Source organism: Saccopteryx bilineata, chromosome 7, assembly GCF_036850765.1.
Source record: "Saccopteryx bilineata isolate mSacBil1 chromosome 7, mSacBil1_pri_phased_curated, whole genome shotgun sequence".
Lineage (NCBI taxonomy): Eukaryota > Metazoa > Chordata > Mammalia > Chiroptera > Emballonuridae > Saccopteryx > Saccopteryx bilineata.
In genome coordinates, this window is record NC_089496.1 from 113,807,898 (window position 1) to 113,950,341 (window position 142,444).

Here is a 142,444-nt window from a genome sequence, read left to right on the forward strand (position 1 = left end):
CCTTACTTTCATTAACCCACCTCCTGGGGCCCTCCTGCCAACACAGCATGGCTGGCTAGTCTCCATCCCCTGAAGGCCCTTCCCAATCATTCTCTCCTGGTGTCTAACATCAACCTGGAAACCAGCTCAGGCCTCCTGTGCTACAAACAAAAGGGAAGGAAGCCCCTACGCTGCAGCCTCCCCGCTCTTTGCCTTTTGTAGCCAGAACCCTCACCTCCTGAACCCCTGCTCACACCCGCTGTGCAGGACATCCCCAAAGCCCTGTGACCAGCTCTGGAGTCGTTTAGACTGTCCTCGCCCTCCTTCCAGCCCACACTCCCAGCCAACATGCTCCAACCACACACCCTCATTGACCCACGTGAGGCTTCCTGTCCTGCTGTGTTGATTTGGATGGCTGTCCCACCTGTTCCGTGCAAACTCTAGACTCACTTTGTCAGGTCCCCTGTCCTCCTCCAGGAGGTCACAGCTTTGCCGACTGCATCTTCCAGCCCATGAACTCAGGGCATTTCCATGTTTGCTTAACCTTCTTCCAATGCCTCTCAGTTTTCTGCATGAAGGTCTTCCACAATTTTCATTAGATTATTCCTAGATATTTACTATTTTCATTGCTTTTTTAATAGCTAGCTATTTAAAATAATTCATTTTCTGTTTATTGTATGTGCGTAGAAAAACAAGTGACTGTCATTTATCAGCTGTGTCCAGTAAGCTTGCTAAACTTTTTTATGAATTCTACTAATTTATGTGTAGATTCTTCCTGGATTTTTACACCCCAGTGGAATTGTCTGTGAGTGAGGACTGTCTCACCCTCCTTTCCAACCCTACAACTTCTCTGCCCCTAACTTATTGCCCTGGTTCAAACCTCCAGGGCTAAGTCCAGGTGAGAGTGAGCCCTGTGCTCTTTCCAATTTCAGAATGTAGTACTTTTGCCGTGGGTTATGTTTTGATGATCTTTCTTATCAGCTCAAGGAAGTTTTCTGCTCTTTCTAGTTTGCAAAGACTTTATTTATTATCATAAATGGATATTAAATTTTATTTAAAATTTTTTGCATCTCTTAAGATGATACTATGATTTTCCTCTCTTAGTATTTTAATGTGGCAAATTACAGTGATTGGTTTTCTAATGTCAGACCAGCTCTAACCTCCTGAAGAAGCACAGGTGTGGGCATGATGGGTGTGCTCGTTGCTCTCAGCTGGTTCTGCGGCCCTGGGCTGGGGCTTCTTTGCAGGAGGTTTACCTTTGCTTACAAACAGCGTGTGTCTTTCTCTGACTTATTTCACTGTGTATAAATACCCTCTGGTTCCCTCCACGCTGTCACAAATGATAAGATTTCATTCTTGTCTATGGCCAAGAAACATTGCATTATTTGTATGGGCCACAGATTTTTTTTTATCCACTTGTCTATTGATGGGCGCTTGGGCTGCTTCCATAGAGTGGCGATTGTAAATGACACTGCAGTGAACGTAGGGTGCACAGATTCTTTCAGATTACTGTTTTGTATTTCTTCAGTGATATTCCTAGGAGTAGAATCTCTGGGTCATAAGGCAGTTCCATTTTTAATGTTTTGAGGAATCTCCATACTGTTTTCCACAGTGGCTGCACCAGTCTACATTCCCACCAGCAGTGCAGGAGGGTTCCCTTTTCTCCACACCCACACCAGCACTTGTCATTTATTGATTTATTGATGAGCGCCATTCTGACAAGTGTGAGGTGATATCTCATTATGTTTTTTTTTGTTTTTTTTAAAGGCTTTTTTTTTAAAATTATTTATTTATTTATTTGTTTTTACAGAGGCAGAGATAGACAGGGACAGACAGACAGGAACGGAGAGAGATGAGAAGCATCAATCATCAGTTTCTCGTTGCGCGTTGCGACTTCTTAGTTGTTCATTGATTGCTTTCTCACATGTGCCTTGACCGCGGGCCTTCAGCAGACCGAGTAACCCCCTGCTGGAGCCAGCGACCTTGGGTCCAAACTGGTGAGCTCTTTGCTCAAGCCATATGAGCCCGCGCTCAAGCTGGCCACCTCAGGGTCTCGAACCTGGGTCCTTCCGCATCCCAGTCCGACGCTCTATCCACTGTGCCACCACCTGGTCAGGCTCATTATGTTTTTAATTTGCCTTTCTCTTATAATGAGTGACATTGAGCATTTTTTCATATGTCTAATGGCCATCTGTGTGTCTTCTTTGGAGAAGTGTCTGTTCAGGTCCTTTGCCCATTTCTTAATTAAATTTTTTGTTTTTTGGTGTTGAGTTGTATGACATCTATATAAATTTTGGATATTAATCCCCTATCAGATGTGTCACTGGCGAATATGTTCTCCCATTCAGTGGGTTGGCTTTTCATTTTGTTGATGGTTTTCTTTGCTGTGCAAAAACTTTTTAGTGTGATGTTGTTCCATTTGTTTATTTTTTCTTTTGTGTCACTTGCCCAATGGGATAAATCAGAAAAAAATATTGCCATGAGAAATGTCCATAGTTTATTCAGACTTCTTTAGATTCTTACCTAATGCCCCTTTTCTATCCCAGGATCCCATCCAAGATATGACAGCACTTTTAGTTATCACGTCTCCTTAGGCTCCTCTTGGCTGTGACAGTTTCTCAGACTCTCCTTGTGTTTGGGGACCTTGACGCTTCTGAGGAATGCTGGTCTGATATTGCGTAGGACAGCCCTGTACTGGACTTTGGCCTTTTTCTCATCAGATTGTGATTTACAGAGTTGAAGTGCCATTTTTGTCCATAATATTAAAGGTGCATGCTGTTAAAATGGTTCAGCTTTGGTGCTGACTTTGATCAGCTGGTTGGTCAAAGGTTGAGGTCATGTTTGCCAGGCTTCTCTGCGGTGAACTCAGTCTTTCCCTCTTCTGTGCACTGTTCTCTGGAGAGGACACTGTGTGAGGCTACATGTAAGGAGCGGAGGTCATGCCCCCCCCCCCTGGAAAGCAGGGCGGCCTCTTTGTGGGCAACGTCTCTTCTCCCTCTTTTATCTCTTTATTTAATCATTTATTTATATCAAAGTGACTCACATTTTACACTTTAGGTTATAATCCAACATTACTTTGTGTTGCTGTTGTTCGAATCATTCCAGTTTACACCTTGGGATCTCTTCAGTTAGCCGCTGCACACCTTTGGCAAACCTTCATCAAGGTGTCGGGCAGCACAGGGTGCTCTAGGCTTGTCACGTGTGTTTCTCGCCCTGGTCTAGAGTCAACCATTGCTCCAGGGAGCTCAGTTCTTTTCCCAGGAGACGGTGTTAGCCTGCCCAGGATGTGGGCGCTGGGCGTACCACATCTGGTTGCTCCTGGAGTGTATCTCCTTCCGGGCCTCTCAGCTGACAGAGTGAGGGTGCATGTGCGTGTACCCCACATCCACAGTCATCTCTGTGTGCAGGCCGCTTTGCCTCTGTTATGCAGAACGTGAAATCTCACTGATGTCTGCAGTGCTGATCCATCCCCACGTGGATTGGTCCAACCCTCCACCCTGCTTGCTGATCTGTAAATGTCCACTCTACAGGGAGAACCTCCTTGGTTTCAAGAGAGTTCTGATTATAAAACTTAATTTCTTTAATTGTTATGAGAATATTCAGGTTATATGTTTTATCTTGGCTAAGTTTAGTCGTTTGTGGTTTTCAAGGGATTGGTCCATCTCCTCTAAATTGTCAAATTTATGAATTTAAAATTGCTCATAGTGTTTCCCTGTGATTCTTCCAATACCTGCAGGGGTCTGTTTTGAGGTTACCTTTTTAATTCCTGATATTTATTTGTGTTTTCTCTTTTGGAATCTTTGTCAATCTTGCTAGAGGCTTATTAATTTGATTAAGGTTTTTAAAGAACCAGTTTTTTTTATTAATATTTTTTGTGTTCCCTTTTTTCAATTTTGTTGATTTATGCTTTTATCTCTCTTGTTGTTTTCTTTCCTCTGCATCCTTTGGCTTTGTTTAGCTCTTCTTTTTCTAGATTTTAGAGGAATTTAGATGATTAATGAGAGGTCTTTTTTCTTTTTTTTTTTTTAAATTTTTATTTATTTATTTATTTTTTAGAGAGACAGAGAGTGAGTCACAGAGAGGGATAGACAGGGACAGACAGACAGGAATGGAGAGAGATGAGAAGTATCAATCATTAGTTTTTCATTGTGCGTTGCAACACCTTAGTTGTTCATTGATTGCTTTCTCATATGTGCCTTGACTGCGGGCCTTCAGCAGACCGAGCAACCCCTTGCTGGAGCCAGCGACCTTGGGTTCAAGCCGGTGGGCCTTTCCTCAAACCAGATGAGCCCGCACTCAAGCTGGTGACCTCGGGGTTGCGAACCTGGGTCCTCTGCATCCCAGTTCGACACTCTATCCACTGTGCCACCGCCTGGTCAGGCGAGGTCTTTTTCTTATGTAAGAATTTAGCGCCTGACCTGTGGTGGCGCAGTGGATAAAGCATCAACCTGGAAATGCTGAGGTCACCGGTTCGAAACCCTGGGCTTGCCTGGTCAAGGCACATATGGGAGTTGATGCTTCCAGCTCCTCCCCCCTTCTGTCTCTCCTCTCTCTCTCTCTGTCCCTCTCTTTGTCTCTCCCTCTCCTCTCTATAATGAATAAATAAAAAAAATAAATAAAAATAAATAAATAAAAAAATTAAAAAAAAAAAAAGAATTTAGCACTATAAATTTCCCTCTTAACATTACTTTCGCCACACCCCACACATTCTGATATGTTCTATTATTATTTTTAATTCAGTTCTTTGTACAAATATCAATCGACTTATGACCTATGCAACTTATGACCGTTTGACTTTACGATCACAATCGCTAGCCATGACTGCTCCGTGTCTGGCAGCACAAGCGTTGGCCAGCTGGGCATACGACATTGCGGACCAGCTTCCGGCAGCACGACCATCTCTGTGTGCACCATTTCAACTGTTATCCCAGACTCGGTACAGCAATTTGTGTTTTGTGTCTTGGATATTTTTCATCAGATCCCTCCCAAGATGGAATTGTCTTTGCAAATATTAAACCAGTTGTATTGGTAATGCAGTGTTTTACTTAAACCTGACGAATGTAAGAATAAGAAACAAAATGGTGTAGAGATGATGCAAATGGCATAAAATGAACAAAGAAAATTATGATATATAACAATAATGAGAGAAAATTATGATAAAATATGACTTAAAGATTTTTATAACATCATTTCACAGTACTGTACATATAGCCTACTCAACTTATGACCAAATTGTGTTACGATCAGTCTGTCGGAACCAATCGTGGTCATAAGTCAATCACTAGCTCTACTTTTAAGTCCTTGGCAATTCTATATATATTTGACCCATGGATTACTTAGAAGTGTGTTTAATTTCCAGAGTTTATTGATTCTTTCTGTTGTCTGTTATTGATTTCTTGTTGGATTCTGTTATGGTCAGAAAACAAACTCTGTGTAATTTCAGTTATTGTAAATTTGTGAGGGTTTGTTCTAAGACCTAGAATCCCATCAGTTCTGGTAAATGCTCCACGTGTGCAGGAAACAAGTGTGTGTTTTACTCTGTGTCTGGTGTGTTCTGTAAGTATCGGTTAGATTCTGTTGGTTGGTGGGAAATTAGTTCTCCTGGCTCCCCACTGCCTTCCTGTCTGGTAGGTGCATGGAACTCTGGGAGGGGGAAGGTGAAGTCTCCCGTGGAAACTGCACATTCATCTGTCCCTTCTTCAGCTCTGTCTGGTTTAGCTTCATGTGCTTTGGTGCTCTGTGGTTGGGCATTCACATTTAGGCTTGCTCTATCTTTCTTAGGTGGATTGGTCTGTTAACCATTAGATACTGTTTTCCTTTCTCCCTAGTGATTTTCTCTTATCTGAAATCTTTCTTCGATATTAAGATAGTTTGTAAATTAATGTTTACATGAGGTGTTTTTTCTACTTTATTTTCAACTCTCTTATGTTGTGTTTGAAGAGAGTTTCATGTAAACAACACATATTTGGATCATAGCGTTATTTATTCATTTGTAGTCACTCAGCCAATATCTGTCTTTTGATTTATATATCTGAGATCATTTACATGAAAGTACTATTGATATGTAAGGGCTCACATCTGCCATTTTAGTTTTTTTTTTTTTTTTTGTATTTTTCTGAAGCTGGAAACGGGGAGAGACAGTCAGACAGACTCCCGCATGTGCCCGACTGGGATCCACCCGGCACGCCCACCAGGGGCGACGCTCTGCCCACCAGGGGGCGATGCTCTGCCCCTCCGGGTTGTCGCTCTGCCGCGACCAGAGCCACTCTAGCGCCTGGGGCAGAGGCCAAGGAGCCATCCCCAGCGCCCAGGCCATCTTTGCTCCAATGGAGCCTTGGCTGCGGGAGGGAAAGACAGAGACAGAGAGGAAGGAGAGGGGGGCGGGGGTGGAGAAGCACATGGGTGCTTCTCCTATGTGCCCTGGCTGGGAATCGAACCCGGGTCCCCCGCACGCCAGGCCGATGCTCTACCGCTGAGCCAACCGGCCAGGGCTAGTTTTTGTTTTTTATTTATTTCCACTATTTCTCATGCCTCTGTTTTTTTCTCTTGTCTGTGAGTTGTGTGAATATTTTCATAGTTCCATTTTGATGTATTTATAATGTCTTTGGTTTTATGTAATTTTCTTATTAATTGTCTAAGATATTAAATACATATGAAATTTATCACAGCCTAATAGTGTTGACATTTTGCTGCTTCAGGTGAAATATAGAAATTTTACTTACAGTTAGGTTCTTTATACTCCCACTTAAAAATGCAGTTATTCTAAGTATGTGCTCTGTGTACATTGAGCACCACATCTGACAGTGGTGTAGCTCTTCTTACAAACATACTGTTTGATGGAGAAACTCATCAAGTGAAGAACAGTCCACTTCGTATACACTGTGTTTGCCCAGTGCACTGCTCCTTCCTTTCTGGAAGCCCCACCTCACTGTTAGCATTTTCTTTCTGTTAGGAGGGTTTTCTTTAACCTTTACTTGAGGATATTTCTGTTATCAGCAAGTTCTCTTAGTTTTCCTTCATTTGTGTCTTTATTTCCCCTTCATTTCTGGAGGGTCATTTCACAGACACAGGACACAGGTTTGATGCAATTTTCTGCAACATGTAAGCCAGTAATTCCATGACCACTGGACTCCACACAGATGAGAAATGTGTAGTCATACAAATTGGTTTTCCTTTGTAGATAATGTGTCATTTTTCTCTGGCTGTTTTTTAGGATTTTTTCTTTGTCTTTAGTTTTCTAAAGTTTAGTTATGATGTGTTTGATATGAATTTCTTTGGGTTTATCCAGTTTGGGGTTTGTTCAGGTTCTTGGATGTGTTAAGTTTATGTCTTCTACCAAATTTGGGAAGTTTTCAGTCATAATTTATTTCAAATTCTTTTTTAGTCCCACATTCTCTCTCCTCTTCTTCCCAGATCTCCAGGAATAGAAATATGAGAAGTTTTGTTCCTGTCCCAGAGTGCTCTGCAGCTCTATTAATTTTATCTATTTTCTCTCTGTTGTTTACATTGAGTGAATTTTATTGGTTTGTCTTCAAGTTCACTGATGCTGTCCTTTGCCATTTCATTAAACTGGTGAGTATACTCAGTGAATTAAAAACATTTTTGGTTACTGTATTTTCAGTTCTATAATACCCATTTGGTTCTTTTTAAAAAAACAACAGCTTTGGCAGCGACAGGTAATGGCCAGAAGAGGGAGCTTCAGGGATGGTGGCAGTTGTGGCACTGACCCTGTGGGAGAGTCCCAGCAGGAAATAAGCAGTGTCACTGATAAATGCAATGAACACAGGACGACGTCCATGACTGTTGACCTAGATTCTTCAAAAACTTCACCTGAATCTTGAGAACAGTGTCAGTGAAGAAGGAGAAAAGCTTAGGCTGTATTTTCTCTAGAGAAACAAGATCTTCACCTAGTCCTGGAAACTGTCCTTCATGTCAGAGCAGGAAGTACATCTGCCTGGTCTGCCACGGGGCAAGAATCAGTTGACAAATTCAGGCAAAGAAGCCGCACTTCTCAGAAGCTGGAGACCATGGGATGGCAGCTTGATCTTCAGACGACTCTTTGTGCTTGAGCAAAACAGAAACCTCCCCAGGCTGTGCTGTGGCCAGAGGGAGCTGGGATGGCTCAGAGTCTGGAGGAAGTCCCGTGGAATTCAGTCACGGGAGTTGTTTGATTTCTAGGACAAGCTGGAGCCCATACGTGTCAGCGGACTCCTGAACACTGCTTCTCCGTCACAGCCCTGCCACCGTGTTGCTTTGCATTGAAGATTGACTGCCACGTTGTGTTTTCTGAAGGATTCAGTAGTTTTCTTCTTGTAAATTATGTGGTTATCGCTTCTTAGACAATAACAGCTAAGGGAAATAATTTTCTGAGGACTGAGGTTATAATGTATACCCTCTAGTTCCGTGAGCCTACAGCAAGCAATTATTAAGAACACTTTTGCTTAAAACAACAACAACAGAAGTGAATACCATATTGTTTTTATGTCCTATTTTTGCTTTATTGCCTACCAACATACTTGATAACACCAAAAACTTCAGTAATAACATTAATAAAAGTAAGAAAGCAGCCACATGCAATCAAACACATTATAGTATTTCTCCTTGAATATAATGAGTATATTTTGCTTTGGAAATAATATAGGAAATTAAAAATGGAGCCAGTAGTAAGTAGTCTGTCAGGTAATTCCAGTGTGAGCATCTCTGTACACTTTTACTTTTTTTTCTGAGTTTAACGATTTAATAACAGTCCAGGTTTTTGTATGTGTTTTTTTGTACTGCAGATTGTATGATTTATATATGAATGCTTCACTTTATTATCTAGAAGACAGGTTCAGATCATGAATACAAAGAATTGTGGAAGCTAAATGGAGATCCTTGCAATTTCAAAACAGAGAACTTATATTCTCTGTCTGTAAATATATTAATTTCAGTCAATAAAATTGTCTTAAAATTAGTTAAAAAATAATAGCTTTGAGAGGTGACTTATACATCACAAAGTGCATGTATAATCTTTTTTTTAAAGATTTTATTTATTGATTTTACAGAGAGGGGGGCAGGAAGTATTAACTCATAGTTGTTTCACTTTAGTTGTTCATTGGTTGCTTCTCATAAGTACCTTGACCAGGCTAGCCCAGGGTTTTGAACTGGCAATTTCAGCATTTCAGGTTGAGGATCTATTCACTGTGCCATCACAGGCCAGGACAAATACATTCTTTAAAAGTGGCTAGTCCAGCCTGACCAGGCGGTGGCGTAGTGGATACAGCGATGGACTGGGATGCAGAGGACCCAGGTTCGAGACCCCGAAGTCGCCAGCTTAAGCGAGGGCTCATCTGGTTTGAGCAAAAGAAGCCCACCACCTTGAACCCAAGGTCGCTGGCTCCAGCAAGGGGTTACTCGGTCTGCTGAAGGCCCGCGGTCAAGGCACATATGAGAAAGCAATCAATGAACAACTAAGGTGTCGCAACACGCAATGAAAAACTAATGATTGATGCTTCTCATCTCTCTCCGTTCCTGTCTGTCTGTCCCTGTCTATCCCTCTCTGACTCATTTTCTGTCTCTGTAATAAAAAAAAAAAAAAAAAAAAAGTGGCTAGTCCAGATCCTGGCTGGGTGGTTCAGTGGATAGAGCATTATCGCAGCGCACAGAGGTTGCAGGTTCAATCGGTCAGGGCACATAGGAGAAGCGACCAGTGAGTGCACAACTGAATGGAACAACTGAGTGAAACAGAAAAATAATGCTTCTTTCTCTCTCAAATCTATGGGGAAATATTTTTTTTAAGTGCCTAATCAAGTGGTTTTGAACATATTTAGAATTATGCAAATATCACCACTAATTTCAGGATTAGTGCCATTAGTGCTCATTACCCATATCTGTCTCCTTCCACCCTGGCCACCAGTAACCCACTTTCTGTGTCTTTGGATTTGCCTATTTAGGACATTTCATATAAATGGAATCATATATTTGTGGTCTCTTCTGTCTGACTTATTTCACTCAGCATAATGTCTTCAAGGTTCATGCCATTGTAACTGTGTCCACACTCCACTCCTTTTAATGGGTGAGTAATATTCCACGGTATGGACATTTTGCCCTTATTTATCCACTTATGAATTGGTGAACATTTAGGTTGTTCTCATCTTTTGGTTGTTATGAATAATACTGCTATGAACATCTCTGTGGACGTTTTTGTGTGGACCTCACTTTTCACTTCTCTTTGATATGTCCCAGGAATGGAATTACTGGGCTATAGGGCACCTCTGTGCTTAACATTTTGAGGAACTGCTGGACTGTTTTCCAAAGTGGTTGCACTATGTCTCCACCTACCAGCTGTGTGCGAGTGTTCCAGTTGCTGCACATCCTGTCGTTGGCTCATTGTTGTAGCTCCTGTTTCTTTGCTGAGATTTTCCCATTTGTGTCAGAAGAATCTGCAACTTATATTGGGAACGTTTTGATGAATGCTGTTTTAAAATCCTCATCAGATGATTCCAGCGTCTCGTTCGTATTGGTATTGACATCAGCTGATTCTCTTTTATCGTCAAACTATATTCTTCATGTGATGAGTGATTCTCACTTGTATCCTGGACATTTTGGTTACGATGTCAGGAGACTCTTGCTTCTTTTTAAATGTTCTATTTCAGCAGGTGGTCACCTGTTTCAGCTCAGGGTATGGGTTTGGCCATATTTTGTAGACTTTGGTTCCAATGACAGTTTAGTTTTTAAAGCCCTTGCAACACTGTCCTGGCCTGTCTCCCTTTTCTGGTGCTGCAGGGCCCCTGCTCAGTCCCTGCTGGTCCCCAGGGTGTCTGGTGTCACTACGTCACTGTCTGTGGTGGGGAACCGTACCCACTAGGCCTGGGTTTTGCTACTGCTGGGGCTATGGGCAGACTAGACCACCTGCTTGATCCTGGGGTCTAAGTGGAGCAGCCCTGTCAGCAATTATGAGCACAAGAGGAAACCACAGCCTGGCCCCTGCGCATGTCTGGCAGTGCTGAGCTACGGAGGCCACTGGCTGCTCTGCTAACAGACCGAGCGCAGTAGCCACTAGTGTGCTCTGGAGAGGCTCTGCTGTCCCCATTGGCCCTGGCAGGCCATCGGCAGCTTCCACTTCTGCATATTTGACTCTGACCGCCATATCTGCCATTGCCCCACTGAGTGCCAGGAGCTGGCTGAGGCCCTGGGGACTGAGGGGCCATGAGGGTTTCTCTCTGGACCTTGGGAGTCGGGCCCCTTCTCACTCTCTGGGCAGTCTCCATCAGTAAGTTTCTTCTTCCTTCGTCCATGGAACCTTCTGGACGCAGTGGCTCTGTAGATGCTGAGATCCTGTGTGTGATGATCCTTTGCTGTGATCAGCTGCCTGGGCCTCACTCAGCCCAGGACTGGGGCTTGAGGATGGAGGGTCAGGGGCTGCAGTGAGGTGGGGTTGCCAGGTGCTGAGGGAAAGAGCAGGGATGTGAAGGCCTAGAAAGGGTGTGGTTGGGGGGGCTCCTGTGGTCACTTCTTTGGTCTGGCTCTATTGGCAGCAAGGTTTTGGAGGTGGACCCCCTTGCAGCTCCTGCTTGACCGCCCCCCACCTGGCACCCAACACTCTGGTCCCTCTTAGGTTGGTCTGTCCCTCCACAGGTGAACCGGACAACCTGAGGTTCGCGAACAGACACAGTCAGTGTGACGGACTGGTGCTGGTCCAGCACGAGGGGGTGTGTGGACACGTGTGCAACCAGGAGTGGACACTGGCGGAGGCATCTGTGGTCTGCAGGCAGCTGGGATGCGGCCAGGCTGTCGGTGCCCCCAAGTACGTCCCGTTGCCCGGAGAGAGGGTGCAGCCCTTGCTCCACAACGTGTCCTGCAAGGGCAATGAGTCCTCGCTCTGGGAGTGCAGCCTTGGGGTGTGGACACAGAGCCAGTGCCCCCACGAGTGGCTTGTGGTCGCGTTGTGCTCTAGTAAGTCAGTGCAAGAGGGGAGGGGAGGGGAAAGGTGCGGGCTGGGGTGGTGGGCAGGTCTGTGGGCTCTCTAGGGGAGCTCCTTTTGTGCACAGGCACCAGCCTGATCCCTCTAGGACTCCTCTAGGATGGTTTCATCTCAGCGCTAGTCCATCCTCCTGTGTCCTTTCCATCCAGAGCTGCCCTTGTAGACACCGTTCTTGGTGCTCGGTGCCCAGGATGCGACTGTGAATAGCTCTGCAAATCCCTTCTGTAGGGCAGGGTCCCCAGGGAGAGAAAGAGAGAACCAGCTGGGCTGAGGAGAAGCAGTGGAAAACAGAGGGATGGAGTGGGAACTGCTTGGTCTTCCAGACACTCGTGGAGGCCCAAGGGGCCAACCTGGGTATCTAATCAGGATTACTTACATGCATGATGGGAGCTCTGTGCTGAGGGTATTCAGCTGTGTGTGGGCACTTATGTGACCGAGAGCTCCTGAGACCCCACCTAGCATCTTCCCGCTGCGTGGGTTGTGGGGCCCAGGAGCCCTTTTCAGAAATGATTAAGGTTGTCAGGTGTGTGACAGCGTTACAGCAGGCACAGCCCCGAATGGGGTCTTGCTGAGTGAGGGGCCCTTTGTGACTGCCTGGTCAGAAAGCCAGCCTCCTCAGAGTGGCACTCTCAGCCCAGTGCTGACGCCCTGAGGAAGGAGCAGGGTTATCTCATACTGTGACCCCTGGCCTATGATGAGTGCCTAGAAGGAACTGCTGTGCCCAGGTGGAAATGTCTGGTTCTTGAAGGGGGCTGCAGGCTCCAAGTGACCACAGGGACAGCAGAGGCTGCCCCTTCTGAGTGCAGCTCATGCTTTGTAGATGGTACTTTTCGCGAGATTCGTCTGGTGAAGAGCCGGAGCCCCTGCTCGGGACTCCCCGAGATCAGGAATGTGAACGGAGTGGATCACCTCTGTGGGCTGCACAGGGAGGAGGTCACGGTGTTCTGCCAACAGCTGGGCTGTGGCCCCATGCTCCAGGCTTCCCGCCAAGATGTGGGTGTCGGTGGGAAGTACATGACCTGCAAAGGCACGGAGTCGACCATCTGAAACTGTAGACTCAACAACAACCTCCTCAGTGGCTGTGACTTCCAGCAGGACGCAGAGGTCATCTGCTCAGGTTCAGCAGCCTGCAGGTCCACTTCCCCTCTCAGGAGACTTGTGCCCCTGCCTGCTTCAGAGGGGATGGGTCAGGCAGGGGAGGGAGTGGAGGAGGTTGTTAGCTTAGGAAAGAATGCTGACCCGTTGTTAGCTTAGGACAGATCTAGAGGCCAGAACACAGAAAGTGCCGTGTCTCAGTGTCTCAGAGCCCCAGGTGGGCGGGGGTCCTGGCTGTCTTGCAGTATCTGAGCTGTTTGAGAAGCACTTGCTGTGGGGAGTCACGCCCCCAGCACTGTCCCACAGGTGTGCAAGGGACCGGCTCTCATTCTTCCTAGAATCACGGCGGGCTGAAGTAAAGTGGATGGTCCTCCCTGCCTCCAAGAGGGCAGTCAGTGCTCTGGCCTGCGGGTGCCTTGACTTGACTCCAAGATTATACAGGGCTGGATGCCACCACCCTGCGCAGGCAGAGGCCGTGTGACATGCAGGGGTACCTGCAGCAGGTGACCCTGGGACCCTGCTGTGTTGTTTTTTTTTATAGATAAATTTTTATTTTAATGGGGTGACATCAATAAATCAGGGTACAGGCCCTGGCCGGTTGGCTCAGCGGTAGAGCGTCGGCCTGGCGTGCGGGGGACCCGGGTTCGATTCCCGGCCAGGGCACGTAGGAGAAGCGCCCATTTGCTTCTCCACCCCCACCCCCTCTTTCTTCTCTGTCTCTCTCTTCCCCTCCCGCAGCCAAGGCTCCATTGGAGCAAAGATGGCCCGGGCGCTGGGGATGGCTCCTTGGCCTCTGCCCCAGGCGTTAGAGTGGCTCTGGTCGTGGCAAAGCGACGCCCCGGAGGGGCAGAGCATCCCCCCCTGGTGGGCAGAGCTTCGCCCCTGGTGGGCGTGCCCGGTGGATCCCGGTCGGGCGCATGCGGGAGTCTGTCTGACTGTCTCTCCCTATTTCCAGCTTCAGAAAAATACAAAAAAAAAAAAAAAAAAAAGAATAAATCAGGGTACATACATTCAAAGAACACATTTCCAGGTTATCTTGTCATTTAGTTCTGTTGCATACCCATCACCCGAAGAGAGATCATCCTCCGCCACTCTCCATCCAGTTCTCTCTGTACCCCTCCTCCTCGCCCTCTCCCTCCTTCCCTCCCCCCACCCCCCGTAACCACCACACTCCTGTCCATGCCTCTTAGTCTTGTTTTTATGTCCCACTAATGTATGGAATCCTGCAGTTCCTGTTTTTTTCTGATTCGCTTATTTCACCCCGCACAATGCTACCAAGACTCCACCATTCCGCTGTAAGTGATCCGATGTCATCATTTCTCCTAGCTGAATAGTATACCATGGTGTATATGTGCCCCATCTTCTTCATCCAGTCCTCTATTTTTTTTTACAGTGATTAAAAGCCTTTAAGCAAACTCTTGGCCAATACAGCAAGAATCCATAAAAGAGTAGTGTCCTTAACATGTTCACCAAGTCCAAGTTGGCCCCATCACATGCCAAATCCCTGAAAAATGCAACCCAACCACAGTTTAGTCTGTTAGGAGCTGTCACAAGGAGTAGGAGTCCGGGAAAGTTCCCGGAACAGGAAAAGTCCGCATGGCACTGGAATTGTTGTCACCATTCTATACTTTGCAGCTCATGTCCAAGTCCCACTGCTTCTAGCTGGTAATGATTCAGGTAGACTGGAAAAAGCCATTTGCAGCATGCGTGGATATGGAGCTTCTGTTCTCCTCTGCCTAGAGAGTTGAGACCAGGTTGCTTTTCCCTGGAGCTCTGTGACTGTGGCCTGGTAAAGAGAACCTTGGGATACACTAAGCTGGGTGGCAAAGGTAAATTCATAATACAAGTTGGCAAAAGGAGGAAAGAGAGCTCTAAATTAGGAGTAGGTCCCAGTCTGAAATATGAGTGGGGCATCGAGGTAGGAGGGATAAAGGAAACACTATATATTAAGCAAATCACTATCAACACCCACAACAGAGATCTTTGAGGGAAGAATAAAAAACCTGACTATTCAGGCAAAACATAGTTAAGTGGCCCTTGTGCAAATGAGATCAGTTTACCTGCTTCTTGGAAGAAATACCCTAGGCTTGTCCACAGTATCGTAGATGGGGCCGGCGGCCCTGGGCACCTTCAGCCTTCAGTGGCAAACCCCAGCTTTCTGGGCAAGGTTAGGTCACAGGTAGCTGGAGCAGGGCTGGAAGAGACTGAACCCTCCCTTAGAGGAGTGAGGGGGAAGCCTACCTTCCAGTGTCCCTGTTTCCTCCCAGCAGAGGCACGTAAGCCTGGCAGGCTTTAGCTCAATGACCTTCCTTTCCACTATTGAAGCAGGACCCAGATGGCATCCTATGAGACCCCTTTGGGGCGTTGGAGCCTTTAAGGGTGTATCCTAAAAGCTGGTAGTTCCCCTGATCTCTATTGGGCTTTTTCTGCCTCTAGGTATCTTAAAAGCCATTCTCAGAAGATCTTGCTGAGGGGTTTGAGGATCCCCATCCGCCTATATAAATCTTTTCCATATATCTGGAGCTATTTGGAAAAAGACGAAACAGTGTTATTAGCTAGATCTAATAAAGAAGGTAGTAGTTTGCAGGCGAAAAAGATTTGGTGTCTTCTGTTCATCAGCATTCAAAAGAAATGTAAATTTTTTTTTTTTAAGTAAAAAGCATGATATGGTAGATCCGTTGGAGTCATTGGCCTGGTGTGCAGGATTCCCGGGTTCGATTCCTGGCCAGAGCATACAGGAGAAGTGCCCATCTACCTCTCCGCCCCTCCCCCTCTCCTTCCTCTTCGTCTCTCTCCTCCTGCCCGCAGCCAAGGCTCCACCAGAGCAAAGCCACCCCGGGCACTAAGGATGGCCCCATGGCCTCCACCCCAGTCACTAGAATGGCTCCGGTTGTAACAGAGCAACTCCCCAGATGGGCAGAGCATTCCCCCCTGGTAGGCATGCCAGGTGAATCCCAGTCAGGCGCATGCAGGAGTCTGTCTGACTGCCTCCCCATCTCCATCCCCAGAAAAACACAAAAAATAAATAAATAAAAGAAAAAATACTACAAAAAAAAAAAAAACCCGGGGGGCATTCCCTTGTGCTAAAGCTCCAGGGAGCATGGAGTGAGCATGAGTATGTCCTATGAAACATGGAGCTCTATGTTGACATATAAGTCTTTGAAGAAGGAGGAACTGCTGAAATAGTTTATCAGCATTTGTCCCTAAGACAGCAGTCTTTATAGTGGGAACACCATACGTAAATATTTGCTGTCTGTCTATAGATTAAGGGGGGAATATGGCAAATGCTGAAAAGCCATGATCTTTGTGCCCCTCCCCTCCCCCAACCCCCTCCCTTCTCCTCCCCACCCTGTAACCCCAACACTGTTGTTCATGTCTCTGAGTCTCATCTTTATGTCCCACCTATGTATGGAATCATATAGTTCTTAGTTTTTTCTGATTTACTTCTTTCACTCAGTATAATGTTATCAAGGCCCATCCATGTTGTTGTAAAAGATCCTATGTCATCATTTCTTATGGCTGAGTAGTATTCCATAGTATATATATACCAAAGCTTTTTAATCCACTCGTCCTCTGATGGACACTTGGGCTGTTTCCAAATCTTTGCTATTGTGAACAATGCTGCCATAAACATGGGGGTGCATTTCTTTTTTTCAAACAGTGCTATGGTGTTCTTGGGGTATATTCATAACAGTGGTATAGCTGGGTCAAAAGGCAGTTTGATTTTTAATTTCTTTTTTTTTTTACAGAGGCAGAGATAGACAGGGACAGACAGAAAGGAACGGAAAGAGATGAGAAGCATCAATCATCAGTTTCTCGTTGCGCGTTGCGACTTCTTAGTTGTTCATTGATTGCTTTCTCACATGTGCCTTGACTGCGGGCCTTTAGCAGACCGAGTAACCCCCTGCTGGAGCCAGTGATCTTGGGTCTAAGCTGGTGAGCTCATTGCTCAAGCCAGATGAGCACGCGCTCAAGCTGGCGACCTTGGGGTCTCGAACCTGGGTCCTTCTGCATCCCAGTCCGACGCTCTATCCACTGCACCACCACCTGGTCAGGCCGATTTTTAATTTCTTGAGGAATCTCCATACTGTTTTCCACAGTGGCTGCACCAGTCTGCATTCCCACCAGCAGTGCAGGAGGGTTCCCTTTTCTCCACATCCTCACCAGCACTTATTCTGTGTTGTTTTATTGATGAGCGCCATTCTGACTGGTGTGAAGTGATATCTCATTGTGGTTTTAATTTGCATTTCTCTAATCATTAGTGATGTTGAACATTTTTTCATATGCCTGTTGGCCATCTGTGTGTCCTCTTTGGAGAAGTGTCTATTCATTTCTTTTGCCCATTTTTGGATTGGATTGTTTGTCTTCCTGGTATTAAGTTTTCCAAGTTCTTTATAAATTTTGGTTATTAATCCCTTATCAGACGCTATGTCAAATATATTCTCCCATTGTGTAGTTTGTCTTTTTATTCTGTTCTTATTGTCTTTAGCTGTGCAGAAGCTTTTTAGTTTGATAAAGTCCCATTTGTTTATCCTGTCTTTTATTTCACTTGCCTGTGGAGACAAATCAGCAAATATATTGCTGCGAGAGATGTCAGAGAGCTTACTGCCTATGTTTTCTTCTAAGATGCTTATGGTTTCACGGCTTACATTCAAGTCTTTTATCCATTTTGAGTTTATTTTTGTGAGTGGTGTAAGTTGGTGGTCTAGTTTCATTTTTTTGCAGGTAGCTGTCCAGCTTTCCCAACACCATTTGTTGAAGAGGCTGTCTTTACTCCATTGTATTGTCTTACCTCCTTTGTCAAATACCAGTTGTCCATAGAGCTGTGGGTTCATTTCTGGGTTCCCTGTTCTGTTCCATTGATCTATGTGCCTGTTCTTATGCCAGTACCATGTTGTTTTGAGTACAATGGCCTTATAATATAACTTGATATCTGGAAGTGTGATACCTCCCGCTTTTTTCTTCCTTTTCAAGATTGCTGAGGCTATCCGTGTTCTCTTTTGGTTCCATATAAATTTTTGGAATATGTGTTCTATGTCTTTGAAGTAAGTCATTGGTATTTTAATCAGTATTGCATTGAATTTATAAATTGCTTTGGGTAATATAGACATTTTAATGATGTTTATTCTTCCTAACCATGAGCACGGTATATGCCTCCACTTATTCGTATCTTCCCTGATTTCTTTTATCAATGTTTTATAATTTTCCGAGTACAAGTCTTTAATCTCCTTGGTTAGATTTATTCCTAGGTACTTTATTTTTTTGGTTGCAATGGTAAAGGGGATTGATTCCTTGATTTCTCTTTCTGACAGTTCATTATTAGTGTATAAAAATACCTCTGATTTCTGAGTATTGATTTTATATCCTGCCACCTTGCCAAATTCATTTATCAGGTCTAGTAGTTTTTTGACTGAGACTTTAGGGTTTTCTATATACAATATCATGTTATCTGCAAATAATGATAGTTTTACTTCTTCTTTTCCAATTTGGATGCCTTTTATTTCTTTTTCTTGTCTGATTGCTGTGGCTAGGACTTCTAGAACTATGTTGAATAAGAGTGGTGAAAGGGGGCACCCCTGCCTTGTTCCTGATCTTAAGGGGATTGCTTTTAGTTTTTGCCCATTGAGTATGATGTTGGCTGTGGGTTTGTCATAGATGGCCTTTATCATGTTGAGGTATGTTCCCTGTATTTCCACTTTGCTGAGAGTTTTGATCATGAATGGGTGCTGGACTTTATCAAATACTTTTTCTGCATCTATTGAGATTATCATGTGGTTTTTCTCCTTTCTTTTGTTTATGTGATGAATCACATTGATTGATTTGCGAATATTGTACCAGCCTTGCCTCCCAAGAATAAATCTTACTTGATCATGGTGTATGATTTTTTCCATATATTGCTGGATCTGGTTTGCTAATATTTTGTTGAGGATTTTTGCATCTAAGTTCATCAGGGATATTGGCCTATAATTTTCTTTTTTTGTGTTGTCTTTGCCTGGTTTTGGAATCAGAATTATGCTTGCCTCATAAAAGGAGTTTGGAAGTCTTCCTTCCTCTTGAATTTTTTGAAATAGCTTGAGAAGGATAGGAGTTAGTTCTTCTTTGAATATTTGGAAAATTCACTTGCGAAGCCATCAGGCCCAGGACTTTTCTTTTTTGGGAGTTTTTTGATAGCTGTTTCAATCTCATTTGTTGTAATTGGTCTGTTTAGGTTTTCTGATTTTTCCAGATTGATTTTTGGAAGATTATATGATTCAAGGAATTTGTCCATTTCATCTAGGTTGTCTAGTTTTTTGGCGTACAGTTCTTCATAGTATTTTCTTACAATATTTTGTATTTCTGTTGTGTCAGTTGTTATTTCTCCACTCTCGTTTCTAATTTTATTTATTTGAGTCCTCTCTCTTTTTTTCTTGGTGAGTCTTGTTAAAGGTTCATCGATCTTGTTTACCTTTTCAAAGAACCAGCTCCTGGTTTCATTGATCCTCTGTATTGTTTCTTTAGCCTCTATGTCATTTATTTCTGCTCTGATCTTTATTATTTCCTTCCTTCTACTAGCTTTGGGCTTTACTTGCTGTTCTTTTTCTAGTTCTTTTAGATGCAGGGTTAAGTTGTTTAGTTGAGCTTTTTCTAGCTTCTTGAGGTATGCCTGTAATGCTATAAACTTCCCTCTCAGGACTGCTTTTGCTGTGTCCCATAAATTTTGAGTTGATGTATGCTCATTATCGTTTGTTTCTAGGAATTTTTTAAATTTCTTCTTTGATCTCAATGTTAACTCATTCATTGTTTAATAACGTGCTATTTAGTTTCCAAGTGTTTGAATGTTTTTCAATTTTTCTATTGTGGTTGATTTCTAGTTTAATGCCATTGTGATCAGAGAAAGTGCTCGATATGATTTCAATCTTCTTAAATTTGTTGAGCCCACTTTTGTGTCCTAACATGTGGTCTATTCTAGAGAATGTACCATGAGCGCTTGAAAAGAATGTATATTCTGCTGTTTTAGGGTGAAAGGTTCTGAAGATATCTATTAAATCGAGTTGATCTATATGTTCCATTAAGTCTGCTGTTTCTTTGTTAATTTTCTTTCTTGAGGATCTATCTAGTGATGTTAGTGGGGTATTGAAATCCCCTACTATTATAGTATTGCTGTTGATCTCGCCCTTTAAGTCCATCAAAGTCTGCTTTATATATTTAGGTGCTCCTATATTAGGTGCGTAGATATTTATAATAGGTTATATCTTCCTGTTGGATTGCTCCCTTTATCATTATGTAGTGACCTTCTTTATCTCTTACTATGTCCTTTGTTTTAAAGTCCAATTTGTCTGATATAAGTATTGCTACCCCAGCTTTTTTTTCATTTCCATTTGCATGAAATATTTTTTTCCATCCTTATTATCTTCAGTCTGTGTGCATCTTTTGATTCTAAGGTGTGTCTCTTGTAGACAGCATATGTATGGGTCCTGTTTTCTTATCCACGCAGCTACCCTATGTCTCTTGATTGGATCATTTAATCCATTAACATTTAAGGTTATTACTGATATGTAATTGTTTACTGCCATTTTTTTCTTTAAAACTGTATTTCTCTTTTGCTATATTCTTTTTTTCCTTTGATCTGTTTACAACAGGTCCCTTAGCATTTCTTGCAGCCTTGGTTTGGTTGCAGTGAAATCCTTGAGTTTTTTTTTTTGTCTGTAAAGCTTTTTATTTCTCCTTCAATTTTAAATGATAGCCTTGCTGGATAAAGTAGTCTTGGTTGTAGGTTCTTGTTCTGCATTACTTTGAATATTTCTTGCCATTCCTTTCTGGCCTCAAGTGTTTCTGTTGAGAAGTCAGAAGTCATCCTTATGGGGGCTCCTTTGTAGGTGATAGTCTTTTTTTCTCTAGCAGCTTTTAATATTTTCTCTTTATCATTTAGCTTTGGTATTTTAATTATGATGTGTCTTGGTGTTGTTTTCTTTGGGTTTCTCCTTAATGGAGTTCTCTGTGCTTCCTGAACATGTGAAATGTTTTCCTGCCTTAATTGGGGGAAGTTTTCTGCTATAATATGTTTGAACAAAGTCTCTATCCCTTGTTCTTTTCTTCTTCAGGAACCTCTATGATGCGGATGTTATTTCTCTTCATGTTGTCACAGAGCTCTCTTAGAGTTTCCTCAGACTTTTTGAGTCTCTTTTCTTTTTTCTGCTCTGCTTCCATGCCTTTATTTATTGTGTCCTCTAACTCACTGATTCGATTCTCTGCTTCATCCATCCTGCTTTTAATTCCTTCCATTGTATTCTTTATTTCAGATATTGTATTTGTCATTTCTGACTGATTCTTTTTTATTATTTCAATGTTCTTTTTTATATTTGTTATCTCTTTATTTAGGTTTTCGTAATGGCCATCTATGGTTGTTCTAATATCTTTGAGCATCCCAACAATCGTTATTTTAAACTCTGCATCTGGTAATTTGGTTATATCTGATTCACTTAGGTCCTTTTCTGGGGATTTCTCTTGGTTTATTTGTGTTGTATTTCTCTGCCTCCGCATTTTCTCTTCACGGGAGTGGCTGTGATCACGTGCTCGGATGCACAAGCCTTGGTGGCCTTGGCCTTTGCCCTGCCCCCGTGTGTGACGTTATGCTCGGTCCTGAGGGCACTGGCGAGCACCTTTGTTCAGCTGCGGGTCTCCACCTGTTTCCGAGCTTTCGCCCCACCCTTGCAGGAGGATCCCACTCAAGGAAGAGCTGCTAGCCTTGGCTCTACCGCCGGGAAGGGCTGCGTGCCCAAGCTCAGCTCCGTAGCGGAACTCCGCCTCTTCTGGGCTTTTGGCTCCACCCCCACGGGAGGAGCCAGCTACCAAGTCAGACCGCAAGCCTGGGTTGCACGGGCGGGGCAGGGCTGTGCTCCTCTGCCCTTGCTCAGGGGCTGGTCTCCACCCTTTCTGGGGTTCCCGCCCTTCCCCCCGGAGGCTGGATTACAGGCTGCCGGCAGCTGAGCTTGACCGCTTTTGCACGCCCCCTTCTCCCCAGCCGGGCAAGATTGAGCTCACACCTGAGCCCAGTGGTGGCCAGTCGGCTTCCGCCCCTGACAGCAGAACCAGGCTTTTGTCTCCCGCTGCCGCCCGCTCTCCGGTGCGCCCTCAGCCGCGTGGGTGGGGGCGTTGCAGCTCGGACCCTAAGACTCACTACTGTAGACCTGAAAGCTCCCTCCTTCTATGCAACTCTGCTCTGAATGCTGCGGGGGAAGTTTGTTTGGCTGCTCTCCTGCTTCCCTTTGCTGGTATTGCTGTTTCTGGGGGAAATATTCACTTCAGCTTTGGGGAGTGTGACTCGTCCCAGGGGTTAGGGTGGGTGGCTATCTCCCAAAATGTTTCTCCCTATGCCTCCTAGATTACATTCTCTTCCTGTTACTGTGGTCCTCTCCTCTCTCCCCCCATCCCCAGGAGCCCCAGGTGATTGTTTTTTGAGAGAGATGTTCTGCGCGGTCCCTTTAAGAAGGATCCTGGGTCTGAGAAATCAGACTCTCTCACAAACAGTATCCTGACTTGTTTCCAGCTAAATACTGTCCTTACGCCTCTTCTGGGCTCTGGGGCTGCAGGCTGGGGCTTTGTTTGTGGGGCTCAGGACCCTTTCCCCTCTGCTAAACTCACTTTCCGCCATGCGAGTGTCTCCCTGCTGCCATCCGCTCTGAGGAGCTGGGCAGCCCTCTCCGCGTTTCCGCGTTTCCGCTTTTCCTACCAGTCTCGGTGTGGCTTCTTCAGTGTTCCTTGGTTGAAGAGTCCTCTTAGTTTAGTCCAAAGTGGTTTTTCCAGATGATAGTTCATAAAATTAGTTTGTAATCCACTTTGGTTCTGGGAGGTAGATGCTGGTACGTCCACCTACTCCAGTGCCATCTTGTCTCTCCCTGCTGTGTTTTGTGTGTAGGGCAGATAGACCTCTGGCTGTCAGTTCTGTCCAGTGCTTGGCAGACCCAGTGCCTAGATGTAAAGGACCCCCTCTGGGTTTAGAACACTTGCCACTAATGGAGAATTGGTCTCTTCCCACAGGACACGCAGAGGCCCGGCTGGTGGGCAGTGAGCACCCCTGTGCCGGGCGTCTGGAGGTGAGGCATGGCCTGACCTGGGGCACTGTCTGCGATGATGACCTGGACCAGGCCACGGCCCACGGGGTGTGTCGGGAGCTGCAGTGCGGCTTGGCCGTGTCCACACCCCAGGGTGCCCACTTTGGCCAGGGTTCTGGGTTGGTGTGGACTGAGGCCTTCCACTGTGTGGGCAATGAGTCCTTGCTGTTCCACTACCCACGGGGGCCCAGGCACCAGTGTGGGCACGGCCAGGACGCCAGGCTCAGGTGCTCAGGTGAGGCTGGAAGTGTGTTGGGACAGAGCACAACTTGTGGCTCTGAGGCTCAGCCCTGCCTCCTTTCCTGCCAGCCTCCCTCTGGAACTCTGCCTGGGTGGGCACTCCAACCCCAGCTCACATACTGCCTCCAGCCAGGAGGGTGTCCTGTTCCTGTAGAGGAAGTGTCACTGTGACGGGTTGAGGGAGGGGAGGTGGGAGGGGCAGGAGTCTGGTCCTAGAGGAATGTCCATTCAGACACCAAGGCCAGAGCCCCAAGTGTGGGCTCCTCTGCACAGATGTGTGAGCCAGTGCTGAGCTGAGAGATGTGAGCTGGTATGAGCCAGGCTATAGCTCTGTGGTCACCACACTGGTTGCAAAGGAAGAAATTGCCTCTTGGTGGGTCTTTGTGTCAAAGGGAGCCTGACACCCTCTCCCTGCAGAGTTCCGGCTGGTCAACGGCAGCAGCAGCTGTGAGGGGCGTGTGGAGCTCCAGGTTCAGGGGGCCTGGGCGCCCCTCTGTGCCACCCACTGGGACTTAGCAGACACCACAATCCTCTGCCACCAGCTCAACTGTGACAGCGCAGTGGCCACACCTGGAGGAGGCCATTTTGGGCACGGGGATGCCCCCATCTGGCCGGACAGGTTTCACTGTGTTGGGACAGAGCCCTATTTGTGGAATTGCCCAGTGAGCACCCTGGGGGCCCTGGCCTGTGCCCCGGGAAACTCAGCCACTGTGGTCTGCTCAGGTGGGTCAGCGGGAGCGATGGTCAGAGGGGCTGAGCATGGAAGGGGCACTGGGGACGGTGGTGAGCCTCTCCCCTTTACAGGTGGAGGGCCCCTCCCCCTGACACCTGCCAGCTCCTCCCATGTCCCACCTCTCTCCCCAGGTCTCCACCATGCCCTGCAGCTGAGGGAGGGACAGAGCCGCTGTGATGGCCGCGTGGAGGTGTCCCTGGATGGCATGTGGGGCCGCGTCCTGGACAACGTGTGGGACTTGCGTGGCGCTGGTGTTGTGTGCGGGCAGCTGAGGTGCGGAGAGGCAGAGCGAGCCTATGAGGCGCCCGCCCCAGGGCACGAGGCCGGGAGGGTGGGGCTGAGTCGTGTGCGGTGTCTGGGCACGGAGACCCGCCTAACCCAGTGCAACGTGTCTGCGTCCGTGCTGGTGCCCGCGGGGTCGTCGCGGGACGCGGGCATTGTGTGCTCTGGTGAGTGAGGAGCCCAGCACCCCGCCCACCCCCTTGGGGTTTGGTGGCCCTGACTCGGTCTGTCCACAGGGAGCCGCCAGGTGCGGCTAGTTGGGGGGCGGATCGCTGTGCTGGGCGCGTGGAAGTGCTCCACGGGGGCACGTGGGGCAGCGTGTGTGACGACGCCTGGGACTTGCAGGATGCACATGTGGTCTGCCGGCAGCTGGGCTGTGGCCACGCAGTCAGCGCCCTGAGGGCTGTGCACTTTGGCGCCAACACGGGGCCCATTTGGATGGAGGAGCTGGGCTGCGGGGGCCACGAGTCTGCGCTGTGGCAGTGTCCATCCAGCACGACTGTTCACACAAGAAGGACCCCGGGGTCGTCTGCTCAGGTTGGTCCTGGTGGCTGAGTCCCCTCACCCAGCAGTTGGGTATCTGATGGTTGTGCATGAAGGCACACTGGCTCTTTGTGGGCTCACTCGTATCTCCAGGGGCTCTGCCCTCCAGATAGGGAGAATATGATGGAGTCCATGTCCTCCAGCCTCAGGCCATGCGATGAAGCAACTTCCTTTCTTTGGGGATTGGCAAGGGTGAGGAGTGCTGCTCCTCACACGGCACTGCCCACGTCTGTGCCCCTTTCCAGAAGCTCACCTCACACTGCTGCTCCAGGTTTTCCTGCGCTGGGCTTCTTTTGCTGCATATTTTAGTGTGCTGCAGGATGTTCTCTCAGGTACTGGTAAGGTTTTTCCTCAGACATCTCTGTACCCAAGGCTCTGTATGTGGCTCTTGTCTGGTGTGACGTGGTTGAATGACAGAATTTGTCCTTCAGCTTGTGACAGTGTCAGCTCAGCCTCCCCAGGCATCTCTGGGCACCCTCCAGGGCAGGCTGGCCTCCCAGTGTGGCCTCTGCTCACCAACTTTGGTTCCTCTTGCATTCAGGGAAGTTTTCCTCAGCTGTGTCTAAGGCAACTGCACAGGTTCAATCCTGCTTCTTTGTGAAGAACGTTGAGGTTCCCTGCTTTGCATTCCCTCTGTTCCCTCGAAGTGTGTCTCCAGGTGCTGTTCTGTTAGTTGTGGTCCATGTTCTTGGGTGTTCACTTCAGTTCATCATTGTGTTTCTAATTTCACTGCGGTTCTTCCTTGCTCTGGGGCAGTCCAGTGGGCTCCCTCCGGCTGCTGCTGAGGACTGGCTGCTGGCAGGCATGAGGGACGCTCTGCTTGTCAGGACTAAGCCTGGTGGCAGGCAGAGGCCAGTGTGGAACAGCACGGTCACTCTTGCCCCATTCATTCAGCTGGCCAGAGCCTCGCAGCCAGCCCAGGGGAATAGACTGATTGCCAGGGGTGTGGACACAGGCATGTCTTTGTGGCTACTTTTTTGATCTGTTGTGGATACATTCCTCTCCTTGTTTTTTCTGAGCTGTGTTATTTAGTTATGACCCTGTCATGTGCATGTCATACCCAGCTTGCTCCATTGATCCTGGTATGGTATCTTTGTTGTATTACAGGCCCTCATAACATAATTTGAAAGGATTGTCTAATACTCTGATATGTGGCAATATTTGAGTCTTCCTAATATGTCCCCCTGTTGAAATTGCATGGGTCAAGGGTGTTATGACAGCTTGTGGACCTTGGCCAGCCTGGACTGTTGCTGTGTAAACATGGAGCTCTGTGTTAATTCCTCTTCTTTTAATTTTTAAATTTTTATTATCATTGCTAAATTTATCATCTTATGCAAAAAGATTGTTCTGTATTTTGAGTAATTTCCAAAGGTGGGTTTCTGGACAGTCTACTGGCATACCTGCTAAGACATGACAACTGGGGACAAACTCTGGTTACCTGTGGTTAACTGCTGCTCATGTGCTCAGGTGGGAGATGGTGTGGGGATGCTTGGTCACTGGCAGGGCCTCTCTGGGCCAGATGGCCTTGAGCAGCACTTGTCTCCATGCTGGGGCCCTTCATTTGGTCCTCCTTCTTCAGAGATTTCCCCTGGCCTGACTGTGCTTGTCTTCCAGTGTCAGTGGACCTGAGGCTGCGAAGTGGCACCCAGCACTGTGCTGGGTGGCTGGACGTGTTCTATTATACAATGGTACCTGGGGGGCCGTGTGCAGTAATGCCCTGAAGGACACCTCTTTGTCCACCTGGGCAGTGGGGAGCAGGGTTGGCTGGAGAACAGGCCTGTGCACACTGGCCTGGGCAACTCCTGAGTGGACAACATTGAGTGCCGCCAGCTGCAGAGCTCCACACTGTGGCAGTGCCCCTCAGCCCTGTGGCACCCTCGCTCTTGTGCCCACGGAGAGGAGGTCTGGATCACCTGTACAGGTGGGGCCCTGGCTGTCCCTGAGGTGCCTGGAAGGGGCTTCCGTGTCCTAATAGGTCACCTGCAAGGGCTGCCATTGACCCATGGTGGGAGGTTCGGGGATCACTTGGGCTCCGCAAACTTTATTCTGAAGCTTTCAGGGCATTTACTCTGGGATGGCTGCTGTTTAATCCAGTAGAGTTATCAGAGAAAACAGTGCAGGACCCTGAGGAGACCCTCGACTGCTCATCTACCCACAGCTGCCCAGGTACTTCTCTGCCATCTGTCTGTCTTCTCCTCACCCCAAGCCTGCTTTGCAGTGACCACAACCCCCTTTCCAGAGGAGGGCGTGGTGCGCGTGCGCGGGGGCGAGGACCGCTGCTCCGGCCGCCTGGAGCTCTGGCACGCTGGCTCCTGGGGCACCGTGTGTGATGATTCCTGGGACCTGGCAGATGCGGAGGTCGTGTGCCGCCAACTGGGCTGTGGCGGGGCCATCAGCGCCCTGGTGGGGGCCGCGTTTGGTCCAGGCTCAGGACCCGTGTGGCTGGACGAGGTGGGGTGCTGGGGCAGCGAGGCATCCCTGTGGGGATGTGCGAACTGCAGGCACAAGGAGGATGCAGGCGTGCGCTGCTCTGGTGAGTAGGGGGGAGGCTGGGAACTGTTTTGGGTGCTGGGAAAGGGGGTGCCAGGAGGGTTCCTCTGGAATGTTCCCCACTGTGGGTACACCCAGATCTGGCCCTGAGGTTGCCCCTACACAGACAGGCTCACTCCGTGGGAGGGGGGGTCGGATGACATGACAGGCTCAGGCTAAGTAAGGCTGAGATGCTGCTCAGGGATATGGCTGCCTCTTCTTCCTCACCCTGCGGTCTGGCGCATTTCTGCTGCAGGTGACAGGGGGCCCACAGTCCTGCCGCAAGCATTGGGTAGGTGTGTTCCTCCTCAGGCCTCTGTCACACCCTTCTGTCTGGCCCTGACGCAGAGGAGCCTTACAAAGGAGTCACGTGGAGGGCATCTTGGAGTCCTCTGTGGACACCTGTGCCACAGTTGGGGTGGGCAGTGAGGTCAACAAGAGCAGGACCATGGTGCAGGAGACACCCTAATCTCAGGGGAACTCAGCTGTACATCCTGTGCCAGCCTGTAGTGGAATAACCCATTGTATGGCCTTGGATGGGAACACAGCCAAGAAGAAAAGAATGTTTTGCCAAGAGAATTGTTTTGTGACTTGAAGGTGGGTCACTGAAACAGGTCTATGTGACTGAAGGCAGTTGCTGGGCTTTTTCTCAGTAAAACATTCTCATAAGATTTCTGTACCTTCCAAGGTTATCCCTTGAGATAAAGAGAGGAATGTTGTGGAAACCATAGAAGCAATAGCAATTAATGCCTTCTGATATTATGTTGTTACTAAGCTATCTTGCAGGTGCACTCCATGTATCTTTAAGTAAAAGTTACACTTGATGTTATGCCAATTTCTCAGTAAACAAGCTTTTTGAAGTCTTGTGAATAAAATTAGGACACAGCGTGAACTCGGGGTCATTTACCTGAGTGAGCGGTGGTCCTTTGCTAGTCCTTGATGATTTCATCTGCTGATCTCTCTCTGCGCCCCCGACTCACAACAACATTTGGCGCCCAACATGGGGCCTTAAGAAGAGATTGGGGGCCCTGGCCGGTTGGCTCAGCGGTAGAGCGTCGGCCTGGCGTGTGGGGGATCCGGGTTCAATTCCCGGCCAGGGCACATAGGAGAGGCACCCATTTGCTTCTCCACCCCCGCGTCCTTCCTCTCTGTCTCTCTCTTCCCCTCCCGCAGCCAAGGCTCCATTGGAGCAAAGATGGCCCGGGCGCTGGGGATGGCTCCTTGGCCTCTGCCCCAGGCACTAGAGTGGCTCTGGTCATGGCATAGCGACACCCCAGAGGGGCAGAGCACCGCCCCCTGGTTGGCAGAGCATCGCCCCTGGTGGGCGTGCCGGGTGGGTCCTGGTCGGGTGCATGCGGGAGTCTGTCTGACTGTCTCTCCCTGTTTCCAGCTTCAGAAAAAAAAAAAAAAAAGAAGAGATTGGAAACAGATGGAACCCCAAAAGGGTAAGTTTCACGCGCTGTGTACATGAAACTTTCGGGTAACTAGCAAAGTCATGAGGGATTCCCATTCATTACGGGACAGTTATGTACAAGTTTTAAAATCCCTTTTAAAAGGATCTGAGATTCAGATAAAAGCAAGGTTTTGTTAAGTCTTTTAAATGCTATTCAGAAACACTGTTATTGGTATACTCCTGAATGTTGTAATCGATTGAATTTGAATGTTTGGCAACAAGTAGGAAAATCTTTATGCTGTGTTTATCAGCACGGAGATCCACTTGATGCTGAAATGTGGGCTGCTTATAATCTTATTGCTACAGCCCTTGGACCTTTGCAATCAGATAGAGATTCTGTTAAAGACTTGAGTGAGGTTATTTTTAATGAGTCTGAAGAATTTGATTCAGCACAGAATGAACAGAATGACTTGGACAATACTGTCTCTGCTTCTGAAGTTACTGATAATGTTAATGAAATTCAGCCGTCCACAGGCTTTCATCCCTCTTTCTTAAAAAATGAGAGAGCCCCTATGGATGATGTTGCCTGTCTAAAACATTTATTAAGTAAACTACAATTTACACTGGAACAACAGGAGAATGGAAATCAGTATACTGCTTATCCTGTTCAAAAGCAAGATATATGTGAACCTACGGCTTCTCCAATTCAAGGTAAAAAATTAATTGGTACTGGCAGGGGAAGGATTTTTCAATTCCCTGAAATCTCTGAAATGCAACAGGTGCTTATGCATCATGATGATTTAGAATCTAATTCTAGTAATTATTCTACATCTATTTTTCCAATTATTCAACAGCCTTTTCCTCTTAATGCTCCAGATCCTGGGGAAGGGCATAATATCCAATTTGACCAAATTGAATTTACTTTTTTTTTTTTTTTTTTTTGGTATTTTTCTGAAGTTGGAAACGAGGAGGCAGTCAGACAGACTCCCGCATGTGCCCGACCGGGATCTACCCGGCACGCCCACCAGGGGGCGATGCTCTGCCCATCTTGGGGCGTCGCTCTGTTGCAACCAGAGCCACTCTAGTGCCTGAGGCAGAGGCCACAGAGCCATCCTCAGTGCCTAGGCCAACTTTGCTCCAATGGAGCCTTGGCTGCGGGAGGGGAAGAGAGAGACAGAGAGGAAGGAGAGGGGGAGGGGTGGAGAAGCAGATGGGTGCTTCTCCTGTGTGCCCTGGCCGGGAATTGAACCTGGGACTCCTGCACGCCAGGCTGATGCTCTACCACTGAGCCAACCGGCCAGGGTGAATTTACTTTCTTAAAGCTAGTCAAACTATCTGTTGCTACGTATGGACCTCAGTCCTCATATGTTCAAAGTCTTATCTCTTCCTATTGTAATAATCATTTAACCATTCCTTTAGATTGGAATTTACTTGCTAGTATGGTTTTGGAACCAGGACAATATTTACAATTCAAATCTTGGTGGAGAGAGGAGGCTTTTCGAATATCTTGCATGAGCGCCAGAAATAATCCCCGGGGAGTTACTTTTGAAATGCTCAACGGAGTTGGTGCTTATGCAGCTGTGGGACAACAAACTGGTTATACCGATGCTGTTATAGCTCAGATTAGATTGCTTGTCTTAAAGCCTAGATGCAAATCACTGGAGATAGAGACAAGGGAAAAAAGCTTGCAGCTTTACATCAGTTGATACAAACTCAATTAGAATTAGGACATATAGAAGAATCATAAAGTCCTTAGAATTCTCTAGTCTTTGTAATAATAAAATAAATAAATACTGATTTTTTTTGGTGTTTTAGCTATAATCCTCTGAGCTATCATTTTGTTTCTTTCTTATTCTTTGCCTGGAAACTGAGGCAGGGGACATGTGTTGGATCAGACTATAGAAAATATCCCAGCAGCTGCCAAGAGAATTTTCTTGGGGAAATTTTGTTTAGTCTCATCCATTGTCAGCCCCTCTGTCAGAAAATGCCCTGATTAAAATCAGGCAGGCATCTTTCTAGTCTGACTGCTCTGAAATCCCAGGTTTCTCTTTGGTTTGTCTAATTCTAATTTCTGCTTAGTTTTTGTTTGATGTTGTCTAAAATGTGATTTTTAAGGCCTGAATTGTTTACATACAAAGATTAAAAATGCCGGCTTTTATATTGAAAAAATAGTTTCATCCATATATTTTTTGCTTTAAAATGAGAAATTATAAGGAGTGCTCATTTAAATTTAAATTAAATAGAATATGGATCCTTAAGACTTGCCAATTTGGTTAATACATTATAAGGTATATTCAAAGTTTGAAATCAAATAAGAATTCAAATATTAGGATTAATTAAAGTTATATGTTATACATGTGTTTCTGTATTGAAAATTGTCTTGTTTATGTGTAAAATATGCTCAAATTTGTAAAACTAAGGAATTAAATAAAATTAAGTCATTTTAAGAATTTATCTCAAGCTGCTTCAGACAGTTGGCTGCTTGTAAGGCAACATCCTGAAAAAGGAGGTACTGAGGAAAGCGGGAATTTAGTTCCTCTGATGCCCTATAATAGACTTAACAATACAAAAGACTTTTAGGTATAGAAGCTGATGCATCTCTTATTACTAAGCAACATTAGTTTTCTTTTTAGCCCACTTAGGCAGTAGTCACTAAGTTGCATGGCTTAGGAGAAGTCCCTAACAAAGCTCTAAGATTTCTTTTACAATAGGAAAATAACAAGGGTCATTTGGCCTCTGATAAAGAAAAACATTTATCTTATAAATAATTAAAAGAGCAACTTTTTAAATTACAGTCTAAACTTTCTGACAAGGAGTTTTTTATACTCACTATGACCAAATTTCTGTCAAAGCTCTTAAAGAGTTAAAAATGGCTTGCTCCCAGTATAAAACTGTCTTTATACGCAGCAACTACTATCCTCCTTCATGGACTCTGAATGTTTTATTTCAAAAAATTTAGAAATGTTAGCTTGTAACTCTTTTGCTTTTGAAAGAACAGCGAAGTCCTTTTTGAACAACAGGTGAATGGTGACCTTGAAAAGTACCCTCTCGGACAACGTCGTGTCATCATTGGTATATTGTTAGGAGATTAGTTGTTAGGCCCAATAGTAGAAGGGACATCGAGTTAAAATGGAACCATATAATTAGTCCGAAGGTTAGTAGTAATGCAGACAGGGCTCCTGTAAGAGGTCAGGGGCTGGGGTTTACTATGTGATATGCATGGGTTTGGTGGGTCATTAGGCATTATCGTGTAAGTACAGGCTAACTAGGAGTGTGAAGACGTAGGCCTGGATAAGGGCTACAGCAAACTCCAGGATAGTTAATAAAATAAGAATGATGAATGGGATTAATGCAGTTGCAGTGCTAATGCTTATGAGTGCTAGAGTTGCACCTCCAATGAGGTGAATTAAAAGGTGCCCTGCGGTAATATTTGCTGTTAGCCGAACGGCTAAGGCTATGGGTTGAATAAATAGGCTGATTGTTTTGATGATAACTAGTATGGGGATAAGGGGGATGGGGGTACCTTGTGGGAGGAATTGCACAAGGGAGGCTTTAGTTTTGTGCCAGAAATCAAGAATGGATTACTGTACCTGCCCATAATGGGATAGCCATTCCGAGGTTTATTGATAATTGAGTAGTGGGTGTGAAGGAATGGGGTAGAAGGCCGAGGAGGTTTGTGGACCCGATGAATAGAATTAGTGACATTAGCATAAAGGTTCAGGTTTGTCCTTTTTGACTGTGGATTATTATCATTTGTTTTGATGTTAAGTGAAGGAGTCATCATTGTATTACAATTAATCGATTTGCAATTAGTCGACTGGAGGAAGGAAATAGGATGGTGGGGAATATAATAATTAAAACAACAACAGGCAGTCCTATTATTGTAGGGGTAATGAAAGAGGCGAATAGATTTTCGTTCATTTTGTTTCTCAGGGGGTTGTATGCTTTAGTGATTTGGCTAAGGAAGGCTCAGGGGCTGAATAGTATGAGTGTTTGGAGACCTTTAATTGTATGATAATAAACAGTGTGATAATTATTGATAAAATTGTGATAAATCATGTGGAAGTGTCCAGTTGGGGCATGTTATCAAGGAGAGGGTGAGGCTCTCAATCTTCAACTTAAAAGGTTGATGCTGCAGAAGCTTCTTGATGATATTATAGTACGGATGATGATCATTTTTCAAAATGTTTTAATGGGACTATTTCAAGTACAATTGGTATGAAGCTATGGTTGGATCCGCAGATTTTGGAACATTGTTCATAATATAAGCCGGGTCATGTGGATAGTAGGGTTGTTTGATTTAGGCGTCCTGGTATAGCGTCTGTTTTTAAGCCCAAAGATGGGACGGCTCAGGAGTGTAGGAGATCTTCTGATGAGATTAATAAAGGAACGGTGAGTTCTATGGGTAGAACCACTCAGTTGTCTACTTCCAGCAGGCAGATTGGGTTCGAGATTGGATGTGGGGATTATATAAAAGGCAAAACTCAAATCTTCATAATCTGTATATTCATAACTTCAGTACCATTGATGGCCCATAGTTTTAACGGTGATAGGGGGGTTATTAATTTTGTCCATTATGTAAAGGATTTGGAGGGATGGGAGTGCAATTATAATGAGGATAATAGCTGGTAGAATCGTTCAGATGGTCTCCACCTCTTGGGCATCTATGGTGCTTGTGTGGGTTAATTTAGTGGTTAATATAATTGAGATGATATAGAGGACTAGGGAGCTGATAAGGAATACAATAATTAAAGTGTGGTAGTGAAAGTGTAGCAGCTCTTCTATAATAGGAGAGGTTGCATCTTGGAAGCCTGTTTGGAATGGGTATGCCATAGAGGTATATAGGGGTTTCACCTATAATTTAACCCTGACAAAGTTACGTAAATTTTACTAATACCTCTACCGTGGAGAAAGACATAGTGGATATGGTGTTGGCTTGAAACCAATTTAAGGGGGTTTGAATCCTTCCTTTCTTATTTATTTAATATTAATATAAGTAGGCTCTTCGAATGTGTGATAAGGGGGAGGGCAGCCGTGGAGTCATTCAAGGTTTGTGGTTGTTAGTTCTACTAGTGAGACTTCTCGTTTGGAGGCAAATGCTTCCCATACGATGAAAACCATTAGCATTACAGCTGTCAATGAGATGAAGGAGCCTATAGATGACACAGTGTTTCAGGTAGTGTAGGCATCAGGGTAATCGGAGTATCGTCGCGGCATTCCGGATAAGCCTAAGAAGTGTTGGGGAAAGAAAGTTATACTAACACCTACAAATATAACTAAAAAGTGAGCTTTAGTTCAGGCGGAGTGTAGGGTGTAGCTGGAGAAAAGGGGAAATCAGTGGACAAATCCACCCATAATGGCAAATACTGCCCCTATGGATAAAGCGTAGTGAAAATGGGCTACTACATAATAAGTGTCATGAAGTACAATGTCTAGAGATGAATTAGCTAGTACAATGCCGGTTAAACCCCCTAAAGTAAAAAGGAAAATAAACCCAAGGGCCCATAATATGGCCGGGGATCATTTGATATTACCTCCATGAAGAGTTGCTAATCAGTTAAATACTTTAACACCAGTAGGAATGGCAATAATTACAGAGGCAGATGTGAAGTAGGCACGTGTATCGACGTCTATTCCAACAGTAAATATATGATGGGCTCATACAATAAACCCTAGGAACCCAATAGATATCATGGCTCAGACTATTCCTATATAACCAAATGGTTCTTTTTTTCCTGAGTAGTATGTAACAATATGGGAAATAATTCCGAATCCGGGTAGGATGAGAATGTATACCTCGGGGTGGCCGAAGAATCAAAATAAGTGTTGATATAAAATGGGATCGCCCCCTCCGGCTGGATCGAAGAAGGTTGTGTTTAAGTTTCGGTCCATTAGAAGTATAGTGATCCCAGCAGCTAGTACAGGGAGTGATAGAAGGAGTAAGACTGCGGTAATCAGGACGGATCAGACAAAGAGAGGTGTTTGGTATTGGGATAGGGCAGGGAGTTTCATATTAATAATGGTGGTAATAAAGTTAATTGCCCCGAGAATAGAGGAGACACCTGCTAAGTGCAATGAGAAGATGGCTAGATTGACTGAGGCACAGGCGTGGGCCAGATTACCTGCCAGTGTAGGGTAGACTGTTCATCTGGTTCCCGCACCAGCTTCAACTATGGAGGATGCTAATAGGAGTAGAAAGAGTTACAATTTATGACTTAGTAGGAGAATCAGACTTGTATTCAAGCTAATCAAAATGCTATAATGCTAACCTTCTTATTAATATTATAGAAAATGAACTTTTTAGATAGACAGTTTGCTAATTTACAACAGCAATGTAGGCAAAATGTAGGGGTGAGGATTTGCTCTTATTTCCACAAATACAGGACTAGTAGATACCTTCCAGGAAATTGAAGCCTCGGCATAAGTTAGAAATAGAAAAAAGGGAAATTTGACAATTAAATAAACTTACCCAGGAGGCAAAAATGTTTTAATTAAGACTAAGACTTCAAAAAACATCATTGACTCTGTTTCTAGCAATGCTAACTATTGTGTCTATAACAATAAGCATAACTAACTATTCTTACTAAGTTTATATTACTTAAATAAGCAATGTTGAATAATCATACACTATTTCAACATTATGTAAATCAACCTTTAGAAAAAATTTGTTAAAAATATCCTCAATCTTTAATAATCATTTATAAATGACATATTAATAGCTTATAAAAATGATGCTGAACTTTCAGTCATCCTTAAAACTTCTAAAACCTTAGGCCCTGGCCGGTTGGCTCAGCGGTAGAGCGTTGGCCTGGTGTGTGGGGGACCCGGGTTCGATTCCCGGCCAAGGCACATAGGAGAAGCGCTCATTTGCTTCTCCACCCCCCCCCTTCCTCTGTGTCTCTCTCTTCCCCTCCCGCAGCCAAGGCTCCACTGGAGCAAGGATGGCCCGGGCGCTGGGGATGGCTCCTTGGCCGCTGCCCCAGGCGCTAGAGTGGCTCTGGTCGTGCAGAGTGACGCCCAGAGGGGCAGAGTATCGCCCCCTGGTGGGCAGAGCGTCGCCCCTGGTGGGCGTGCTGGGTGGATCCCGGTCGGGCGCATGCGGGAGTCTGTCTGACTGTCTCTCCCTGTTCCAGCTTCAGAAAAATACAAAAAAAAAACCAAAAAAAAAACAACCAAACTAACTTCTAAAACCTTAAATCAGTGTAATTTAATTGTTGCTGAAAACAAAATTCAAACATTCTATCCTATTAACATTGTTACTGATTCACAATATGTAGAACATACAATTAAACTTATAGAAACTGTTTATATTTCAAATAATTCTAGATTCCACAAATTGTTTCAAGAGTTACAACTTTTATTGTAAGAATGAAATTTGCCTATCTATATAACTCACATTTGTTCTCATACAGCTTTACCAGGACCTATGTCTACTACAGATAATGAAGTTGATCAATTACTCATTAGATCAATAAAAATAGCTACTAAGTTTTATACAAAGACTCATACAAATAAAAAAAAATTTTTTTAAAATATTTTTATTTTATGTTTTATTTATTCATTTTAGGAAGGAGAGGAAGAGACAGAGAGAGAGAGGAGAGACAGAGAGAGAGAAGGGGGGAGGAGCTGGAAGCATCAACTCCCATATGTGCCTTGACCAGGCAAGCCCAGGGTTTTGAACCGGCGACCTCAGCATTTCCAGGTCAATGCTTTATCCACTGCACCACCACAGGTCAGGCCAAATAAAAAAATTTAATGCAAAAATTTAAAATAACCTGGTGAGAAGCTTGGAATGTTGTTAGAAATTGTCCTCAGTATAGTATTATAAATGCTCCTCCATTACCGAGAGGAATGAATCCTAGAGGGCTTATGCTGAGGCTTTAATTTCCTGGAAGGTATCTACTAGTCCTGTATTTGTGGAAATAAGAGCAAATCCTCACCCCTACATTTTGCCTACATTGCTGTTGTAAATTAGCAAACTGTCTATCTAAAAAGTTCATTTTCTATAATATTAATAAGAAGGTTAGCATTATAGCATTTTGATTAGCTTGAATACAAGTCTGATTCTCCTACTAAGTCATAAATTGTAACTCTTTCTACTCCTATTAGCATCCTCCATAGTTGAACATCACAGTAATAACCTGTAGCAAATAGATATTGCTCATATTTCTTCTTTTAAAAAACTATCTTATGTACGGTTTTATTAATATTTATTCTTCCTTTCGATAGGCCACACCTTTACCTAGAAAAAAGGCTAATTGTGTCATTCAACATCTTATTGAAACTTTTAATATTATAGGCATTCCTAAAGCAATTAAAACTGACAATAGTCCTGCCTATACATCTACTAAATTTCAACAATTCTTAGCATTTTAAAATATTAAACATACTACTAGAATTCCATATAATCCACAAGAACAAGCAATTATTGAATGCAGTAATTGCACTCTGAAAAATATGTTACTTAAACAAAAGGGGGGAGAAGAAAGGAGATTATTCCCTAGAATTATGTTATACAAAGCTTCATTTACTTTAAATTTCTTAAATACAGGAGAAGATAATTTGACTGCTGCAGACATTAGACGAAAAGTAAGAGTTCTAAGATTAATCAACCTATACATTATAAAAGTGAATTGAATCAATAGGTACCTAATGTAGTGCAACATTGGGGAAGAGGGTTTGCTTGTGTCACTGCAGAATCCGGTGAAGTCCTTTGGAGTCCTGCTCATAGAATTAAACTAACAACATGAATAACAACAATAGATTCTTTCCATATCCACCCATTGCTGAGATGGAAGAAATGAATTTCAAAAGAAGAATCTTAAAGGTACTAGTGCTTGGTATTAAAAAAGCTAAAATACCAAGGTGGGGTCAACTTAAAAAACTGACCTTTAATGGTAAAAAATGCTACAAACTACTAAAAAAGAAGAAAATGCTACTAACCTGTTTTTAGCAATGATTGCTTTGGTAACAATTCTGGTAAGTAGAGCTGAAAATTTTAGTTATTAGGCATATGCTCCTAATCCTCCATTAAGTAGAACTATTCATTAGGAAAATAGTGCCTTTCCTATTTTTGTTAATGACTCTAACTGGCTTCCAAGACCGTTTAATGATAGAGGTCCCTTAGCACCTTCGAAAGAAGGTGTAAAATTAGAAATCATACAACAGGAGTTGAGGGATTACCTATATGTATAGGACATGAGCCACACTATTTAAAAATAGAAACTCAAGCTTGGCTCTCTATTGTCAAAAATAAGGAAATGAAAAAAAAAGTTTGTTACAAGGATATAGATTTAAAAGTAATACATCTGTACATAAAACGTTATAGATTAAAACCCTCATAGCTAGCTCTGCCCAAGTTAAAGGGCAGGGTGCTGATTTAAGGTGGCATAAGAACAATGGTTTAATTACAGCTGGTGATCAAAGTAATCATACTATCATATAGCATAGAGGAGGGATGTCACCTCAAGCTCCTCATATAAAATTTGGTCCTATACAATATCATTTGTGGAAAGTAGCCATGGCACTTAAACATATGTCCGTGTAGAAAGGAAAAATCTGGAGAAATTATCCTTCTAATCATATTATGTTAATCTTTAAGAAGAATGAAACACATTTCATATCTGCTTGTGTTAGATTGCTTTATATATTTGTTATAGGTGAAACCAAATAGATAGCTGAAAATTATTCAATAACTTAAAATAAGTGTGCTTTTTATACATGTATTAACTCTTCTATTCTCTTTAATAAAATAGTCAAAGTCTTTACATTTTAAGAACCTGAACAGGAGTCTAGATCCCAGTACAGATGCATTGGATGTGGCACCCTTTCATGATGCTGTTACAACATCTTATTAAGTTCTTTTTAAAAAATTTTTTTATTTATTCATTTTATAGAGGAGAGGGGGAAACAGAGAGGGAGAGAGAGAGAGAGAGAGAGAGAGAGAGAGAGAGAGAGAGAGAGAAGTGGGGGAGGAGCTGGAAGCACCAACTTCCATATGTGCCTTGACCAGGCAAGCCCAGTATTTCGAACCGGCAACCTCAGCATTTCCAGGTTGACGCTTTATCCACTGCGCCACCACAGATCAGGCTCTTATTAAGTTCTTGAAACAAACCAAGAAACTGGTTGGACTGATCATCGCCATCATTATAGGACTAATAGCTGTAACCACCGTGGCTGCTGTATCTGGAGTTACATTACATCAAAATATAGACTGTGGACTTTCTTCAAAAATGGCATGAAGATTCTGAACAACTGTGGACTTCTCAATAATGTATAAATAGTAACATTAAAATTAATAATTTAAAACAGACTATAATTATGTTAAGAGATCAAATTGTTAGCCTGCAAAGACAAATTAAGCTAAGATGTAATTAGAATATAACTACTTTTTGTGTTACCCCTATTTCTTAAAATGATACTTATTTCCATTAGGAAAGTGTTAAAAAACATTTGTTAAATCAATATAATGTAACTAAAGAAATCATTAAATTACAAAGACATATTCATGAAGCTTTTCTTTTTTTTTCTTTTTTTTTATTTTATTTATTGATTTTTTAGAGAGAGAGGAGTGAGAGAGAGAGAGACAGAGAGAGAGAGAAGGGGGAGGAGCAGGAAGCATCAACTCCCATATGTGCCTTGACCAGGCAAGCCCAAGGTTTCGAACCGGCGACCTCAGTGTTCCAGGTCGACGCTTTATCCCACTACGCCACCACAGGTCAGGCCACATGAAGCTTTTCAAAGAAAATTAGAAATTCTGACAGGTCAACCTATATTGAAGGGATTAATGGATAATTTATCGCAATTAAATCCTATTGAATATATTAAAGGATTTTGGGGATCCACTGTAGGACTTTTTATAATAATATTAATTCTATGTTTTCCTTTATATGTAGTCTGTCGACAAATCAAAGCAAGAGAAATAAGGGATGAACGACAGAAGGCTGTGTTTTCTGTGGTGCTTCATAACATTCAGCATAAACAAAAAGGGGGAAATGTAGTGGAATAACCCATTGCATGGCCTTGGATGGGAACACAGCCAAGAAGAAAAGAATGTTTTGCCAAGAGAATTGTTTTGTGACTTGAAGGTGGGTCACTGAAACAGGTCTATGTGACTGAAGGCAGTTGCTGGGCTTTTCTCAGTAAAACATTCTCATAAGATTTTCTGTACTTTTCAAGGTGATCCCTTAAGATAAGGAGAGGAATGTTATAGGATCCATAGAAGCAACAGCAATTAATGCCTTCTGATATTATGTTGTTACTAAGCTATCTTGCAGGTGCACTCCATGTATCTTTAAGTAAAAGTTACACTTGATGTTATGCCAATTTCTCAGTAAACAAGCTTTTTGAAGTCTTGTGAATAAAATTAGGACAGCATGAACTCGGGGCCATTTGCCTGAGTGAGCGGTGGTCCTTTGCTAGTCCTTGATGATTTCATCTGCTGATCTCTCTCTCTGCGCCCCCAACTCACAACAGCACCAGCTGGTGGAACCATTGGGAGGGACAGCAGGCTGGGCCCTGCCCAGCTGCTTCTATGGGGCCTTTCCCTTGCCAGCTGGGGGTTTGGGCCCCAGTGCGCTATGGCCGAAGCGTGGATGAGGGCAGTGGGTTGTCGGGACCGTAAGAGCTGCCCTCGGGCCTTCCTCCCTTGTGCCCCCATGCCCAGCCTTCAGCAGTGTGGCCTTAGGGCTGTCTCTGGGGGAGCAGCAGCACAAGGTCCATCTTTCCTCTGGGTGCCCCTCCCCCTCTCCAGAGGCTCAGGTGATCCAGCCCAAGGTCACAATCGCCCAGGCAGCACAGGTACAAAGGGGAGACCTGCCCCTGACCCCACCACCTGCCCTCACAGCTGGAACCCTGCCCATGGCCTTCTGCCTCTTCCTGGGCACCCTCCTGGGTATCGTTGCCCTGGTCCTGGGGGTGCAGTGGTGCTGCAGAAGAGCCTGCAGGGGTAGGTGGTGGGTGTGGCTGGCCAGGGTGACACAGGGCCCTGGGGATGGGGAGGCTGGGGACACACTTTTACCCCAGCCCATTGTAGACTTTCTCTGTCTTGGTAACTGCTCTGTATGTTGTGCTCGGTCTCCCCTGTGGTGACTTGTCAGTGATATACAACTTGTCAGGGACAAGGGACCCTGATCCCTGTCTGCTTCTGAGAGGGGCTGGATGAGGGTCGGTAGTCCTGGGGCTGCCTAGGTGGGGGGACAGGCTCGAGGGTCCCTGCTCCTGTGTCACCTGTGTAGCTGGGAGCTCTGGGCTGTGCTCAGGGGTCGGCAGAACTCCAGGTGCTGGGTGCCTAGGAAAGTGTGTCCCCTTGGGGAGGATGTTGCTCCTGGTGGGGAACTGAGAGTCCGGAGGGTCCCAGCACACATGACAGAGCCCGCAGGGGTGGGAGGCTGTGGACCTAGAAAGTGGGAGTGTCAGGGCTGGAGGTTCTGGTGTGGTCTCTGCAGGTTCTGGGATGTTGGGGAATCTGCCCTCAGAAGGTATTTATGAGGACATTGGAGCAGTCCCCATGGGAGAGAAGGAGGAGAGGCTCAGTGTGTCCTGGGACCTCATGCTGGAGGAGGACTATGACGATGCCTGGGAGCCCGAGCATGACCTCGAGGAGCCGGAGGAGCAGGAGGAGGGGATGCCCCTGAGCTTGGTGGTGTGTGCCCTCACAGTGGTGTCCACTGTGCTTGTCCTGCTGTACTGCTCCTATGTCCAACACTCTGCTCTGGCCAGCAGCTACATTTAAAGATCCTAAGAGCCACCTTTGTGTCTGAAACCCTCACTCCTGTCACAGGCTTGGGCACTGATGCTTGGTCGTTTCTTCAGTGTTGTTCGTCACATGGTAATCTTAGGGGAAGACATGGAGTTTAGGCAGGGCCCTAGGCTTTTATTTGGGTTTCTTTTCATGGCTGTGCAGAGTCCTTCTAGGACCTTGTGCCTGGTCAGCTTCATGGGGGCCTGAGCAGATGGTGGGAGGGGACACGATGTGAGCACCACCTTCACTCTCACTCCCCACTCACTGTCCGCTTCTTGTCTAGCCCTCTGGCTTTGAGGTGCGGTGACAAACTAGGGTCCACATGTCCTGCAGGCTCTGGGGGATCGCTGAGGGCCCAGTGCATGCTTCTATCCTTAAATGCAGGTGAGCTCCCACAGCCTGGGCCCCAGAGCTTAGACTGGGATGGAATGCCATGTTGACCCCTGCTGCAGGATGTGATGACCATGAGCTGGCCATGAGGGACACCAACAAGACTCCTGAGGGCTTTTGTTTTCCTCATTTCTAAATCAGATGCTATTTAATTCCCTTTTTTTTTAAAATTTTTTATTAAATTTAATGCAGTGACATTGATAAATCAGGGTACATATGTTGAGAGAAAATATCTCTAGATTATTTTGACATTTGATTGTGCTGTATATCCCTCCCCCAAAGTTAAATTGTCTTCTGTCACCTTCTATCTGGTTTTCTTTGTGCCCCTCCCCTCCCCTAACCCCTCTCTCCTTCTTCACCCCCTCCCCCCTCCCCCAACCCCCCGCCCCTGTTGCCATCACATTCTTGTTCATGTCTCTGAGTCTCATTTTTATGTCCCTTCTATGTATGAATTCCTCTTAGTTTTTTTTCTGATTTACTTATTTCACTCCGTATAATGTTGTCAAGGTCCATCCATGTTATTGTAAATGATCCGATGTCATCATTTCTTATGGCTGAGTAGTATTCCATAGTATATATGTACCAAAGCTTTTTAATCCACTCGTCCTCTGACGGACACTTGGGCTGTTTCCAGATCTTCGCTATTGTGAACAATACTGCCACAAACATGCGGGTGCATTTCTCCTTTTCGAGCCGTTCTATGGTGTCCTTGGGGTATATTCCTAAAAGTGGGATAGCTGGGTCAAAAGGCAGTTCAATTTTCAGTTTTTTGAGGAATCTCCATACTGTTTTCCACAGTGGCTGCACCAGTCTGCATTCCCACCAGCAGTGCAGGAGGGTTCCCTTTTCTCCACATCCTCGCCAGCACTTATTCTGTGTTGTTTTGTTGATAAGCGCCATTCTGACTGGTGTGAGGTGATATCTCATTGTGGTTTTAATTTGCATTTCTCTAATGATTAGTGATGTTGAGCATTTTTTCATATGCCTGTTGGCCATCTGTATGTCCTCTTTGGAGAAATGTCTATTCATCTCTTTTGCCCATTTTTGGATTGGGTTGTTTGTCTTCCTGGTGTTGAGTTTTACAAGTTCTTTATAAATTTTGGTTATTAACCCCTTATCAGACGTATTGTCAAATAGTCCTGGAAGTCCTAGCCACAGCAATCAGACAAGAAGAAGAAATAAAAGGCATTCAAGTTGGAAAAGAAGAAGTAAAACTATCATTATTTGCAGATGATATGATATTGTATATAGAAAACCCTAAAGTCTCAGTCAAAAAACTACTGGACCTGATAAATAAATTCAGCAAAGTGGCAGGATATAAAATCAATACTCAGAAATCAGAAGCATTTTTATACACCAACAATGAACAGTCAGAAAGAGAAATTAAGGAAACAATCCCCTTCACAATTACAACCAAAAAAATAAAGTACCTAGGAGTAAACTTAACCAAGGAGACTAAAGACTTGTACTTGGAAAATTACAAAACATTGATAAAAGAAATCAAGGAAGATACAAACAAGTGGAAGCATATACCGTGCTCATGGGTAGGAAGAATAAACATCATTAAAATGTCTATATTACCCAAAGCAATCTATAAATTCAATGCAATACCAATTAAAATACCAATGACATACTTCAAAGATATAGAACACATATTCCAAAAATTTATATGGAACCAAAAGAGGACACGAATAGCCTCAGCAATCTTAAAAAAGAAGAATAAAGTGGGAGGTATCACACTTCCTGATATCAAGTTATACTACAAGGCCGTTGTACTCAAAACAGCCTGGTACTGGCATAAGAACAGGCATATAGATCAATGGAACAGAACAGAGAACCCAGAAATAAACCCACAATTCTATGGACAACTGATATTTGACAAAGGAGGTAAGGAAATACAATGGAGTAAAGACAGCCTCTTTAACAAATGGTGTTGGGAAAATTGGACAGCTACCTGCAAAAAAATGAAACTAGATCACCAGCTTACACCACTCACAAAAATAAACTCAAAATGGATAAAAGACTTGAATGTAGGCCGTGAAACCATAAGCATCTTAGAAGAAAACATAGGCAGTAAGCTCTCCGACATCTCTCGGAGCAATATATTTGCTGATTTATCTCCACGGGGAAGTGAAATAAAAGACAGGATAAACAAATGGGACTTTATCAAACTAAAAAGCTTCTGCACAGCTAAAGAAAACAAGAACAGAATAAAAAGACAAACTACACAATGGGAGAACATATTTAACATATTTAATTCCCTTTTAACTTGTTCATTCATCCATTAGTTCATCTCAGAACATTCATCAGACACCCACTGTGGCCCAGGTTTGTTTTGGACCCCCTCTCTGCCTCACCCTGGTCTGATGTGGGCTCTGAGTGTCTTCAGCTGTGCTCACCCACCACCTCTTGCCTGAAGGTTCTACAGGGTGTGGGGTGGGTTCCCTATGAACCAGCTCCTGGCCACCTCCTTTCATCTTCAGACAACCCTCCACTTGGCTTAGGTGTTGTTCCCAAATCCCCAACATTCAAAGCTGTCCTGCTCTGAGGACCCCACCAAACCCTTTGTGACCACACTCACCCTGACCACATCCACTCTGGGAAATGCTTCTCTGTATCTTCTTCCCTGTGTGGGTCTGGGATAGGCTGCAGATGAGCACACCCACCTATATTTAGATCTCTCTTCACTCCTACTCTCCATGTTGAGGTCCTGGGAAAGACCAAGTTTAATCATTCTGTGAGTGCCTCATCTGCAGGGTGTCCCAGTGGTGGCAGCAGTTACACTTAACTCTCAGTGTTCCCCTTAAGGTCTGGCTAGCCTGCTGGGGGGTCTCTCTGAACACTGCTTCACAGTCCCAGCCCTTCCCCCGTGCCCACCACTCAGGCTTTGAGAGGCACAGCTGGAGGTCTCAAGGACCACTGTGCTGCAGAAGATGACCTTGAAGGTCCCTTTTGGACATGAAGCCTTGATGAAGGAGATGGGTGATGTCCAGAGAGGCTGGACAGGGCCTCTGGGGTTAAGAGGGATGAGGAAGGCTAGTTGCTAGGTTCTGGGTGTGTGACTGAAACTGCTCCTGACAGAGTCTTGTGGGATGAGCAGGTGTCCTGGATGTTTGAGCTTACCTTGCCCTGTGCACACACAGGGGCCTCCCTCTGGTCTCGAGGTGGCCAGCCTGGCTCGTGGGTGCAAACTGAATGTCCTGAAGTCAAGCTAGGAGTGCAGCTATGTGCATGGCCAGACTGTGGTTGGGGAAGAGCTGCAACCTCACCACAAAGGCTCCTGCCAACAGGGTCCTCCACCCGCTATGGGAATCTGTACTGGTCTGAAGACCCAAGCAACCCTCTCTTAAACTGGTTCTATGATGAGTCTTTTGGAAAGTAAGATTCATTGATGTTATTCTGATTAGAAAATAATACACATTATTGTAAATTCAAAAACTCGTAGCCGGCCCTGGCTGGTTGGTTCAGTGGTCAAGCGTTGGCCCAGCATGTGGATGTCCTGGGTTTGATTCCTGGTCAGGGCACACAGGAGAGGCTCCCATCTGCTTCTCTACCCTTCCCCCTCCTCCTTATCTCTCTCTCTTTCTTCCAGCAGCCATAGCTCAATTGGCCCAAGTGAGTTGGCCCAGCGTACTGAGGATAGCTCCATGGCCTCCTTCTCAAGCGCTAAAAAGTGACTCTGGTCACAAAGGAGCAAAGCCCCAGATGGGCAGAGCTTCACCTCCTGGTGGGCATGCCGGGTGGATCCTGGTTGGGGTGCATGCAGGAGTCTCTCTGTCTCTCTGCCTCCTCTCCTCTCACTAAAATAAAAAAATTAAGTAAAAATAAAAAACCTCATAGACCTAAGGGAGAAAATGAAAAACACTTTTCTATCACTCAGAAGTGGATCCCTCAGCATCTTGGTTTGTTGCTACTGAGAACTTTGAACAGATGCACAGAGATAGGGTGACTCACCACAGCGCATCAGCTGCCTTCTCTGTGCCCCCTGTGTGTTCCCACCTAGAATGCACAGCTAACACACACCTGTCCGCAATGTCATTTAACATGTCTGCCTCGTGTTTCTTCCTGTGTGTCTTCTGTCAGTCATTTGTTGTCCTGCTGGACATTAGGCTGCTTTCCCAGGACTCCATCCTCACAGAGAGGAGTTTGCATCTTTTACTAGTGCTGGTCACAGGTCATGCATGTTTTTAGTGGTTTTGATCAGATGCCGTGTCCTTTTATGATGCGCCGGAGTGATCCTTGTTTGCTTTCTGTGTGAAACAGATAAAGATGGGTGCGTCTCCTGCGGTGCCTGTCCCTGGCCCTGAGGTGGTCACTGGTCCACAAGCCTCCTACCTGGGTCTGCAGGAAGTCCAGTCCAGGCCTCACCACACCCTACAGTGCTGTCTGGGCTCAGGCCTTGGGGGGAGCCCCTGCTCCATGTGACAGATGGTGACTGATACACTAGGAGGCGGGTAGGGCTCACGGCTTCCTTCCCAGAGGGCTCAGCACTGAGCTGGAGGCCACCTCCGGCACTTGGCAGAGCACACCCATCTGTGCCTGGAGTGGCACAGCAGCTGAGGTGGCCAGGGATGGCACTGTCCCCTCGGAGGCTGTGGCCCCTCCTCCTGGCCTGTTGGACTCTTCCTACAGGTGAGTGCTTGCTGTCCTGAGGGCTGGGGGCTCTGAGGATGGCCCACTGATGGAGGGGACGACAGCGTGGGGTGACAGCCAAGGCTCCAGAGGGAAAGGCTGTCTCAGCCTTTTGCAGGCAAGTGACAATGACAATGCGTGTGTAGAGGGCCAAGCCCTGACTCTGGAGATTCCACAGAAAATGGTCCTTAGACATTCATTTCTGTTAACATTTTGCTTCATAAATGACATCAGCACCATCAAAATTAAGTGAGAAAACTCGAAGAAATTGAAACTAAGGGTTCAAATGAGGATGGGAGGCAATAATTATTTCTAATTTTTTAAAATTCTGGACAAAAATTTCGAGTGCATGTTTGCCATGCAGGAGGTCCTTGTGCTCTTGCTCCGCAGGCCCCATGGCGGAGGCGGAGTCGGAGTCAGTGGCTCTGCTACGAGGCGGGAACCGCTGCGAGGGCTTGCTGCGGGTCCAGCACAGCGGGCAGAAGGGCGCGGTGTGCGGGGACCACTGGGGCCTGGGAGAGGCAGCCGTCATCTGCAGGCAGCTGGGCTGCGGTGGCGCCCACGTTGCGCCCACGTACGTGGTGTGGCCCCAGGAGACCCAGCAGTCCTTGCTACAGCGCGTGCAGTGCCGGGGCACGGAGGCCTTGCTCTGGAACTGCACCCTGGGGCCCTGGGGGCCGGTGCGGGACTGTGCGTGTGAATGCATTGGTGCGGTCCACTGTTCAGGTAGGCAGCCCTGTGAGGAGGGCAAATCTGAGGCCGTGCCTAGGATGGAAGCCCATGGCTCCACAACTGTGGCCTCAGACCTCACGGCATTGCGATGGCCCCAGGTGAGCAGAGCCCGGGATGGCAGAGGTGTGGAACACCTGCACTTCCCCAGCTGCTGGGTACACACTCAGGGCAGCCCTTTTCTGGGTTCAGTTGACTCCTCCAGCCAACAGTCAAGTGTTGGGCCCAAGAGTGACCACAAGACTTTCTGGAGTGAGGGGATCTCTGTCTCCCTCTCCCACCTGGCCCCCTCCCACTCTGGGGCGGGGGGACGTCTCAGAGTGCTCAGAGCTCATTTCTGCTGTCCACTCCTAGATGTCTTTGAGGACAGGGCAGCGGGGAGGGATGCAGCTGCTCGCTCCCTCACTGCTGAGGGGTCCTGAGTGGGAAGGAAGGGCCTCTCTGCAGACAATGCCTGGGCTCTGCTCCCCACCCCCCCAAAGGCAAACCTCTCCATCCAGGAGCCCCTGTGTGCAGAGTGGGGTGCATGCCCCAGACCAGTGAGACTCAGGTGAGCAGCAGGATGGGCTCCTGTGCTGTCCACAGGTGGGAAGCTGGCGACGGTGGGGCTCAGTGGAGGACGCAGCCCCTGTGCTGGGTCCTTTGAGATCAGAATGACCGGAACCTCTGTGCTGAAGTGTGGCTTGCACACGGAGGAGGCGAATGTCTTCTGCAGGAGTCTGGGGTGTGGCCTAGCGCTCCAGGTGTCCCGACCCTACCTCATTGGAGGTTCTGGGAGCCCAGGGCCAAAGGTCGTGACCTGCCGGGGAACAGAGTCCAGCATCTTCAACTGCAGGTTCAACCTGAATGTTCAGCACCAATGCGAACTTCTGACAGATGCCCAGATCGTGTGTTCAGGTAGGGACACCGTCCTCTCACAGCTGGGCTTGGGGGATTGGCGGGGGTGTCCACTGCCTGGAAGAGAGGTGGGGAAGTTTATACCTCCTGCCTACCAGCCTGCATCCCTGTCCCGGGATGGACAGTGACTTGGAGTGTCTGGAGGGTTCTGCTTCTCTCCTGGTGGCCCAGTCACCCAGGGAGATGCTGCCTCCTGTGCCAGACCTTGCATAAGGCTCTGACTGCGTGTACCAGGTGCGGCTGGGCGCTGGGGTGTAAAACTGACCATGTTATTAACGTGCTGGACAGACATGTAGTCCAAGTCTGGGACGGGGCAATGACACAGATGTGGGGGCCCTGGGCCCTTTGGGTACAAAGCCAGGGGGCTGTCCTCACTTACACTAGGGTAGAACCCCAGGAGTGGAGAATGAGCGTTTGCTGTCAGAATCTGAGTGAGATGTCCAGGAAGGCATGGGAGGGACAGGGGGACCCTAGCCTTCAGGTCCCCAAGAACCCCAGTGCCTGCCTTAGGACCTCTCAAGACTGTGCCAGACCAGGGGGTCCTGGTCCCCCTGTCCTCCCCATGGGACTGAAAGGTGGGGCAGGTGGGACTTCACCAGAGGCTTGCAAAACTCCTGCTCTGCTCCTGAGGAACAGATTCAGTCCAATGTCTGTCCCCAGGACACACGGAGGCGCGGCTGGTGGGTGGTGAGCACCCCTGTGCTGGGCGTCTGGAGGTGAGGCACGGCCTGACCTGGGGCACCGTCTGTGACGACGATCTGGACCAGGCCACGGCCCATGTGGTGTGTCGGGAGCTTCAGTGTGGCTCAGTCCTGTCCACGCCCCGGGGCGCCCACTTTGGCCGGGGCTCTGGGTTGGTGTGGACAGAGGCCTTCCGCTGTGTGGGCAATGAGTCCTTGCTATTCCACTGCCCTCGGAGGTCCGGGCACCAGTGTGGGCACAGCCAGGATGCCGGGCTCAGGTGCTCAGGAGAAAGTAAGTTTATACATGACTGTAAAGGAAATCATTCTCTCACTTTAGGATTGTTTACTGCCAATATATGGAAACAACTGATTTTCATGTATTGATCCTGTACCCTCATTTCTACATTTAAGAGCTTTAATAGTTCTGTGTGGATTGTGTAATTCTCTATATAAATCAGTCTCTGAATGCAGTCTTACTTCACCCTTTACCATCTGTCTTCTCTGGCCTGATGGTTCTGGCTAGAACTTCCATGGCAATGTTGCGTAGCAGTGGTGAGACCAGGCTTGCATGGTTTCTGATGAGACACGACTTGAAATTATTGGGGGCCCTTGTGCATGGTGAGTCTACTCTCAGGCCTTCCTCTTTGTATTTGGTGTCTGACAGTTTGACTATAACATGTCTCATGAGGGTCTTTTTGACTACAGTTTACTGGAAGTTTGCTGAGCTTCTTGGATGTGTCAGTTCATGTCTTTCATGGAACCTGAAGAGTTTTTACCATTATTTCTTCAAATGTTTTCTCTACTGCTTTCTCTCTCCTCTCTTTATAGAACTGTATGCGGATGTTGGTACACTTGATGGTGTCCAACAGATTTTTTTTGTCTATTAATTTTCTCTTTTTCCCCTGCACTCCAAACTGGAGAATCTTGATGCCCTTATCCTCAAGATCATAGATTCTCTCTTTTGCCTGCTCAAATCTCCTGTCGAACCATGTAATAATGACTTTTTTCAGTTTCATTATTGTACTTTTAAGTTCAAGAAATTCTCTTCATCTCCTTTATTAATAATTTATATCTCTTTATTGAAATTCCCTATGTGGTTGGATATCATTAAACTGCTTTTCTTTAGCTCTTTGAGCTTATTTAAGACACCTATTTAATATCTTTCTCTGGTAAGTATAATGACTTAGTTTCCTTAGTTTCTCTGGTAAGTATAAAACTTTTTATGTGAAGTTGCCATATTTTTCTTTCCTTCCTTCCTTCCTTCCTTCCTTCCTTCCTTCCTTCCTTCCTTCCTTCCTTCCTTCCTTCCTTCTTTCATTTTTTTAGTGAGAGAGAGAGAGGCAGGAAGGGAGAATGATGAGAAGCATCAACTTGTAGTTACATCACTTTAGTTGCTCATTGACTGTTTCTCTTATGTGCCTTGACTGAGGGGATCAAGCCAAGCCAGTGAGCCCTTGCTCAAGCCAGAGACCCTGCATTTAAGCTGGCAAGCCTGTGCTCAAACTGATGAGCTTGTGCTCAAGCTGGTGACCTTGGGATTTCGAACCTGGGACCTCAGTGTTCTATCTACTACACCACCAGAGTCAGGCACCAGAGTTTCTTGATATTTTGCATGTATCTTATATTTTGCTGAGAATGAGACATTGTTAAATTACTATAATTCATCTATTCTGAAAATCAGACTCTCCCTGCCCTAGGTTTGTTGTTGGTAATTATTATGGGTTATAGTTGTTTGGTGACTTTTCGAAACCCTTTTTGTAAAGATACTTCTTTCTCATATGTGACCACTAAGGTGTCTCTCTCTTTTTTTATCTTAGTGGCAAGATAGCAATTTTGAAAAAGATTTTCTTAAATGCTTGTAATCAAAACCAATCAAACAAAACTTAAAACTCTGTGGGTTTTGCATATGAGCTCTTTGTTGGAGCATGCTGCCAAGGCTGAAGCAGCACATTTTCCCACTTCTTGCCAGGCAGAGCCAAATTTGCCAACTTTTTGCTTCATTAAGTTTTTCTCAGTTGTTGTAAGTTTTTGGTTAGATACTAGAGTTCCAAAATGTTGGTTATGACAGTTTACAAGCCTAAACATTATTTAGAAGAGAGTTGAAGTCTGGGGGTTTCCTCCTCTGCTGTGTCGCGGGCTTTCCTTGCCGGTTCCAGGGCACGGGGCACGGTGAGGCACATGTTGGTCAGGGACGGGCGAGTGAGGCTGCACTGCTCTGTGGCTCCCTGGGGTCCCAGCCATCAGCCGAAGCAGCAGCTCTGAAGAGCAGCAGAGTTCTGCCTTCCTTCTCTCTTTCCACTTGCATGGAGACAGCAGTGCACAACTTCAGCCCTCATGAGGGTCCCCTGCTTGTGCTCACATTTCAGGTTATTGCACGAGTTGCTTTTGCTGTTTTCTGGTTTAGCCATTACTGTAGCAGAGGGAGCATATAATTCACTCTAGCTGCTGTTCGCAGTGACGTCAGTCCTCAGAGTGGCTTCCTTGCTTTCAGCCTGTCTTCCCAAGTGTGGCCATTTGCTCTGTTTAGCAAAGCTCACATTAAGGACAGGGTCTACAGGGTCAGGGAGCAATGCTGTCACCCCCTCCCCACAGAGTTCCGGCTGGTCAACGGCAGCAGCAGCAGCTGTGAGGGGCGTGTGGAGCTCCAGGTTCAGGGGGCCTGGGCGCCCCTCTGTGCCACCCACTGGGACTTAGCAGACGCCACAGTCCTCTGCCACCAGCTCAACTGTGGCAGCGCAGTGGCCACACCTGGAGGAGGCCATTTTGGGCACGGGGATGCCCCCATCTGGCCGGACAGGTTTCACTGTGTTGGGACAGAGCCCTATTTGTGGAATTGCCCAGTGAGCACCCTGGGGGCCCCGGCCTGTGCCCCGGGAAACTCAGCCACCGTGGTCTGCTCAGGTGGGTCAGCGGGAGCGATGGTCAGAGGGGCTGAGCATGGAAGGGGCTCTGGAGATGGTGGTGGGCCTCTCCCCTTTACAGATGGAGGGCCCCTCCCCCTGACACCTGCCAGCTCCTCCCATGTCCCACCTCTCTCCCCAGGTCTCCACCACGCCCTGCGGCTGAGGGAGGGACAGAGCCGCTGTGATGGCCGAGTGGAGGTGTCCCTGGATGGCATGTGGGGCCGCGTCCTGGACGACGCATGGGACTTGCGTGGCGCTGGTGTTGTGTGCGGGCAGCTGGGGTGCGGAGAGGCAGAGCGAGCCTATGAGGCGCCCGCCCCGGGGCGCGGGGCCGGGAGGGTGGGGCTGAGTCGTGTGCGGTGTCTGGGCACGGAGACCCGCCTAACCCAGTGCAACGTGTCTGCGTCCGTGCTGGTGCCCGCGGGGTCGTCGCGGGACGCGGGCGTCGTGTGCTCTGGTGAGTGAGGAGCCCAGCACCCCGCCCACACCCTTGGGGTTTGGTGGCCCTGACTCGGTCTGTCCACAGGGAGCCGCCAGGTGCGGCTAGTTGCGGGGCCGGATCGCTGTGCTGGGCGCGTGGAAGTGCTCCATGGGGGCACGTGGGGCAGCGTGTGTGACGACGCCTGGGACCTGCAGGATGCACACGTGGTCTGCCGGCAACTGGGCTGTGGCCATGCCATCAGCGCTCTGGGGGCTGCGCACTTTGGCGCCTACACGGGGCCCATCTGGATGGATGAGCTGGGGTGCGGGGGACATGAGTCTGCGCTGTGGCAGTGTCCATCCAGTGGCTGGGGCCAGCATGACTGTGCGCACAAGGAGGACGCCGGGGTCGTCTGCTCAGGTCCGTGCAGCTGTCCTGCCTGGCAGCCACTCCCAGGAGGGCTGGGTCTCCTGACAACCTCTTCCCCTGCAGGGTCCATGGACTTAAGGCTGCAGGGCAGCAGCCAGCCCTGTGCTGGGCGGCTGGAAGTTTTCTACAATGGAACCTGGGGTGGCGTCTGCAGTACCCTGAGCCCTGCCTCTCTGTCGGTCCTGTGTGAGCAGCTGGACTGTGGGCCCCATGGGCTGCTCCAGGTTGGGGCAGTGACCCAGAAGATCTCAGGGGCCCTCTGGTTGAGCTCTATTCAGTGCCGGGACAGGCTCGATGTGTCCCTGTGGCAGTGCCCGTCAGCGCCCTGGGACCAGCATTCTTGCTCCAGCCAGGAGGAAGCCTGGGTGGTATGTGCAGGTGAGGGGTGCTGTGTATGGGGTCTTTAAGGGCCATGCGCAGGGCTGGCCTGACATGGAGTCACTGCAGGGATCGTGTCTTGGGCCCTTTTCTCTCAGAGATGACACTTTACTGTACTTGATAATTCTGGGGTGTCCCAGTCCAGCAAGGGAGGGTCCTTGTCCTGGGAATCTGTGCTGGTGTGGGTCATCTGGAGTCTCTGGGACCCTGTGACTCCCTGTCAGTGGGGAGAGCAGGACCAGCGGGCTCTGTGGGCTTTTCTGTAGGGAAAGGTCAGCTTGGACAGACCCAGGACAGGGTGTGGAGCCCTCCACCTGTTTGGGCACCCCTTGGTCGGGTGCATAGACCTTTTCTCCTTTAGAAGCAGACATTCCTGGTGACAGGAAGAGAAAAGGCTGCTTTGTCATGGTTTCCACTGATATCTTGGGGACCTCTCTTGTTTTTTACCCCATGGTTACTGCTGGGAAGTGAGGGTCACCTCGGGTCAAAGGCAGTGTGGTAAAGGAAAAAGGAAAAGTGTTTCACAGCATCTGAAACTGATAACCTTGCAAATATCAGATAGATCCTAATTTTTACACAGAAAAGTCAGGAGAAACTCCTCAGAACCCTGGAGAGACCCTCAGCTGCTCAGCCACTCAGACCTGTCCAGGTGTGTTCCTTGTCCCCATTCCTTCCTTTTTTGGGCCAGCCCTGTACCTGCTGACCCGGCCCCTTGTGTTTCCAGAGGAAGGCGAGGTGCGCGTGAGCGGGGGCGAGGACCGCTGCTCTGGCCGCGTGGAGCTCTGGCACGCCGGCTCCTGGGGCACCGTGTGTGACGATTCCTGGGACCTGGCAGATGCAGAGGTCGTGTGCCGCCAACTGGGCTGTGGCGGGGCCATCAGCGCCCTGGTGGGGGCCGCATTTGGTCCAGGCTCAGGACCCGTGTGGCTGGACGAGGTGGGATGCCGGGGCAGCGAGGCGTCCCTGTGGGGCTGCCCAGCGGAGCCATGGGGACGTGCTGACTGCGGGCACAAGGAGGATGCGGGTGTGCGCTGCTCCGGTGAGTAGGGGGGAGGTCGTGCTCTGTTCCCCTGTGGCTTGGGGCCAGTCCCATGTGGTGGGAAGTTATTTCAGTGCAGTCTCTTGGGATAAGCCGTTTAGTCATGGCTTCCACTGATATCTTGGGGACCTCTTTTGTTTTTTACCCCATGGTTACTGCTGGGGAGTGAGGGTCACCTCGGGTCAAGTGCAGTGTGGAAGCCTCTAAGCTCTGCACTTCATTCTGTTTGGAGAGAACAGAAAGACAACAGTGATGATTCTAGTGACTTCCCCTGTGGGTATCTTTTCCCTAAGCAGGAGTAGCTCCCTGTGCACGTTGAGTCACCTGGTGTGACTGCTCAGGATCATCTGTCTTGGACCCATGACAGTCACTCTTTTCCTGGGGGGGGCTGCCCCGTGGGAGCAGGAAACTTGAGCCCTCGCCATCGGCATCCACCGGATGATTATGGGCTGCCTTGCCCAATAGGATCCCGCAGACGCCCCACCAGCACTTCTGAAGCCATGAGGGTGAGGGTGTGGGCCACTGAGGGGCTCTCAGACCCCTCACCTACCATAAGTCATTCATGGTCTCCCCTTCCACAGAGACTGGCCCCAGCCCCGGCCTCTGGCTGGCCTCAGAGCCCTGCCTAATGCTCAAGACGGTCAGCACAGTCCTGGGAACGCTCCTTGGTCTCCTCCTCCTGGGCCTCCTGATCCTGTTACGAATCATACAAGCCAAGCAGAGAGGTGCACACTCCCACTAGGGTCCCAATGGCCAGTGTGTAGTAATCAGCAGAAACTGAAAACTGGGGTCGGGGTCCCTGACATGGAGTTTCACTTTCAGTGGCCTTTTATTGGCCAAACAGGATGACTTAGAAATTAGTCCCTGGGACTCTGAGCTGAACCCTAGAAGTGCCACCTAGAAATCATATTGAAGCTCACTGGGCAGCAGCACCAGGCTTTCGGGACGATGGGATGGTCGCCAGGGTGGGAAGGCACCGAGGGGCCAGATCCTGTTGCTCAGCCTCCTTGGCCCTACCTAGAGCATTCTTGCCTTTCTGCTGCCTGACTGAGGCCCCACCAGGAAGTTCTGTCCCGTCCCCCCATGGACATGTCCATACCAGGGTTCTGTGTGTGACCGTGCTGAACTGTGCCGCAGGTTTGGGAGGTTCTGAGGCGTCTCCTGGAGAGCCCACCTATGATGTCATCGGGGAGCTGCCTCTCGCTGGGCTGTATGAGGAAATTGTGGAGGCTGAGGAGGAGCCCCAGGGTGAGGAGACTGGAGTGTGGTCAGGTGTGTCTGTGCTTCTAGCTTAGAAGGCCAGGTGGGGCAGGTCCAGCTGGTAGGAACCTCTGGGGGTTGTACTTGTGCTTCTGATGGGCTGAAGCTCGCCGGTCTTAGTGTCCTCACCTGGAAAGGGAGCGTGATAGGACCAGCCACGTGCTGTGACAGGATGACCGAGGAACCCCAGTAGCTAGATGTTTAAGATCTGTCAAGTGGTTTTGGTGACATTTCCATGCTTCCTTCCTTTTTTTCTTCCTTCCTCTCTCTCTATTTTCCTCCCTCTTTCCCTCCCTCCCTCCCTCCTTCCCTCCCTCCCTCCCTCCCTCCCTCCCTCCCTCCCTCCCTTCCTTCCTTCTATAATGAGACTGACTCCCGCAGCACCCCAACGGAGATTAACCAGGCTACCCCGCATAGGGCAGATACTCAAATTAACCTAGATATTTCTAGCTCCTGAGGCTGCCAGCCTGGACCAACTGAGCTATCCTCAGCACCAGGGGCCAATGCTGGAACCATCAAGCCACTGGTTGCTGGAGGGGAAGAGGGAAAGAGAGAGAAGGGGGGAGAGGGAGGGAGAGAGAAGTTTGGTCGCTTCTCCTGTGTGCCCTGACCAGAGATCGAATCCAAGATGTTCATATGCTGGGCCAGTGTCCAATCCACTGAACCACAGGCCAGGGCCTGTATGCTTTCTCAAAAAGAGGAAAATCAGCAAGCCAGACCACCCATGATGAGTCAGATGTGGCTTCTAGGGTGATGGGGTGACATGTGTCTCGTGTGCCTGTTTCAGAAGGGGCTGTGAGCCTCACTGACGGACAGTCTGGACTGGAGGAGGGCTATGATGAAGCTGTGTTTCCTCTGGAGCAGATGACCCCATAAGGACCCTGGAGAGAGATATGCTGGCTGACAGTGTAGGAATCACATTCTTTCTTCTTGACCATTGTGCTGAATTCAGAATGACACAGAAGCCTGTCTGTCAGTACCTTGTCCTCAGGCCTCCAGGTGCAGTCCACGTCTTCCACCCCCACCCCATCCCCATCCCTTCTGGAAGACAGACACCTGCAGGCTACCTGAGCACCTATGACAAACACAATTGGGTGTATAAATTCATAGTTATTTGGCGACATCTTCAGGTTCAGCACAGGGAGGTCTCTGTGTCCTGGGTAGGCGGCTACTTTCTTTTTTTCTTGTAAACTTTTCTTTTTTTACAAAATTTTTATTTATTAATTTTTAGAGAGAGAGAAAGAGAGAGACACAGAGAGAGCTCCAGAGAGAGAAACTTCAATTTGTTGTTCCACTTATTCATGCACTCATTGGTTGATTTCCTGTATGTGGCCTGACCGGAGTTCGAACCCACAACCGTGGTGTGGTGGGGTGACGCTCTGAACACCTACCCTCCCAGCCAGGCCCTTGTAAACTTTTCTTAATTGAAAATAAAGTATCCTGTAGATTTTCTACATATATAATTATGTCATCTATGAATAATGTCAGCTTTTTCCTTTCCTTTCTTTTATACCTTTAATCTTTTTTTGTGTGTCTTATTTCGTGGGCGAAGCCCTCAGCCCCACGTTGACCATAGCAGCACAGGGACCATGTGTCCTCTACGGCCTCAGAGACAGTATTCACACTTCCTTCCTCCATTCCATTCAATAGTTGATGCTTTTTGTAAATTGACTTGAATCAAATACTTTTTCAGCATCTATTAGGATGATGCCTGATTTCTTCCTCTTTGTGGTCAATGTGGTGAGCTGCATTGATTGATTTTTAAATGTTAAACCAACCTTGGGTTAAATAAACTAAACTTTTTATGACATATTTATTAATCTTTTTCTATACCACAGGGATCAATTCGGCAATATTCAAATGAGAATTTTATGTATAATTTTCCTTTTTTGTAAATGTTTCTGATTCATTTTTTTTTTCTTTCTGAAGCTGGAAACGGGGAGAGACAGTCAGACAGACTCCCGCATGCGCCCGACTGGGATCCACCCGGCATGCCCACCATAGGCGACGCTCTGCCCACCAGGGGGCGATGCTCTGCCCCTCCGGGGCGTCGCTCTGCCGCGACCAGAACCACTCTAGCGCCTGGGGCAGAGGCCAAGGAGCCATCCCCAGCGCCTGGGCCATCTTTGCTCCAATGGAGCCTTGGCTGCGGGAGGGGAAGAGAGAGACAGAGAGGAAGGAGGGGGTGGGGGTGGAGAAGCAAATGGGCGCTTCTCCTATGTGCCCTGGCCGGGAATCGAACCCGGGTCCCCCGCACGCCAGGCCGACGCTCTACTGCTGAGCCAACCGGCCAGGGCAATGTTTCTGATTCATTTTTTGATGTGAAGATCATGTAGATCTCATAAAAATCAGGAGATTTCTCTCTTTTAAGAAATAATTGCAAACATTTGTGTAACATTGCTTTTATTTCTTCCTTAAACATTTGGAAAAATTTAGCCCTGGCCGGTGGCTCAGTGTATAGAGTGTTGGCCCGGCATATGGATGTCCTGGCTTCGATTCCCAGTCAGGGCACTCAGCAGAAGTGGCCATCTGCTTCTTTCCCCTTCCTCCTTATCTCCTTCTTGCCCCTCTGGTAGCCAGTGGCTCCACTGGTTAACTGTAACAGCTTTATCGAGGCTAACTTAGCATACGATACAGTTTATGTAGTTATAGTATGCATTGCCACATCTTAACATATGCAAAAACCCATGAAACTATTACAGCCATCTTGAGAACAAGCTTATTCATTACTCCCCAAAGATTTTTCATATCCCTTGGTATGTCTCTCTCCCACCTGCATTAGTAATCACTGTTCAACCTTCTGTCACTGTGGAGTAGTTTGCACTTTTTGGGTTTTATATAAGTGCAATTATACAGAATGTACTTTTTTGGGTGGTGGGGGAGAGGCTGGCTTTTGTTCATTTAGCATAATTGTTTTGTTTAGAAAGTTTTAAAGAAAATTTTGTTAATAAAGCTTGCAGCTAAGTGCATGAGAGATATTGGTATTAAGTTTTCTTGTTATATCTTTCTCTGGCTTTAAAAGAAGATAACACTGACCTTCCTGAATAAATTTGGCAGTATTCGTTCTTGTTTAACTTTATGAATTTGTATAGAATTGGTTTTGTATTTTCTTAAATTTTTGGTAGATGTTACCAGTGAAGCTATCTTGGTTTGGAGTTCTTTGTGGGAAGGTTTTAAACTACAATTGCAATTTTTAGAAGATATAAGACTATTTGTATAATCTTTCTTTTTGCATGAACTTCATTAGATTGTATCTTTTAAAGAATTTGTCCGTTTTGTGTGTATTTTTGAGTTTACTGGAATAAAATAGTTAATAATCTTCCCTATGTCCTTCAATATCTGTACCATTGGTAGTGATGCCATGCCTTCTGTTCTTGATGTTAGTCTCTTGTGTCCTCCCTTTTCTTCTCCTGGTCACTCTGGCTAGAGGGTTAGCAAGAGGTACAGGGCACACCAGTGAAAATCTGAAGCATGAGTAAGACAGGTCACCCGTACGAAGTAGCTTACATGGGCCTGCGCGTTGGTTGGGATGGATCCAGCGACTCACCAGGGCAGGGTGACAGTGTGAGCCAGATTATGGAGGGCTCACTGAAGAGCGGTGGCCTCTGCCAGCACGTCTGACTGGGAGAAAGCTACCCCTCCATCCCTTATTCTGATGCCAGACAATCCAGTTCCTCCCCACATGAGCTAGGCTTTTCATGCTGCTGCCCCAGTGCTGGAGCTCAGAGCCAGATAGTATGAGCCAGTCCATGCATGGGCCCTTTCAAAGGAGCACGTGGGACTCCATCAGCCTCCATCTCCCTCAGCCACAATCCCCACTGGTTTTTATAGCCGGAAGTTATGGGACTTCTCTTCCCAACACTGGAACCTGGGTTGAGGGTGTTTGTTGTGGGGCTGGGACTCCTTGCTCCTCAGGGGTGACCTCCACAGCTGAGATGTCCCTCCCAACTTGAAACCACCACATGTGGGTGGGGGACCAACCTGGTAGCCATCTCAGCCACTCCTACCAGTTTCCCTGTAGCTTCTCCTGCATGTCTATAGTTGTAGGACTTCTGTCCAGCCAGATTTCAGGTGGTTCTCAATGGTGGCTGTCCTGTAGGCTAGCTGTGATTTTCATGTGGTCGTGGGAGGAGGCAAGCACAGCATTTACACATCCATCATCTTGACCAGAAGTCTGGTATTTCGTGTGGTTTTGACTTGCCTGTCCTTGGTAAATAATGATGTTGAGCATTTTTTTCATGTACTCAGTGATGATTTGTATATCTTCTTTGGAGAAATTTGTATTCAGATTCTTCACCCACTTTAAAATTGGGTTATTCATATAACTGAATTGTAAGAGGTTTTTATAAAATATTCTAGAAACAAGTCTCATCAGATATATGGTTTGCAAATATTTTTCTCTCATTTGGTGGGTTGTCTTTTCAATTTCATAATATCATTTGATAAATAAAGTTTTTTTTGTTGTTTTTTTGTATTTTTCTGAAGTTGGAAACGGGGAGGCAGTCAGACAGACTCCCGCATTGCGCCCGACTGGGATCCACCCGGCATGCCCACCAGGGGGTGATGCTCTGCCCATCTGGGGCATTGCTCTATTACCACCAGAGCCATTCTAGTGCCTGAGGCAGAGAGGCCATGGAGCCATCCTCAGCGCCATGGCCAACTTTGCTCCAATGGAGCCTCGGCTGTGGGAGGGGAAGAGAGAGACAGAGAGGAAGGAGAGGGGGAGGGGTGGAGAAGCAGGGCGCTTCTCCTGTGTGCCCTGGCCAGGAATTGAACCCGGGACTCCTGCACGCCAGGCCGACACTCTATCACTGAGCCAACTGGCCAGGGCTGATACGTAAAGTTTTTTTTAGCAAGATCAAGAGAAAGAGAGACAGGGACAGAGAGACAGGAAAGGAGAGAGATGAGAAACTTCAGTTCTTTGTTGCGGCAAGTAGTTGTTCATTGATTGCTTTCTCACATGTGCCTTGATGGGGTGTGGATGAGGGCTCCAGCCCAGCCAGTGACCCCTTGCTCAAGCCAGCAACCTTGGGGGTCATGTTTATGATCCCACGCTCAAGCTGGTGAACCCGCACTCAAGCTGGTGAGCCCGCGCTCAAGCCAGATGAGCCCATGCTCAAGCTGTTTACTTTGGGGTTTTGAACCTGGCTCCTCTGCATCTGAGGCTGATGCTCTATCCACAGTACCACTGCCTAGTCTGGCTTGATACATAACGTTTTAAATTTTGAAATCCAATTCATCTGTTTTCTTAGGTTGCCACCTCTAAGAATCCATTGCCAAATCTAAAGTCATGATAGTTTCAAGTTGTTGAAACTGTTGCATTTGCTATCACATGAAATAGATAATTATCGGTCAGATATTAAAAATGTGCTGATTGGCCCTGGCCGGTTGGCTCAGTGGTAGAGTGTCGGCCTGGTGTGCAGGAGTCCTGGGTTTGATTCCCGGCCAGGGCACACAGGAGAGGCGCCCATTTGCTTCTCCACCCCTCCCCCTCTCCTTCCTCTCTGTCTCTCTCTTCCCCTCCCGCAGCGAGGCTCCATTGGAGCAAAGATGGCCCGGGCGCTGGGGATGGCTCTGTGGCCTCTGCCTCAGGCGCTAGAATGGCTCTGGACGCAACAGAGCAACGCCCCAGAGGGGCAAAGCATCACCCCCTGGTGGGCATGCCGGGTGGATCCTGGTTGGGCGCATGCGGGAGTCTGTCTGACTGCCTCCCCGTTTCCAGCTTCGGAAAAATGAAAAAAAAAAAGTGCTAATTGATTGAGTTGAAGGACATTAGGAGGCTTGGGACAGTGATTATTTCTTTTGTTAAGAACCACTTTAAATTAACAATGGCCCCTTCTTTGGTTCCTTTGCAATGACTAATTTTTGTATGTCTTTTTTTCTGAACTTGGCCACTAAGATGAATTGCTAAATTTTCCTTGTGTACATTAATACCTCAGTTCTACATGTTGTAAACAGACATTGGGCCTTCTGTCCTTTCAGGGGAAGGACTCGGCTGTGATGTTCTTTTGGCCAAACCTACTAAGGCCCAGGGTGGGAGAGCCTGCGCAGGGGTGACTGTCCTCCAACTCCATCTTCAAGGGCAGCCTGGTGTATCCTCTGACAGGGAGACACCATAATTGGACTAAGCACTTAAAAACTGTCACGAGCCTGACCAGGCGGTGGCGCAGTGGATAGAGCGTCGGACTGGGATGCGGAAGGACCCAGGTTCAATACCCCGAGGTCGCCAGCTTGAGCGTGGGCTCGTCTGGTTTGAGTAAAAGCTCACCTGCTTGGACCCAAGGTTGCTGGCTCCAGCAAGGGGTTACTTGGTCTGCTGTCAAAGGCCTGCGGTCAAGGTACCTATGGGAAAGCAATCAATGAACAACTAAGGTGTCGCAACGCGCAATGAAAAACTTTCAATGATTGATGCTTCTCATCTCTCCATTCCTGTCTGTCTATCCTTCTCTCTAACACTCTCTGTCTCTGTAAAAAACAACAACAAAAAAAACCCCCAAAAACTGTGATGAAAAACCCATCTCATCAAGGCCAACAACAACAGTGAACGTCAAATTGAGCAAAGTATGTCCCCTGATATGATGGGATGAGGCCAGCACCTTCCTCTGCAACTCCTGCCAAAGCCCGACCCCCAGTCTGATCATGAAGAAAACCGCACGAATCCCAACAGAAAAACACACTACAAAACACCCGGCCAGCACGCTTCAAACTGCCACAGGAATCAGAGCAGCGGTCAGCCAGGAGGACCATCCATGTCCTGCAGTGTCCTAGATGGGATCCTGAGGTCAAGAAAGGACATTGGGTCCATCTGAGGCCATCTGAATAAACTGTGGACTTTAGTTGATGATCATCTGTTAACATTTGTTCACTATGGACAATAAACACATCACACTGCTATGAGGTGTTGATGACACGGGATGCTGGGTGTGAGCCTCACAGGGACTGTCTGCACAATCTTCTCCATTTTTACGTAAATCTAGAAATGTTCGAAAGCCAGTCTATTTAAAATAAAATCTCATCTTCCCTGTTGGAACTTGTTGGACACGTTGAACACAGCTCTTGTCTGAGACCCACCCAGGGGACAGTCCCTGGGCAGACCAGCAGTCAGTCAGCTCGCATTGTCCCTAGAACCTGTCTGTGCCCACAGGGTCCTTGTGCTCCTCTGGGTGGCAGTCACTGATCCCAGCACCTCAGGGTCCACCCCAGGGAGGCAGACTGTGCTTAAAGTACAGCAGCAAATGAATGAGTCATCAAACTGGGGGAGATGGTTCACACTACATCTCATTTTCCACCAGAGTAGAAATTTCCTGTGTCTGTTCATGGAAATGTGAGTCTTATAATTAGATAAGAGACTTCTGATCTGGGGCACACCCTGCATTCATAGTGAGTACCATTCCCTGCCTTGCCTTTTGGACAATCTTCCCTAATTTTCTTTGGATGTTTCTGAAAAGACAAATTTGTTTTTGCCCTGACCTATTTTATTGTGGAAAAAATGATACCAGAATCGCTTAGCTATGTCTTTTACTTCCGTTTGAAATGGCAGCACCCCCTGGGCCTCCAGCACACCTGCTCTCTGTGACCTATCTGCACCTCAGATCAGTAAAAAGAAACCTTGTAGTGTGGTTTGGTCTCTAAGTAGGTCAGGTTCTTTAAGGGAAGCCTGGCCCAGCAAGGAGGCTGCACTTGAGCCAGGCCCTGTCCTACCCCCCCCCCCCGGCCTGGGTGGTTTGAGATGGGTCTCTGGGAGGGTGTGCAAAGCAGTAGGGCTATTGTGCAGGCCTGAGACTGGGTGGGGTGTTGGCCAGGGTAATGGGCTGCATTGCTCTGAGTCTGTGCCTTTCTTTTCTAGACCCCAGCCCCTGGCTCAGCTTGACCCTCACTGAGGGTACGAACTTCCCACCTGCCCAGAAGTAGAGAATGGGTTATAACCAAGAGCCAGCATGACCCACCTCTGCCTCATGGGAGCCTGTCCTCCCCACGGGAATGGCTGTAGTGGGCCAGGCAGCATTGGGCAGGTGTAGTTTCCACTGATGGGCTGTGACTGGGGGCCACCTTCCCAAAGAGCTGGAGTCCCTCTGGTGCCCAGGTGTGTCTGGACTCTGCCCCAAGCTGCTCAGTACCCCCCAAACCCTGTTCTCCCCTGAGTGCCCACCTTGCAGCCCCCATGGGTGAAAATGCCATCCTGTCCTTAGGCCTAATCCTACTTGCTGTGTTTTCCTTTTGGGAAGCTGGAGTCCTGTGCCTGGCTTGCTGACTGGTGGAGCACACAGTACAATGATGAGCTTCCATGCCTCTCCAAATGTAGGGAACATTCAAGGTCAAAGCGAGGAAGGGATCGCTGTGTAACTTACAGCGTGAGGGAGGCCAACCACAGGCAGTCAGCAGAGGGGGCCCCTGCAGAGTGGAGAGTTAATGCTCTGACCACCTGGGCACAGGGGCCTTGTCTTGGATTTTGTCTTAATTATGTGCTTTCTGCAGCAAAGTTGCCAAAAGCAAAGGTTCCCAGAGTCTGACCCACTTGCCCGGGCCTCCCATGCCAGACGGCTGTGTCACAGAGACCAGAGGGGCTCACCGCCAGGTAGCCACAAGGGACTGCACGGCAGTGGACAGCTCTGTCCTGCGGAGTTTCTCAGAGGACCATGGACTCAGGGTCTCCTCGTGGCCAAGCTGCAGGGTTTCCCAGGTCTCCTCTGAGACCATCTGCAGGACCTGTGCCACGGAGTGATGATGTGCCCTGCTCACAGCACTGTGTGCTGGTCAGTGCGGTCTGCATGTCTGTGCACACAGGCCCCAGCCAGACCCCATGTGACCGTGGCTCACTGGCAGCCCTGCGACCTTGAGCGACATCGTGGTCATCTTTGCAGACATTTATTTTGGAATGGTCAGCTTCCGGCTCACCCTGCTGTCCTTCAGCTGCACTGTCTCTTCTCCACCTGGTCCTCCCGCCTCCTGGTGGTACCTGGTACTGCCTAGCCTTCTTAAGTGCCTGCATCAGCCCATTGCCCTCTACGCCCCGGGGGGAGCAAAGTGTCCAGAGTGTTGTCTGTCATCTGAGCCCCATGCCGAACCGCCTCATTGACTCTCTGAGGGGCAGGAGGTCGAGCAGGTCCTGCGGACACTCATCTTCTTTCTCAGACATCACAGGGTGGGACAGCCCTTCCTCCAGCCTCAGCTCCCTCTCAGGCATGACCCTCCAGAGTGGGTGTGGCCACACAAATGGGCTTTGCCTGACCCATGTGGCCCTATGGGCCCACCAACACCTTGTCTGCAGAGCTGTGGCCCCAGGTCCTGGTGGGAGCTCTGCTTGCATCATCCCTGGGTGACCCCCATGGATGACCGTAAAGTTGCCCAAGGCCTCTCCGGACCCTGCTTTCTACATAGCTGTCACCATCTCCCACGTCTACGACGTCTGTGCCTCCTGCCCCACAGTTACACTTTGCCCCCAGGTCAGAGTGCAGTCCTCTGGTTCAGCCCTCACATGCTTACCTGAAAAGGCAGACTTCATCTTGATAATTTTAAAGTGTCTGTTCAAAAAAGACCACAAACAGTGTGAGAGGGTGGCTCAGAGAGTGGAAGAAAATTATTACAACACATACAACTGGAAAAGGATCGTTAACCAATGTGAAGCATTCCTACAAACACCAAAAGACAGAAACCCCAGGTGACAAGGAGAGCTCAGTACATAAGCAAGCAGTTTGCTGATGAGGCCATGATTTTGATAAGTAAACATGTAAAAGGAGATTCTGCACTTCATTTATAATCAGAGAAATGCAATTTGAGGCCACAGTTAAATACCATTTTATACTCACAAGATGGGAGAGTTAAGAAATCTGTTAATATTAAGTGTTGGAGAAGCTGTGGATCAACAGGGCGCTTAGACACACTGGTAAGAGTGTAAAAGAGTTCAAATACTTGAGAAATAATGTGGGACCCTGCACTATGTTGCCCCTGTACACACTTGGCCTAGAGACGTTCTTGGGAGGTGTTCCAGGAAGCACACATGAACAGGCTGTGAGAACACTCTACAACAGCCAGAGCTCGGGAATAATCCAATAGGATAGCAGGGCAGGCATGGAGTCATGAGTATGAAGTTCTGGCCTCAGAGAATATAAGTGCTATGAAATCACTTTTAGAAATTCAAAATTAAGAAAAATTAAAAAGTACAAAAACATAAGAAAATGACAGAGTCTCAGAAGCAGAATTCAGGACAGTGGTTACCACTGGAGGGAGGTGGTTCTGTGGAAGGGAGGTTGTCGTGTTTGGGTGAGGAGTGGGCTGCGTGCTGCTCACTGTGTTCATATACCTTATGTTTACACAAGAACCACTGCACACGTTCTTCTCCATGTATCAAACATGACATGAAAGATAATAAAGGGCTTTCTTGTTCCTTTTGTTTCTTCTCTACCACCTGGTGGGCACCACAGAGGCTGGCTCTCTGTCTGGGTCCACAGGCTCACACAGGCCTGACTGCACTTGCCAGAACTCAGTTGCCAAGTCCCACCACCTCTGATGTGCCGTGTAAAAACCATAAACAGAACTGCTTTACGTGGAGTCGGAGCCACCATCTGACAGGAACTCCTGCACATCTTATGCTTCAAACCTTGAGATGTTAAAACTGGGCCAAACACCCTTTGGACTTGTCCTAAAGCAACACTGTGCCCCACAGGGCTGTTTGCAAAGACAACAAAAACATACGTATGATAACTACCGAAATGAAAGTTAAAAACATTATCCAGGTTTAACATCACTGGGCCCTGGCCTGGTGGTTCAGTGGATAGAGTGTCATCCCAGCACACCGAGGTTGTGGGTTTGATCCCCAGTCAGGGCACATATAGGAAGCAATCAATAAGTGTATAACTATATAAATGGAATAACTAACTAGAGCAGGGAGTTAATGCTTCACTCTTCACCCCCGCCCCCAAATCAATGGAAACATTTAAAAAAAAATGAGCTTCACGGTGTCATGTTATGTGCCCCTGTGCTGATGCCTTCCTGCTTTGGATATAATTGTTCCCTTCCCCTTCTCGTAAATACCCATTGCCTCTGTCTCCTCATTGAAACACTCTTTGGGCTTCTGCCTGAGTCCTTGAGTGCTCCCGTAATAGCTATTCTTATTGATCTCAAATAATGCTGTTGCCTCTCACTTAGACAACCTTTTATTTTGAGGTCATCAACTGGCATCTTCATTGGCGTCTTGGTGAGCTGCAGCCACCATACAGAATTCAGGAGGGCTCCTTCCTCGACCCAGAGGGGCCACCACTTCTGCACATCAGCACAGTGTTGCACAAGAGCTCAGAGGTGGAGGCAGGGCTGGGTGCCAGGTAAGAGAACACATGCACACAGCCTTCAGTCCCTTTGATGTGGGAAGGTTCTGCTCCTGGGCCATGCTGGCTTGCCCTTTGGATGCTGTAATGTGCGTTATCTGGTTTTGTTTTGCTTGGAAAAGGTTTTTGACTCTTGTCAAGGTCATTATTTGTAATCGAGAGAGTACATAACCTTACATGCTTGTCTGCCCAATTTCTATTTTGGGGTTCTCAACCCTTTTACCACACAAAAGAAGAGGACATTTCTGGGAGAGTTTCCTTAAATCAACTCTTCTGACCATATTTTCAACTCCGTCTCCACTCCCCACCCTTTTTGCTGGACCCTTTTGGGTGTGTAGAGAAGTAACATTCTTTGTGTTACCTCTCTGGTCTGAGGATTTATGGCTATTGACTTGCCTCTTGAAGAACTGCAGGAATAGTTACACTGTCTTCCTGTGAATATGAAGGAAGGGAAATCAACTCCTCTGAGTAAACCAGACAGCAGATACCTTCACCAGCAAAGAGAACTCAGCACTGGGAAGGAGGCCAAACAGCCTGTGGAATCTTACGGCCCAGCAACTGTTGGGGGGAAAGGGCTCCTTGCATCTTTCATGTATGCCTCTCTTGAAGCCCGTATTCACCCCATAATGTCTGAGTGGGCATAGACCTTCCATGTCTTGGAGCAGGAATCCAAGGAAGATGAGATATTACATAGGAGTAACAGGCAAAGTCACTGTCAAATGTGTATTTTGGGGCAGGTAATTGGTAAGGCTAAAATTGATTTATGAGCTAAAATTGATTTATAAGACAGGAGTAAACATCTGTGACCAAAACTAATATTCTGCAACTAAATTCTTGAGAGTCGGAGTGAAGTGGTATATGGAAAGTTATATTTTATATTAATATTATGTTACACTGCAGTATACTACCTGACATTCCAATGTAATCTATATGAATGTATAGCTTTTTTTAACTATAAAACTAAAGTAGCATACCTGAAAATATAAATATCTACAGTGTGTCCGTAAAGTCATGGTGCACTTTTGACCAGTCACAGGAAAGCAACAAAAGATGATAGAAATGTGAAATCTGCACCAAATAAAAGAAAAACCCTCCCAGTTTCTGTAGAATGGTGTGGCAGCATGTGCGCATGCGCAGATGATGATGTAACACCGTGTATACAGCGGAGCAGCCCACGGCCATGCCAGTCGAGATGTGGATGGTACAGAGGAAAGTTCAGTGTGTTCTGTGGCTATTCGAATCCGTGACCAAAGTGCAACATGAATATCAGCGCATTTATAACAAAGCGCCACCACATAGGAATAACATTACTCGGTGGGATAAGCAGTTGAAGGAAACCGGCAGTTTGGTGGAGAAACCCATTCTGGTAGGCCATCAGTCAGTGACAAGTCTGTAGAGGCTATATGGGATAGCTACCTAAGGAGCCCTAAAAAATCTGTGCGTGAGCCCACATCAAACTGCACTGAATAGGTATGAAACAGGGAGAGTTTTCCTTTTATTTGGTGTAGATTTCACATTTCTATCATCTTTTGTTGCTTTCCTGTGACTGGTCAAAAGTGCACCATGACTTTATGGACACTGTATTTAACGGACACACACAGAGACACACACAAAATAACAGTAGAATAAAGGACCAAAAAGACACGCAGAAAACTAATAGCCATTGGATAAGATGCAAGACAAAAGGCCTTGCTTCTAAAAGAATTACTCAGCCTAGTAAATTTAATTACTAAATAAAATAAATATTTTTTTAAAAAAAGAAGTACTCAAAAGTGTCAGTCAGTCTTCCATAGACATGTGTTTGTGTCTTTAGAATTTGTTGTAGTTTCAGCATCCAAAAATATTATGGTCAAAGGACCAGGAATAGTGGGACCTGGCCTCTGACCACAGCTGACCTCTGACCACAGCTGGCCCCTGTGAGGCCTCTGACCACAGCTGGCCCCTGTGAGGCCTCTGACCACAGCTGGCCTCTGACCACAGCTGGCCCCTGTGAGGCCTCTGACTACAGCTGGCCCCTGTTAGGCCTCTGACCACAGCTGGCCTCTGACCACAGCTGGCCCCTGTGAGGCCTCTGACTACAGCCGGCCCCTGTGAGGCCTCTGACCACAGCTGGCCTCTGACCACAGCGGCTTCTGTTAGGCCCATACTGGCCAGTGCCTGCCCTTGGGTGCCCCTACCCACACCCCAACATGCACACTATGGTGAGCTGTGCAGGTGCCACTATTCTCCCTGCCTGGTATCACACACACCGGTCAGAGCTCACGTCTAGCCTGAGTGAGGCGGCCTCTGCTTCTCCTCCACAGCAACAGGAGGGACTGGCCATGAGAAAAAATGCTGCATGGTCCTCTCCTGTGTCCGCCCAGGCAGGCCTAGCAGACCGGAGAAGTGAGCAGAGGGGTCAGATGGCTTCGTCTCCATCCTGAGCACTGACCCTCTCCACCCCACACTGTCTACTGGGAAGGCAGAGCAAGTACGACTCAGACAGGACCTGCAGGCCAGCCAGGTTAGTGCCCTGCCATGGGGATGCAGAGACCCCGGCGGGAGCTAAGACCCCAAGTCCTGACTGAGCTCGATGCCCCTTTGTCACACAGGAGACCTAACCAGCAAACGTGCAGAACTATCAAAGGCTCGCCCATGTTGCTAGTAAATTGAGAAGGAAAATGGGTTAAAATTCAGTATATGGAATACAACCTAATTTTTTATGTAAATAAAAGTATATAGCCTGACCAGGCCGTGGCGCAGTGGATAGAGTGTCGGACTGGGATGCAGAAGTCCCAGGTTCAAGACCCCAAGGTTGCCAGCTTGAGTGTGGGCTCATCTGGTTTGAGCAAAAGCCCACCAGCTTGAACCCAAGGTCGCTGGCTCCAGCAAGGGGTTACTCAGTCTGCTGAAGGCCCGCAGTCAAGGCACATATGAGAAAGCAGTCAATGAACAACTAAGGTGTTGCAATGCACAATGAAAAACTAATGATTGATGCTTCTCATCTCTCTCCGTTCCTGTCTGTCTGTCCCTGTCTATCCCTCTCTCTGACTCACTCTCTGTCTCTGTAAAAAAAAAAAAAAAAAAAAAAAAAATTTTAAAAAGTATACAAGGTGTTTTTATTTTTATTTTTAACATGCACAAAAGTATTGTACACAAACATGCATTACTTATGTAAAAGTATAAAATTACAATGTATAGATTAAGATCATTCCTATATCACTAGTTAGAGGACAGAACAAAAAACATTCTCTTTTTTTCTGTAGAAAAGAACATAAATGGGGCCACTTTAAAATGGATCTGGAGCTGCCGTCTTCTGTTCAAACCTTCAGATGTTAAAACAGAGCAAAGTAACCTTTGGATGGGGCCTAGAGAGACACTGTTTGCAAAGATAACAGGGAAAGCAGGTATTATGACTACCGACTGAAAATTAAAGATGTTCTTTAGAATGAGTATCACTATGTAAACTCACCTGCACCCATAGGAACCCCTTCCTTCTGTCACATGATTGTTCTGTCCCCATTCTCAGAACTACCCCTGGCCGTTGCCTCCTAATCTCCGCACGGAGACTCCTGCCCGGATCAGTCCTTCTTGAGAACCTATTCTTTTGGATCTTAAGTAGATGTTGTTGCCTCTCACTTTGGCCTTTTACTTTTTAGGTGAGCAGTTGAAATCACACTCATACAAAGGCCTCAGGAAGGCAGAGCTGCTTGTGTGAAAGAAGTGTCAGTGACACAGAGGTGTGAGTGAAATCAGTGCTGTTCCCGGATAAACAAAGGTAAGATGACAAAAACACAAAGTCTACCCAAATTCAACCATTGATTTACAGCAAATCCAATAAAAATTCTAAGGTAATTTAAAAATAATTTGGTAAAATGCTTCTAAAGAATAATGATTCCCTAATTTTCTGCAATAAGAGTATACTGTGCCCTGGCCAGTAGCACAGTGGATAGAGCATTGTCCAGGAATGCTGAGGCCACTGCTTCCAGACCCGCTCAGGGCACACATGAGAAACAATTAGTGGCACAACCAAGTGGAAGGAGTTGATGTTCTCTCTCTCTCTCTCTCTCTCTCTCCCTCTCTCCATATATATATTATATATATATCTTTTTTATAATCATATATATCTCTTTATTTATATATATATATACACACACACACACACACATATCTTTTTTTTATAATCTAACAGTAACTTTTCCAAAATTGGTCAACACTCCCCCCATTTCTTTGCTCCACTGATTTGCCAGTTGAGTTGACAAAGTGGAATAGAATTCAGATGGTGAATTTCCATCTGGCTTATGAGTTTTGTCTGCTGGTGATTCAGGTACCACTGGGCTGCCAGACAAAACTTCTGATCAGATGTTAAAAGAGTGGAATCCCTGATCTGGCATTCTGCCATGGAGACAGTCAGCAGGAAATGGTGTTGCCTGACATGAACCCCACCCAGACAAACACATGCAAAGATGACTTAACTTTTCTGTCCAACCACGGTCAAAGGGGAGGACAGTCCCCACCCTGGTCCCAGCTGGCAGGAACATCAATTGCTCAATGCTTTCCCTTCTTCTAGCCAGTCAGCAGCTAGACTGAAGGACACTGCTGTCTGCAGGCATTACTTCATTGGGTTTAAATGTTGCCTTTCACTCACATGTGCACACTGTCAAGAAATCGTGTCTTTTTGGTGACCCTTCCTCATTTAAATGCTAAATAACACACTCCTTGGTGGAGATTTTATATGCTAAGGGGACATTATTTCTCCTCTCCTTTTAAATGTTGTCTCCCTCAGCCCTGGAGCTACATATAAGAAACCTCTCACCTGAATACTACTTTGTGGTGAACTCTCTTGATGTCAATCTCGGGAGTTCCTGAGAACCTGGGGTGGTTCAATGGTGGAATTGTCACTTGCCTTGGAGACTCTGGTTTGATCCCTGGCCAATGCTCCAGGCTCTCTGTTGGTTTCTTGTGATCTCTTTAGATGTCTCTTCTGGGAGATCATGGAACCCAGGGCACCAATAACAACCCCACGTTTTGACCTATGTGGGTTGGTGACTCTGGATGCTATGTTTACTGATGTGGGTGAAAAAGGAGCCTCAAAGGGTGACCTGATCATAAACTCCTAGCTGGGAAGCTCATGTGGGTTGTCACACCTCGAGCATATAGCTTCTTTATTGAAAGGTTTATCTTTGCTTTAAGTGACCCTGTCCACTGTTCTTGTGTGTCTGGGTCAACACACCTGAATAACTAACTCCAGTGACTCTCTTTTCAGATGTCTCAAAAGAGCACATGATCTCATTACCTGCAATCCAGTCCCCACCTTCCCTTCTCCCACCTTCATTTAATCTTCCTTACGTTCCCTCCTTAATTCTGAATGCACGAAAGAAACTGCAAACTGTCATTCTTGGAAAAATTTTTCTCAGTCTGTTGAGATCTGCTTATAGGTATATCCACTATTTTGCTCAAATAAGCTTTTGTAAAAAAATCTTTACGGGTTTGGGCATTCTTAAGTCAACACTAGACATTGGTGCCAGTGTCAGCAATCAGTGTCGACAGAGCTCAGGCATGGTCCAAGCCTGGACAGAGCTCCTTGGAAGCAATCACTGCAGGAGTTGGCCTTTGTGGCAAGGGCAAACACCAGCTAATGGTAAACCGATGTTCTGGGCCAGAGGAGAAGGCGGGTGGCATTGGCTGGCCGGTCACCCTCCTTCTCAAGGGTGCATTATAAAAGCTTTGCCTTTCCACAGGAGCCCACACAAGTTGTCAGAGACCCCCACAGGTGCCATGGCTGCCCTAGGCATCACGGTCGCCCTGCTGGTGTGGCTGGTCGTTCTGCTGCTCACCTCCATCTGGAAACACATGTACAGCAGCTGGAAACTGCCCCCAGGCCCGTTCCCACTGCCCATCGTTGGGAATATTTTCCAGCTGGATTTGAAAGATATTCCCAATTCCTTCACCAGGGTAAGAGAAATATTGTTGATTTGGGGGAGGGGAATTGGGAATGAGATGTAATATGTGTGCATTCAAGTCATTGTCAGACAAATTGCTCTGATTTAACTGAATTAAGAGTAGTGTTTAAGAATGACATTCAAAATATTTAGCTAATGGTACAGCTTGGGCATGGAGCACTCAAACAGGCATCAGCCATGGGTGGCCTGGGAGCCCCTGCTTGAGATGCATGTTCACTGCCTTGTTGTTGGCTGGCTCAGCGAGGCTCTGCAATGCATGGTATCATGCATTCATACCGGGTGCCCACACGCTGGTATAAACCTGGAGTTCTCTGTAGATTCCAAAGAACAGAGTAGACAGTGAAGTATGACCAACCAGCCTGGTACCTTCTCCCCTATGACTGCTGTGAACAGTGAATGAGCAACAGATCAAAAACTAAATAAGTTGATAAATCTATTAAATGGGTTAATAAAAGAATGCCACAGAGCACAGGGCAGTCTTGGAAAGTGTTTTCATTAAGGGAGGTGTTGATGGTGCTTTACGTACCACAGAGGGTGGGCTCCCAGGGGCCAAGACAGTGCTGGGCTCTGGGTCCTCCTGCAGTGACCTAGGACCCATGCCCTTGACTAGGAACAAGAGACAGTGAAAGTGATAGGGCAGAAGTGGGCAAAGTGGCCTCAGGGCAGAAACACTGACCCACAGGGAGAGAATTAGTCACAGCAGGTGGGCAGCTATGTGCACAGGTGTGCTGCAATCAGACTCCCTGCAGAAGAAAGCCATTTGTGGAGGGTCTTCACAGTCAGGCTGGACAAAGAGAGCTTCCCCAGATCCCTCGGGGGTGTCTCGGTCTTGGCCTCACTCCTGCTTGCTGGTCTTGCAGCTGGCAGAGCGCTTCGGGCCTGTGTTCACTTTGTATCTGGGCTCCCAACGCGTTGTGGTTCTGCACGGCTACAAGGCTTTTCGGGAAGCACTGCTCCAGAATAAGAACAAGTTTTCTGGAAGAGGAGAATATGCTGTGTACGAGGCACACAAGGAAAAAGGTACCCCTGCTTCTCACTGTGCCCATGGCGGGTGCTCAGGAGCCCAGCAGGGGCGGAAACAATAATAACAAGCAGCAGACTAAAGGCGAAAAGGCAGAAAGATGCCCAGACAATTCTGGTGACAGTTGGTACGTTCATTCATCCAGTCATCACACAACATGCATTTTCATGGAAGTGTTGTGATGACACCTGTATCCCAAGCGCCCAGTCTCCTCCACGCCCTTATCATTCACAGCTTCAGCTGCTCCTGGGCACTGCAGCTCCACTCACTGAGGCCCCCTCTCCCATGATGCGTTCCAAGACCTGCTGGACACTGAGCCGATCCACAGAGCTTTGCTCAGTGACAGTCTTTGTTCTCCACAGAGGGCGCTCTGAGATCAACGTGGGGATGTTCTTAGACCAGGATAGGGGTGCTGAGTGCAGGCACAAGCCTTGAGTTCAGAATGAGTCTTTCACAAGGTGCCATCTTCCCCAGCCTCACCTCTCTGTTCTGTGCACCTTGTGTTTCCACAGCCCTGAGTTCCTCTTGTCCAGAAAAAATGCACTTGTTACCTCCTGCAGGGGGAGGGGAGGGGTCTGGGGTGTAGCTGATCTTTAGCTGAGTGTTTTCCAGACTCGTGACCCCAGACCATGCCTTCTGTGTCTCCTGGGAGGTCCTGGAGCCTATGGAGGACACCCACTCGGTGGGGTTCCCTTCTTTAGCTCTCACCCTCAAATACTTGTGGCCCCCACCTGCTGCACTGTCCTTCCTGTCCTCGGACTTGCCTGTGTACACTTCACATGCTCACTGTTGGTTTAATTTTCGGTGATATTTAAAGCAGATCAGAAATAAACACAGTGTCCCATCTACCCCACAAAATGTGGGAGCCTCTTCCTGAGTCAACTGTGGTGACAAACCTCTGGAAAACCTTTACCCATTTTATGTAGAATTTTTTAATTGATGTGATTACAGGTGGACACAGTGTTCTCACCTGATTTTTCCAGGCTACATTTCCAAGGTTACATCCTGTCACAGCATTTGCTTTTTCCTCTTGGACATTGTGGATTTATTTTACTCCTTTGGATTAGTGAAAAGCAAAAGTAACCGCCTCAATCAACATCACTAACACTAGAAGGCTTACTATACCACCCCACCCCTGGTCCAAATTATGAGCCCCTGAGTGTATCCGGGCTGGACTCACGGGGACTTCTCTGCCTTCTGCCTGAGGATCCACACTCCTATCTCTGTATGCCCCACATGGCCCAGAGCTGACCCTGAAGGTCAGTGGGACCCTGGATATGGGATGCATCTGGTATCCTAAGAGCATGATGTGAGTGTTCATTATTTGCATGATAGTGAGAGCACTGGCCGCATGCTAAGAGCGAGAGGCCCACATCACCACTCAGTCCGATTTGGTGAAACTCTGAGAGAGCAGCCAGTTCATCTCTGTTTCCAGTTCATCTTCTGGATCCCACACAATGCTGGCTCGTCTTGGCTGTCTGTCTCTCCATCTCTGTATCTCTCTGTCTCTATCTGTTTCTGTCTCTCTGTATCTCTTCTTTCTCCGTTTCTTTTTTAATCTATCTGTCTCTGTATCTTTCTGTGTCTGTCTGTCCCTGCCTCGCTGCAGCACTCTTCCTGTGACAGTTGAAATCATCTGCCTGCACTTCAACATGGTTCATGCTCCTCTCGCCGAGCTGTCCTCCTCATGACTTCTGTGTCCCCAGGGCTCCGGCACAGCCCACAGCTCTGGCCTCCAGGCTTCCTGGGCAACTCTCTTAGTGCCATGGCAGGTGGATAACACAAGTTAGGACACATCTTCCATGCTGCACTAAGTCCCACAGGAACCTGAAGTTCAGACGAGTGGACCAGAGCCTAGGACCCCACTTTTGTGTTCAACTTTGTGGGGGGCCTTGAAACAGGTGGCCGTGTGCCCCTCCCTGCACCCACACAGAGGAGGAACTGGTCTGTGCGTGGGGTGGGGCACACGACTACGACGATGACATCGCCCGCAAACTTAGTAAGGGCATTTTGTGAAGCCACAGAGTCACAAGTTCAGGTTCTTTGTGGTGTGAGGGTGAAAATCAATGAAAACAGGTTTTGCAGGAATTCCGTCACTAGATGGGAAAGCAGTGGCAGGTGCGGTTTATGTGCTTTGGGGGAAAGGAACGACAGTGGGTTGCGGGTGTGCACAGAGGACACACAGGGACCAGCAGCCACTGGCCGAGGGGCAGGGTCCCCAGGTGCACTGGCCAGCCCGCACGGGTTGGGTCCAGGCTCTCTGCCCTCTGTAGGGTGGGTGCTCAATCTGGGCTTTGTAACTCCGCTATCTTTCTGTAGGGATTACTTTCAATAATGGCCACAGCTGGCAGGACACCCGGCGGTTTTCCCTGAGCATCCTCCGTGACTTTGGGATGGCAAAGCAAGGCAACGAGGCCCGGATCCAGAGGGAGTCCCGCTTCCTGCTGGAGGCGCTCAGGAGGACCAAGGGTGAGTATGGCCATCACACAGGACCGCTCTTCAGCCCTGGCCTGGGCCCCAGGGACATGGGACAGCCCAAAGCAGCCGGGCACACAGGAAAGCCTCTTCATCCTCCCACTCCATTTTATAACCAGGGTCCTCTCTGCATTGCAAGAGGAGCAAGAGTGGTGATCACGTGTGTAACTGTTACACCTGAATTACTGAAAAGTAAAGAATCACACATAAGTTCTAACATCCCTATCTTTTGTGAACTGTCATACTTTTTTTTTTTTTTTTTTTGTATTTTTCTGAAGTGAGAAGCGGGGAGGCAAAGACAGACTTCCGCATGCGCCCGACCGGGATCCACCCGGCATGCCCACCAGGAGGCGATGCTCTGCCGCAATCAAAGCCATTCTAGCGCCTGAGGCAGAGGCCATAGAGCCATCCTTAGCGCCTGGGCCAACTTTGCTCCAGTGGACCCTTGGCTGCAGGAGAGGAAGAGAGAGACAGAGAGGAAGGAGAGGGGGAGGGGTGGAGAAGCAGATGGGCGCTTCTCCTGTGTGCCCTGGCCGGGAATCAAACCCAGGACTTCCACATGCTGGGCTGACACTTTACCGCTGAGTCAGCTGGCCAGGGCTGTGAACTGTCATACTTTTTTAAGGCATCTTCTCGCAAGAGCCATGTGGTACCTTTCCTCAGGTTCACCTGTTTTCCAGGCCAGCCTTTCGATCCCACCTTCCTAGTGGGCAGTGCACCCTGCAATGTCATTGCGGACATTCTCTTCCGCAAGCACTTCGACTACAACGACAGCACAAATGTGAGGATGCAGAGCTTGTTCAATGAGAACTTGTACCTGCTCAGCACTCCCTGGCTGCAGGTGAAGCCACGTCCTTCCTTTTTCATTAGTATGCACTCAGTTTCAGCCACGGTTACATCAGAGAAGGGGAATTTGGGTTGTGTGGATAGACAGACCAGGACTTCTGTTCTGAGTATTCCTTCTGCAGACGTCCATGAGCCCAACGCTGCCATCTGGTAACCTCGTGATGCTTACCATTCGCTCTTTAAAATTAGTCCCCACTGGACACGTGACCCATGCCCTGTGTTCACAGTCCCCACAGAATGTGCACTGCTAACGGAGGGGTGTGCAAATAGTACTGTGGGCCAGAATGCAATAGTGACAGCCATAAATTGAGGTTTGGAGAAACTTATTAGTCCAGTACAGAAAATTATGTTGCATCCAGGAAAAAAACATATAGTAAGAAATTTCCTCTCTCTCTCTCTTTCTAGATTTATAATGCTTTTCCAAGCTATATGCGCTACCTGCCTGGAAGCCACAAAAAATTAATGAAAAATGTATCTGCAATAAAACACTATACTTTAGAGAGAGTGAAGGAGCATCAGAAATCCCTGGACCCCAGCTGCCCACGAGACGTCGTTGACTCTTTGCTCCTGGAAATGGAAAAGGTGCCCTCCCAGCATGCCCCAGGAGACCGAGGGCTTGCTGCTCTGAGATGGTGTGAGGGGCGGGTGTTGCTCAGATTGTCACAACCTGCACTGCTGGTGCCTAGTTCCTCACACCAGGCCTATTCCGGAGCTTCTGGTTACACAGTACACTGGCTGCACACAACCACCACATATGCTCACACACATGCTGGGGCATAGCCAGCCTGCCGGGCTGCCTTCCACACCACAGGACTGTCCCCTGTGGTCTTGGGAACACTGTTGGGGCTGTGGGACAAGCCTTGGGACCCTCATACCATGCCTCTTAAACCCGAGCATCTGGAGCGAGGCCTGCAGCATTTCTCATCAGCACTTGAACTCCCAATAGTGCATGACTTTAAGGAGTTCCAGGCCTGACAGCCTCTCAGGACCCCCAAACCAGATTGGTGACACTTCCCTCTTTCCTTTGATGTCACTTGCGGTTTAGAACAGCACACGACTCCCTGGAAAACAGCCCAGGTTGTCTGAGAATGTCCTCCATCAGTTGGACCCCTCCCTCACTGCCCTTCCAGGTGTTCAGCTTCAGTAGCTTCCCAGCACTTCCCTGCTTCCTGGGACCCAAAAGCACTGGGGTGTTAGCAGAGGCTCCATAGCTTAGCCCTGGGCTCTAGGAGGTCCTGAGACAACACTGGGTAGAGACTCACCCCTCAAAGACAGCCCTCGGTGCTGTAAAAGGAGCACAGCCCCGCAGCCTGGGCAAGGCGCACAGTCCCTCACCTTTCAGGGAGGCCTGGTTTCCCTACCTGTGCAGCGGAGATGGCTGTGTCTCCACAGGACAACCTTGTGCACAGCTGCCCCTCCTCCATGTGGAGTTGTCAGGGCTGCGGCTTCTCTGCTGCTGAGGGATGCAAGGGTCTCTTTCTCATTCACCTGAAGATGTCCCCTTACCAAGTCCCTGTCTGTCTCTAACATCTGCAGGAAAAACACAGCACAGAGCCCATGTACACCTTGGACAGCATTTCTGTGACCTTGGCTGACCTGTTCTTTGCAGGAGCAGTGACCACCAGCACCACTTTGAAATATGGGCTCCTGATTCTCATGAAATATCCAGAGATTGAAGGTATGTCAAACTATAGGCAAGGAGCCCAGGACTGTGTGTCTATCTCACCTGGACGGTCGACTTTCAGTATTTAGGTTTCAGCTGTCTGTCTGCAAGTGGCATTGTTTGTTAACCCTTGCAGGACTGACACTTAGGATTGCTGGGCAAATTCATTGAGGGTAGGTGTCCTTGTATATGACAGCTGCCTGGCACTCCTCAACACCAGTCCTCCCAGGCCCCACTGGCACCCCTGAGTACAAGAAAGAAAGCCCATCACCAGTTGACGAAATGCAATGCCACCTGTATTCTGCTCCCTAGCAGCACCTGTTTATGACACTGAGAATAATGCCAACACTGTCCCTGAAAATAATGCCAACCTGGCCCTCTTGGCAGAGCAGGCCCCCCTTGCATATCTTCCCAGGAAGAATGAGGATCAGAAGAAAGAAGGCCCAATGTGAAGCTTTCCAAAGCTGCCCACTGCTCTGCAGTCCCTTCCCTCTTTCCTGGGCCAGCCAGGATTCAGGGTGCCCTGGAGGAGAAGACATGGCACCTGGGGCCACATGTGTGGAAGGTTGTAAACTGGACGTACCCACATGAGCCAAGTAGAGATGATGTGAGGAGCACCAATATATTAACAGGTCAATCAGCACCAATCTCCATGGAGAGGAAGAAAGGACTGCTGCTTGGGGTAAGGGTGACCTTAGTGACCAGTGCCCAAGCCTGGAGCCTGGCCTTGCACTGGGCTGGGCAGCCTTGTTCCAAGGAGCCCCTTCACCACCCCCCCCCAGCTATGCTCACTGCTCTGATCATAATTTGGCTCCTGCTGCGTGCCAGGCATGGGACAAGCCCTTTAAGACAAAGTATTCCTGAGATTAGATCTAGAATATGAGGCAGTTTCCCCCTGGAGCCTGGGTACATGACCTGACCAAGATCGAACCTCATCCTGCTGACTCAGAGTCCTTGATTTTACCTCTGACAGAAAGATGAGGGTGAAGCAGCCTCAAGTCCATGGAGCAAAGCCTCTCACAAGTGGTGGCAGTTCTAAGGGAGCTTCAGACCGCTCTGTATCAGGGAAACTATAGACTAAAAAACGTTTTATATTATTAATTATGAGGAATTTACTTTTTTCAATTTTTTTATTGATTGACTTTTTAAATTTTGAAATTAAATTTAATGGTATGACATTGATCAATAAGAATACATAGGTTTTAGGTGAATGTCTCTATAGCATTTGAACTGTTGATTGAGTTGTCTGTCCATCACCCGAAGTCAAGCTCACAGGTGTGAGGTGGTATCTCATTGTAGTTCTGATTTGCATTTCTCTAATAGCTAGTGAAGATGGGCATTTTTTTAATATATCTGTTGACTGTTTGTACGTCTTCTTGGGACAAGTATTTATTAAGGTCCTCTCCCCATTTTTTAATTGGATTGTTTGCTTGTTTGTTGCTCTTTTTGTTTTTGAGTTTTGTGAGTTCTTTATGTTTTGAGTTTTGTGAGTTCTTTATGTTTTGGATAGTAACCCCTTATTGGAGCTGTTGTTTGTAAATATCATCTCCCATTTGGTTGGCTGCTTTTTTTGTTTTGTTATAGGTTTCTTTTGCTTTGCAGAAGCTTTTTAGTTTAATATAGTTCCATTCATTTACTGTTACCTTTACTTCCCTTGCCTTTGGGGTCAAATTCATAAATTGTTCTCTATAGCCAAGGTCCATGAGCTTAGTACCTATGTTTTCTTCTATGTAATTTATTGTTTCAGACCTTATATTTAGGTCTTTGACCCATTTTGAATTAATTTTTGTGCAGGGGGACAAAGTGTAGTCGAGTTTGATTCTTTTGCGTGTGGCTTTCCAATTTTCCCAGCACCATTTATTCAAGAGGCTTTCTTTTCTCCATTGTGTGTTTTTTTTAGTCCATGTATTGAGTTCTTCATCTTTGTTTTTAAAGTTTCAATCTCTTTGGTGAGGTATTTGTTTTGTTTTCTGAGCTTACTAAATTGCCCATCAGTACCCATTAATGAGTCACATCTCGTTGAGTATTTTCAGAACTTCAATTTTTAATTCTCTGTTATTTAACTCCAAGTTTTCCATTGCTTTCTGGAGGATTTTCATTTTCTTTCTGAACTACATCTTTTTCTTGGGTAGTCATGGTATTCCTTTTTTTCTGCCTTGAGTGCATTTGAGAGTGGTATTAAGAAATCAAGCAAACAACAAGAAGAACAACACATTTAAAAATTAAATAAAAGTGCCTGACCAGGTGGTGGCGCAGTGGATAGAGTGTCGGACTGGGATGCGGAAGGACCCAGGTTCGAGACCCCGAGGTCGCCAGCTTGAGCGCTGGCTCATCTGGCTTGAGCAAAGAGTTCACCAGCTTGGACCCAAGGTCGCTGGCCCCAGCAGGGGGTTACTCGGTCTGCTGAAGGCCCATGGTCAAGGCACATGTGAGAAAGCAATCAATGAACAACTAAGAAGTCACAACGCACAACGAGAAACTGATGATTGATGCTTCTCATCTCTCTCCGTTCCTGTCTGTCTGTCCCTGTCTATCCCTCTCTCTGACTCACTCTCTGTCTCTGTAAAATAAATAAATAAATAAAACTTATTAAAAAAAATTAAATAAAAGTAAAAGAAAATTAAAGGAAAAAGCACAGAAAACAAAAACAAATAATCAAAAAGAAACAAAACACCAACATAACCAAAGGAAAAGGGTAGAAGAAAGTTTGGGTTTTTTTTGTATTTTTCCGAAGTTGGAAATGGGGAGGCAGTCAGACAGACTCCCACATGCGCCCAACCGGGATCCACCCGGCATGCCCACCAGGGGGCAATGCTCTGCCCATCTTGGGGCATTGCTCTGCCGCAACCAGAGCCGTTCTAACGCCTGAGGCAGAGGCCACAGAGCCATCCTCAGTGCTTTACTCCAATGGAGCCTTGGCTGCGGGAGGGGAAGAGAGAGACAGAGAGGAAGGAGAGGGGGAGGGGTGGAGAAGCAGATGGGTGCTTCTCCTGTGTGCCCTGGCTGGGAATTGATCCCGGGACTCCTGCACACCAGGCCGACGCTCTACCACTGAGCCAGCCGGTCAGGGCTGAAGAAAGATTTTTGATAGGTTTCTCTATCTTTTTCCAGTAATAGCACTGTATTACAACTTTTAGCTCTGTAAAATCCCAGGCTGAACTCTACTAAGAAGCTGCTGTTGGCCCTGGCTGGTGGCTCAGTGGATAGAGCGCTGGCCTGGCATATAGACATCCTGGGTTCCATTCCCGGTCAGGGCACACAGGAGAAGCGACCATCTGCTTCTTTCCCCTCCCACTAGTCTCCCTCTTCCCCTCCCACAGCCAGTGGCTCAATTGGTTCAAGCATTGCCCAGGTGCTGAGGATGGTTCAGTTGGTCCGAGTCTCAGCTTCAGGCACTAAAAATAGCTCTATTGATTTGATCATTAGCCCAAGACAGCAGTTACCAGGGCGCATGCGGGAGTCTGTCTCACTCACTATCTCCCTTCATCTGACTCAAAATACAAAAAAAAAGAGAAGCTGCTGTTGCAAAGGTGGAGGCAGGGCTGCTGTGGTGATGGGTAGGACTTGTGAGGGCTTTACAGCTTTAGCAGTGGCACTTTCAGGCTTTTGGGTACTCCTCCCTGTGTTCCAACAGAGCAGGCTACCAGACAGAGAGCACCTCTGTTCGTTAGCTGTGGGGTATGTCTCTGCTACTCTCTATACCCGTGAGAGGAGGGAGCCTGTGGTATCTGGGAGTCTGCAAGGCCGCACTTTGTATTTTTGTGTTTCTGAGTGCGGGTTGCGGGCAGACCGTGGGAACACTGGTGGTGACTCCACACTCTGCTGCTTTGGTTCAGTATCACAGCAGATGTTCCCCAATCTCTCTGTGCCCTTCTGTAGAGCCTGGGCAGACAAAAGTCCAGACAGTCTGGGCTTTTCCCCTCTCCTGAGCTGACCATGAGTGCTTCTTATCTTCTGCCCCTCATTTTTTAACCTTCCCACCTTTAGTCAATTGGGTGTATGGATCTATCAGGCATGCCTATGAGCCCAGCTGGGGTTCCTTTGCTGAGGTATAGCTGTTCAATTTGTTGAAATTTCAAGGGGCAAGATCAAGGTTATCTCTCATGCCACCATCACTCTGATGTCATCATAGACATCATTATTAGATGTCTATTAATTTCTATTAGAAAGAAAAAGACAGAAATGTGACTTATATATCCACTGCCAAAGTTAACATGTATTAATACTATGCTGTGCAAAATTCAGAGCTCTTGAAAAGGAAATATGGCCAGAGCCAGTTGAGCTCCTCTCCATGCTTCCCTGCCCACCCCCCAGAACTGCTATGTGTCACCCCTGAGCATGCATGACAGTTACTGAGTACCAGACACTCAATATTGATGTATGTGTTTTAAGTTTTTACCCAGGTACCATACTGTATATAACTTTGCAGTTCATTCAACATATTATAGAGGCCCACAGGAAACCTCAAACCCAGAAAGACCAAGCAATTTGCCAAAGGTTGCTGTTAACTCTGCCAGAAAGACAGGGACTTCTAGACTCCTGCTTCCTAGCAGTTCTTCAAGCAGTAGGTGTGCCTGCTTGTTATCATTCTGCCATTCACCTTTGTACTTAGAAGCATGCAGTAAAGCAGCCTGGCATAGTTATTAATGCAGAGATTTCTCTTGTAGTAGAAATTCCCAAGACCCTTTTGTCATTCTCTATTTTGGGCATAAAGACAAGAACTGGATCACTCATGATCAGCTGAGATAATGGAGGCAAGCAAGGACCCGGGTAGCTGTGGTGGTAGCGTCGACAACCCCAGTCCTCTGGCCATGCAGTGTCTGTGACCTCAGCTCCTAACCTGTGGCTGTGGCGGTGCCTTCAAACTAGACAACCTGGACCTTGCAGAGATGCTTGTGATCCTGGCAGCAGTGCCCACAACCACAGTGACACCGGCAGCAGCAAGGACCAGCAACTTCAGAGACATTAAGAATCAGCAAGGGCACCAGCCCCAGCTCTGGCAGAGGCAGTGGGGGGGGCGCGAGGGCAAAGTGCTTGTTCTCAGACGTCAGTAGAGGCAACGCAGGTAAGAGAAACCAAAAATTTGTTCTGTATCGCCACCCACTGAAAAACAAAAGGAAGGCCTCTAAATGCCAACCTTTGGAATTCCTAGAATCAAATTGAACAACGCTTTGCCTGAATAAGAAGAGTGTTTACTACTTTAAATGCACTGGAAGAGGAACAACTCATCAAAAACCATGAAAAATCATGGTAACATGGTATCACAGAAAAAAAAGACAGAAACCTAATGTAAAGTCTCAGAAGATTGTGATCTAACTGATATCAAATTCAAAGTATCATGAAGGAACTCAACAAATCTCTCTCCCTCCCCCCCCCCAAACTCAGAAAGATCATGTAATGCACTCAAGAGTAAAATTAATGAACAGAAATATCACTTTACCAAAGAAACTGGAAGTCTAAAAAAGAACCAAACAAGAATTCTGGAGCTTAAGGTTTTGTAAATGAGATGAAGAATGCATCAGAAAGCAGACCACATGGGATAGAAGATAAAAATCTAGAAGTGATTGCCTGACCAGGCAGTGGTGCAGTGGACAGAGCATCAGACTGGGATGCGGAAGGACCCAGGTTCGAGACTCCGAGGTCACCAGCTTGAGCACGGGCTCATTTGGTTTGAGCAAAAGCTCATCAGCTTGGACCCAAAGTCGCTGGCTCGAGCAAAGGGTCACTTGGTTTGCTGAAAGCCTGAGGTCAAGGCACATATGAGAAAGCAATCGATGAATAACTAAGGTGTCGCAATGTGCAATGAAAAATGAATGATTGATGCTTCTCATCTCTCCGTTCCTGTCTGTCTGTCCCTGTCTTATCCCTCCCTCTCTCTGACTCTCTCTCTGTAAAAAAAAAAAATAAAAAAAAAATCTAGAAGTGGAAGAGGAGAGAGACCTACATTATTTTAAATGAAGAAGCTCTAGGAGAATTATCTTACTCCATTATAAAAAAAAAAAAAAGAAAAGGAAAAAAAGAAAAAAGCAACATAGGATAATGGGTATCCCAGAATGAGAAGAGAGTAAAAGGGAACAGAGACCTTATTAAAAGAAATATTAGCCTGACCAGGCGGTGGCGCAGTGGATAGAGCGTTGGACTGGGATGTGGAAGGACCCAGGTTCGAGACCCCGAGGTTGCCGGCTTGAACGCGGGCTCATCTGGCTTGAGCAAAAAGCCCCCCAGCTTGAACCCAAGGTCGCTGGCTCCAGCAAGGGGTTACTCAGTCTGCTGAAGGCCCGCGGTCAAGGCACATATGAGAAAGCAATCAATGAACAACTAAGAAGTCGCAACGCGCAACGAAAAACTAATGATTGATGCTTCTCATCTCTCTGTCCCTGTCTGTCTATCCCTCTCTCTGACTCTCTCTCTGTCTCTGTAAAAAAAAAACAAAAACAAACAAACAAACAAAAAAAAATTAGCAGAGAACTTTCCCAAACTGGGAAAGAGCTGGACAAACAAGAGGAAGGTAATACAACTACCAATTAACACAAAAAGATCTTCTTCAACACATTACATTAAAACCGTCAAAAGTTAATGATAAAGAAATAATTTTAAAAGCAGCTGGGGAAAAAAGCAACCTACAAAGGTACTCCATTAGGCTATCAGCAGATTTCCCAGCATAGCTCTGCCGGCCAGAAGAGAGTAAAACGACATATTCAAAATATTGGAAAACAGAAACTGCCAGCCAAGAAGATTCTATCTAGCAAAGTTATTCTTCAGACATAAAGGAGAAAGAAAGGCCTTTCCAGACAAACAAAAGCTGAGGGAACTCACTACCAGTAGACCTGCCTGATAAGAAATGTTGAAAGGAGCTCTTCCACCAGAAAAAAAAAAAAAAAGGCGGAACTACACAAGACTTTGAGTAAGGTGTAGCCAAACGGAACCAGAAAATCGCAAAGCTATTTCCGATCAGGTAGGTGTTTTACACGAAATTACAGCATAAAGGGAAAAAAAGCATTTAAAATAAATATAGCTATTTTAATTTGGTAACAAGCTCACAACATGAAAAGGGATAGTCTGCCTGGCCTGTGGTGGCGCAGTGGATAAAGCGTTGACCTGGAAATGCTGAGATCGCCGGTTCGAAACCCTGGGCTTGCCTGGTCAAGGCACATATGGGAGTTGATGCTTCCAGCTCCTCCCCCCTTCTCTCTCTCTGTCTCTCTCTCCCTCTCTGTCTCTCTCTCCTCTCTAAAAATGAATAAAGTAAAAAAAAAAAATTAAAAAAAAAAGAAAAGAAAAGGGATAGTCTGTGGCAACAAAAACATAAAAGAGGAAGAGGACAAGGACAACACCTGTGTATTTAAATAGCACTAGGAAAAGTAGACAGCCACATAGAAAGGAATGAAACTAGACCGTTATATTATACCATCCACAAAAAGTAACTCTAAATGGGTTGAAGATGCAAATGTAAGACTTGGAACCATAAAAGAGGCAGAATAAAATATGTACCAAGTTCCTTGACGTCATAACAATGTTTCTATGGTTTTGAGTTCACTATACCAAGTGAAAGAATTCAAATAGAGAGAGAAAAATACCATATGATTTCACCCATATGTGGACATATAATAAAAACAGAACAAAACCAAACCCATAGAGACAGACAACAGATCAGTGGTTACTGGAGGGGAGAGGGTGGGAGAAATGGTTCAAGAGGGCTTAATTGTATGGTGGTGGATGGTGATAGACTTTTGGTGGTGAGCGTGGTATACAGTAGTAAGTACATAAAGATGTTGAGTTGTCATGTTGCACACTTGAAACTTAGAAAATGCTATAAATCAATGATACCTCCATAAAAATTTAGAAAGATAATGGATGCCAAAACATGCTGTAGACTATAACCTGATGAGCTTGGCTCTCACTGAAATTTGTGGAGGATTATCCAACAACCCATGGCTCCTGGGCACCCTGAAGCACTCACCATTTGGAGTGCTCCATAAACACCTATTGGGTGGGTGGCTGCTGGCTGGATGGTGAGCCAGCCTAGAGTAACCCTTTGACTCTTCCCATTCATATTTTGGCAGAGAAACTTCATGAAGAAATTGACAGGGTGATTGGGCCAAGCCGAATCCCTGCCTTCAAGGACAGGTTGGAGATGCCCTACATGGATGCTGCAGTACATGAGATTCTGCGGTTCATCAACCTCCTGCCCATTAACTTGATACATGAAGCAAACCATGACACAACGTTCAGAGAATATGTCATTCCCAAGGTCAGATGTGAACTGGACTGCACACCCTGAATACCATCCTGCCAGGCCAGCCACAATCCTGCGCAGGGACAGGATGGAGTGTCCAAGAACACCTCTTTCTGGCAGATGTGGCTGGGCCAGCATCCTCACCCTGCCTAGTGCTGCTTTCCCACAGTCCTCATGTGGACCCACTGACCACAGAAAGGGGGGAAATATGGAAGAGGAACTCTTTAGACTGTCCCTGGGGTTGGTGGTATCTGTTAACACCAGAAAACAAGCAATAACAGTAACACTCAGCCCTTTACTCCTCTGAAAAGGTCAGAGCTCTCACTTTCACTTAGACGTGACCCCTGACTGCTCTCTCCCTAGTCCTTAAGCAAACAACTCCCCAACTTAACACATACTTTCTTGTATAAGATGAAATTTAAAGCACTGTTCTTCACTGGGGGATTCCAGATGAAAGCCCATGTTTTGCTAATTTGATTGACGCAGCCTTTGTTCTTATAGGGTACAGTCATTGTTCCAACACTGGACTCCCTCTTGTTTGACAGTCAAGAATTCCCTGATCCAGAGAAATTTAAACCAGAGCATTTTCTGAATGAAAATGGGAAGTTCAAGTACAGTGACTATTTCAAGCCATTTTCTGCAGGTAAGAGAGCTCAGATGTCGTACCCTTCCCAGGGATTTGTCCTGAATTCCTGCCCTCTGCTCCACATGTGATCTGCTGTCCTCTGAGGCTTGCATCATGTCCCTTATTTCTATTCACAATGTGAACCAAATGTGTTCCTCCTTGTTTAGAGTTTAATGACATCTTTTCACCAGATTCCTGAGAATGAGGTGTGGGTGAATTATTTTTCCATACAGTAGACATTTCCCTTCATTTAGTGCTAAAATTCTATTTGATAAGACTCAGTAAAAACAATTTTTCAAAGCTATATTACCTAATTCTCTATAGTGTTAGTACACAAAATAGAACATTTGTCTGGACTCATAAAACCATCCAACCTTTTATGGGCTGTCACCACGTGAGCCTGGTCTCTTCCTCAGGGTCTTCTCTCAGGTGTTGGCATGGGGGGAGGTCGCATAACCAACTTGGTAGCTTTAGCACTTGATGTTAGTATCGGCTTCTTTCCTGAAGGATGTGTGGGTGAGCATGGGGAGGGCAGAGACGGTTCTCCAGCCAGCCTTGGGTTTATGCAGTCAAATCCTGGTGTTTGAGTGTGTGAAGGCTGGTCCCCAAGTGTGTCACTGAGACTTATCCTTAAATCTATTCTGTGCTTCTTTTCAACGAGAGCTCGTGGCCCCTCCTGTTTTAGGATGGCCGTTCCCTCAGCCTGCTTCCCTCTGGTCTCACCTCAGTCTCTCATGCATGCTGTTGTCACTGCAGGAAAGCGGGTGTGTGTCGGAGAAGGCCTGGCTCGCATGGAGCTGTTTCTGCTCTTCACCGTCATTTTGCAGCACTTTAGCTTGAAGCCTCTTGTTGACCCTAAGGATATTGACCTCAGCCCCACCGTGAATGGGTTTGCCTGCATCCCACCTGATTACAAACTCTGTGTCATTCCCCGCTCTTAAGTGTGAGTGGACAGGTGTGCTCCGAAGTTGGTGGACAGGCATGATGAAAGCCGTGCCCTGCTGTGCAGTCTGAGGGTGCAGTGGGTAGGTATGAGGAGCCTCCAGACACTACATACACTGCTCTTAATAAAACAAGACATGTTTCAAAGCCAGCAGTTGAAGCATCTTCCAGTCTCTTGTAAGGGTCCTCCTCCCCGGTAACCCAGGACCATCTCACTACCTCAGGATCCTTCATCACCTAGTCACAGGCCCCTTTGCTGTGTAAGGTAACATATTCACAAGTTCTGGGATTAGGATAAAGGTGCCATCGGATCCATTGTTCTGCCATCTCATCCACCAAAGGGGAGGACCAAAACCCAATTCTGACAAACTGGCAATCAGTAAACTGAAGCTGAGCTGCCTCTGGTCTGAAAAGAGCCTATTGGTCTCATCATCATACCTATATGGGAGTAATAGTGCTTCCAGCAGAAGACAAAAAAAAAGTTTCATTTTCTCTGGGGATGTCAGTTTGAGAGAATACCTTAGGAAAATTCTGAACTGTTTGAAAGTGATGGAAAAAGCTGGGAGAGTGCATTTGGCTGTTAAGTCTTAGGTTGATTTTCTTGTCAGCACACTCCAAAACTCTATCTAGGAGGTGGTTTCCAAAGCCTCAGGTGTTATGGTCTGCTATCTCCTCAGGGGTGAGCACTGCCTTGGAAATTAGTTCTAGCTTAAGAAATCCTCCATTGAAATGAGTCACATTTGGCCAAATGGAGAGACAAACGGTCAGTAGGAGAGGCATGGACATAGGAAAGGGAAGGCACATCTGGGTATGTTCTGACTGCTATGACAGATTCCCAAATGAAATGTATTTCTCACTGAATGGAGGCTGGAAGTCTGAGATCAGGATGCCAGCATGGTGAGGTTCCGTGAAGCCTTCCTTTGAGTGGAAGATGTCTGACTTCTTGTATCCTCACATGGTAGAGAGCTAGCTAGCTTTCTGACTGCTTCATACAAGGATAGTAATCCCATTAATAAGGGTTCCACCCTTATGAACTAATGGTGTCCCAAAGGCCCCATCTTCTAATTTAGTTACCTTAGGATTAGGGTTTCAACATATACATTTTGGGAGGACACCCCTAGCTTCTCAGAACTCATGTATTCACATGCAAAATATGTTTATTTCACCCAACAGCCCCAAAAGTCTTAATTTGCCACACATCAACTCTAAAGTCCAAAGTCTCATCTAAATACCATTGAAATAAAATAAGAGGTGAGATTGAGGAACAAGCCATCCCCAGGCAAATAACCAAAACTCTGCAGTACAGTATTGCCACTGTCCTTTGGATTAGTGTTTTGTGCTCTTGCCTCCTATGTATTTACACATCCATGTCAGCCGGCCAGTGTATTTATACAAAATACTTGCAAAAAAAAAAAAAAAATGGCAACGGATTCATGTGTCACTGTGGGAAGAAATGGCACCTTTACATCAGCCTCCAACTCATGAACACAACCTGTCTCTACTCTTTCCACATTCCTGTGAACTGTAGTTTTGGGAGATTGTGTACACTTGTCATCACATCAATTCCTAGACATGTGGCATTTTATGCTATTGTAAATATTTAAAACTTCATTTTAGCGCTTGTTGCTGCTTAAGTCTAGCACCCTGCGAGTGGCTCAGTGGTTATTGTGAGCCGAGTTTGGGTGTAGTTTTAACCCTCTAACCTTCACTGTTTACTGATGAAAATGAGATGCACTGATTGACCAGGTTTAAATCTAGTCTTGGAGAACATGGTGGGGGGGAGAACTCTTCTGAGGCAAGAACACAGCTCCCTGGTTCTGAGCACACATGGTTGTTTCCCAATATGGAAAGTGCAACTAACAAACCACAGTGTGGAAATCTGGAGCCTGTGTCTCCAAGCAGTTGTATGAGCAGCCTGTCAGAGCTGTTTATCCTTACCTGATGCAGACCCTTACTTTAATGCCACTGCTACATTCTACCATCTTCTTGCAATGAACTAGATTCCTCCACATTGTTGTTTTGGGTCCTGTGCCCTGGTATATACACATCAACTGGATACTTTATAACACTGACTTCTATTTAGCAAGCTTTTATATTTAGCCATTCGCTGACAGCACAGCAGCCCTTGGTTCCAAACTGGGAGCAGAGACAACGCTTCATAGCCCATAGCACAGACTCAGCTAAAGCAGTAGTATAGAAATGGTGCCTTTATTTCCTGAAGCCTATGGTGTAAGCTCCAGGGCAGATTAGGACCTCCTTGCCTAGGAAGGTATCAGGCCCTGCTCGGTGGGCAGCTCTGGGTCTTTCCCCCCATTGACTCTTGAGGGGCTTCGGATTGGCCTGCGGGAGGTGAAGATCTGAAATGCAAGTCTCCACACATCCCTATACCCACGCCCTCCCTGGGGCCTGCCCCTTTCTGTCCCACCACTGTCAGCCTCTATACCTTTGCCTTGGCTGTGCCCTGGTGGGAATGCCCTTTCCCAACAACTATACTCTGAGGACTCCCTGGACCCCCTCCTTGCCTTCCCACCTGCCCCTTTCACAAACCCTCTCTACTCCCTGCCACTTGATTCCAGGGCTCACAAGCTTCTCCTGAGCTGACCCCGTCCTCTTGCTTGCTCTGGGCATTAGCAGTGACCTGCACTCCCAGTTTTTCCAGCTCCTCCTTCAGACTGAACAAAAAGGGGTGGATAGGAGAGTGGGGAGGGGGAGGAGAGGGGGTGAGAAGAGGGTGTGAAGAGAAGAGACCAGGAGACAAGAGATCCCCTCAGCCATTGTTCTTTAGGGCCTGAGGCTGGGGCTTCATGCCCACCTGTCCCTCTTCTGCTGCAGCTGCTGGCACTTCTTCTGCAGCTGCTCATGGCGCTGGGCAATGTCCTCCAGGAGCTCCTGGGCCCTTCTGCTCTCCTCTTCAAACAGATGCCTAAGGGTGGGGCCGTCAGCGCTGGCAGCTTCCTCCTTCTGCCCTATCCGCCCCCTTGTCCCTGTCTTACACTGCAGCTGCTGCCTCCTGGCTGCGGAGGAAGAGCCCCTCACCAATGGCAGAGCAGCCCTTGGCCCCAAACTGGGAGCAGAGACGATGCTTCACATCCTCCAGCTTTGCCTCCACCAGTTTTTCTGCAGCAGAAAGGCACATATGGGCAGGGCAGGGCTGGACAGGGCAGGGCGGGGCAGACCAGAGCCTCTTCATTCTCACCTTCCTTGAGCAACTGCTCCTTGCTGCTGTCCAGGGCACCAATCTCTTGGACAAGCTGCTCTGGCCTCTGAGGTGGTAGAAAGAAGGCCTACGCATATCTCCCGCTCCCCCCCTCCACAATTCTCCTCAGGGAAGCCTACTTGAATATCATCTTTATTCAGCACACCTCACATCCTACTATTCTGGCCCTCCACGCATGCCAGGCACGGTCTAGATTTAGGGCCTCTGCATTCACCATTGCATCTGCTTGGAAATATTTCTCTCTCCCAAGATACCTATGGTGCCATGCTGGAGAGGCTCATGAGGTGGTTAATGTTCAGAAATTTTCCAAGCTTTGAAATCAGCTTTGGTATGAGTATGTATTACAGGCGATACTACAGACATTACAAATCAGGGCTGTCATGTGTATAGCCAGTTACCAGCCCAGCACTGTGGCTCCTCCTCTTCCCACTGTGTGGCCCCCTCACTGAGCCCTTTTCTCCTGATATTCATTCTGTCTGCATATTTTCTGGTTTGGAGGCAAGACTCCCTTGGTGGCAAACATGGATCCCCCTCCACCACCATCGGCACACCTATGACATCTCCAAACACATCTATGGATCTCCTTGATGGGTGACGCTCTTTGGTTCATCAGGATTCCTCCTGACCATTGAAAGGCTCTGAGAAGGCACCATGGATGGATGGGTAGGACCAGCGAAGAAAATGAAACTGGGTGGCAGTGAAGGTGGTGATGAGGGTCTGACTACAGGAGATTTTGATATATGGCCATCAGGGCTTGCTCGGGAACTGGGTGTGGCAGATGAGAGGAAGGAAGCCTAGAGAATGACCCTGAATTTGGGCCTTGGTTCTGTGAAGGAAGATGGGGAAGGTGGAAGGAGTGGCTTTGAGTGACTCACGTGGAATTCCCAGAGGTCCTTGTGTTGTCCCATGAGGTCCTCCAACTGTCCCTCGAAATCCAATCTAGGGCCGACCACACAGGATGCGAGGTTATGGGTAAAGATTACCCCAACCTGGCCCAGGCATGTGGTCTTCATGCACAGTTCTGGGGCAGGGGCAGGGTGTTGCCCATGCTCTTTGTTCTGCTTGGAGGAATTTCACCACCTTTATCGTCTGAGCCTTAGTTCAGCCAGTTGCTCTTCTAGCTCTCACCCCTGGTATCACCCCCCTGCCAACTTGCAACCCATTCCAGTGCCCAGCCCCCAGCCCCCAGCCTCAGGTCTTGGGATTTACCTCAGCTGTCTCTGTTTTTTCTTCTCTTCCTCAATCTGGGAGTTCAGAGCAGAAATTCGCTCCCTGCACTCCTGTAGCAGTGTCTGCTTCCTGGGAAGAGGTAAGGCAGTCCTCAGTCATGCTCTCTGAATGACTCCCAGGAGGGGGTTGGGGTGAGAGTTCTACCTTTGAAGACGACCTGCAGATGGGGGTCCTTCTCTGTCACTTCATGGGGGGGACATGAGTACATGCCCTTTGAAAATATCTATGTGAGGGTCAGGGAGATCAGCATAGACATGGTCCAGTACAGAAGCACACACGTATGTTCATCTCATCTGAATTTCTCAAACAGTTCCAATCTTAGGATGTCAGGGACTGGAGCCTCTGGCCACAAAAGGAGCTAATTAAGTGTTCAGGGGTATGAGAGATGGATGCACAGATAGCTGGGAGGATGGAAGGACAATGGATGACTGGAGATGACTGAGTGGAAAAGACAGCCAAGGAGCCAGTGAAAAGAGTAAAAGGTATAAAATAAAAACCAGGTGAAGGGATTTACTTGGTATTCTAGCAAAAGAATGATTGCCCCAGTGAGGGAGAGCACCCACCACACGACTGCCTACTGAGGAGCTGAGGCGAGCAGATGCACATCTGGCCTTCCAGTTGACAGGGAGAAAATGAGAGCCGCAGTCTAAGACATTTCACTTACTTTCCTTACCAGAATGAAGAGTAGAGCAAGGCAGAGCGAGGCCCAGGTGGAAATCTTACCTCTCTGCCTCACCTTCCTTCTCCTGGCAGTGGAGCCGGAGGATCCTCAAGGTCTCTGCAGGGAGAGGAACCGATGGCACCGTGAGAGCCTATCAACACGTCAGGTTTTTGGAGGTAAGTTACATTACATGCGGTCTTGTGGACACGGGATAAGACCTTGTCATTTACTGTAAGTTCAGTGGAAGCCAAAGGAGGGATGTACACTGATTCAGGTTTCAAAAGGATTCGGCTAGTGTGCACAGAGGGAGCTTGCACAGGGTGTCACAGGCAGAAGCCTGGGGAAATTGTAGCTGCAATTACCTTGCTTTTTGCTCAAGATCTCTTTCAGGCGCACCTTCTCTCCAATCACTGGAAAACACAGTAACACATTCAGGCATCAGGGACCACACACGGCATGTTCAGGGACTGGGCTTGCCCACAGTCAACATTCATCATTTGGTATGGCCCTACCCCAAAACAGAAATGTGGACCCCTCTAGGAAAACCCCCTCTCCTCTTGTGTCCACATTCCCTGTGAGCACCAAAGAGCCCTGATGTTGATAAAGGCTGCCTGTGAGGTCCCTGAAGAATGCAGCTGTGTTTACAAGAAAGGGAGAAAAAAAGGATATAAACCATCATATAAAGATGGCAAGGACTATGAAGAACCACTGAAGGGAACAGAACCAGGTGGGGCAGGGCACTGTCTTCAGATGGGATGACTGGGGATGGTCTGAGAATGGAACATTCAAGCTGAGAACTGAATAATGATGTAAAGCAGGGGTCCCCAAACTTTTTACACAGGGGGCCAGTTCACTGTCTCTCAGACCGTTGGAGGGCCGGACTATAAAAAAACTATGAACAAATCCCTATGCACATGGCACATATCTTATTTTAAAGTAAAAAAACAAAATGGGAACAAATACAATATTTAAAATAAAGAACAAGTAAATTTAAATCAACAAACTGACCAGTATTTTAATGGGAACTATGCTCCTCTCACTGACCACCGATGAAAGAGGTTCCCCTTCCGTAAGTGTGGTGGGGCAGGATAAATGGCCTCAGGGGGCCACATGTGGCCCACATGCCATAGTTTGGGGACCCCTGATGTAAAGCAACAGGAATCTATGTTATCTGGGGAGACGGTCTAGCACAGGCCCTGAGGTGGATGTATGCTTGGAGGGTGTTTTGGGAACACTGTCACCCAGAATAAGCGAGGGGGTTTGGCGGGACCTGAGGCTGGCGAGGGAACAGAGGCTCTTGGCCACAGCAAGGATGCAGTGTCTGGAATACTGGGTTCAGGGAGGCATGTCACACTCACATGAGTCCAGTTCCTTTTGCAGGGCCTCCCAGACAGTCCGGGCTTCTCCCAGCTCCTCACTGGCTTTCTTTTTAGCTGTGCCCAAGAGCAGGGTAGACATTGTGTAAAAGCTGCACCATTCCTTACAGTAACATTTCACACTGTGTTCAAGCAAACCTAGAGCGGCCCTGATTTTACAGAGCAAAAAATAGAGGCTGCCAGAGGTTTTCTTGTTGGACACTGTTGGCAGCAGGGCCAGGTTAATGGACACACAATTGGATGGATATGTGCTTGGTTTCATGCTCTGCTGTTGCTGTGGTGAAATACTCAGTGATTTCTGAACACATTCATTTTACACGGGGCCCTGCAAATCATATAGCCGCTGGCTGACAGGCTAAGTTTCCTGAGCTCACCTTGCTGAACCTCGTTAATGCGGTTAATCAGGACCTCAACCCTGGGCTCTAGACTTCCTGCTGAAGAGAGGAAGAGAAGTTGAGTGAAGATGACCGGGCAGGCAGAGGTGGTGGGGTCCCTCCAGGGGCTCACACTCCAGGTAGGGAACACAAGAACAGATAAATCAAGATACCAACTCAGGCTTTGGTAACTGCAGTCAAGAGAAATAGAGGGCAGGGGATTAAAGACTGAAGGAGTGGGACATGCTTCCTCAGATATGGGAAGGCCTTTTGAGGGCCCCAAACCAAGTGAGGGGCAGACCCTGAACTTCTTGGGCAGGAGTGGGAGGCAGTCACCACAGAGGTCTTCCCTGAGATGGCAACATGGCTGGGAGGAGCCTGGAGAGCAAGCAGAGCAGCAGAGGTGAGGTGCAGGGACAGGAGGTGAAGGTGAAAACCTGGGTTTAACTGAGTGCAGTGGGAGTCAAATCGGTGGCCAGCGAGGGTGTTGCAACTGGGTTTTGGGAAAAGGTTTTGTCTGCTATTCCCTTTTATTACAAATTTGGATCATGGGTCCATATTTTTATTTCAAAGAACTAAGTTCTGAAAGTAAAAGTGAATGAGTTAATTCCCCAATGTCATAAACTGTGGGGCCTGGAACTGAATCCACTTGTCTGAGCTTCAGTTATCAAGGAGACATATGACCTTTCTGCAATTTCTTCACCATTTCCATCAAGTCTTCAATCTTCTGTGAGCCCTGGAACTGCCCTGTGAAGACAAACAGAGCATTTCAGAATCCTGTTGGAGTGAGAGGCTGGAAGCAGGATCCAACACCCTGGGCTGGGACTGAGGGGAGCTGATGGCACTTCTCCAGCCAGTATTGTGCCCTGCTCCTTGTCCTGAGGTGGACACCAGAGAGAAATTGAGCCCCACTGTGCTCAATTTTTCCTAAAGGGTAAAATGTCACGATGGACAAACCCTTACTAACAATTAGAGTGTGGAAAGGGATGCATGCTCACTGGTGATACTGTTCAAGGCTGGGTCAAAACTCGGATGTACTGATGCAAAAGAAGCAGGGAGGAACAGCAGAAACTGGAGTCCTGGCCAGTTGGCTCCATCGGTTGGAGCATTCACCGGAAACACCAAACTGCGGTCCCACCCAGGTCAGGGAACATAATGGAGGGGACCAATGAACGCACTACTAACCAGCGAACAACCCATCATATGGAGAAGCTAAGCAATCATTTCCACAGGACAGGGGAGAAAAAACAAGAGCAGTTAATTAAATATTACACAAATGACCAATAAATATCTGAGAAGATGCACAACATTAATTAGAATTACAGGAATGAAAATAACGTGTTGTGCCCAGCAGGCGGGTAAAGATGAGCTAGTGTGACAACACCAGTGTTTGCAATGACGTGGGTGTAGCCTCGCACCTGCCGATGTCAAAGCGGGGACAACCTGACCTTCCCAGCCGAGAGGCTGGCATTCACCCTATCGCAGGGGCACCGCGCATCCGCAACCGCGTTCCCCGGGCCTGACTTCCGCCTACGAACCGAAAACCAGGAACGCGCTTCCGGTTCATACGTCACTTCCGCGTGCAGTTATGTTGGTGAGAGTTGATGTCTCTCGTGACCCACAAACGACTTTTAGGGTTCGTTTGAGCGGTCTGGGGTCCCTGTCTAGCGCTCGGCTAGGAAGCACAGACGGGAGTCTGCCGCTATCTGCGGAGCGAGCCCACAGTGTGTCGCAAGAGCCCCCAGTTTTCGTATTTTAAAATCATTTCAAATTTACGTAAAAGCTGCGGAAGCAGAACCCACAGCTCCCGGACGCCCTCTCCCCGGCGCCCGGTCTGTGAGGCTGCGTAGCAGCCACAACGTGCGAAACCGTCCCGCCCGACGCGGACGCCGAGGGCAGCGCACTGGCCCTCCGTGAGGCCAGCACGGCCGGAGAACGAGCCGTCAGTGCCGGACACTCACGCCTAACCCACAGGCCACGCGGGAACTGCGGAGCCCGCGGCTGGCTCCTGCGTGCGCCTCCGAAGCCAACACCCTTCATCGAAGTCAGATGCCCTTGTGCGCTGCCATGCCGAGCTGATGGCCACGCTCCCGCGGGCTCGGCGGGGCCGGCTGCCCAGAGGGCGCCGAGAGGAGGCCGCCCGCGCTCCCGCCCGCTTCCTGACGGAGGCCCGCGCCGCCTAGCACTACCTCCGGCCTGCCTAGCCTGGCCCTCCGCTCCAGCGGGCTCTGCCCTCGAGGGCCCGGGCCACCCCGCCATCTCCTCTCAGCTCGCGGGCTCCCAGCGTTTGGCGCCTCTGCGGAGATTGGACGAAAACCACGCAGCGCAGGAGGTTGGCAGCGCGCCTGCGCAATACGCCCCCGCGCCACCATCTGGTGAGGGGTGACAGCGGTCCACGCTTCTGGGCATGCGCTACAGAGCTTGCCGAAAGCCACCCACCCAGGTTCAGGGCGGAAGAAGAGAGGGCCGTGTGCAGATTTCCTGGGTGGTCCTTGGCTAGTATGAGGAGTTTGTGATCTGCGCGGGTGTACGGGCCCACTCTAGGGCTTTCTCTTCTGCTCTTACTGCCCCTCGCTGCCAGCATAGGTCCCTGGCCTTGCAACCAGGGCTGGCATTCAAGTCATTTAACAATGCATTCTCTGCCCTAATGACCAGTTTATGTATAAGAAAAAGTACCAAAAGGTAGTTTATTATTTCATGCATTTAGTACTTAAATACTAAAGAGGTACACAAAACTAGATTATAAGAGTTCTAAAGTATTAATGAAAAAATATTAACTAATACCTGACATAAAACAATAAAACTGTTATTTAGGATATTTCCAATGACATCTTGGCAGCCCCTTGGTTGTTTGGCACTTTTTCTCCTTATGTTTGTTTACTGAAGTAACAAACACGAGGGAATTAAAATGTATTTCATCAAAGGTATAATGAGATTTATGAAATAAATAAATTACAAGCATAATTTCATCAAATTTTTTTCACCTGTGGACAGAATGAACATTAATTAATACGGGGGGCTTAGAATACACTGTTGCGCTGCCGTCAAGTGGAGCCATCTTCCTGCTGCGTCATCCGTTTTCTGCCGGCTTGTGTCGTGGAGGAGACAATGGCTTTTCTGTAGCAGTTTCTCCACGACCGGCCCTTGGCTTCGTGGCTGAGAGGCAGGTGTGGTAGTGGCGGCAAGCATCAGCATCCTGGTTGTGAGATGAAGTTTTCAGTCAACAAACCCTGCGGGTTTGCTGCCTCCCCGACTGTGGTGGACGCCCCCATGCGAGGCTGGTCTGGGGGTGTGATGCTGACAGCTGCTCCTGAGGGACCATCAAGGGCACATGTCTACAGCATGTCCCGCAATTCTAACTCTGGTGTCACAGTTCTAAGCCCTGGAAACAAAAGGAGACCTGAAAGAGATGCCAGAAGTAACAATTCCTCACGAGTGCGTGGGTGCTTCAGGTATTCGCTCGTTTGTTTTCTCACCGTAATCCTGCAAGCTGTTGAGACCCAGGTGCCCGGCTGTTAAGACCAGGAAGAGTGCAAGCTACTCTCTCTCAAAACCCAAAGGTGCTGAGGGGAATTTTCCCAAACTGCACAGAATCACAGACATCAGCGGAGCACGTGGTCTGAGGCTTGGCCATGGAACTCATGAATACCAGTCGACTTTGGTGTTGCCCAGACCCTTCGCTGGACGAATCCCAGATGTTGAATCAATTACATTATCAGGCCCCCACTGGCCACCCCGCTGGCTTTCCATATGGACAGCATTCTGTGTACCTGTCAGCTGAAGCATCCTCTTCTCACTGCCCCTAACCAGGGAGGCATGTTTCAGTCAAGGGCCCTTGACCAGTACCAAATGGCCCACGGACCGGTACCGGTCCACAGCCTGAGGGTTGGGGACCACTGCTGTAAAGGTCAAGCTGGCCCCCGAAGAATAGTGCAGTAACATTCCGGGAGATTCACAAGAACCTCAAGTTTTAAAGTTGTTGTTGAAGTTACTGAAGAAGAGATAGTAGTTTGGGAGTATATATGTGAAATTTTTGAATAACTTTAGATTCCTGAATGTTGGAAACAGGAAAACGGTAGAGTGCCCTTGTAATTTGGCCTCCCAGCTCTTTTAGTAAGCTTTCAATTAAAACAAATTTTCTAAAAAAAAAAAAAAAAAAAAGAATACACTGTTGCACAGATGAACATTAAAAAAGAGTAAGGAATGTAAATGTGTGATTTTCACATTGAGTGGCTGCCCAGGCGCCCACCTTAGAGAGAACCCTGATGAGAAGTACCATTTTCACTACCCATTTGCTGAACTCCACAAAATATTAGTCATCGTTCTGCTGAAACAGTGTGAACTGGCTCAGTCCCACCACTGCTTGCAACACGTGCTCCTGTGCCTTCCACCGGGGAGCTGAGCTCTCTTGCCAACTCTGCCAAGCTCCTCACTGCGTATACTGTAGGTTCACCATCATCCATGACTGCACAGGCATTCTGGAACGAGGCAGACTGTGTTGGCCCCACAGGACTAGTCTTGGCAGCTCTTCTTAGTTGGATGGAGAGTGAAAGGGTGGAGCAAGATCCTCCTTAACCCAGCTTGATCCCAAGGCTGGTCTTGCTCCTTGAGGACAGGGAGGGGCTGGAGATGGGGCCAAGGGGGTAAACTCTGTTGGGATCTGTGAGGAGGTCAGGGGGCATGTGGGAACAGCCTGCCTGAAGGGAGGAGGATGTCCTGCTGGTGCTGCTCAGGTGGTCACGTGGGATTGCACAGGTGGAGGTGGAGGCAAGGCTTCAGAGGAGCCACTGCCCACCCAGTATGGCAGGGCTCAAGGGAAGTGGACATAGGTGCAGGTGGGGCAGGATAAAGTTCTGTTAACTAAACAAGCCTGTGTTCAAGTTGCCCATCGCTGCTGAACCAATGACAGAGATATGAATTGAGTGGAATAAGAATGTTTTTAATCAAATTGCCAGCAGCATGAGAAGGCAGGGACTCTGCATCCAAAGACTGTGTTAACAACCTCGGCTGACTGGCTGCTTTATATGTCTTTTGGGAGGTTAGTAATTTATTATAGATCATGCAGTTAGTCATGTAGCAGTTCCTGGGAGGTGGGAGTTAGGTTTGAAGGGCTGCTTCCCTGGAACATCCTTCTGCTGGTAGCACTGGTGTCCTTTTTGTTATCTCTGGAACTGTCAGGGTCTGGGGCTTCTGGGAGTTATCTGTGCCTCGGGGGAAAAGGCAGCAAGAGAGATTCCCTGAATTGGCAACAGTGATTCCCTGCATTCTTTAGAAACAAAGTAAAGATTAAGATTTGCCTTAACCCCTTACAGGAAATTCTATGACAACTGTTACAATTATTGAGACTTAAGCCCTTCCATTTTCAGCCTGTTCACTGTATACAAAGTCTGTTCTGTGACATGCCAGCCATAAGGAGTTTTGAGCACTGCATGTACAATGCTCTGCTCAAAGAGCCAAGTCTCAGTTTCCCTTATCTGTAGACTGGGAATAGTAATAATAAACAAGAAGGATTATGTCACTGAATATTTTACACAGCCCGACAACACCCAACCTGACCAGGCACCCCTCACTTACTCTGCTGTATCCACCAGCCTTCTTCCTCAAGGGGGCTTAAATCCACATCCGGCCTTTGCAAATCATAAATTATTTGATAGTGCTTTTCTTAGTGGTTACAGGAACCATTGAGGCACCTTGTAAGGCCAGGAGCCATCATCGTGACCATTCACATGCAGGTTCCCATTGGATTCGGGCAGGCGATAAAGAAATGGCGGAGTCAGAGGATGGGGGGCCATCCTATTTATTGGTGTCTCACCAAGACAGGCAAACCACAAAAGAAGACAAGGGAAAAGCAGAAAACCAGCTCTTCCCATGAAGGGCAAGGGATCAGGGGAGCCCCTGCAATTGTGATAGCAGGAACTGTGTGTCTGAGCTCCTTGTCTGTCCCACTTTATAGTGTAGAAAACCAAAATCCCTTAATCCAATATACAAACAAGGAAGTCTCCGATACAAAGTCACTTATCCAAGGCATAATTGGATTTCTCATGAGCGTGCACCACCCAGATCATACAATCAGTCAAGGGTGTGGGGAAAAGCTTAGTCCCAAAACCAAACCTCAGGCTACAACAACCTGGCCTGCTTATAGCCTGTCCCCCACACCCATTATAAGTCACAAGCGAGCAAACATATATATCATGTTTACAAACTTATTTGACCAACATTCCACCCCTTTTGCTCGCTTTACAATCTAAACCACAGGCATCTTCCATGATGGTCACTGTGCAAAGAGTAGGATACATTGCATAAACAGAAATAGTACCAACTACAGCAATAGGATTAACAGATCAAAAACTATGGGCGAAATGAGAGAGCTGTCAGTGGCACCAAGAGAGGCAAATCTTTTCCCTCTGGCAGAATACAGGCCAGAGTTTTATCTGCAGACAGCACTGTAGCTGGCACCAGAGGCCGCACTGAGCGGGCGTACCAAACCTTATTGGCCAATACACCAGCATCTGCTGGTTCTATGTGTAGTAAAATAGGGGAACTCATTATTGGCCATAAAGAAATTACAAAGGTGCCCTTCAAAATGCTGTCCCCTTGAGCACTCAAGGGATAATACACTTCTACCTTAGGTGGCCAGGTGCTGGTTGCCCAAGGAGTTAACTGGAGGTCCACCTCTAACCCCTTTCCCCATGGTGCCAACAAGGCCACCCATCTCAGATGGGGGGCCTGTACAGTCCAGGGCCAAGTCCATTGAAGCCGTTGTCCTTTAAGAAGGGCTGTTGGAGCAGGCAAGAGCACGTTGCCCTGCTGTCCGAAACCTGGCTTGAGTAAAATGTCCTTAGTGCGTATCTGCAACTGAATAGGGGCAGCTGTCCGATGCAGGAGGGCCTCTACTGGAGCTGGGCTTCCCCGTCGAGGTCGCTCATTCGAAATCCGAAGTACTGTCCATAAGCGGCGTGTCCATCCAGTAAGAGAGCCGGTGCCCCCCTCCTGTCGCAGTCCCTGCTTTAAGAGTCCATTATAACGCTCAATGATGCCAGCAGCCTGGGGGTGGTAGGGAACATGGTACTTCCAGTCCACCCCCAGCTTTTGAGCCCATTGCCTCACCATTGAACCAGTGAAGTGGGTACCATTGTCACTTTCAAGGACCAGCGGTCGCCCGTATGCAGCACTCAGGCGGTCCAGAGCCTGTATGACTGCCCTCTGGTCAGGGTTACGAGCGGGGTAAGCAGCAAGCAGCCCGGTGGCAGTATCTACACAAGTGACTGCATACTGGTACCCTTCTGACTTTGGTAAGAGTCCAATGATGTCTATCTGCCATCGTGTCAGTGGGACATGACCCCTCTGGATCTGTCCAGGTGACACCAGTGGTCTCCGAGGGTGTTCCTTGGAACATACTGCACATTGCTCACAGGCTGCAAGTACCTCTGCATAGGACACAGGCAAGTTCCAAGCCTTAATCAAGTCTACCCACATCTGCGTTCGGGTAACCTTTACAGGCCCGTTTCCCTTGTTAGTTGGGGGGGAAACATAGGCAGCAGCCCTCACTGCTTTATGATCCCGAGCGGCCTCCAGCTCTCCCAAATCTGCTACCATCTGTGTAACTGCATTGATGGGCTGCCCCACATAGGGGCCCAAGATAGCCACAAGTGACCCAAAAAGGGCTGACGGGGCGCTAGCAAGGACAAATTCCCTCATTTTGGCCGTAAACACTTCTTCGTCTGGCCCACGAGACCCAGGGTTGAAAACAGCATTCTTCATACCTAGTTCTCGAAGGACCTTTACTAACTCACTGTAGCACTGCCACCGACTCATTGCCCCCGGCAGATCTCCAGCATTATGCCAGACCATACGAATGGCAGCCATCACCCATTCTAATAGGGTATGGTCTCCTGGGTTGCCATGGCAGTTCTGAAGATGCTGCCTCAAGGAAGAGTGTGTGGTAATGGCAGCCAATTTCTCCATCTCTGTTCCGGAGAGCATGATGCCATCCACCCCTATATCCCATAATCGTAGTAACCAGGCTACCAGGGATTCAGTAGGTTTCTGCCTAAATTGTGCCCCCAACTCCATCAGCTCTGCCTGGGTATAGGGCCGGACCACAGAGTGTTCCATTACCTGGGCAGGAGGCTGTGGCTGCCCCTGAGGGACTCTTTGTTGCTGGGTTTTTACCTTCTTGGCGACAACTGGTCGGGCTCTCAGTGTGCGTATGGCAGCTTCAGCCTGAGCCTTCTCATCCTCAGAAGAGGAGTCGCAAGCGCCTGCTCCCGCTGACTCAAAGCCAATCCACCGGCACGGATGCTGCTGCTCCTTTGGTGACCGTTTAGGCTCCTGTGGCTGCTGGCTTTTGGCCAGAAGCTGAGACTCGAGCTCTTGAATCCGGAGTTGTTTCTCCAACAACTGCCGGTGAAGACGTTCAGCTTCCAGGGTAAACTGCAACTCTCGAACCCGTAATTCCTTCTCCAGTGCTCGCTCCAGTTCCAGCCTTTTCTGCCGTTCTATTTGCAATTCATGCTGAAGCTTTTGACCTTGGGCAGTTTCCTCTTGAGTAAAAAACATGTAGCCCATGGCCCCTAAAAGGACAGCCATGGGGAGCCAGAGCAGCAACCAGTACTCTATCCCACCCATCAAGGGTGGTGGCTCCATACCAATCTCTGAATCCTGCCGGAAACTACGCCAGTTGTAAGGCCAGGAGCTGTCATTGTGATCATTCACATGCAGGTTCCCATTGGATTCGGGCAGGCGATAAAGAAATGGCGGAGTCAGAGGATGGGGGGCCATCCTATTTATTGGTGTCTCACCAAGACAGGCAAACCACAAAAGAAGACAAGGGAAAAGCAGAAAACCAGCTCTTCCCATGAAGGGCAAGGGATCAGGGGAGCCCCTGCAATTGTGATAGCAGGAACTGTGTGTCTGAGCTCCTGGTCTGTCCCACTTTATAGTGTAGAAAACCAAAATCCCTTAATCCAATATACAAACAAGGAAGTCTCCGAAACAAAGTCATAATTGGATTTCTCATGAGCGTGCACCACCCAGATCATACAATCAGTCAAGGGTGTGGGGAAAAGCTTAGTCCCAAAACCAAACCTCAGGCTACAACAACCTGGCCTGCTTATAGCCTGTCCCCCACACCCATTATAAGTCACAAGCGAGCAAACATATATATCATGTTTACAAACTTATTTGACCAACACACCTTAAAATAGATAGTGTCTGTAAAGCCAGCAGCCAGGGCTGCCATCACAGCAGCCAGTCCTATGCAGGTCCGCATTGGATTCAGACAGTCGGTAAAGAAACAACGGAGCCACAAACTGGTGGGCCATAGTCTTTAATTCTAGCTTGCACCCGGCGGGCAAGTAAAAAACATACACTGGGCTCCAAAACCCACTCACATTCAGTGCTCACAAAGCCACTGACTTATCCAAATTTCCTAGAATCAAAGTGTAAAGCCAGTATTCACGGCCAGGGCCACTATCACAGCAGCCTTCTGGCCCATGCAGGTTCGCAGTGGATTCGGACAGTCGGTAAAGAAACAACAGAGCCAAAAACTGGTGGGCCATAGTCTTTAATCCTAACTTGCACTCGGCAGGCAAGCAAAAAACACACACTGGGCTCCAAAACCCATTCACATTCAGTGCTCACAAAGCTACTGACTTATCCGAGTTTCCTAGAATCAAAGGTTTCTAGCTCACCAGCCTTATTCTCCTCAGTTCCCCATCTCCTTCCTTATCCCAGATACAAACTCTACACAAACTGGCATCTCACTCAGCACTCCGCCATCTTGGCTGCTTCTCCTGGCCTCCTCCATGTGGCCTCCTTCTGCTCTCTGCTCTGCTCTCTCCTCTAATGATAATCTCAGGAGCCAAGAGCACAAACTCCCACTCCATCCCCATTTTATAGTGTAGAAATCCAAACCCTTAATCCAATATACAAAATAGGGAAGTCTCTAATACAAAGTCACTTTCTGAGGCATGATTGGATTGTACCACCCCACATCAAAAAGAGTGGGAAAGGCTTAATCCCAAAACCAAGCCCCAGGTTACAAGGATCCCCAACACACATTAATATCACCTGGGTGACGGCCTCCACGTGGGTGGCGTCATCTTTAACAAAGTGAGCATAATATACTTTATCCGCCCAACACAAAGGTTTCTAGCTCACCAGCCTTATTCTCCTCAGTTCCCCATCTCCTTCCTTATCCCAGATACAAACTCTACACAAACTGGCATCTCACTCAGCACTCCGCCATCTTGGCTGCTTTCCCTGGCCTACTCCACATGGCCTCCTTCTGCTCTCTGCTCTGCTCTCTCCTCTAATGATAACCTCAGGAACCAAGAGGGCAAACTCTCGTTCTGCCCCCATTTTATATTGTAGCTTCACAACCTCTAATCCAATATACAAAGTAGGGAAGTCCCTAATACAAAGTCACTTCTCTGAGGCATGATTGGATTGTACCACCCCACATCAAAAAGGGTGGGAAAGGCTCTTAATCCCAAAACCAAGCCCCAGGCTACAAGGATTCTCAACACACATTAATATCACCTGGGTGACGGCCTCCTCGTGGGCAGCATAATCTTTAACAAAGTGAGCATAATACATTTTATCTGCCCAACAGTGTCCTATTAAGAAAAATACAAAGGGAAGACAAGATGGTGCTGGAGTAGGTGGACATACCAACATCTACCTCCCAGAAACAAAGTGGATTACAAACTAATTTTAAGAACAATCATCTGGAAAAACCAACTTTGGACTAAACTAAGAGGACTCTTCAACCAAGGAACACTGAAGAGGCCACACTGAGACTGGTAGGAAAAGCGGAAACACGGAGAGGGCTGCCCAGCTCCCCTAAGCGAATGGCAGCCGGGAGAGACTCGCGTGGCGGGAAGTGAGTTTAGCAGAGAGGGGAGGGTCCTGAGCCCCAGGAACAAAGCCCCAGCCTGCAGCCCCAGAGCCCAGAAGAGGCGTAAGGACAGTATTTAGCTGTTAACAAGACAGGATACTGTTTGTGAGAAAGAGTCTGATTTTCAGACCCAGGATTCTTCTTAAAGGGACCACGCAGAACACCTCTCTCACAACCACTCACCCGGGGCTCTGGGGGATGGGGAGAGAGGAGAATACCACTGTAGCAGGAAGAGAGTGTAATCTAGGAGGCACAGGGAGAAACATTTTGGGAGACAGCCACCCTAACCCCTGGGACAAGTCACTCCCCAAATCTGAAGTGAGTATTTCCCCCCCGCAAACAGCCATACCAGCCAAGGGAAGCAGGAGAGCAGCCAAACAAGCTCTCCTGCGGCACTCAGAGCAGAGTCGCTTAGGAGGGAGCTTTTGGGTCTACATTAGGGAGTCTTAGGGTCTGAGCTGCAGTGCCCGCACCCATGCAGCTGAGAGCTCACTGGAGGGCGGTGGCAGCAGGAGACAGAAGCCCGGTTCTGTTGGCAGGGGCAGAAGCCAGCTGGCCACCACTGGGCTCACGTGTGAGCTCAGTCTTGCCGGGCTGGGGAGGAGTAGGCGTGCAAAAGCGGTCAAGCCCAGCTGCTGGCAGCCTGTAATTCAGCCTGCGGGAGAAGGGCTGGGACCCCGGAAGGGGTGGAGACCAGCCCTTGAGCAAGGGCGCAGGAGCACAGACTTGCCCCACCCGGGAACGGGAACGAGGCTTGCGGTCTGACTTGGGAGCTGGCTCCTTCCGCGGGGGTGGAGCTAAAAGCCCAGAAGAGGCGGAGTTCCGCTACGGAGCTGAGCTTGGGCACGCAGCCCTTCCTGGCGGTAGAGCCAAGGCTAGCAGCCATTTCATGAGCGGGCTCCTCTTGCAAGGGTGGGGCGAAAGCCCGGAAACAGGTGGAGACCCGCAGCTGAGCAAAGGTGCTTGCCAGTGCTCTCAGGACCGAGCATAACGCCACCCACGGGGGTGGGGCAAAGGCCAAGGCCGCCAAGGCCACCAAGGCTTGTGCACCCGAGCACGTGATCACAGCCACTCCTGTGAAGAGAAAATGAGGAGACAGAGAAATGCAACACAAATGAACCAAGAGAAATCCCCAGAAAAGGACCTAAATGAATCGGATATAAGATAGTGTCCTGAAATTGATGAAATGGTAATAATTGTGGCTTTAAAATGTTTTGCTACCTGATATGCCTTATCATACCTCACTGCCCCCTTTTCCATCTCAGTATTCCAAGTACATCAAAAGGCCAAAGTGCCTTCCATGCATTGATACCTAGTACTTTCCTTAGATGGTTTATAAGCTATTTTTGCAACTGTTGTTCATAAATAGATAAAGAAGTTCTACTTACTTGTGTCATTATTTGTAATAAACTTGGCAACTCTAGGTCCACCTGTGTTATGTAAACTCACACAAAAAGAAAATGGCCTCCAAATTATAAGCTACAGAACAGTCATGGCAAAAGGTCCTCAGGCCCTCACAGATGAAGTCATCCCCAAACTATGCTCTGAACCTGGCTGAGCAGGTGAGGCCTCCATGCTGGGCATGACCCTCACAAAAGGACAACTTGTCCTCAGTTGTCAGAGATTTTCCTGTGTCTGCTAGTCTTTTAAAAATTAATCAGCTCAAAATCATCCTTATGCCAAAGAAGCATGTTCAAATGCTCCATAGAACACCTGTGTGGCAGTTTCATTTATTCAACTGGAACTAAGGAAGACAGGAAAGGAAGATCACATGAGGGTGGGAGAGAGCAAGGCCAGGATTGGTTTACAATCTAATTAAGAGTTTGGGCTCCTCTTGACCAGACGATGGCACAGTGGATAGAGCATCGACCTGGGACACTAAGGACCCAGGTTCGAAATCTTGAGGGTGTTGGCTTGAGTGCCAGCTCACCCTGCTTGAATGCAAGTGCACCAGTTTGAGCCCTAAGGTCACTGGCTTGAAATCCAAGGTCGCTGGCTTGAGCAAGTGGTCACTGTCTCAGCTGAAGACCCCCCCAGTCAAGGCACATATAAAAAGCAACCAAAGAACAAGTAAAAAGTGACACAATTATGAGTTGATGCTTCTCTCTCCTTGTTTGTCTGTCCCCTGTCTGTCTGTCTGTGTCTCTCAAAATAAAAAATAATAGTAAAAAATTAGTTTTCGTTTTCACACTATGGAAGGAGGGGGCATTCCAAAGGTGTGTTAATGCAAATGCACAGAAACAATGGGCAGAGTTCAGTTAAGGCAAAGATAAGCCTTTTGCTAAAGAAGCTATATGCCTGGGGTATGATTACCCAGCTTGACCTGCTCAAAGAGGAACATGTGATCAGATCACTAAGCAGTTACTTTCCACAGAACCCATTTATTTTGTCCAAACTGTATATCTTCTTTGACCAGGTGTCTGTTCAGATCTTTATCTATTTTTTTATTGGAGTTTTTTGTTTTAGAGTTCTTTGTGTGTTTTGAGCAGAAATCTTTGATCAGATATGTCTTGCAAAGATTTTTTTTCAGGGTGTAGCTTGTCTGTTTATTCTCTGAATGAGTTCTTTGTTACAGAGTAGTTTTTAATTTTATGATGTGCACATTATTAAATGATTTTTCCATCAAACTTCATATCCACACCATACCTAGTTCATGGGTGTTTTCATTTAAATGGACCACTAAGACCTAAACTAATGGATGAGGGGCATGGCAGGTCCTGAGGCCAGAGGCAGGACGAGGCTGGAGGTGAGATATGGGGCCAGGAGATAGGTGTGGGGCAAGGCCAAACAGGAGGCCAGTGAAGGTACTCAGGGAAATTAGGTGATTGGTTGGGGGACTGGGGAATGTGAGGTGATAGGGGGTAGGGAGAAGCTACAGCCAGTTGGTGAGGAGCAGAAAAAGGGCGCTCAGACTGTTTCTGCTGTGCAATACTCAGGTCCCCATGTAGGTGAGAAATCCCTGTGGAACCACTTTTTGTGAGCACAACATCTGAACCTCATATCAGATTCAGGAGTGTACTGCTTCTTCACTCAAGTAGAAAGTCCCAGTTTACTTGAGCATGGCCAGGTCCACCCTCATGTGCTCTCAGAGTTGGCAAAGCCAACTCTTAAGCCTAGGTCTTTCAGCAATGACTGTCATAAACTATAAAAAGGATAACTTTTAAAAGTGACAGAACAAGGACCTTGAAGGTTTGTTCCCAGGATCCACATGTCTTTTATCTGGTATATAAGTGGTGTAAGGTCGTTGGATGGAAGGATGGTGACCTAGGGACTCAGACCCGCCCACTTTGGCTAGGACTGCCCACAATCAAGCCCACCAAAGGAAGCTTCCCAGGAACCATTTGGAAAGAAGCGATCGTCTGCCAGCCAGTGAAATTTCACCACGTCATAGTAGCTCCACTTCCCTAGAGGGACCCTTTAAATATCTCCCACGCGGTTTAACCCCTGCAACTTCCCTAGCCTCCATGTTTCTTTCCTCGGGGCCAGGGAACCTTGCCGGGCAGGGTGTGCGCTCTGTACTCAATAAAGCCGTTTCCTTATTCCACACTTTGCGGCTCCGGCCCTCTTCCTTCCTTCTCAGCGGGGAAAAATACCTTACAAGTGGCACAGGGAGTCCTCAGGTAAAGGATGAGGAGATATAACCAGAAAACAAAGCCAGATTTGGGATTACCTGCCACCCTAAATGCCAATAGAGATAAGGACTAAGTAGGTATAAGATGTGTCATCAAATTGCAGCAGCCTGAGAAGGCAGGTGACTCCTGTCCAAAAGAATTGCCTTAACACTCTCCTGGTGCTGGTGGTCTTTATAGGGTTGAGGAGCAAAAGGATTAAATGGGGAAAGTCCATGTGGTTAGTCATGTAACAATATACAGGAGGTGGGGGTTCAGCTGCAGAAACATCTCTGCAGCTTCTTTAGATGTAACACAGGCCCAGTCAGCACGGTACTATCTGGTGTCCTTGGTAAATCTTCATAACAGCCGGGGTCAGGTGTCTCCCAGGAACAGCTGGGAACTGGCACCTCTGGGACCATCTACCTCTGGGAATTATCTGTGAAAATACTTTCTGTTTTCTTAGGACACAAAGTAAAGATAAAAGATTGGTGAACAATTTCTAAATAATTTATAGGCCTTGACTTTTCACTGTAAATCCTGCAGCTAGGCTTTTGTAAACAACTATTGTGATTTAAATTCTCCTAATTGGTCAGTCCCCTCCCCAATGGAAGTTTTTCCTAACATCTTTACAAAAGTAAACTTTTTGCTACATTTCAAAGTAAAGGCCATTAAGAGAGAAGAGCAACCAGATGAACTATTTCCTAACCCCTACATATCTCTTATTCATTACAACTGAAAAGCTACTATGACTGAAGTAAAATTTCTAATTTTGGGGCTCCCTATCAGAGAGAGAGAGAGAGAGAGAACGAGAGAGAGAGAACGAGAGAGAGAACGAGAGAGAACGAGAGAACTCAAGGCAGTGTTTTTTTAAAATTTTATTTAGAAATTAAATGGGGTGACATTGATCAAGAAGAGTAGATAGGTTTCAGGTAACAACTCTATAGTATTTGAACTGTTGATTGCATTGTGTGCCCATCACTGAAAGAATAATTTTCTGTCACCATGTATTATTTGTCGCCTCCCCTAGAACCCCCCTCCCCATGGTAACCACTTCACTTTTATCTATGTCCATGAGTCTCAGTTTTATATCTCACCTATGTGTAAAATCATACAGTTCTTAACTTTTTCTGATTTACTTTATTCCCTTGGTATAATGTTCTCAAGGTTCATCCATGTTGTTGTAATGGCATTATATCATCATTTCTTTTGTTTGTTTGTATATATTGTTTTGAGAGACAGGAACATCAAGCTGCTCCTGTATGTGCCCTGACTGGGGAATTGAACTGGCAACCTCCACATTCTAGGATGACACTAACCAACCAAGCTATCTGTCCAGGGCTCAATTTTTATTGATTTTTAGAGAGACAGAGAGAAGAAGGGAAAGAGAGAGGAGGGAGGTGGAAGGGAAGCATTTGTTGCTCCATTCAATCGTGTACTTTTTGGTTGCGTCCCATGTGTGCCCTGACTAGGGATCAAACCCACAACCTTGTTTCAGACTGACCCTCTTAACCAACTGAGATAACCAGCCAGGGCCTACATCATAATTTTTCATGGCCAAGTAGTATTCCATTGTATATACATACTACATCTTCTATATCCAATCCTCTATTGAGGGACATTTTGGTTGTTTCCATGTCTTGGCCACTGTGAATAATGCTGCAATGAACATGGGAGTGCATGTGTCTTTGCATACCAATGATTTTGATTTTTGGGGGTAGATACTCAGGAGAGGACTGCTGGGTCATATGGTAGGTCCATTTTTATTTTTTTTCATAACCACTATACTGTCTTCCATAACGGATGTACCAGTTTTCATTCCCACCAGCAGTGATTGAAGCTTCCTTTTTCTTCATAGCCTCTCCAAGACTTGTTATTACCTGTCCTGTTGATAACAGCCAATCTAATAGGTGTGAGGTGTTATCTCATTGTAGTTCTGATTTTCATTTTTCTAATAGCTAGCAAATATGAGTATATTTTCATATATCTATTTGTTGTTTGTTTTCTTCATGGAACAAGTATCTGTTCAGGTCCTCTTTCCATGTTTTAATTGGATTGTTTGCTTGTTTGTTGTTTAGCTTTGTGAGTTCTTTACATATTTTGTATATTAGCCCCTTATTAGAGCTGTTGTTTCTAAATATCATTTCTCATTTGGTTGGCTACCTTTTTGCTTGTTTTGTTGTGAGTTTATTTTGCTATGAGGAATCATCTTAGTTTGATATAGTCCCATTCATTTATTTTGCCTTTACTTACCTTGCCTTTGGGATCAAATTCATAAAATATTCTCTATGGCCAAGGTGTATAAGTTTAGTATCTATGTATTCTTCTATGTCATTTATTGTTTCAGATCTTATATTTAGGGATTTGACCAATTTTGAATTAACTTTTGTGTATGGGGATAAACTGTAGTCAAGTTTAATTCTTTTGTATGTGACTTTCCAATTTTCCCAGTTATTGAAGAGGCTTTCTTTTCCCCATAGTGTGTTTTTGGCTCCTTTGCAAAGATTATTTGTCCATATATGTGTGGTTTTATTTCTGGGCTCTGAATTTGGTTCCATTGGTCTGTATGTCTGGTTTTTTGCCAATAACATGCTTTTTTAAAATTATTGTGGCTCTGTAGTATAATTGAGGAGAAGAAGGGGTGTCTGTGAAAGGAGGAGGTAGACCTGGAGGCAAAATTTACATCTAGCTTGAGTCCAATGGATGAGGAGCAGACTGATGTTTGGTTGAGGGATGAGCAGGAAACTGTAAGTGAGTTCTCCATTCCAGCTTCAGGAAGTGTTGGATGGACAGAAGGGGTTGTTTGGGTAAGAGTTAAAGAGAAGCCTGGAGATGCATTATTTATCCCCTCTCTATACATCTCTTGGGGTATGGAAAAATGGGCATGGAAAGACTGGTAGGCAAATTCTCCCTCCTTGCTTAAGGCAGTGTATGAAGAGCACAGTGGGTCTTTGGTCAACTGGTCAGAGACGATCTTGAGCAGAATTTTGCACCCCAGCTCCAGGAAGCTTGTGAGGTAAAAGGGGTCCTCTAGAGCTGAATTTCTTTTTTTATTTCTTTTTATTTATTTATTTTTTTAAATTTTATTTAGAAAATTAAATTTAACAGAGTGACATTGATCATCAAGAGTACATAGGTTTCTGCCTGACCTGTGGTGGCGCAGTGGATAAAGCGTCAACCTGGAAATGCTGAGGTCGCCGGTTCAAAACCCTGGGCTTGCCTGGTCAAGGCATATATGGGAGTTGATGCTTCCAGCTCCTCCCCTCTTCTCTCTCTCTGTCTCTCTCTCCTCTCTCTCCCTCTAAGTCTCTCTCTCCCTCTCTCTCTCTCCTCTCTAAAAATGAATAAATTAAAAAAAAAGAGTACATAGGTTTCAGGTAAACTTTTCTTTTTTTTAAAATACATTTTTATTAATGTTAATGGGGTGACATCAATAAATCAGGGTACATATATTCAAGGAAAACATGTCCATGTTATCTTGTCATTCAATTATGTTGCATACCCATCGCCAGAGTCAGATTGTTCTTCGTCACCTTCTATCTAGTTTTCTTTGTGCCTCTCCCCCTCCCCCTTCACCTCTCCCTCCTTCCCTCCGCACCCCCCCTCAGGCCCCAGTAACCACCACACTCTTGTCCATGTCTCTTAGTCTCATTTTTATGTCCCACCAATGTATGGAATCATGTAGTTCTTGTTTTTTTCTGATTTACTTATTTCACTCCGTATAATGTTATCAAGATCCCACCATTTTGTTGTAAATGATCCAATGTCATCATTTCTTATGGCTGAGTAGGATTCCATAGTGTATATATGCCACATCTTCTTTATCCAATCTTCTATTGAAGGGCTTTTGGGTTGTTTCCATGTCTTGGCCACTGTGAACAATGCTGCAATGAACATGGGGCTACATGTGTCTTTACATTTCAATGTTTCTGAGTTTTGGGGGTCATAAGGTAGTTCTATTTTCAGTTTTTTGAGGAACCACCATACTTTCTTCCATAATGGTTGTACTACTTTACAGTCCCGCCAACAGTGAATGAGGGTTCCTTTTTCTCCACAGCCTCTCCAACACTTGCTATTACCTGTCTTGTTGATAATATCAATAGCTAATCTAACAGGTGTGAGGTGATATCTCATTGTAGTTTTGATTTGCATTTCTCTAATAACTAATGAAGATGAGCATCTTTTCATATATCTGTTGGCCATTTGTATTTCTTTCTGGGAGAAGTGTCTGTTCATGTCCTCTTCCCATCTTTTTATTGGATTGTTTGTTTGTTTGTTGTTGAGTTTTATGAGTTCTTTGTAAATTTTGGATATTAGGCCCTTATCTGAGCTGTTGTTTGAAAATAACATTTCCCATTTAGTTGGCTGTCTGTTTATTTTGTTGTCAGTTTCTCTTGCTGAGCAAAAGCTTTTTAGTCTGATATAGTCCCATTCATTTATCTTTGCCTTCACTTCTCTTGCCTTTGGAGTAAAATTCATAAAATGCTCTTTAAAACTCAGGTCCATGAGTTTAGTACCTATGTCTTCTTCTATGTACTTTATTGTTTCAGGTCTTATATTTAGGTCTTTGATCCATTTTGAATTAATTTTAGTACAAGGGGACAAGCTGTAGTCGAGTTTCGTTCTTTTGCATGTGGCTTTCCAGTTTTCCCAGCACCATTTGTTGAAGAGGCTTTCTTTTCTCCATTGTGTGTTGTTGGCCCCTTTATCAAAAATTATTTGACCATATATATGTGGTTTTATTTCTGGACTTTCTATTCTGTTCCATTGGTCTGAGTGTCTATTTTTCTGCCAATACCATGCTGTTTTGATTGTCATGGCCCTATAATATAGTTTGAAGTCAGGTATTGTAATGCCCCCAGCTTCATTCTTTTTCCTTAGGATTGCTTTGGCTATTCGGCATTTTTTATAGTTCCATATAAATCTGATGATTTTTTGTTACATTTCTTTAAAAAAATGTCATAGAAATTTTGATGGGAATTGCATTAAATTTATAAATTGCTTTGGGTAATATGTCCATTTTGATTATATTTATTCTTCCTATCCAAGAACAAGGAATATTTTTCCATCTCATTGTGTCTTTTTTGATTTCTCTTAACAATGCTTTGTAGTTTTTGTTATATAGGTCCTTTACATTCTTTGTTATGTTTATTCCTAGGTATTTTATTTTTTTTGTTGCAATCGTGAAGGGGATTATTTTTTTGAGTTTGTTTTCTAATATTTTATTGTTGGCATATAGAAAGGCTATGGACTTTTGTATGTTAATTTTGTATCCTGCGACCTTACTGTATTGGTTTATTGTTTCTAGTCATCTTTTTGTGGAGCTTTCAGGTTTTCGATGTATAGGATCATATCATCTGCAAAAAGTGATACCTTTACTTCTTCTTTTCTGATATGGATGCCTTTTATTTCTTTCTCTTGTCTGATTGCTCTGGCCAGAACTTCTAGCACCACGTTAAATAAGAGTGGAGAGAGTGGACAACCCTGTCTTGTTCCTGATTTATGGTGGAAAGTTTTCAGTTTTATGCCATTTAATATGATGTTGGCTGATGGTTTATCATATATGGCCTTTATTATGTTGAGATATTTTCCTTCTATACCCATTTTGTTGAGTGTCTTAAACATAAAGTTGTGTTGTATTTTATCGAATGCCTTTTCTGCATCTATTGATAAGATCATGTGGTTTTTGTTCTTTGTTTTGTTGATATGGTGTATTACGTTAACCGTTTTGTGTATGTTGAACCATCCTTGAGATTCTGGGATGAATCCCACTTGATCATGATGTATTATTTTTTTAATATGTTGTTGTATTCGATTTGCCAGTATTTTGTTTAGTATTTTAGCATCTGTATTCATTAGAGATATTGGTCTGTAGTTTTCTTTTTTTGTGCTGTCCTTGCCAGGTTTCAGTATGAGGGTTATGTTGGCCTCATAGAATGTGTTTGGAAGTATTGCTTCTTCTTCAATTTTTTGGAAGACTTTGAGTAGAATAGGAACCAAGTCTTCTTTGAATGTTTGATAGAATTCACTAGTATAACCGTCTGGACCTGGACTTTTATTTTTGGGGAGGTTTTTAATAGTTTTTTCTATTTCCTCCTGCTAATTGGTCTGTTTAGGCTTTCTGCTTCTTCATGACTCAGTCTAGGAAGGTTGTGTTGTTCTAGGAATTTATCTATTTCTTCTAGATTGTTGAATTTGGTGGCATATAGTTTTTCATAGTATTCTACAATAATTCTTTGTATATCTATGATGTCTCTGGTGATTTCTCCTCTTTCATTTTGGATTTTGTTTATATGAGTCCTTTCTCTTTTTTCCTTGGTGAGTCTTGCCAAGGATTTGTCAATTTTGTTGATCTTTTCAAAGAACCAGCTCCTTGTTTTATTAATTTTTTCTATAGTTTTTCTGTTCTCTATTTCATTTATTCCTGCTCTGATTTTTATTATCTCCTTTCTTCGGCTGGTTTTGGGTTGTCTTTGTTCTTCTTTTTCTAGTTCCTTAAGGTGTGAAGTTAAGTGGTTCACTTGGGCTCTCTCTTGTTTGTTCATATAGGCCTGAAGTGATATGAACTTCCCTCTTATTCCTGCTTTTGCTGCATCCCAGAGATTCTGATATGTCGTATTGTCATTTTCATTTGTCTGTATATATCTTTTGATCTCTGTGCTTATTTCTTCTTTGACCCATTCATTGTTTAAAAGTCTGTTGTTTAGTTTCCACATTTTTGTGGGTTTTTTCCCCTCTATTTTTCAGTTGAATTCTAGTTTTAAGTCTTTCTGATCAGAGAATATGCTTGGTATAATTTCAATTTTTCTGAATTTGCTGATGTTATCTTTGTGGCCTAACATGGTCAATTCTTTTTTTTTTTTAAATTTATTTTTTACAGAGACAGAGAGTCAGAGAGAGGGATAGACAAGGACAGACAGACAGGAACAAAGAGAGACGAGAAGCATCAATCATTAGTTTTTCATTGCACGTTGCAACACCTTAGTTGTTCATTGATTGCTTTCTCATACGTGCCTTGACCGTGGGCCTTCAGCAGACTGAGTAACCCCTTGCTGGAGCCAGCAACCTTGGCCTCAAGCTGGTGGGCTTTTGCTCAAACCAGATGAGCCCGCGCTCAAGCTGGCGACCTCGGGGTCTTGAACCTGGGTCCTCTGCATCCCAGTCCGATGCTCTATCCACTGTGCTACCGCCTCGTCAGGCACATATGGTCAATTCTTGAAAATGTTCCATGTCATTTTCTCTCATACATTGTAGAGAAAAATGTATACTCTGTCGCTTTGGGATGAAGTGTCCTGTAGATGTCTATCATATCCAGGTGCTCCAGTGTTTCGTTTAAGGCCAATATATCTTTATTGATTCTCTGTTTGGATGACCAATCTAGAGTTGTCAGCGGTGTATTGAGGTCTCCAAGTATGATTGTATTTTTGTCAGTTTTTGTTTTTAGATCAATAAGTAGCTGTCTTATATATTTTGGTGCTCCTTGGTTTGGTGCATATATATTAAGGATTGTTATGTCTTCTTGATTCAGTGTCCCCTTAATCATTATGAAATGACCATTTTTTGTCCTGGCTGGATGCTTCGCTTGGCTGGAGCATTGTCTTGCATCGCAGAGGTGGCTGGTTCAGTCCTTGGCTGGGGCACATACAGAAACAGATCGATGCTTCTGTCTCCCCCTTACCCCCCTTTCTCTCTCTGGATTCAATAAAAATAAAAAAATTTAAAAAAATAGAAAAATGAAATGATCATTTTTGTCTCTGAATACTTTTTATGTCTTGTAGTCAGCATTATTAGATATGAGTATTGCTACTCCTGCTTTTTTTTGGATGTTATTTGCTTGGAATATTGTTTTCCAGCCTTTCACTTTGAATTTGTTTTTATCTTTGTTGCTTAGATGTGTTTCTTGTAGGCAGCATACAGTTGGATTTTCTTTTTTTTTATATTTTATTTTATTTTTTTGTATTTTTCTGAAGCTGGAAATGGGGAGAGACAGTCAGACAGACTCCTGCATGCGCCCGACCAGGATCCACCCGGCATGCCCACCAGGGGCAACGCTCTGCCCACCAGGGGGCGATGCTCTGCCCCTCCGAGGTGTCCCTCTGCCGCAACCAGAGCCACTCTAGCGCCTGGGGCAGAGGCCAAGGAGCCATCCCCAGCGCCTGGGTCATCTTTGCTCCAATGGAGCCTTGGCTGCAGGAGGGGAAGAGAGAGACAGAGAGGAAGGAGGGGGGGTGGGGGGTGGAGAAGCAAATGGGCGCTTCTCCTATGTGCCCTGGCCGTGAATCGAACCCGGGTCCCCCGCACGCCAGGCCGATGCTCTACCGCTGAGCCAACCGGCCAGGGCTGGATTTTTTTTTTTGTATTTTTTTTTTTCTGAAGCTGGAAACAGGGAGAGACAGTCAGACAGACTCCCGCATGCGCCCGACCGGGATCTACCCGGCACGCCCACCAGGGGGCGATGCTCTGCCCACCAGGGGGCGATGCTCTGCCCCTCTGGGGTGTCGCTCTGCTGCGACCAGAGCCACTCTAGCGCCTGGGGCAGAGACCAAGGAGCCATCTCCAGCGCCCGGGCCATCTTTGCTCCAATGGAGCCTCAGCTGCAGGAGGGGAAGAGAGAGACAGAGAGGAAGGAGAGGGGGAGGGGTGGAGAAGCAAATGGGCGCTTCTCCTGTGTGCCCTGGCCAGGAATTGAACCCTACACGCCAGGCCGAGGCTCTACCACTGAGCCAACCGGCCAGGGCCGGATTTTCTTTTTTAATTCATTCTGCTACTCTGTATCTTTTTATTAGTAAGTTTAATCCATTTACATTTAGTGTAATTATTGACACTTGTGGGTTCCCTATTGCCATTTTATAAATTGCTTTCTGTTAGTTTTGTATCTTGTTTGATTCTTCTCTTTTGTTTTTCTATCATTTGTTTTTGTTTGTTTGTATTCCATACTTCTCTCTTCTGTTGCTACCTTTTTAAAGTCATGTGCTTCTGTGGTGGTTTTTTCAAGGGTGGTTACCATTAAGTAATGAAAAGGGTATTCATTGTAGTACCATATCTTATGAGTGTTTCTGCACTTCATCATCTTTTGCTACTATTAATCTCTGTCCTCTGCCCTTTTTTTTGTTGTCACAGTTTAAATTTGGTTTTATTGTGTTCTTGGTGGAGGTGTTACTTGTGGTTTGGTTTTGTTTTGTTTTGTTCCATTTGTTGGCATTCTGTGGAGAGGAAGAGTTTTCTCCTTCCCCTCCCATTTCTTATTTATTTATGTCATCATGTACTCACAGATTCTTTTGTCCTCTGGGTTACTTATTATGATGCTCAAAAATATTCTAGTTTTGACTAGTGAAGGCATCTTCAAGTTGGCTCCTCTGTCCTTCTAATATGCCCTGTCATTTTGGAGCATTTTCTTTCTTTTTTTACAGAGACAGAGAGTGAGTCAGAGAGAGGGATAGACAGGGACAGACAGACAGGAGAGAGATGAGAAGCATCAATCATTAGTTTTTCATTGCACGTTGCAACACCTTACTTGTTCATTGATTGCTTTCTCATATGTGCCTTGACCGCGGGCCTTCAGCAGACCGAGTGACCCCTTGCTGGAGCCAGCGACCTTGGGTTCACGCTGGTGGGCTTTTGCTCAAACCAGATGAGCCTGCACTCAAGCTGGTGACCTAGGGGTCTCGAACCTGGGTCTACCTCATCACAGTCCAATGCTCTATCCACTGTGCCACCGCCTGGTCAGGCTTGGAGCATTTTCTTACTTTCTGGTATAGGAAGGTGTTTTAGGCTCATCTAATACTTTCTCAGCCCTAGCTGTGATCTGGGCACTAGGTATACTTATTGCTACTGGGTATCATTTCTTTTAGGCTAAAAATAGCTGTTAGAGAGAGAGTGAGTGTGTGTGTGTGTTTACACATGGATATAGATATTCTATACTTGTGCTTCCTTTCAGACAGTGAGAAATCTGGATCTCATTCACAATATGTTTACTCATATGATCTATCTTACAATATATATTAAGTAATTTCACAATGTCTAACAAATGCCAGTAACAAAATATATACTTCGTAATTAGAGCAGGGGCTGGATCCAGCTAGTGGGCTGGATGCTTGGGATTGTAATTAATTTTATTGGACACAGCTATTTCTATTTGTTTACATGTTGCCTTTGGTTATACTTGGCTGCCTTTGCACTGTATAAGACAATATATCCTTAAAGCTTAAAATATTTGTTATCTGGACTTCTAAGAAAAAGTTTGCTGAATCCTACATTAGAGCTTAATGTTACTTTATACGGCCTCCTTACCTGCCAGTCTCACATACTTACATATATTCCAGTCAGGCTTATTTTTATTTTATTTTATTTATTTATTTATTTATTTATTTTTATAATTTTATTTTTTTAATGGGGTGACATCAATAAATCAGGATACATATATTCAAAGATAACAAGTCCAGGTTATCTTGTCGTTCAATTATGTTGCATACCCACCACCCAAAGTCAGATTGTCCTCTGTCACCTTCTATCTTGTTTTCTTTGTGCCCCTCCCCACCCCCTATCCCTCTCCCATTCCCCCCTCCCCCCCGTAACCACCACACTCTTGTCAATGTCTCTTAGTTTCAGTATTATGTCCCACCTACGTATGGAATAATACAGTTCCTGTTTTTTTCTGATTTACTTATTTCGCTTCGTATCATGTTATCAAGATCCCACCATTTTGCTGTAAATGTTCCGATGTCATCATTTCTTATGGCTGAGTAGTATTCCATAGTGTATATGTGCCACATCTTCTTTATCCAGTCATCTATTGATGGGCTTTTTGGTTGTTTCCATGTCCTGGCCACTGTGAACAATGCTGCAATAAACATGGGGCTGCATGTGTCTTTACGTATCAATGTTTCTGAGTTTTGGGGATATATACCCAGTAGAGGGATTGCTGGGTCATAAGGTAGTTCTATTTTCAGTTTTTTGAGGAACCACCATACTTTCTTCCATAATGGTTGTACTACTTTACATTCCCACCAACAATGTATGAGGGTTCCTTTTTCTCCACAGCCTCTCCAACATTTGCTATTACCTGACTTGCTAATAACAGCTAATCGAACAGGTGTGAGGTGGTATCTCATTGCCGTTTTGATTTGCATTTCTCTAATAGCTAAAGAAGATGAGCATCTTTTCATATATCTGTTGGCCATTTGTATTTCTTCCTGGGAGAAGTGTCTATTCATATCCTCTTCCCATTTTTTTATTGGATTGTTTGTTTGTTTGTTGTTGAGTTTTATGAGTTCTTTGTATATTTTGGATATTAGGCCCTTATCTGAGCTGTTGTTTGAAAATATCATTTCCCATTTAGTTGACTTTCTGTTTATTTTGTTATCAGTTTCCCTTGCTGAGCAAAAACTTCTTAGTCTGATGTAGTCCCATTCATTAATTTTTGCCTTCACTTCTCTTGCCATTGGAGTCAAATTCATAAAATGCTCTTTACAACCCAGGTCCATGAGTTGAGTACCTATGTCTTCTTCTATGTACTTAATTGTTTCAGGTCTTATGTTTAGATCTTTGATCCATTTTGAGTTAATTTTTGTACAGGGGGAGAGACTGTAGTCCAGTTTCATTCTTTTGCATGTGGCTTTCCAGTTTTCCCAGCACCATTTATTGAAGAGGCTTTCTTTTCTCCATTGTGTGTTGTTGGCCCCTTTATCAAAAATTATTTGACTATATATATGTGGTTTTATTTCTGGACTTTCTATTCTGTTCCATTGGTCTGAGTGTCTATTTTTCTGCCAATACCATGCTGTTTTGATTGTCGTGGCCCTATAATAGAGTTTGAAGTCAGGTATTGTTATGCCCCCAGCTTCATTCTTTTTCTTTAGGATTGCTTTGGCTATTCGGGGTTTTTTATAGTTCCATATAAATCTGATGATTTTTTGCTCTATTTCTTTAAAAAATGTCATTGGAATTTTGATGGGAATTGCATTAAATTTGTATATTGCTTTGGGTAATATAGCCATCTTGATTATATTTATTCTTCCTAGCCAAGAACAAGGTATATTCTTCCATCTCATTATATCTTTTTCGATTTCCCTTAACAATGGTTTATAGTTTTCATTATATAAGTCCTTTACATTCTTTGTTATGTTTATTCCTAAGTATTTTATTTTTTTTGTTGCAATCGTGAAGGGGATTATTCTTTTGAGTTCCTTCTCAGTTGTTTCATTGTTGGCATATAGAAAGGCTATTGACTTCTGTATGTTAATTTTGTATCCTGCGACCTTACTGTATTGGCTTATTGTTTCTAGTAGTCTTTTTGTGGATTCTTTGGGGTTTTCGATGTATAGGATCATATCATCTGCAAAAAGTGATACCTTTACTTCTTCTTTTCCGATATGGATGCATTTTATTTCTTTGTCTTGTCTGATTGCTCTGGCTAGAACCTCTAGTACCACATTAAATAAGAGTGGAGAGAGTGGACAACCCTGTCTTGTTCCTGATTTAAGGGGGAAAGCCTTCAGTTTAGTGCCATTTAATATGATGTTAGCTGATGGTTTATCATATATGGCCTTTATCATGTTGAGATATTTTCCTTCTATACCCATTTTGTTGAGAGTCTTAAACATAAAATTGTGTTGTATTTTATCGAAAGCCTTTTCTGCGTCTATTGATAAGATCATGTGGTTTTTGTTCTTTGTTTTGTTGATATGGTGTATTACATTAACCGTTTTACGTATGTTGAACCATCCTTGAGATTCTGGGATGAATCCCACTTGATCATGATGTATTATTTTTTTAATATGTTGTTGTATTCGATTTGCTAGTATTTTGTTTAGTATTTTAGCATCTGTATTCATTAGAGATATTGGTCTGTAGTTTTCTTTTTTTGTGCCATCCTTGCCTGGTTTTGGTATGAGGGTTATGTTGGCCTCATAAAATGTGTTTGGAAGTATTGCTTCTTCTTCAATTTTTTGGAAGACTTTGAGTAGAATAGGAACCAAGTCTTCTTTGAATGTTTGATAAAATTTGCTGGTATAGCCGTCAGGGCCTGGACTTTTATTTTTGGGGAGGTTTTTAATGGTTTTTTCTATTTCTTCTCTACTGATAGGTCTGTTTAGGCTTTCTGCTTCTTCTTGACTCAGTCTAGGAAGGTTGTATTGTTCTAGGAATTTATCCATTTCTTCTAGGTTGTTGAATTTAGTGGCATAAAGTTTTTCATAGTATTCTACAATAATTCTTTGTATATCTACGGTGTCCGTGGTGATTTCTCCTCTTTCATTTTGTATTTTGTTTATATGAGTTCTTTCTCTTTTTTCCTTGGTAAGTCTTGCCAAGGGTTTGTCAATTTTGTTGATCTTTTCAAAGAACCAGCTCCTTGTTCTATTAATTTTTTCTATAGTTTTTCTGTTCTCTAATTCATTTATTTCTGCTCTGATTTTTATTATCTCCTTTCTTCGGCTGGTTTTGGGTTGTCTTTGTTCTTCTTTTTCTAGTTCCTTAAGGTGGGAAGTTAAGTGGTTCACTTGGGCTCTCTCTTGTTTGTTCATATATGCCTGAAGCGATATGAACTTCCCTCTTATCACTGCTTTTGCTGCATCCCATAGATTCTGATATGTCGTATTGTCATTTTCATTAGTCTGTATATATCTTTTGATCTCTGCACTTATTTCTTCTTTGACCCATTCATTTTTTAAAAGTATGTTGTTTAGTTTCCACATTTTTGTGGGATTTTTTTCCTCTTTTTTGCAGTTGAATTCTAGTTTCAAGGCTTTATGATCAGAAAATATGCTTGGTACAACTTCAATTTTTCTGAATTTGCTGATATTGTTTTTGTGGCCCAACATATGGTCAATTCTTGAGAATGATCCATGTACACTGGAGAAAAATGTATACTCAGTCACTTTGGGATGAAATGTCCTGTAGATGTCTATCATATCCAGGTGCTCTAGTGTTTTGTTTAAGGCCACTATGTCTTTGTTGATTCTCTGTTTGGATGACCGATCTAGAGCCGTCAGCGGTGTATTGAGGTCTCCAAGTATGATTGTATTTTTGTCAGTTTTTGTTTTAAGATCAATAAGTAGCTGTCGTATATATTTTGGTGCTCCTTGGTTTGGTGCATATATATTAAGAATTGTTATGTCTTCTTGATTCAGTGTCCCCTTAGCCATTATGAAATGGCCATTTTTGTCTCTAAGTACTTTTCCTGTTTTGTAGTCAGCATTATCTGATATGAGTATTGCTACACCTGCTTTTTTTTGGATGTTATTTGCTTGGAGTATTGTTTTCCAGCCTTTCACTTTGAATTTGTTTTTATCCTTGTTACTTAGATGAGTTTCCTGTAGGCAGCATACAGTTGGATTTTCTTTTTTAATCCATTCTGCTACTCTGTGCCTTTTTATTGGTGAGTTTAATCCATTTACATTTAGTGTAATTATTGATACTTGTGAGTTCCCTATTGCCATTTTATATCTTGCTTTCTGTTAGTTTTGTGTCTTGTTTGATCCTTCTCTTTTGTTTTTCTATCTTTTGTTTTTATTTGGTTGTATTCCATACATCTTTCCTCTGTTGCTATCTTTTTTATCTCATGTGCTTCTGTGGTGGTTTTTTCAATGGTGGTTACCTTTGAGTAATGAAAAGGGTCCCTACCCTGTTCATTGTAGTGAACTATTTTGTGAGTACTTTTGCACTCCATCGTCCTTTGCTACTGTTAATCTCCGTCTTCTCCCCCTCTTTCTTTTTGTTGTTGTCACAGTTTAAATTTGGTTTTATTGTGTTCTTCTTGGAGCTTTTACTTGTGGCTCTGTTTTTTTTTGTTCTTTGTATCTGATTGGAGAACCCCCTTTAGTAATTCCTGGAGTGGGGGTTTTCTGATGATAAATTCCCTCATCTTTTCTGTATCTGTGAATGTTTTTATTTCTCCTTCGTATTTGAAGGATAGCTTTGATGGGTATAGTATTCGTGGCTGAAAGTTCCTCTCTTTCAGGACTTTAAATATTGGGGTCCACTCTCTTCTAGCTTGTAGAGTTTCTGCTGAGAAATCTGATGATAATCTAATGGGCCTTCCTTTATATGTTGTATTCTTCTTTTCCCTAGCTGCCTTGAGAATTTTTTCTTTGCTGTTGGTTTGTGTCAATTTCATTATGATATGCCTTGGAGTAGGTTTGTTGGGGTTAAGAAAACTTGGAGTTCTGTTTGCTTCTTTAACTTGAGGCTTTAGTTCTTTCCACAGGCTTGGGAAGTTCTCATCAATTATTTGTTTAAGTATGTTCTCCATTCCATTTTCTCTCTCTTCTCCCTCTGATATACCTATTATTCTTATGTTATTCTTTTTGATGGAGTCAGATAATTCTTGTAGGGCTATCTCATTTTTTTAAATTTTTGAGTCTCTTTCTTCTTCTCTCTTTTGTTCCTCAAGTTGCTTGTCTTCTATTTCACTAATCCTCTCTTCTATCTGACCTGTTCTATTAGCTAAGCTTGTTACTTCGTTTTTCAGCTCGTGAATTGAGTTTTTCATCTCTGTTTGATTTGTTTTTATAGTTTCAATTTCCTTGGACATATATTCTTTGTGTTCATGGAGTTGTTTTCTGATTTCCCTATATTGCCTTTCTATGTTTTCTTGTATATCTCGGAGGATTTTTAGGATTTCTATCTTGAATTCTCTGTCATTTAGCTCCAAGCTTTCCAATATATTAAATTTTTTCTCCATAGATTTTTCCTCATCTAGCTGTTACCTCTCTTTCTTTTGTATCCATGATATTCGATTTTCTCTTCCTTAATGGCATCTGAGGGTGGTTTTGTTGATAGTATTAATGAGATTTAATAAAGAATAAAAAGTTAAAAAAAATAAAAAAATAAGAAATCGAAAAAAGTTGTTTTTTTTTTTTAAAAAATTAATAATGAAATAAAGAAAAATAAAATAACATAAAAATTTTTAAAAAAGGAAATTATTCCCCCCCTCTTTTTTCCTCTCCTCTCCTCTCCCCTCTTTCTTGAGAAAATCTTGTGGTGGACTGTGAGTTATAACAAACAATGCCTGTGATGGAGGGCCTGAATTGGGGAAAAGTAATAAAGGGGCAAAAAAGAGAGAAAGAAAAAAAAAAAAAAGAAAAAAGAAAAAGAAAAAGAGCGTATGGACCCACAAAAAGCAAATAAGGAAAAAATTTGGGTCAAGATTAAAATGATTTGCTTTTAGGTGTTGGTTTTCTAAGAGTTATGATGAGAGGAATAAGAGGAAAATGGAAAAATGGGGGGACAAATTAAAAACTTACTATTGTATTTAGTGGAACAAGAACTAGATAATATGGAGAGCCAGGGATGGGAGCACTGCTAGTGAGTTAAAAAGGTGAAGTAAAAACCCCCCAAAATGCCACAAACATAGGTTTGAGTCCCAGATAAGATAATTTGTTTGTTATTGAGGTTTGAATGAGAGGAGATGTAAAGGAGAAAGGAAGAAACTAATATAGAGGGAGAAAAGAAAGAGAGAGAGAGAAAAAAAGAGGGAACCACTAAAAGAAGAAAAAAGAAAGGAGAGAGAGAGAGAGTTAAGGGTTTTGGAGTGCAACCCTCATAGAGAGAAAGGAAGAGAAGAGAAATGATAATGGGAGATGTAACACTTATGGGTAGTGTAGTTCAAGGAGAGGAGAGAGTAAGACCGGTAGAGAGTTAATCGGCCAAATTGGAGGAGGAAAAAAAAGTCTCAAGAATGAAGATAAGAGAAACAAACGAACAAATATAATAAAATGGGATAGGTTATAAAGTCTGCAGATTATTCTTGATTTTGAGAGGTTATCTTCTTGCTTTTTCTTTTCTCTCCCTCTTCCTGGTCGGTGACTCTGTACCCCGGGTTCTGCCCCTTTGGCACGCTCAGGTAGAGGTTTGCAGTTGATAAGTCTCTATGGCAATGTCATGTATTGTGCTTTATTCTCGTTGGGAGTCGAGGCTCATTAGCATTTATAGGCTCCGACAGTGAGAGAGTCCGTGTTCCTGGAGCCTTTCTCCTAGTCTTTCCTTCCTCAATTAGTAGCCTGATAGTCCAGGTATGGGGTTGCTGCTGCCTCTGCCTGGATAGTAAGAGGCTCAAAGAGCTGGCAACTCCCCACTCTATTTCCACTCAGCACAGGGCTCTGGGTAAGGCTCAGTCAGTCAGAGCTGCTAGCATAATCAGGCGGGCTTTCTGCCCACTCGAAGACCTCTAGCTCTGCCACTCTATCCGGTAACACAAGCGGGCGCCCACTTCCGGGGCGCTTGGAGGAAACTCTCACTCACTGTCTGCAACCAGGATATCCGGCCAGCAGTCTCACGCTCTGAGTGAAACCCCCAACCGCAGGGAAAAGTTGCAGCGTTGGAATTGAGTCTCGCTCCGTCCCCGTGTGCGGCTTTTGCAAGGCGCTGGGGCGGCCCGAGATTCCGCTTTGGCCCACACAAAGGCCCCTGACTCTGCCCCTCTGTGCGATAACACGGGCGCGCACTGCCGAGGCACTCGGAGGAATCGCTCACTCCTTATCTGCGCGCGCAAACCAGGATATGAGGCCAGCCGCGGTTCCCTCTGAGTGAAACAGCCTCCAGCACGGAAAATCTCCACCGTTGGGATTAGTTCTCACTCCCTCCCGTGTGTGGCTTTCCCAGGGTGCTGGGGCTGCCCAGAGACTCTGCCCTTAGCCCACAGAAAGGCCTCTGACCCTGCCTCTCCGTGGGGCAACACGGGCACCCACTTCCGCGGCTTAGGAAGAAATCTCTCTTCCACTAACTGCGCACCGACCAGGAGACCGGGTAAAATGGCCGCTCCGCTTGTCTTTCTTTGTTTGGGTTTGGCGCGAGTGTTAGCTTGTATTGCCCGGGTTGCCACAGGATCAGATTTTCCTCGGCTTGGATCTCTGAGCCACAGCCTGGTTCGGCCGTTTTTGCTGCGGGGGCCTGGATCTATTCACCCCCTTTGCCCGCCTCAGTTTCTATATTCACAGTTACCAGAGAAAGCCGCCCTGTTTAGGTTAGTGAGGAAGGCGGAGCATTTCTTACTCCCTATTTCCTTCGGGGTTTGGTTATATATTTAGCCAATTTTTCACTCAATCATACCTTTGGGTGTATTGCGAAGAATCTGGAAGCTCCAAGTATAGGTTTTTCTGTTTCTGGTTGAAGATCTTGTTGAGTTTTGGGGGAGATTTATCGGTATCGCTTCCTACTCCGCCATTACTCTCAGAGACAACTCTATTTATTTATTTTTTTACAGGGACAGAGAGAGAGTTAGAGAGAGAAATAGACAGGAACAGACAAGAACGGAGAGAGATGAGAAGCATCAATCATCAGTTTTTCGTTGTGACACCTTAGTTGTTCATTGATTGCTTTCTCATATGTTCCTTGACCACGGGCCTTCAGCAGGCCAAGTAACCTCTTGCTCGAGCCAGCGACCTTGGGTCCAAGCTGGTGGGCTTTGCTCAAACCAGATGAGCCTGCGCTCAACTGGCGACCTCGGGGTCTCAAACCTGGGTCCTCGGCATCCCAATCCCACTCTCTATCCACTGTGCCGCTGCCTGGTCAGGCTTATTTTTATTTTAGTAGTTTAAAATTTTTATGATTTATCATTTTTATTTTATATTTAAATTTTTATTGAATTTATTGGGATGACACTGGTTAATAAAATTATATAGGTTTCAAGTGTACCATTCTAAAATTGCAAATGTACAATTCTCTAACACATTATCTGTATACTGTATTGTGTGTTCATCACCAAAAGTCACCATTTATCTCCATGTAACTCTGACCTGGATATTTTTTCTTTTGCTTCTTTAGTGTCAGATCTAAAAATTATTGCCAAGCCTAAATTTGTGAAGATTTACCTCGTATTTTCTTCTAAGAATTTTATAGGTTTAGCTCTCATATTTAAGTTTCTCAGAGGAGTTATATTTCACATTTGGAGTGAAGCAGGGGTCCAGCTTCATCCGTTTCCAAGTTATTATCCAGTTGTCCAGCACCATTTGTTGAGAAACTCTTCTCATGGATGAGAGAGTCTTGGCACTCTTGTTGAAAATAAATTGGTCAAAGGTGTTTTGGGTAATATCTAGATTCCAATTCTGTTCCATTGGTCTTGTTTTCTATCTTTTTGTTAGGAGTTTGTTTTGATTACAGTAGCTTTGTAATAAGTTTTCAGATTGGGAAGCTGAGTCGTTTCCTGGTATTTCTATACGAATTTAGAGGGTGGGCTTTTCCTTTGGAATTTCGATGGGGTTGCGTGGAGACTTTTTTTTTGCTTCAGGGCCTGTTACTACCTTTACCAACAGTTAATCTTTCAATACTTGCATATGGGATGGTGTTTCATGTATTTACTCATTTCGTTGAACAATGGTTTTAGTTTTCAGTGTATAAGACTCTCTTTACCTTTTCCTACTAATTAAGATTGTGTGCTCACTATCCAAAGTCAAGTCTCCTTCTGTCACCATATATTTGACCCCTTTACCTCTTCAACCTCTCTCTACCCCCGTTTCCTCTGGTAACCACTATATTGTTGTCTGTGAGGTGTTTGTTCATTTGATGCTTTCTAGAAGCTTTCAAATTGCAAATGTCATTCACGTATTTCTAGTGAATAGTGCTGCTCTAGAATTCTGGCCATTACCTCTCTTACTATCTAGCTAGCTCCTCTCATTTGTTTTTTTTCCAGTCCTTTTGTTGATACTGTTCATTATATCATGTTCCATTGTGAATTCTTCTTTATAAGTCTGAATCTGAAAAGTGTTTCTCTACTTTGTGTTCCAAGTGTCTAGACTTAAGGATTTCTGACTACTTCCATCCTTCTTCTTTTTTTTTTTAAGTGAAAGAGACAGATAGACAGGAAAGGAGAGAGATGAGAAACATCAACTAGTAGCTGTGTCGCTTTAGCTGTTTATTGGTTGCTTCTTATATGTGCCTTTACTGGGGGCTCCCCCCAAGCCAGTGACCTCTTGCTCAAACCATCAACCTTTGGGCTTAAACCAGTGACCATGGGGTCTTATCTATGATCCCACACTAAAGCCGGTGGCCCCACGTTCAAGCCCCATGCTCAAGCCAGGAACCTCTGGGTTTTGAACCTGGATCCTCAGCATCCCAGGTCAACGCTCTATCCACTGGCTACCACCTGGTCAGTTTTCTTACATAGCTTTGAAGGGAGTAGGATTGAAATGGAAAGGGAACTGCTTAGTTGGTTAGAGCATCCTCCTGATATGCCAAGGTTGCCATTTCTATCCTCTGGCAGGGCACATACAAGAATCAACCACTAAAAGCATAAATAAGTGAAACAACAAATCCATGTTTCTTTCTCTTTAAAATCAATCAATCAATAAAAAAATAATAATGAGAAAGGAACTATGGTATACTTTCTTTAAAGCCTACACAAGTTATTTTTGTCTTCCTGGCATTGTCTACATGTAAAAAAATTAACCAGGAGTAGGGCCCAGGAATCTAGGGGATTTATGTATACTGAAGTGTGAGACACACTGCTTTGGCATTTATTGTCAGTTTGTAGTCACTTATACATAAGTTTCATCTTACTAGGTTATTTCTTGGGGATATATTTGTATTGAGAGTCTCCAAGTTTACCACTTTTCAATAATTTTCACTTAAAGTATGGTTGAACTTTGTTTATTTACTTATTTTTACAGAGACAAAGAGTCAAAGAGAGGGATAGACAGGGACAGACAGACAGGAACAGAGAGAGAGATGAGAACCATTAATCATTAGTTTTTTGTTGCACACTGTGACACCTTAGTTGTTCATTGATTGTTTTCTCATATGTGCCTTGACTGTGAGCCTTCAGCGGACCGAGTAACCCCTTGCTTGAGCCAGTGACCTTGGGTCCAAGCTGGTGAGCCCATGCTCAAGCTGGCAACCTCGAGGTCTTGAACCTGGGTCCTCTGCATCCCACTCTGCGATGCTCTATCCACTGCGCCACCGCCTGGTCAGTTGGTTAAACTTTTTTTTTTTTACAGAATCAGAGAGAGGGATAGATAGGAACAGACAGACAGGAACAGAGAGAGATGAGAAACATCAATCATCAGTTTTTCATTGCGACACCTTAGTTGTTCATTGATTGCTTTCTCATATGTGCCTTGACCCTGGGCCTTTAGCAGACCATGTAACCCCTTGCTCAAGCCAGTGACCTTGGGTCCAAGCTGGTGAGCTTTGCTCAAACCAGATAAGCCCGCACTCAAGCTGGTGAGCTCAGGGTCTCGAACCTGGGTCTTCCGCATCCCAGTCCGACGCTCTATCCACTGCGCCACTGCCTGGTCAGGTCGAACTTTGGTTTTTAACTCATCTGTTCACTTACTTGGTTTACTCTCATTGTGTACCATCTAGTGGTAGTAGAGGGTAACTTCCATACCCCAAAGTTGAATTCTCTGTTGCTATGTAATAACTTTGAATGCTATTATAGGGAGCCTTACTGAGAGGAGGAAGCATCGATGAATTTTAAATATATATTCTAACCGATGTTAGTTTTATGTTAGGGTTATGTTTCTGTTATCTATGTGTGCCATATGTATTGTTTGTCACACGAATATTATTTAAAAAAATTATTACAGAACTTTATAGTTGACTTATTTTATAAGCTTTATAACTTTTATGATATTATGTCATCAGCAAGACAAAACTGCTTAAAAACAGAGTGATTGACTGTGGACAGTTTAGGGACTAGACTAGAGACTGTAGATGCCCTTAAATAACATAATCTAGTAGGGGAAAAACAGGTAGAGAGATTTCATTTTAATGTTTATATAGTTAACATCCTAAGAGGTACAAGTAAAGCATCATATCCAGACGAAGGTCAAGAAAGACTGATAAAAGACTTTTCAAAGGCCATCTAAGGCAGAAATAATGTCAGTTTGCTGTGAGAAGACACTGGCCAAAGCATCCCTTCTCAGTGTCGAAGACTAAGAACATGGGCTCTGGAGCTATCAGCATAACTTCATATTTTTAAAAAGGACATTTTAATAGAAAGGAAGTAGAAAAAATTATTTTTTAAGATTTTATTCATTGATTTTACAGAGAAAGGAGAGAGAGAGAGAGAGGTGTGGGGAATGAGAAGTAACAACTCATAGGTGCTTCACTTTAGTTGTTCATTGATTACTTGCTGTATGGACCATGACCTAGCAAGCCCAGGGTTTCAAACTGGCAACCTCAGTGTTCCAGGTTGAAACTCAGATGGCAGGATGGTCTCTTTCAAAAGAAGGCAGGTGGCTACTTCCATTTCCCTCCATTTTCTGTAGGTTTCTCATTCCACCAAAGGACAGGGTAAACTTTATCATGGACCAGTCCTAGTCTCCACAGGGACTTTGGGCCCCTGTCTTGGCCACAACGTTCTGTTTTCTGGCCTGACAAATTGGAGCCAGAATGACAAATGGAAACATTTAGTGTTATTACATGTAACAGATTTTACAGGGAGACATTTATTCAAGTGACTTCACAGGCATGATCCACATCTGGCCTCTAGCCCCGCAGGCCCAGGACATCTGTGTCTAGGGGCCCAGAGCTGAGTAGACCCTAGCTGCAGTTTACAGAACTCACAGAAACATGTTTGTTTGTCATGAGCAATGCAACAGCTGAGTTGGACAGAATACCAAGCAGGCTTGTCCAGCACACCTGCGGTCTGTGGGAAATCCTGCTGGTCAACCATGTGACACGTGCAGGATGTTACTCAGCATCAGGCTGTGAGGGGCTGAGCAGCCAGATGTGGCATGGCATCAGCCTCTGACTGGGACAAGGACCAGTTATACTGTCACCAGAGACAGGCAGAGCACACCCATAGACCCGGATGTCGTTGCCAGTGAGGGCTAGAGGCCAAGGGAGATAGACTCTGCTGTCCATAGTTGGGAATACCTGCCCTCTCTGGACTTTGATTTTTTTTGGTCCCTATGAAATGATAGCGGTTACCCAACACTGAGACACTGAGATAAGTTAAAGAGTGCCCCTCTTTATTTCCTATTTGTTACTTTGCCAGGCATACCCCACTGTTGCCAGTCCTCTGCTTGAAAGTGGGGTTCCTCCCCTCTGGGCCAGACTGCCTGGGTTTAAATATGCCATTTTTGAGCTGTGTGATCTTAGGCAAATTATGTATTCCTTGAGTCTTAGTTTTCCATTTTAACCATGTTGTACTATTTTCCTATAGGAAATCTAAGGATATAATCATCAAAACAACTTCCCACAGCACAAAATTTTGTGCTGATTCTGATGGCTTATCACAGGAACTCAGACATTTTAACCAAGAAGGTTCAAAATTGGTTGAAGAGTGTATGAAACTCTGTGATAAACTCAATATTGACCTTGGAATAACATCTCGAGAGACTAAACAGAAATGTGAGACTCTGAACACAAATGCACTTTGTTTTCCTGAACAGTGGGTATCTTGCTTAAATAAAAGAGAAGAGGAAATTCAGAACTTATTGAAGGTATTAACTTTGTAACTGGAACCTATTTTAGGGAGAATAGCAATAATCAAAAAATTAAATATTCTTGGCTAAAAACAAATGACATTTTTATATATAATAAATTACTTAAATTTTTAAGTGTCTAATAGTTGGTATGCTTATCCACGATTTTATTTCATTTATATGTCTTCTAGATCTCAAAATTATTTAGTGTTTATATGATTTGTTTCTATTCTTGATTTTTGACTTGTTAGTTCCTTTAGTTAAGAAAACTCTGTCTTGCCTGACCAGGCGGTGGCACAGTAGATAGTCAGACTAGGATGCGGAGGACCCAGGTTTGAGACCCCGAGGTCGCCAGCTTGAGCGCAGGCTCATCTGGTTTGAGCAAAAAGCTCACCAGCTTGGACCCATGGTCACTGGCTTGAGCAAGGGGTCATTTGCTCTGCTGTAGTCCCCTGGTCAAGGCACATATGAGAAAGCAATCAATGAACAACTAAAGTGCCACAACAAAAAACTGATGATTGATGCTTCTCATCTTTTTCCATTCCTGTCTGTCTGTGCCTCTCTCTGACTCTCTCTGTCTCTGTAAAAAAAAACAAACAAACCAAAAAACTGTCTTTGATATATAATACTTTCCATTATATATACTTTTCTTCAGTACATTTAAATCTATAATTGCTTCAAGTATTGTGGATGCTGTTCTGGTTGCTCAAAGGATATTGGTTAAGTATGTGTGTTTACTTGAATTTAACACTTACGTGAACTCTTTGTAGGCTTAATTTTTCTTTCTGTGCGATAACAGAATTTCACTAATATTCTTAGGAATTATGTAAAAGAATTTAAGTATTTTAAGCTGTGTAAGCTATTTTCACTAAAAGAAACCAAGGTTAGTGGAAAAATAGCTGATTTTAGGTTTGAAGCAGGAAGTGTACCAGATGAGCCTAGAGATCTTGTCATATCGAACATTAAGGAAGCTATTAGAGATCAGTGGGGTTGTGTCATAATGACAGGATCTAACCTAATGAAACTCTCCTGTTTAAAGATGGTGTAAAATGAGCATAAAGAGTAATTACTACAATAGGTTAAAATACATCAAACAACCAGGTGCTTTCAGTAACACCTATGAAGTACTCTTGCCAAAAAATTAAACCTAATTTATATGAAGCCTTTGGTTCTAACTAGTTTGTAAAAAATATAGAAGACAAACAAACATATGAAAATACTGCCTAGAGATGCAATTGACCAAAACCAGAATTTGAGATATTCAGTAGAGCAAGGACTGGTTTCTTCAACAACAATTATTTTCAAGGAGAAAATTATAAGGACTGATAAACCTATATCAAAAGATTGTTAAGACTAGAGAGCCTTACGTCCTAGTTTGCTTGGAACAGTCCTTGTTTATATCGTTGCATTAGGGAAATTAAGAATGACCCTTTCCACTCTGAAAAGTATTTCAGTTTGGAAGGTAAATTACCATATTCCCCCATGTATAAGATGCACCTTAATTTTGGGACCCAAAATTTGAAAAAAAATTTATTACATACAGTTATTGAACTCAAGTTTTATTCATCATAAAATTCATACAACTCCTCATCACTGTCAAAACTCCCATCCATTAGCTTGTTCTCATCTGTGTCTGATGACGAATCACTGTCTCCAACAATGAGCAAAAAAAAAAACAAGCATGAAAAAGCGGGAAATGCAGCTAAAAACCTCTACAACCACTGTATAAGATGCACCCAGTTTTTAGACCCCACATTTTTCGAGAAAAGGTGCATTATATACATGAGGAAATATGGTATACCGTCACCTACCTAAGACATAACAACCCAAACTAATAAATTCTGAATCAAACAAGTTGTGAAAAACTTGAGACAACTGGTGAGATTTGAACACTGATTAGACATTTGATATAAAGAAATCAGCGGTAAATTTTTTTGATGTAAGAATGGTCTTATAAAGCTTTTAGAAGTGTATGCTGAAGTAAATGGACAAAATGAAACAGGATTTGTTTCAAAATAATATTGCCGGAGAGAACGAGCAAACGGCCAGCCTTGTTTAATCTATATCCCATGTGTTGATAAAAGTTGAGGCTGGGTAGTGAATATAAGGGGGTTAATTCTATTCTCTCTACTTGTACATGTGTTTTTAAAACTTTACGGGAAATTTCAAGGTAAGGAGAAATGACATACTGTATTGTTTAAAAGCATTGACAACTTTGATTTTAACAATAAAAGCTCATTTGCATCATTTACAGGTTGTAAACCAAGATTGTAAGGCTTCAAGTTCAGAGATTACTGAAAAATTAAGCGAACATAAAGCAGCTAATGAGAACCAGTTTTCTTGGTCAGATAAATACTGATGAAGAAAAATTAACGGCACAAAGTCTAGAACTTAATAAAACCATAAAAATTGGTTTAACTAACCTTAATTGCTTTCTACAACAGGATATGAAACTGGACATCCCAACAGGTACTTTAGAGGGAAATAGGATTGTAACAATTTTTGAAGTTGAATTCAGCATTATGCAGTGCCAGATGTTCAGAAAAACTAGGTCCTGCCATAGCCTGATAGGAATTTACCACTACATATAATCAAATTCAAATAGGAAAAAATTGGAACCCTAAAGTAGCTTTAATGAAGCATTAGATATCATGAGATAGGTACATATCCCTCTAGAAATTTGGGTATCACAATTCAGCTAAATTTTACAAATATTCAGGGAACTGGCTTTGTTAAAAGAGGACATTTTAAAAACAAAACCAACCATCTGTCTAGTACTATAATTTATTTAATTGCATTCCTCTACTTTTTGTTCAAATAAAAATTAGAGGACTGTAATTAAATAAATCTAGTTTAATGCAAAGCTCACCATATTGTGCTTTTTCTTATGTGTACTCATTTTGTCATGGGCTGTTAGATTGGCATTTAGGAATCACCATTTTGGGAGGTCAGAGGTGGCAAATATTGGCTGTATTGATTCAGGGAAGCCATCATGGAAGAAGATTTAACAAGCTATTTAGCACAGGATGAGTAACTGAGTTATTCATTGGATTGTGGTAATGGTTCGCATACCCTGGAAATGTGCTAAAAATCATTCAGTAAGTTTTACAGTATATAAATTATACTTGAAAGCTTTTGAAAAAAACAATTGGCTGGCCTGTAGTGGACAGAGTGTTGACTTGGAATGCTCAGGTTGCCAGTTTGAAATCCTGGACTTACCCAGTCAATACACATATAATAAGCAAGCAACAACTAAAGTGAAGCAACTATGATTTGGTACTTCTTGCTCCCCCCACCTTTACTCTCTCTCTGTAAAATCAATAAATAAAATCTTTTATTTTAAGATTTTTATTTTTATTCATTTTTAGAGAGGGGGGAGAGAGAGAGAGAGAGAGAGAGAGAGAGAGCAGTAGGGGAGGAGTAGGAAGCAACAACTCCCATATGGTCCTTGACTGGGCAAGCCCAGGATTTCAAACTGGTGATCTCAGTGTTATAGGTTGACGCTTTATCCACTGTGTCAATAAATAAAATCTTTTTTTAAAAGCAATTATAAAAGGATTTGGTGCTAAATACTACTTATTTTTTCCCCAAGAGTTCTGTAATATTTTTGTTCAGTTTTCAATAAAATTAGGAATATAAATTTAAGCAAAAAGGCAAATGCCTATATAAATTATGAGAGCATGAGTTCATTATAAAGAAATTAGACTGGTTGATACATATTTAGTTCCCATCAAATTTATAGCAAAATGATTATCAAAGTGATTATGTTGGGAAAATTCTTTTTTTTTTTTTATTCTTTTTTGAAGCTGGAAACGGGAGAGACAGTCAGACAGACTCCCGCATGCGCCCGACCGGGATCTACCCGGCACGCCCACCAGGGGCGATGCTCTGCCCACCAGGGGGCCATGCTCTGCCCCTCCAGGGTGTCGCTCTGCCGCGACCAGAGCCACTCTAGCGCCTGGGGCAGAGGCCAAGGAGCCATCCCCAGCGCCCGGGCCATCTTTGCTCCAAAGGAGCCCCGGCTGCGGGAGGGGAAGAGAGAGACAGAGAGGAAGGGGGGGGGGTGGAGAAGCAAATGAGTGCTTCTCCTATGTGCCCTGGCCGGGAATCGAACCCTGGTCCCCCGCACGCCAGGCCGACGCTCTACCGCTGAGCCAACCGGCCAAGGCCGGGAAAACTCTTATTCCAATAATGCTGCCATTCTGACTCCTTTTAGAGTTTACAACACATCTTTTGTACAGTCTCAGAGATGTAACATTTTATGTTTTGGGATAGGGGGAATCTTGAAAACAGATTGTGTCTATTTAAGATCAGTTGTCAAGTTATGAAATATTAGTTGTAAACAATATATGCCTGATAAGTGGGTGACAGGACTACTATAAGTTCTAGCACTAAGAAAAAAAAATCTATCCCACACTTCAATTTTTCTCATTTAAATGATGTTTACTAAAGGTACGACACCACAGAGGAAAGATTATTTATACCCATCAACATTGGTGAGAACTGAATCCCGTGAACAGCTCCTTGATCAGTTGAAAAGGACACACACAGCCTGATCTGTTTATGATGGTAAGTAGTTCAGAAAACAACAAAGAAAACACCAGTCAGGTACATTTTTTTTTTTTTTTTTTTACAGAGACACATAGAGTCAGAGAGAGGGATAGATAGGGACAGACAGACAGGAACAGAGAGAAATGAGAAGCATCAATCATCAGTTTTTCGTTGCAACACCTTAGTTGTTCATTGATTGCTTTCTCATATGTGCCTTGACTGTGGGCCTTCAGCAGACCCTTGCTTGAGTCAGAAACCTCGGGTCCAAGCTGGTGAGCTTTGCTCAAACCAGATGAGCCCTCGCTCAAGCTGGCAACCTCGGGGTCTTGAACCTGGGTCCTTGGCATCCCAGTCTGATGCTCTATCCACTCTGCCACTGCCTGGTCAGGCCAGTCAGGTAAAATTTAAAGAGTTATGATTTTAGAATTCCCCCATAAATGCTCTTGATGTCATCAACTTCATGTGAAGAATTTTATTCTTTGTCCTTCAATTTTACTCTATCATTCATAGTAGTTGTCTGACCATTAAGCCTGTTTATTTTAATTTGTTCATTTTTTATTACTAGACTAATGGATAAGATAATATTAATATCTAATATTTATGTTGTGCTTATGTTCCAGATACTGTTCTAGACACATTACACATATATTTACTCAGCTAATTCTCAGTAACTTGGTGAGGTGGATACTAGTACTATCCCCATTTTATAGGTGAGGAAACTAAGAATTATACTGTCCTAAGTCACAAGGATGGAGTTGGAATTAGAACCCAAACAGGCTCCAAAATCTGTGCTCTGAAGTATAATAATTATAGAATAGTTGGAAAATCAGAAAGTAACGAAGAAAACAAAAAAGAAACTATAATCCTATTATTCTGAGAATACCATTGTTAACATTTTATTTTAGGTACTTCTGTATATGAAAACATATTAGGATTATTTTCATTATTTTGTAGAATTTCTTTTAATTTTGTTGAGGTTTAACTTTTATATAGTAGATATTGTATTATTTTCAAAGAAGAAAACTATCTTTACTTTTGGAAAGATGTTTAAGCACTTGGACTTAATCACTCATCCAGCTGTTTATTTTAGGACTCAGATGAAGAAAAAGCTGTTTTGGAGCACACCATTGAAAAACTTCGAAGTCAGGAGCCATCTGTAGATGCCAATGTGGATTGCTTATCAAGTAGTGGGGTTCTATTTTTCCAGGTACCTGATTATAGCCTTTCATATCTAGTGCCAGTCAGTCATTTGCCATTCACCATGAAGGCAGTTCTCTTGGTAGGTGGAACAGCAGAATATTTTCAGTCATTCCTTTCGATGACTTGTTAACTTCTCTGATTTAGCTTATTTATACAAATTAGATAATTGATTGGAGATTCTCTGTAGGATAAATAAAGGTAAATTCTGATTTAATCTCCATCTTCAGTTGGTGATATTCAACTATCCCTTTTCTGCTTCCTACACACTCAGAATGGATACTAAAAGCAGTCATTTCTGTTCTCTCCACCTTTGACATGGAAGTTCTAGGGCCTGTCTTTGCTCTAAATCAGAGTTGGAAGGCTGTGAAGTTTAAAAGATTGAGAGACTAGGCCCTGGCCGGTTGGCTCAGCGGTAGAGCGTCGGCCTGGCGTGCGGGGGACCCGGGTTCGATTCCCGGCCAGGGCACATAGGAGAAGCGCCCATTTGCTTCTCCACCCCACCCCCTCCTTCCTCCCTGTTTCTCTCTTCCCCTCCCGCAGCCGAGGCTCCATTGGAGCGGAGATGGCCCGGGCGCTGGGGATGGCTCCTTGGCCTCTGCCCCAGGCGCTAGAGTGGCTCTGGTCATCGCAGAGCATCGCCCCCTGGTGGGCAGAGCAGTCGCCCCTGGTGGGTGTGCTGGGTGGATCCCGGTCGGGCACATGCGGGAGTCTGTCTGACTGTCTCTCCCCGTTTCCAGCTTCAGAAAAATACAAAAAAAAAAAAAAAAAAAAAAAAAAGATTGAGAGACTAAAGGCTTCTCAGTTAAATTAGTGATGTTTTCTGCCTGTGGCTTTACTCTTTTTTTTTTTTTTTTTTAACAGAGACAGAGAGAGAGAGTCAGAGAGAGGGATAGATAGAGACAGACAGACAGACAGGAACAGAGATGAGAGGCATCAATCATCAGTTTCTCGTTGTGGCTCCTTAGTTGTTCATTGATTGCTTTCTCATATGTGCCTTGACTGTGGGCCTTCAGCAGACCGAGTAACCCCTTGCTCGAGCCAGTGACCTTGGGTCTTTGCTCAAACCAGATGAGCCCGCGCTCAAGCTGGCGACCTCGGGGTCTCGAACCTGGGTCTTCTGCATCCCAGTCTGACGCTCTATCCACTGCGCCACCGCCTGGCCAGGCCCGTGGCTTTACTCTTGTTAACTATTCCCCCATGTTTCCTGAGCTCCTCAATTGCCCTGATCTTGTGCAATTCAATCCTGTGATGTGCCCTACCCCTTTTAAACACTTGAGAGTGTGGCACTATAAACTGCCTGGCACCTCTCCCTGGGTTTTGAAGACATGAGCCTGCACAGTCTGAAATAAAGGTTTCCTTATACAGGACACTGATGTCTCCGTTTTACAGTGGAAGTACTGCTTCTGAAATATATATGCTTATAACTGTCCTTAACAGACTGGCAGGTCTTTCCACCAGTCTCAGGATCCATCCCTAATTTAAGCTGTTAAAACTGCTGGCTCAGATTCTATTAAATTCCTTTTTGTCTGTCTCAAGGCAATTTTATCCCCAAATTCTTACCTTTTTTTGGTGACAGAGACAGAGAGAGAGAGGGACAGATAGGGACAAACAAGACAGACAGGAAATAAGAGAGATGAGAAGCATCAATTCTTTGTTGCAGCACCTTAGTTGTTTATTGCTTTCCATATGTTCCTTGACTGGGGGCTGCAGCAGGGTGAGTGACCCCTTGCTCAAGCCAGCGAACATGAAATCACATCTATGACTCCACACTCAAGCCAGTGACCCCGCGATCTAGCTGGTGAGCCCATGCTCAAGCCGGTGGCCTCAGGATTTTGAACCTGAGTTTTTATGTTGCAGTCTGATGCTCTATCTAGTGTGCCACCACCTGGTCAGTCCCAAATTCTTACTTTTACTTTATTCTTTACTAGTAGAGAACTCTCTATATATTTCTTTCCAGTTTTCAGTCCTTCTATCTTACAAAGTTAGTAAAATGGGGGAAGTTAAAAGAAGCTAATTACTGTCTGGAAATCTGTTCATTATTACTGTTTAAGGTATTTTGAAGGCCAAACTTAGTGGTTCAACTATGGCAAGGAAGTCCCTAAAGTACTCGGAAAAATTTGGGATTGCATTTTAGACCTTCAGCCAAAGTCTAGAAATTGTTTTTTTTCCCCTGATAGTAGTCTGATGGGGGAAGTTTTCTGGGTTTAAAACTCTAAAATAGGTTTATGATTTTTCTCAACATTGATGACAGATTTTACAGTGATCGTCAACTATCTCTTAAAGCATTTCATTGAGGATTTCAATGAAATACAGTCTTAAATGAGAAATATGAAATAAGTTTAAATAAAATATAAAATAGTTTTTCAAAAATTTTCTTAAGGTAGCTCATATATTGGATTTTCTGCTTAAAACAGTATTGCTTGCCTGACCAGGTGGTGGTGCAGTGGATAGAGCATCGGACTGGGACGTGGAGGATCCAGGTTTGAAACCCCAAGGTTGCTGCCAGCTTGAGTGCGGGCTCATCTGGTTTGAGCAAAGCTCATCAGCTTGAGCCCAAGGTCACTGGCTTGAGCAAGGGGTCACTCAGTATGCTGTAGCCCCCTGGTCAAGGCACATATGAGAAAACAATCAATGAACAACTAAGGTGTTGCAACAAAGAATTGATGCTTCTCATCTCTCTCCCTTCCTGTCTGTTCCTATTTGTCCCTCTCTCTGTCTCTGTCACAAAAACCCCCAAAAAAACAGTATTGCTTTTTTTTTAAATAATAGCAAATCTTCGTTTTCCTACAGGATTTATTCACAGCAGCACTAAATGACATTTTGAGCCAGACAGTCCTTTGTTGTGGTGGCTTGTCCTGTGAACTATGTATTATATAATGTTTAACAGTATCCCTGGCTTCCACCTACTTCTAGTAGTAGTAGCATCTCCTAGTTTTTTTTTTTTTTTGAGTTCTTTTTTTATATTTTATTTATTAATTTTTAGAGAGAGAGGAGAGAGAGAGAGAGAAGGGGAGGGAGGAGCAGGAAGCATCAACTCCCATATGTGCCTTGACCGGGCAAGCCCAAGGTTTCGAACCGGCAACCTCAGTGTTCCAGGTCGACGCTTTATCCCACTGCGCCACCACAGGTCAGGCGCATCTCCTAGTTTTAACATCAAAAAATGTCTTCAGGCATTATGAAATGTCCCCTAGATTGAGGGAAGGGGGACAAAATTGCTCCTTATTTACTGTTCTACAGTAAATTCTGTAACTATGCCTTGGAATAGCATATAGAATTAGTATTATTTTCACCCCATTCCTTCCATTGGTGGTAAAATGAAGCAGGCATTCCTTTCTACTTGCCAGACATATTGTTGGTTCAAACTTGTACTGAGCTTTTTTGGAAGTTTTTCACATTTAATTTCTTTCCAATGATCCAGAGAACTTTGAAAATAGAGCAGAGCTAATATGTATCAAATATTACTTTATATTGACTTAATTTCTCCCCTTATATCCCACAGCATAAAAAGTCACATGGGAGAGACAAAGAAAACAGAGGCAT

At 45.6% G+C, this 142,444-nt stretch overlaps 4 protein-coding genes and 1 pseudogene across 4 annotated transcripts; 4 read left to right on the plus strand and 1 right to left on the minus strand.

Annotated features, from left to right (window-relative positions):
* The first annotated feature begins 7,683 nt into the window (after positions 1 to 7,683).
* Positions 7,684 to 8,241, plus strand: LOC136311190 (COMM domain-containing protein 10 pseudogene; annotated as a pseudogene).
* A 2,925-nt stretch (positions 8,242 to 11,166) lies between these two features.
* SCART1 (scavenger receptor family member expressed on T cells 1) lies at positions 11,167 to 41,580 on the plus strand. The gene is given in 17 exon segments (XM_066240401.1): positions 11,167 to 11,230; positions 11,596 to 11,913; positions 12,762 to 13,058; positions 23,054 to 23,362; positions 23,785 to 24,090; positions 24,232 to 24,549; positions 24,619 to 24,645; positions 24,648 to 24,872; positions 24,875 to 24,919; positions 26,540 to 26,601; positions 26,604 to 26,661; positions 26,664 to 26,846; positions 27,023 to 27,091; positions 27,165 to 27,462; positions 28,500 to 28,519; positions 40,642 to 40,794; positions 41,294 to 41,580. Coding segments are annotated over 17 exon segments (3,039 nt in total).
* Positions 41,581 to 46,536: 4,956 nt separating this feature from the next.
* Positions 46,537 to 56,382, plus strand: LOC136310437 (scavenger receptor cysteine-rich domain-containing protein SCART1-like). The gene is made up of 13 exons (XM_066239055.1): positions 46,537 to 46,611; positions 47,002 to 47,337; positions 47,926 to 48,237; positions 48,898 to 49,212; positions 51,513 to 51,821; positions 51,963 to 52,280; positions 52,350 to 52,664; positions 52,737 to 53,051; positions 53,632 to 53,700; positions 53,776 to 54,090; positions 54,672 to 54,815; positions 55,228 to 55,338; positions 56,138 to 56,382. The coding sequence occupies exons 1-13, from the start codon at positions 46,551 to 46,553 to the stop codon at positions 56,224 to 56,226; spliced, it is 3,009 nt and encodes a 1,002-aa protein (XP_066095152.1). The 5' UTR covers positions 46,537 to 46,550; the 3' UTR covers positions 56,227 to 56,382.
* A 15,998-nt stretch (positions 56,383 to 72,380) lies between these two features.
* CYP2E1 (cytochrome P450 family 2 subfamily E member 1) lies at positions 72,381 to 88,572 on the plus strand. Its single transcript, XM_066239895.1, has 9 exons — positions 72,381 to 72,605; positions 73,474 to 73,633; positions 75,954 to 76,103; positions 76,790 to 76,950; positions 77,361 to 77,537; positions 78,492 to 78,633; positions 86,682 to 86,869; positions 87,356 to 87,497; positions 88,236 to 88,572. Exons 1-9 carry the CDS (start codon positions 72,429 to 72,431, stop codon positions 88,418 to 88,420), a joined length of 1,482 nt encoding a protein of 493 aa, XP_066095992.1. The 5' UTR covers positions 72,381 to 72,428; the 3' UTR covers positions 88,421 to 88,572.
* A 2,301-nt stretch (positions 88,573 to 90,873) lies between these two features.
* Positions 90,874 to 97,538, minus strand: SYCE1 (synaptonemal complex central element protein 1). Its single transcript, XM_066239543.1, has 12 exons — positions 97,469 to 97,538; positions 95,964 to 96,026; positions 95,280 to 95,339; positions 94,888 to 94,962; positions 93,892 to 93,939; positions 93,592 to 93,646; positions 92,848 to 92,937; positions 92,514 to 92,577; positions 91,618 to 91,684; positions 91,415 to 91,538; positions 91,234 to 91,344; positions 90,874 to 91,093 (listed from the first exon to the last, which is right to left on the minus strand). Exons 1-12 carry the CDS (start codon positions 97,536 to 97,538, stop codon positions 90,961 to 90,963), a joined length of 960 nt encoding a protein of 319 aa, XP_066095640.1. The 3' UTR covers positions 90,874 to 90,960.
* Between the last annotated feature and the right edge of the window lie 44,906 nt (positions 97,539 to 142,444).

Coding starts and splice junctions, on each gene's coding strand:
- LOC136310437 (XM_066239055.1), top strand. CDS start 46,551: ATGGCACTGTCCCCTCGGAGGCTGTGGCCCCTCCTCCTGGCCTGTTGG. Junction 53,701..53,775: donor AGCCACTCAGACCTGTCCAG/GTGTGTTCCTTG, acceptor TTGTGTTTCCAG/AGGAAGGCGAGGTGCGCGTG. Junction 54,816..55,227: donor CATACAAGCCAAGCAGAGAG/GTGCACACTCCC, acceptor ACTGTGCCGCAG/GTTTGGGAGGTTCTGAGGCG.
- SYCE1 (XM_066239543.1), bottom strand. CDS start 97,538: ATGGCGGGGTGGCCCGGGCCCTCGAGGGCAGAGCCCGCTGGAGCGGAG. Junction 96,027..97,468: donor CCAGGCTAGGCAGGCCGGAG/GTAGTGCTAGGC, acceptor TTGTCTTCACAG/GGCAGTTCCAGGGCTCACAG. Junction 91,094..91,233: donor CTGCAGCAGAAGAGGGACAG/GTGGGCATGAAG, acceptor CTTTTTGTTCAG/TCTGAAGGAGGAGCTGGAAA.
- CYP2E1 (XM_066239895.1), top strand. CDS start 72,429: ATGGCTGCCCTAGGCATCACGGTCGCCCTGCTGGTGTGGCTGGTCGTT. Junction 72,606..73,473: donor TTCCCAATTCCTTCACCAGG/GTAAGAGAAATA, acceptor CTGGTCTTGCAG/CTGGCAGAGCGCTTCGGGCC. Junction 76,104..76,789: donor GGCGCTCAGGAGGACCAAGG/GTGAGTATGGCC, acceptor CCTGTTTTCCAG/GCCAGCCTTTCGATCCCACC.